At 41.3% G+C, this 144,179-nt stretch overlaps 7 protein-coding genes and 1 long non-coding RNA gene across 12 annotated transcripts; 3 read left to right on the top strand and 5 right to left on the bottom strand.

Annotated features, from left to right (window-relative positions):
• Nucleotides 1-39,284: 39,284 nt before the first annotated feature.
• On the top strand, nt 39,285-39,965 carry LOC122668681. Its single transcript, XM_043865217.1, has one exon. It carries the CDS (start codon nt 39,285-39,287, stop codon nt 39,963-39,965), a length of 681 nt encoding a protein of 226 aa, XP_043721152.1.
• Nucleotides 39,966-40,857: 892 nt separating this feature from the next.
• LOC122667940 (probable protein disulfide-isomerase A6) lies at nt 40,858-49,781 on the top strand. Its single transcript, XM_043864430.1, has 11 exons — nt 40,858-41,053; nt 44,603-44,687; nt 44,815-44,912; nt 45,012-45,067; nt 46,169-46,286; nt 46,440-46,467; nt 46,617-46,708; nt 48,641-48,797; nt 48,882-49,006; nt 49,169-49,268; nt 49,715-49,781. The coding sequence occupies exons 1-11, from the start codon at nt 40,902-40,904 to the stop codon at nt 49,778-49,780; spliced, it is 1,077 nt and encodes a 358-aa protein (XP_043720365.1). The 5' UTR covers nt 40,858-40,901; the 3' UTR covers nt 49,781.
• Nucleotides 41,941-44,220, bottom strand: LOC122667943. The gene is made up of 2 exons (XR_006333880.1): nt 44,122-44,220; nt 41,941-42,094 (listed from the first exon to the last, which is right to left on the bottom strand). It is a non-coding gene; the product is annotated as an uncharacterized LOC122667943 (long non-coding RNA).
• Nucleotides 49,782-53,258: 3,477 nt separating the features above from the next.
• Nucleotides 53,259-60,411, bottom strand: LOC122667942. Of its 3 annotated transcripts, none has more exons than XM_043864432.1 (3): nt 60,236-60,411; nt 59,611-59,684; nt 53,259-54,216 (listed from the first exon to the last, which is right to left on the bottom strand). In XM_043864432.1, the coding sequence occupies exons 1-3, from the start codon at nt 60,338-60,340 to the stop codon at nt 53,562-53,564; spliced, it is 834 nt and encodes a 277-aa protein (XP_043720367.1). In that variant the 5' UTR covers nt 60,341-60,411; the 3' UTR covers nt 53,259-53,561. The 3 variants fall into 3 exon arrangements, with proteins under 3 accessions (XP_043720367.1, XP_043720368.1, XP_043720366.1); XM_043864433.1 differs by having other exon boundaries at nt 53,259-54,210; XM_043864431.1 differs by having other exon boundaries at nt 53,259-54,210; nt 59,587-59,684; nt 60,236-60,409.
• A 5,156-nt stretch (nt 60,412-65,567) lies between these two features.
• LOC122670020 (protein SPT2 homolog) lies at nt 65,568-67,183 on the bottom strand. Its single transcript, XM_043866956.1, has one exon. The coding sequence runs from the start codon at nt 67,043-67,045 to the stop codon at nt 65,810-65,812; it is 1,236 nt and encodes a 411-aa protein (XP_043722891.1). The 5' UTR covers nt 67,046-67,183; the 3' UTR covers nt 65,568-65,809.
• A 27,116-nt stretch (nt 67,184-94,299) lies between these two features.
• LOC122667164 (CTP synthase-like) lies at nt 94,300-126,629 on the top strand. Its single transcript, XM_043863384.1, has 23 exons — nt 94,300-94,330; nt 114,693-114,813; nt 115,340-115,419; nt 116,307-116,393; nt 116,509-116,559; nt 116,665-116,782; nt 116,896-116,952; nt 117,655-117,719; nt 117,861-117,944; nt 118,480-118,530; nt 118,631-118,693; nt 118,807-118,853; nt 119,118-119,187; nt 119,272-119,334; nt 120,887-120,976; nt 121,064-121,102; nt 124,219-124,368; nt 124,489-124,566; nt 124,690-124,775; nt 125,348-125,396; nt 125,512-125,592; nt 125,689-125,782; nt 126,520-126,629. The coding sequence occupies exons 2-23, from the start codon at nt 114,696-114,698 to the stop codon at nt 126,582-126,584; spliced, it is 1,686 nt and encodes a 561-aa protein (XP_043719319.1). The 5' UTR covers nt 94,300-94,330; nt 114,693-114,695; the 3' UTR covers nt 126,585-126,629.
• LOC122667163 lies at nt 94,828-103,688 on the bottom strand. Of its 3 annotated transcripts, none has more exons than XM_043863383.1 (7): nt 103,569-103,688; nt 102,816-103,011; nt 102,574-102,635; nt 100,696-102,474; nt 96,229-96,370; nt 95,544-96,028; nt 94,828-95,120 (listed from the first exon to the last, which is right to left on the bottom strand). In XM_043863383.1, exons 2-7 carry the CDS (start codon nt 102,934-102,936, stop codon nt 94,986-94,988), a joined length of 2,724 nt encoding a protein of 907 aa, XP_043719318.1. In that variant the 5' UTR covers nt 102,937-103,011; nt 103,569-103,688; the 3' UTR covers nt 94,828-94,985. The 3 variants fall into 3 exon arrangements, with proteins under 3 accessions (XP_043719318.1, XP_043719316.1, XP_043719317.1); XM_043863381.1 differs by having other exon boundaries at nt 94,829-94,927; nt 95,355-96,028; nt 103,569-103,687; XM_043863382.1 differs by lacking the exon at nt 94,828-95,120 and having other exon boundaries at nt 95,336-96,028; nt 103,569-103,687.
• A 2,603-nt stretch (nt 126,630-129,232) lies between the features above and the next one.
• LOC122667165 lies at nt 129,233-140,556 on the bottom strand. Its single transcript, XM_043863385.1, has 2 exons — nt 140,008-140,556; nt 129,233-129,384 (listed from the first exon to the last, which is right to left on the bottom strand). The coding sequence occupies exons 1-2, from the start codon at nt 140,501-140,503 to the stop codon at nt 129,266-129,268; spliced, it is 615 nt and encodes a 204-aa protein (XP_043719320.1). The 5' UTR covers nt 140,504-140,556; the 3' UTR covers nt 129,233-129,265.
• Nucleotides 140,557-144,179: the final 3,623 nt, after the last annotated feature.

The following is a 144,179-nucleotide window of genomic DNA, read 5'->3' as shown; positions in this document are numbered from 1 at the left end:
CTAGCCTAATTCCTTTGAGGAATGAAATCCTCTTGATATGGAAGCCAAGAAACCTTGCCATGGACGAAATTGAATACCCAAGGCAAATACCAGACCCTCTCACGTTTGAGAGGATGTCACACGATTGAGTCACTCTTGCTCTGCTCTGATGCGCATATTGGGAGCCACTTTGGAGCTCAGTTTTTTGTTCTACTACATCGTTTTCTGCTTGTGTTGCATCAAGAAATCGTCGAGCGGTCCTGTGAGTGTCGTCACCTACAATTGGACCAAGGGGTTAATAAAGAGAATCGGTGTGGTTCCGGCCTAGGGCTCTTCGATGCCAAAGTTAGATCTCCTGAGCAAATAGATGAATAGTGATTATTCAATATGAGTTTAGATGTCCTCTCTAAGGGTGGTGTACCTTTCCTTTTATAGTGGAGTATGATGATATGGAGAGTCTCAGTTTGATGGCGGGTGTGCCGTTGAGTGGATAGAGGCCCTGGGTAGCAGGGCTCTATCCTGATTGGCCATCTCCCCGCGGGAGGGAGTGTCCCAGTGGTATCAAGATCTTTGGCGGATAGATACTCGCGTATGGTGATAACGTCATGGGTGCTTGAATCTGTCTGGGTGACGTGACTTCTAAGCGGTGGCCTAGAGTCCTGGTGGTGGCATAAGTCTGTAGTGACACGATTGGGTCATAGATGAGAGGCATCGGTGTCCGTGTACATCACGTCTGCGTCCACGATGTCGCGCCTGGGTGTAGGCCGTGCCTGGTTGAGGCCGCGCCTGGGTGAGGCTGCGCTTGGGTGCTGGCGGTGCCCCGGTGGGACCCCCGATTGGTTCTCCTTGGTTCCGGAGCGGGTCGCTTTGTGACACGTGGCCACGGGCCGTTCGGTGAATCTTGGATGTATCATTTGCCCCCCACTTTCTTGAGATAGGATGTCCAAGAGAGTAGATGTCTTTATATAGTGAGGGGTCCGCTGCGAATGAACTTTCTTTGTGGGGCTTGCCTGTAAATCTATTAGTGAGGTAGGAGAGGTTGGGGGTTCAAACCTTTTCTCCTACACTTTTCCTTCTTCTTTTTTGCTTTGTTTTTTGTAGATATATGTCCCTCTTCTTCACTTTTTCTTTTTTCACTTCTCATTTCTCTTTCTTACTTTTTGTCTCCCACTTTTTGCTCTTCTTGAATTTCTTCTTTGCATTGCACTTTTGTCTTTTGTCCTCTTTTTGGTGCCCACCATGTGCTTGTCCTTAGGTCACCTAGACTAGTGTCCATTTTTTGGTTTTCCTTCCTTTGGTTTTGGGTCCCTGTGCATGCCTTGTGCTCACTTAGTGCCTTGCTTACTTGGAGGGCTTGAGTGGTGCTTGGCTTGAGTGCCTTGCATTTGGTGGTATCTGTCACTTGATCGTGCCCGTGGTGTGGTCGCGTCATCATGTGTCTGCTCCTCCGTGCGATCGTCTTCCCCCTAAGGTAAGTTCGACCCCTTATCTTTCTTTCTTTCTTTCTTTTTTTATTTTTTTTTTTTTTTTTTATTATGCAGGGCCACACCTAGGTGAGGTAGCGCCTGCGGGTGTGGCTGCGCCTATGGGTGTGAGGCCGCGCTTGCGGGTGTGGTCGCGCCTATGGGTGTGAGGCCGCGCCTGGGGTAGCCGCTCTTGCGGGCGTGAGGCCGCGTCTGGGGTGGCGGCGCCTGCGGGCGCGAGGCGGTGCCTGGGGTCGCCGCGCCTATGGGCGTGAGGTCGCGCCTGCGGGTGTGAGGTCACGCCTAGGGTGGCCGCGCCTGCGGGCGTGAGGCCGTGCCTGGGTGGCCGCGCCTGGGGTGGCCGCGTCTGCGGGTGTGAGACCGCGCCTGCAGGTGTGAGGCCACGCCTAGGGTGGCCACGCCCGTGGGTGCGATGGACCCTCATGCTTCTCCACTCTCCTTCTTCTTGTCTGTGATGGATCTGTTGTTTATACTTTGCAGGTGGTCTTCATTTCATTTTTCTTACTAGCTTCTTGTCTGGGAGATCGCTTTCTCGAGTAAGTAGTCTATTCTTCTCTTGTCGTTCATGTCATCTCCTGATGACCTTGGCCCTGCTTTAATCGGGGTTGGATCTTCAGAGGAGCGTTCCCTAGGATCGCCTTCTTCTGTGTGTACTCCATCCTCTATACCTTCCCCCAGTGCTATTGATGGGGGTGTGGGACCTTCTAGTGTCTCTGGTCTTGGTAGGGATCGTAGGCCTTCGGGGGCGCCGTCCTCAGTCGCTGGTCCTGCTGATATGTTGGGTCATATTGCTAGTATCTTTTCCCCTTCTGACTTAGTCTCCCTCCGTGAGGAGTTCCACATTCCCGCTGAGGTCGTGTTACGTATTTTCGGACCTGGCGAGTATGCCTTCTCTCACCGTGCAGATGAGATCTGTCTCTACCGTGCCTTTTTCCTCCAGGACCTTCGCCTTCCTATCTCTCGTTTTGTCGAGTTGGTGCTAGAGCATTGGCACCTCACCCCTGGGCAGGTGTTGCCCAATTCTTGGAGGGTGATCTTGGGTTTCTATGTATTTTTTGCCAGCATGGGGCGTGCCGCCACTGTTCCCCTGTTCTCCTACTTTTATCTGTTGAAATCGGGGAATCATGGATGTTATCACTTTGCTCGCTGCGTGCTCAAGGGGCCCTATGCCTCTTTGGAGCTTCTCACAGGGATCACTAACAACGTGAAGTATTGGAGGGATCGTTTCTTTTTTGCCATGGTCCCCCAATGCCCACTACGGACCGTTAGGGAAGTCATTGACCTCAAGAGGGTCAACTCGGAGGCCTTCCTGTCCCTTTGGAAGCTGAGTCCTGGTAAGAGCACTATCTTTTGTACTTGATTGACATGCTTGTATTTTAATATATATATGTCATCTGACTGGTTGGGCGGTCTATGCAGTGGATATGCGTCCAGATTTCAGTTTGCTCCGTGGCAATCTGCGGAGGAAGGCCGCTTCTCAGGGTGGTCCATCTGCTGGAGTAACAGATGTTGGTGGTCCTTCCGTGCCTGTGGCTGTTGGGGCAAAGCAGAAGGGCGGTCCAGGACATGCCCATGTGACGAGCTCTGGTGTGCGTGTCCTCCTTCCCCATACTTCTCCTGATGATGATGGTGTTTCGGGCTCTGTGTCTCCGCCTCCTACTGTCACCCCCTCCGGGTCTTCTGCATTGCCCCTCTCCAAGGGGAAAGGGGTGAGTTCCTCTGGTAGTACTGCCACTAGTCTTCCCGCGATGGATTTGTCCCTGGTGATCACCTTGGGAGTGCCGTAGGGTTCGACCTTGGCTGGATTCGGTGTGTCGCGGGAATGGGTGGACAAGGGGAGGCTTCCTACCGCGAGGGTAGCCTTGCAGAGGCTTAGCGATGCATGTCTGGCCCAGAATCTCTACCATGATATGGCTTCGGTGAGTTATTCTTTTTTGTTTTGTTATGTTTGCTGCTCCTCTTATACTTAGAGTGTTTACCGCTTGTCATGCTGATTGTAGGTCCATCACCGTGTTGTTGAGGCGGTGCTTCAACTGGAGGGTCACGCTTCTCGCGAGGTGCAGATACAGCGCACCCTGCGTGATGTGGAGAGGGAGCTCTAGAGACATATCGATGCCCATGAGAAGGCCAAAGCAGACGCGCAGAGGGCGTCAGAGGAGCTCATAGTGGCATCTGGGAAGCTCCTAGAGGCATCTGAGGAGATTCGAGTGACCTCTGCCGGTGCGGCCGAGAGTTCGGCCAGGGTTCTTGTCTTGGAGGAGGAGCTTCATGCGTTCAGGGGGAGTCATGAGGCGGAGTTGGCATCTGTAGGAGAGCGAGCTGTGGTTGAGTTCCAGGCGTCCTTGGCTTTCTCGACATTGTATCAGGCCCAGCTTCAGTCGGCGTATGAGGGAGGGATCCAGGACTTAGCCGCTTGTGTCCTGGAGGTGACCCCCGGTTATGACTTCTTCGTCTTGGGGTTCTTTGAGTTTGCTGCGGCGCTTCCTGGTATTGCGGTGGTGGAGAGCATTCCAGTGCCAGAGGTGGAGACTGCCCAGCCTGAGGGGGGTGCTGTTGCGTGCCTTCTCGAGGTGGACCTGATGTCTCCTGCTGGGTCGGAGGTGACCCACCCCTCTATGGTCCCTTGACCCTATGGCCGTATCGAACTTATAGACGTCTTGAACCTTTTCTTTTTGAACTTGAGTTGTAACTATTATGACTTCTCTATGTGATCGTTGTTGCTTTTCTTTGATTGCACTGTCTCTTGGTGGTTGATTACACATTGATGCCCTATGACCCTTGACAGTCATGGGACTTTGGTAGTGGCGTTGCGCCTTGGTGGTCATCGGACCTTGGTGGCCTAACGCCTTAGGCATAAAGCCTCAGTGGTGGCATAACGCCTTAGGCATAAAGCCTCAGTAGTGGCATAACGCCTTAGGCATAAAGCCTCGATGGTGGCATAACGCCTTAGGCATAAAGCCTCAGTGGTGGCGTAACGCCTTAGGCATAGTAGTGGCATAACGCCTTATGCATAAAGCCTCGATGGTGGCATAACGCCTTAGGGATAAAGCCTCGATGGTGGCATAATGTCTTAGGCATAAAGCCTTAGTGGTGGCATAACGCCTTAGGCATAAAGCCTCAGTAGTGGCATAACGCCTTAGGCATAAAGCCTCGATGGTGGCATAACGCCTTAGGCATAAAGCCTCAGTGGTGGCATAACGCCTTGGTGTAATGGTAGTGATTCGATTGAGTGGTAGAAGAAGACAAGTATTCCCGAAACACCTCTTTATTTTGAATGAAAATTTTCAAATTGTCCTTGAAACAATGATGTCGTCTACTACTACTGCTGCTGCTACTACTACTGTTACCACTACCACTATTGCTACTACTTGACTGCTACTATCGATGGAGCTGTTGCTTCTACTGGTAATACTTCTTCAGGTGTTCTGAGTTCCAGGTGCGGTCTACCTTCTTGCCCCCCGGAGTCTTCAAGCGGTAGGTCCCTGGTCGTATCTGCTTGGAGACTATGCAAGGTCCTTCCCAGTTGGCTGATAGCTTTCCTGCCTTCTATGGCTGTGATGCACTTGCCCTCTGTAGGACTAGATCTCCCTGGTGGAATAGCCTTTCCTTAACCCTGGCATTATAGTACCTGGCAGTACGTTGTTGGTAGGCGATGTTCCTTAGTAGTGCTCTCTCACGGACCTCATCTATAAAGTCTAGGTTCGCCCGTAGTCCGTCGATATAGGTACGTTCGTTGAAGTGCAGAACCCTATGGGACATGGCGCAGACCTCTACTGGCTCCAATGCTTCAGTGCCATTTGCTAGGCGGAATGGGCTCTCTCCTATGGGTGTCCGTACTGTAGTTCGGTATGCCCACAGAACGCTTGGTAGCTCTTCGACCCATTTCCCTTTGGGTTCCCCTAGCCTTTTCTTAACTTCTTCCAGCGGTGTTCTGTTGGTGACCTCCACCTGACCATTGGCCTGTGGGTATGCTACCGATACAGGCCAATAGTCGATGTTGTAGCTTTGACAGAATGCTTGAAATTTGGGGTTGTTGAATTATTTATCGTTGTCTGAGACGAGGATCTGTGGTACCTCAAACCTGTAGATGACGTCGTCGCAGATGAACTTCTCCATCTCTGGCTCTGTTATCTTGGCTAAGGGTTTAGCTTTGACCCACTTGGTGAAGTAATCAATCGCGACGACCAGGTACTTTCTGTTTCCCGATGCTGCGGTGAAGTTTCCTAAGATGTCCAACCCCCACATGGCAAAGGGTATGGGGTTGAGGATTGATGTCAGCTTGGTGGCGGATAGATGGGGTACTAGGGCGAACAACTGACATTACTCGTACTTCTTGGCATATTGTATGGCCTCCTCTTGCATTCGTGGCCAGTATAGTCCCTGGCGGAGAATTTTGTAGGCTAGGGCTCGTCCCCCCATGTGGCTTCCACATATCCCCTCATGGACTTCTGCTAGGGTGTACTCTGCCCTCTTGGGTCCTAGGCACCGAAGTAGTGGTGTTGTTGCCCCCCGCTTGTACAGTACCCCATCTAGGACGATATACTTTGTAGCTCTCCTCCTGATCTTCCTTACCTCGGCCTTATCTTCTGGTAAGACGTCGTTCTGGAGGTAGTTGAGTATGGGGTCCATCCAGCTAGGTCCCTCCTCGATTTCATTAACTTGCTTTTCCTTATACGTTGGCTCATGCAGGATCTCAACATAGACTGCACTAGCCAAATTTTGGAGTTCATCATTGGCTAGCCTGGATAGGGCATCGGCGGCGGCGTTCTCGTCCCTGAGAACTCGAACCATCTCAAACTTCATGAAACCCTCGATCAATGCTTGAGCACGTGCTAGATATGATGCCATCCTATAATCTTTCGCCTCGTACTCTCCATTCACCTAATTCACCACAAGCTGGGAGTCGCTCTGGGTGGATAGGTGTGTGACTTGGATGGCCTTGACCACCCGGAGTCCAGCTAGTAGTGCTTCGTATTCTGCTTCATTGTTGGATGCTTGGAAGGTGAATCGGAGAGCATATTGGATACAAAATCCTTCGGGGCTGGTTAATATGAGGCCAGCGCCGCTTCCTATCGCGTTACTCGACCTGTCCACGAACATGTCCCACAATCCGCGATCCTTCTCCTCGGGTTCCCCTATCTCTGGCTCGATCTCAGATAGGGTACACTCTGCTATGAAATCTGCCAGGGCTTGACCTTTGATGGCTGTCCTTGGTTGGAACCTGATGTCATGCTCACTTTACTCCACTGCCTATGCTATCAATCGTCCGGAGACGTCTGGCTTGTGGAGTACCTTCTTCAGAGGTAGGTCTGTGAGGACTGTGATGGTATGGGCTTAGAAGTATGGTCGTAGCTTCCTAGCTGCGATTACCAATGCATAGGCTATCTTCTCGATCCTAGTGTACCTGGTCTCTGCATCAATCAGAACATGACTGACATAGTAGATGGGCCTCTGGACTTTGTCCTCTTCCTTCAGCAGTACTGCGCTGACCATGACAGGGGTGGCGGCCAGGTAGAGCTGCAATTCTTCGTTAGGTTCTGGTCACCCAAGAATGCAACCCTTCCATTCAACCTCTGCACTTCCCTGACCGTTCGAGGAGGTGCCATCTCTTGGATGGCCTTGATCTTGGATGTGTTGGCTTCTATTCCATGTACTGAGACCATGAACCCCAAAAATTTTCCTAACGTTACACCGAAGGCGTACTTTGTAGGGTTTAGCTTCATCCGGTTCCTCCTCAGTACTGTAAATGCTTCCTCTAGGTCGATCAAGTGTTGGTTGGCGTGGATGCTTTTCACGAGCATGTCATCCACATATACCTCCATGTTGCGCCCGATCTGTTCCTCGAACATCTTGTTGACCATCCTTTGATAGGTGGCCCCTGCATTCTTCAACCCGAACGGCATGACATGGTAGTAGTAGTTCTTCTTGTCTGTCTGAAATGCGGTGTAGGACTCATCACCCTCATGCATGAGGATCTGGTTGTACCCATAGTAGGCATCCATGAAACTCAGCATCTTATGGCCAGCGGTGGCGTTGATCAGTAGGTCGATCTTGGGTAGTGGGTACTCATCTTTTGGGCATGCCTTATTCAGGTCGGTGTAGTTGACACACATCCTCCACTTCCCACTTGGCTTTGGTACCATGATCACGTTTGCGAGCCAGGTTGGGAACTTCTCCTTTCTGATGAACTCTGACTAGCTCAACTTCTCGACCTCTTCCTTGATTGCTGCTTGTCGGTCGTGGGCAAAGTTACGCTGCTTCTGTTGGATGGGCTTCCTGGTTGGGTCGACATGTACTCGGTGCTCTGCTATGGAACGTGGTATTCCAGGCATGTCAGAGGTCGACCATGCAAAGACATCCATGTTCGCTTGGAGGAGGTGTCCAAGTCCTTCTTTCTGTTCCTTGCTTAGTAGTGAGCCAATCTGTACGACCTTGGAGAGGTCGTCCCTGCTGAGGGGCCATGGGACGAGGTCTTCCACTGGTCTTCCTCTTCTCTCTATCAGTTCATCTCTTTGGTCACTGACCATGTTCTCTAGGCAGAGTGCCATTCCGCGGGTGTTACCATTATTCTTCTTCATGAAGGTGGCGTAACACTCCCTTGCTTTCTTCTGATCTCGTCGGACTTCGCCTACCCCATTCTCGGTGGGGAACTTCATCTTCAGGTGGAGTGGCGATATGACTCCTCTAAGGGCTATCAGAGACGGTCGCCCTAAGAGGCCGTTGAAGGACACCACGAACTTGACAACTATGAAGTTCACCATGATAGTCACTTGTCGAGGGTGTACCCCAAAGGTAACGGGTAGTTCTGTGGTACCTCTGATGGAGGCGGTGGCACCTGAGAATCCATGGAGGTAAGTGGGCTCCGATTTGAGCTGATCGTCCCCGAACCCGAACTATCGATAAGCGTCCAAGGAGAGTATGCCTACAGATGCCCATGTGTCTATCAGTACCCTGTGTACAGGTCGATTGGCTACCTCCACCTGTACTACCAGGGCATCCTCATGTGGGAAGCTTAGTCCTTCCAGGTCTTCATCCGAGAAGGAGATCACCGTCTCGGTCTTGGCTATCTTGTTTGGCTTCTCTGCCACTCCCACGAACCTGGCATGGGCTTTAGCTTTTCTGGTGGACTCTTGCCCCGGTCCTCCAAGTATGGTGAGGATAGGAGGTCCCTTAGTGCCACTAGGCTCTGTTGCATCTCTCCGCTCTTCTGGGTGGTCTCTCTCCCGATCTGTTCTTCTTTCTTCTCTTCTCGGTTCTACTCTGTCTCAGTCACGACCTCTGCCTCCTTGGCCTGAGCGGTTGTCACGTCTCCCCTTCACATACTTGTTCAAGCTTCCTGCTCTTACAAGTTGTTCTATCTCTTTCTTCAATTGATAGCATTCCTCTGTGTCATGCCCATTCTCTTTGTGGAAGAGACAGTACTTGTTAGGGTTTCGCTTCTCTGGTCCTGCTAGCATGGGTCGTGGCCAATGGAGTAGGTCACGGTCTTGGATCTGCATGAGGATCTGGGACCTGGTGGTGTTCAGTGGTGTGAACTCAGGGCTGGTTGCCCTCTGACTTCTCTCTGGGCGACGGTCAGTCCTCCCAGATGGGCGGTTGCCCTTCTCTTGTCGACGCTCTGTCCTCGAGCTCTTACTTTCTTTGTGGTCATCAGGTGCTGACCTCTTGTTATCCTGCAGCTTGGCCTCGATTATCTTCGTTCTAGCTTGTAGTACCTCGGCCATATTTGCAAACTCGTTGCACCGCTCCAGGAGCTCTTTCACAGTCCTGGTCTCATGACGTGCCAGCTCCTTGATCAGGTCCAGGTCCCTGATACCTCCAGCTAGGGCTGCATGTTGTGTCTGGTCGTCCAAATCTCGAACCTCCAGGGACTCCTTGGTGAACCTGCTAACATACTCCCTGAGAGATTCCCCAGGGTTCTGTACCACGTTCAGTAGGTTGACAGTGGTCTTCTTCTGCTTGACACTGCTCTGGAAGTGGGTGACTAACTGTTCGCATAGCTCCACGAACGAGCCTATAGATCTCGGTCGTAGCCTAAAGAACCATGATGTGGCTGCTCCCTTGAGGGATGCAGGGAATGCCAGACAGGAGACCACGTCCGACCCACCATACAACGTCATCATGCCATTAAAGTAGTTGATATGGTCATTAGGGTCCATGGTACCACTGTAAAGTTCAAAGGTGGGTAGTCGGAACCTGGAAGGTAGCGTGGCTGACATGATCTCTGTCGAGAATGGGTGTTGTCCAGGTATGGAATGTGTCTCGCCTTTGGTCTGCTTCTTCAGCCCTTCCAGCTTCTCATCCAGGTCGCTGAGTCTTCGATCGAGCTCCTCATCCCGTGTTTGTCCCTCATGCCTGGCAGGACGTTCACTGCAACCTCATTCAAGCTCTCTCCTGGATGTCCCCTCCAGCCTTGAGTGTTGGCGGGATGGTGAATGGTCACGCCACGATGAACCTGTCGCGAAGGTGAGGGGCTTTCCTCTCTGTAGGTCCAGCTTCGTCGTGGTATGTGACCTTCTTCAAGTCGTCCATCGAACACAGTCCTCCGGACCGATCTCTCAGGGCTAGACACCCTCACCCTGGGTGTTGGTGTCCTCCCACGTTCTGACCGTGGCGAGAGGTCTCTTGTTCTCCTGGGACGCTGGGAAGGCTCCCCCCGCTGCGGAGTGGGGGTTGCCCATCGCGCAAGTCTCTCTGATCCCACGCCCCTGGGAGATGATCTCCTAGGGTTTGGCTCTTGTCGAGGTGCGGACTCTGCCCTTGCTAACGGTGACGTCCTTCGGCGATGAGACGACGCACGCTGTGTCAAGTATTCTTGAAAGAGTCATTGTTCATCGAGGATCTGTGGCTACAGGTCGTTGATCTGACCCACAGTGGTTGGTGCATTGGGGTCAGGTATCACCTCCACCATCACATCATTTGCCTCGTCATTGTTGGGCTCGTCAACCACAAACTGGTCATTAAGGGGGATCTCTTCCTCCAGAGGGACATGGTCCTAGTCATTGGCTCTGCGGTGAGAGCACTCTGGGGGTGGTGATCCATCCATCGCCACATTGTTGGTGGTGGTAGTCTTCCTTCGTGCCATTGAATGAATATGGAAGCGAGCTAGTAGATGTAATGGCTAGCGTCGTTCCCACAGATGGCGCCAATCTGTTGCATCACAAAATCGTCGAACGGTCCTGCGAGTGCCGTTACCTGCAAGTGGACCAAGGGGTCAACAGAGAGAACCGGTGTGGTTCTGGCCTAGGGCTCTCTTGAGCAAACAGATGAATAGTGATTAGTCAATATGAGTTTAGATGTCCTCTCTAAGGGTGGTGTACCTTTCCTTTTATAGTGGAGTATGATGATATGGAGAGTCCCAGTTTGATGGTGAGTGTGTCGTTGAGTGGATAGAGGCTCTGGGTAGCAGGGCTCTATCTTGATTGGCCATCTCCCCGCGGGAGGGAGTGTCCCAGTGGTATCAAGATCTTTGGTGGATAGATACTCGCGTGTGGTGATAACGTCATGGGTGCTTGAATCCGTCTGGGTGACGTGACTTCTAAGCGGTGGCCTAGAGTCCTGGTGGTGGCATAAGTCTGTAGTGACACGATTGGGTCATAAACGAGCGATCTCGGTGTCCGTGTACATCACGTCTACGTCCATAATGCCGCGTCTGGATGCAGGCCGTGCCTGGGTGAGGCCGCGCCTGGGTGCTGGCCGCACCCGGGTGGGACCCCCAGTTGGTTCTCCTTGGTTCTAGAGCGGATCGTTTTGTGACACATGGCAGCCGCTGACTGGTTTGGTGAATCTTGGATGTATCAGCTTGTGCCTTCTAAAACCTAAAATTTACTTTTCACGAAAGTTGTAGCCAAGTGAGTCTTTTTCCTTTTGGCTTTTACTTCATTCAATTTCATTACTTGAAGAGTATTTTATCATCGTTTTACTAGGCACACATTATTGTTGCCCTCAATGAGGCAGCGATGTGTACAATCATATTAATTTTTTGTTAGATTTTTTCAAAGTCCTTAATATCATGTTTTAGCTCATAGCCTTAGCTTTCTATTTTTGAATGTTAACGAACGTCTAATATTTTTCCTTCGTTAGGTCAGGTTTTCATCTAGATCCTTCTTTTATTTAGTATTTTCGTTTTCATCTTTTAATCCTTGTTTTGAATTTTCTTTGCTTTTGTGTTAGATGATTTTTAGCGTTTTGGTCCGTTTGGATGAGTTTTACTAGTGGTTTTAGGTATAGGATTATCCCTTACCCCATTTTTCATGATTTCTTCTTCCTAGTCCGTGTTTAGGCCACGGGTATTTTTGTCCTTTTTTTGTACATGAATTTTTGTATATTATTTTGATTTCTCTTAAGAAGAAAGTTTTTATACACGATTGTGTAAGCCGTGTATGTGAGAGGGTGGGAGTTTTAAGGCATTAATTAATGGGTGGGGTTTTATGATTTTTCTAACTCCTTGTGAGAGAGGACACGACCATGCATACTTACACGGTCTTGTGTGCATGTATACTTGAATCTCTATATTTTTTATGCTTTGGATGTTCATATCTCATGAATATGTATGACAGATGGTAATTTTGTAATCTCCAACATATATGTATATTAGTCTAGCATGTGTAGCTTGGATTTACATTTCCTTAATTTGTCATCATAGTGCTTTACCTTTTAATGTGTATGTAGCCGATTGGATTGAGGTATTATGTCATCTCTCCTCTTTCCTTGTATATATATATATATATATGTATATTTTTTAAATATTGTGTGTACTAGTACCATGTGATAATTGGCCCATCCATAATTCATCAACCCGGGGTTGAATATCGGTTCTCACCAGATGGACCGAGGTGCATAAACCTTCCTCGGATCGTAACCTGACATGGACTCTAACTTTGGTTAAACTAGTTTTCCTCCACCATGGGTGAAGGAAAAATACATCTATCTAATTTCATTATTACTCTACCCTTACTATACGAAGTTGATAATGCCTTCCCAACTTTTACTGATACTCATCCCGATACACCCAAACGGCCAAACCCATGGCCAAGGGATTTTTTGTTCATCATGGGTGAAGGTAAGTTTTCCTCGAATTATATAAATAGTAGTTCATGTGTGTGTGTGTGTGTGTGTGTGAGTGAGAGAGAGAGAGAGAGACTATGGCCCTGGCAATGTTCTTTCTTTCAATAATAAATTATTTAAAATAAGGGAGAAATAGTGCTACCTAGTCGTGTGCGGTGCACAACCCCTACCCCCAAACATAGGGCCGTGCAAAATGACCATTGTGCCCCCATGAAAAGGTAAAAATTCCTAAGAGTGTAGCAGTCATTTCGCACGACCCTATTCCTAGGCGCAAAAACCGCGCCGCACGCAATCAGGTAGTTTTTCTTATACCCTTAAGTATAGAGTAAATGAGTCAAATAGGCTATGGATGTCCCGTCCTTGTATTTAGATGGCCTTTTTTATGTACTTTTGTGGGTGGGATGGGATGTGGGAACCGCACCCTATGGATGGTGAGAAATCAACTCTGGTGGATTAAATGTCATTGGAGAGGATTTGTATTCTTGGGTTCATCTTGATTGTTGTAATCAAAACGGTGAGAAGAGTTTTAGTCTTGTAACCATCTTTTGATTGTCGCTTGTCTTATTTTATTTTTTTTGGGATGAAGGCTTCTTTTATTTTCTAAAGTTCTTAAGGATGAATAAAAAACGATTTTCAAAATAACTTGAAAGAAAATTATGATTAATATCATTTTCAAGTGATTTAGTTCTTTATCCCACTTTTTCAGTACATAAGTGAAATAACAGGAAGGTTTACTAAAAAAGGAAAAAAAAAAATAACATGAATTTACTGTAGAAGAAGTGCGACTGTGTCATACTAAAAGGGTAAAATCGTAAGATAAAACTTGTTTCTCACCAACCTTGGTTACTACTTACAACAAGAATTTCTTTATTTTATTAATCTTTTTTTTTTTTTTTGGTGCATTTGATTTTATTAATCTAGTACGTGGAATTGGAGAGAATATGAGGCACATTCAACCACATCACAAGTACCTTTATCTCCTCCAGTTCCCTATCTGGCCCAATTCCCCAGTTCACAAGTGGGGCTGGATTGACCACCCTACCCCTATCCGAACACTCTGCCCGGGTGGGGTCTCCCCCCCTATTAGGGACCTTTATCCCTTGAGGTTCGTTGACCGGTATGGTTGTGCGGTTCTTCTCATAGGGAGGCTGAAATGACCATTCCACCCCTTTACCGAACACACTGCCCGAGTGAAGTCCACCCCCTTTTATTAGAGGCACTAGGGAATCGTACCGGACAGGAAAACCGCAGGTGATAAAAATCCCCCCCATTAGAGGAACTAGGAAACTGACCGGGCAGGGAACTTGAGGAGATAATTTTCCCAAGTACCCCACCCCTTGCCCCTTAGGATTCCTCTTCCTATTCATATTTAATGGGGAGAACATCAATCAAAGCTCCATGGCACCGATGAAAGAAACTCAAATTCATGAAACAATCATGGTAATTGCTCTCCTTCCTCCAGTACCCAGTCTTTATTTTTCAAACTGAATGGAAGGGAGGGCAAGGGTGGGGCACGAATGGCAGGGGTGGTGTTTGCAGCATGGCCAGGGGTTGAGGGCTGGTGCTTGCAGGGATGTCGATTGCAATTATTCGTGTGGAAAATTTGATCCTATCAGATTAAAAGACATGTCCAGATGGAATTCATAATTTCAAAATGAGATATAAATTCCATCCCCAATATGGATGTTTGTTGGAATTCACAGGATAAGGATTTGAAGATGATTAAAAAGGAGATGGTGAGCCAAGAAGAGGCTCAATTAGTTGGAGCCTCGCTAAGCCCCATATTTTAATGGGTGATCATACCAAGTATAATGCAACTGATCATACCAGACATATGAAGTTGAGTACTTGGATGGGAGTAGGATTGCTGACCACCTAAGAAGTCCTCACATATTTGTATATAGCTAGGTCTAGTGCGACGATGGGAGAGAGGCGAGGTTACAGGCTAAGGTGGAAGAGAGGAAGTGTTGGATTTTTTATTTGTCTTTAAAATTAAAGATTCAAAATATTTAGAGGATTATGTCGTTTCCTAATAGCCACCAATAGGCACCTGAATGACCAATAGGTGTGACTATTGGACAACTCATTTGAATGGTCAACAAACAAGTATACTGGGAAAAGGCATGATGTTAGGGCATGTCTCTTGGAGATACCCTTTAGTGGTGTCTCTTCCTCTCCTATATATTGAGAGAAGGTGTTGCCTATTTCTTTAATATTTTTTATGCAGAGACAATGATTTTCTAGTTACATTAAAATCATTTTTCGAACCATCTATTGAGCCTAGTCTTGCTCTCCCTTATAACCAAAGTTTTTGTACATAAGACCAATGTTCGGTGATTGATTTATCTTGGAGGTAAAACGCAAAGAATCTCACTCGGTTGCACTTCTACAAGGGGCGTTTCAGACCTTAAGGAGAGTGTCTTCATTGATGCGACTCAACCACAATTGTTAATTTGTGATTGGTTCGTGGCTATCAACAATATCTCAGTCTTATTTTCTCATACCGGGTATTGGTACTTGTTTACAACTGGAAGGGTTGAAGGGGATGGCAGGTAAGCAGGGGGTTTGGGTGGGGCAGGGTTGTGGGGTTGCGGTGGATGGCGGGCCTGGTGCATCGATGAACAAGGGTGGAGTTTTGGGAGAGAGGAGGGGTTGCAGGGGGAGGGCGGGCCTAGGCACAGGGGTTGGGATAGGATATCAGGGGTGGAGCATGAGGAAGAAACAAAAACGAGGGGGCAGGGTGGGGGTTGTGCCATTGCGAAGGTGTTCCTTCATTGGTTCTACGAATAAGGAGGAATAAAAAATTTAAGATTTGAAAAAACTCAAGAGGCAGGAAGAAGAGGTATCCTGCTATCTTTTGCCCCTAACTTAAATTACTTTTAGAATTAAGAAGAGTCAATCAAAAGATCACAGTTCTTGATTCATCACTTTGGTGAGTGGTGACAACAAAGGGTAATTATCCGTCTAAAAATGGAAGATGTTGTTTCTTAAATTTACAAGACCATCTATTGTTATATATATTTTTTAAATTTAAAGTGTTTGTTCCCATATAGAGTTGGTAAAGTGCACAGTAATGTCTAGAAAAGCGATACAAATGATGCATGTCAATACAAAAGGAGGGTATTTTATTAAATTTGATTGTGAAATTGGCACATAATAGATTCCTTATAATATTTGCAAAAATAACATACATTTATGACAATAATAATTCTTTTTTTTTTTTCGTTTGGTAAAATGACAATAATAATTCACAATCCATTATATTTAATTTTCCACCCCAATGGAGGTGGAGAATAGATTCCATAACCATCTCATGTGACCCTACTACATGACAATACTAGCATTAGGGGTGTCAATACCCAACCCGAACCGATGAAACCGGCCCGAACGAGCCCAGACCACACCGGACCGAACTCTTAATGGTTCGGTTCGGTTTGTGGATCCAGAAAGGCAAACGGTTTGGTTTGGTTTGGGCTAGCCCGACGGTGCACCGGTAGCCCGAACCGTTAGGCCCGAACCCAAACCGAACCGACCTAACCCGATAAATGAGTAAATCAGTAAATGCCTAATGCCCCATTGCCCCCTAAATGTGTTGTGATAGTTTCTCACTTTATCTCATATCCTTTGTTAGTGATTACCCAACTAATTGTATCCATAGGCCATAGGACATAGGATACAAAGATGCATTGTATTTGAAATATTTTATGTACTTACAAGAGAAAGAGAAGAAAAATTAGCACTAACCGGACCTTACTAGTTATATAAAACCGGTACCAAACCGAATCCAAACCGATATTAACCCGTTATCATAAATCGAAACCGACACGAAACCAAACTGCACCGAAACCGAAAAACCCGAACCGAAACCGGCCCGAACCGGCCCGTTGACACCCCTAACTAGCATCAAAGTGCATTGAAGTTGTCTTTTCAAATTAGTGGCAATTAATGTCATTCACTTAGTCACTTATACTTACCTTATATTTACTCAAAGCCTCTTACATTAATTTTTTTTTTCTGATTGCCCCAGAAAACAAAGTTTCACCTCTCCTTCTACCCTGATATTTTAAAATCCTTAAATTAACCTTAGTACCCTCCCTCACCTCCCATATTCCTCTTCTAACAGTCCACCACCGCCCTGCAACCACCCCTTACCTTGCCCTTGGCATCTCACCCCCAACCTCACCCCTCTCAGCAACCCCTGCCCACCAACCCTCGTTCCACGTCCTCTATTTTTCCTCCCCTACCCCATATGCAACCCCACCTCTGCCTCCCTACCTGACACCCCATCTCCAACCTGACCTTCTTGGACCAAGTGCGAATTTGGATCGTCTACGGCCAGCCTGATCGTAGCAGCCATATATAGCAGCGTCCTAATGAGGTGCAGTGCAATGATCGCCTTACCCCTGCCCGAGCGCCTTGCCCGAACAGGGGTAAGGCGGTCATTGTGCCACGCCTGATTAGTGAGTTTCTATGACTGCTACGGGCAGCAGGCCATAGACGATCCTGAACTGTCTTTTGAGATCGTCCATTGAAGTTGTCTACTCTTTGGTTCTATCTTTGACGTTGTTGCGTCGAGAAATCGTCGAGCGGTCCTGCGAGTGCCGTCACCTACAAGTGGACCAAAGGGGTCAACAGAGAGAACCGGTGTGGTCCCGGCCTAGGGCTCTCCGATGCCAAAGTTAGATCTCCTGGCACAAATAGATGAATAGTGATTATTCAGTATGAGTTTAGATGTCCCTTGATGGGGTTGCGTACCTTGCCTTTTATAGTAGCATATGACGGTGTGGAGAGTCCCCGTTTGATGGCGATTGTGCCGTTGAGTGGATAGAGGCCCTGGGTAACGGGGTCTATCCTGATTGGCCATCTCCCTGTGGGAGGGAGTGTCCTGGTGGCATCAGGATCCTTGGTGGATAGATACCCGCGTGTGGTGATAACGTCCTTGGTGCTTGAATCCGTCTGGATGACGTGACCTCTAAGCGGCGGTCTAGAGTCCTGGTAGTGACATGAGTCTTAGCGATACGATCGGATCGTAGATGGGTGGCCCCCACCTCACGTGCCCACGATGTTGTGCCTGGGTGCAGGCCGCACCTGGGTGAGGCTGCGCCTGGATGTGTGGCTGCGCCTAGGTGAGGCCGCGCCCAAGTGGTGACCGCGCCTGAGTGAGGCCGCGCCCTGGTGAGGAGGCCGCGGCCTGGGTGAGGCCGCTCCCTGGTGAGGAGGCCGCGCCTGGATGAGGAGGCCGCGCCTGGGTGAGGCCGCGCCCTGGTGAGGAGGCCGCGCCTGGGTGAGGAGGCCGCGCCCTGATGCGGGGCCGCGCCCGAGTGGTGGCCGCGCCCCCTAGTGGTGCTGGGACCCTGGTTCGTTCCCCTTAGCTATGGAGCGGGTCGTCTGTGACACGTGGCGGTCGTTGATTGGCCCGGTGAATATTGGATGTATCATTTGCCCCCCACTCTCTTGGGATAGGATGTCCAAGAGAGTAGGTGTCTTTGCATAGTGAGGGGTCCGCTGCGAATAGACTTTCCTGTGGGGTTTGCCTGTAAATCCACTAATGAGGTAGGAGAGGTTGGGGGTTCAAACCTTACCTCCTACACTTTTTCTTTTTGTTTTTTGTAGGTATATGTTCCTTCCTCTCCCTTCTTCTTTCACTTCTCATTTCTCTTTCTTACTTTTTGTCTCCCCTTTTGCTCTCCTTTAATTCCCCCTTTTTGTCTTTTGTCTTCTCTTTGGTGCCCACCATGTGCTTGTTTTTAGGTCACCTCCACTAGTATCCATTTTGCTTGATTTTGGGTCCTTGTGTTGGGGTTGTGTTATCTTGGTGCCTTGGTTTGCTTGGAAGGCTTGAGTGGTGCTTGGCTTGAGTGCCTTGCCTCTTGTGACCTCTATCCCTTGATTGTGCCTCGTGGTGTGGCTACGTTATCGCCGTGTGCTTGCCCTTCCGCGCGGTCACCTTTTTTCTGAGGTAAATCGATCCCCACCTTTTTTTTTTTTTTGTATGGTGTCTCCTCGGTCTCGGTGAGGCCGCGCCTGCGGGGTGTGGCCGCGCCCTACGGATGTAGCCGAGGTGAGGCCGCGCCTGCTGGTGTGGCCGTGCCTACTGGTGTGGCCGCGCCTGCTGGTGTGGCCGCAGTGAGGCCGCGCCCTGCGGGTGTAGCCGCGGTGAGGCAGCGCCTGCGGGTGTGGCCGCGGTGAGGCCGCGCCCTGCGGATGTGGCTGCGGTGAGGCCGCGCCTGCGGGTGTGGCCGCGGTGAGGCCGCGCCCTGCGGATGTGGCCGCGCAGGGGTGGCCACGCCTGAGTGTGGCCGCGCCTAGGTGTGGCTGCGCCTTGCTGGTGATGCCCCGCCTATGGTGGCCGTGGCGTGGGTGTGATGGACCCTCGCTCTTCTTCCCTGTTCTTCCTCTTGTATGTGATGGATCTGCTGTTTATATTTCGCAGGTGGCATTCTTTTCATTTTTCTTGCCAGCTTTGGGGAGATTGCTTTCTCGAGTAAGTAGTTCATTCCCCTCTTGTCCTTCATGTTGTTCCGGGTGACCTTGGCCTGCCGATCGGGGTTGGATCTTCAGAGGAGCGTTCCCTCGGATCGCCTTCTTCGTGGGTACTCCCTCCTCTATACCCTCCCCTAGTGATACGATGGAGGAGTGGGACCTTCTAGTGTCTTCGGTCCCCGTAGGGATCGTCGACCCTGCGGGGCGGCATCCTCGGCCGTCGGTCCTGGCGATAGGTTAGGCCTGTTGCTAGCATCTTGTCACCTTCTGACTTGGTTTCCCTCCGTGAGGAGTTCCATATTCCCGCCGAGGTCATGTTGCGTGCACCTGGGCCTAGCGAGTATGCCTTCTCTCATCGTGCGGGGGAGATCTGTCTCTACCGTTCATTTTTCCTCCAGGGCCTTCGCCTTCCTATCCCTCGCTTCGTCGAGTTAGTGTTAGAGCATTGGCACCTCACCCCTGGGCAGGTGTTGCCCAACTCTTGGAGGGTGATCTTGGGTTTCTATGTCTTCTTCGCCCGCCTGGGGCGTGCCGCCACTATTCTCCTTTTCTCCTACTTTTATCTGTTGAAGAAGGGGAACCATGGATGCTATCACTTTGCTCGCCGCGTGCTCAAGGGGCCCTATGCCTCTGTGGAGCTTCTCACGGGGATCACTAGTCACGTGAAGTATTGGAGGGATAGCTTCTTTTTTGCCACGGTCCCCCGATGCCCATTACGGACTGTTAGGGAAGTTATTGACCTCAAGAGGGTCAATCAGGGGCTTGAGCTGAGTGATTTTGAGGGTGACTCCCTCAAGCTGTGCCTGGGTCGCGATCCGTTCCACGTCCAGGAGTTGGACTCGGAGGCCTTCCTGTCTCTCTGGAAGCTGAGTCCTGGTAAGAGCATTGTCTTTTGTACTTGATTGGCATGTTGGTATTTGAATGTATGTGTCATCTGATTGGTTGGTCGATCTATGCAGTGGATACGCGTCCGGACTTCAGTTTGCTCCGCGGCAATCTGCGGAGGAAGGCCGCTTCTCAGGGTGGTCCATCTGCTGGAGTGACCAATGTTGGTGGTGCTTCTGCGCCTGTGGTTGTTGGAGCGAAGCGGAAGGGTGGACCAGGACATGCCCGCGTGACGAGCTCTGGCATGCAGGTCCTCCTTCCCCGTACTTCTCCTTGTGACGATGGCGTTCCGGGCTCAGTGCCTCTGCCTCCCTCTGTTGTTCCTTCGGATCTTCGTATTGCCCTTTCCAAGGGGAAAGGTGTGAGTTCCTCCGGTGGTGCACTTCCTGATCTTCCCACGCTGGGTGAGTCCCGGTGATCACCTTGGGCGTGCGGAGGGCTCGACCTTGGCCGAAGCCGGCGTGTCGCGGGAGTGGGTGGATAGGGGCAGGCTCCCTACCGCGAGGCTGGCCTTGTAGAGGCTTAGCGATGCTTGTCTGGCTCAGACCCTCTACCATGACATGGCTTCGGTGAGTTATTCCTTTTCTGTCTCATCATGTCCATTGCTCCATTTATTTTTACATTATTTTTTCGCTTGCCATGTTGATTGTAGGTCCATCATCGTATTGCTGGGGCGGTGCTTCGACTGGAGGGTCACGCTTCTCGTGAGGTGCAGATACAACGCACCCTGCGTGACGTGGAGAGGGAGCTCCAGGGTCAGGTCGATGCCTGTGAGAGGGCCAAGGCTGACGCGCAGAGGGTGTCGGGGGAGCTCGCTGTGGCGTCCGGGAAGCTCCTACAGGTGTCTGAGGAGCTATGTGTGACCTCTGCTGGTGCGGCCAAGAGCTCGGCTAGGGTTCTTGCTTTGGAGGAGGAGCTTCATTCATTGAGGGGAAGGCATGAGGTGGACCTGGCATCTACAGGTGAGCGAGCTGTGGCTGAGTTCCAGGCATCCTCTGTGTTCTCGACACTGTATCAGGCGCAGATTCAGCCCGCCTATGAGGGAGGGGTCCGGGACTTAGCCGCTTGTGTCCTGGAGGTGACCCCTGACTATGACTTCTCTGTCTTGGGGTTCTCTGAGTTTGCTGCGGCGCTTTCGGGTGTAGCTGTGGTGGAGAGCGCTCCGGTGTCAGAGGTGGAGGCTGCCCTGCCTGAGGGGGGTGCTGTTGCGCGTCCTCCTGAGGTGGACATGATGTCTCCAGCTGGGTCGGAGGTGACCCACCACTCTGTGATCCCTTGACCTTACGGTGGACCCGATCCTGTAGACGTCTCAACCTTTTTCCTTTTTTTTTTTTTTTGAACTTGAGTTGTGACTACTATGACTTTTCTATGTGATCGCTTTTGCTTTTCTTTGATTGCCTTGTCTCTTGGTGATTGTTTGTGCGTTGATGCTCTCTGACCCTTGATAGTCCTCGGATTTTGGTAGTGACGTCGTGCCTTGGTGATCCTCTGACCTTGGGGGTTAACGCCTTAGGCGTAGAGCCTCAGCGGTGGCATGGCGCCTTAGGCATGAAGCCTCAGTGTTGGCATGTTGCCTTAGGCTTGACGCCTCGGTGTTGGCATGTTGCCTTAGGCATGAAGCCTCAATGTTGGCATGTCGCCTTAGGCATAAAGCCTCAGTGTTGGCATGTTGCCTTAGGCATAAAGCCTCAATGTTGGCATATCGCCTTAGGCATGAAGCCTCAGTGTTGGCATATCGCCTTAGGCATAAAGCCTCAATGTTGGCATGTTGCCTTAGGCATAAAGCCTCAATATTGGCATGTCGCCTTAGGCACGAAGCCTCAGTGTTGGCATATCGCCTTAGGCATGAAGCCTCAGTGTTGGCATATCGCCTTAGGCATAAAGCCTCAATGTTGGCATGTTGCCTTAGGCATAAAGCCTCAATATTGGCATGTCGCCTTAGGCACGAAGCCTCAGTGTTGGCATATCGCCTTAGGCATAAAGCCTCAATGTTGGCATATCGCCTTAGGCATGAAGCCTCAGTGTCGGCATATCGCCTTAGGCATAAAGCCTCAATGTTGGCATGTTGCCTTAGGCATAAAGCCTCAATATTGGCATGTCGCCTTAGGCACGAAGCCTCAGTGTTGGCATATCGCCTTAGGCATAAAGCCTCAATGTTGGCATATCGCCTTAGGCATGAAGCCTCAGTGTTGGCATATCGCCTTAGGCATAAAGCCTCAATGTTGGCATGTTGCCTTAGGCATAAAGCCTCAATATTGGCATGTCGCCTTAGGCACGAAGCCTCAGTGTTGGCATATCGCCTTAGGCATAAAGCCTCAATGTTGGCATATCGCCTTAGGCATGAAGCCTCAGTGTTGGCATATCGCCTTAGGCATAAAGCCTCAATGTTGGCATGTTGCCTTAGGCATAAAGCCTCAATATTGGCATGTTGCCTTAGGCACGAAGCCTCAGTGTTGGCATATCGCCTTAGGCACGAAGCCTCAGTGTTGGCATATCGCCTTAGGCATGAAGCCTCAGTGTTGGCATATCGCCATAGACATAAAGCCTCAATATTGGCATGTCGCCTTAGGCACGAAGCCTTAGTGTTGGCATATCGCCTTAGGCACGAAGCCTCAGTGTTGGCATATCGCCTTAGGCACGAAGCCTCAGTGTTGGCATATCGCCTTAGGCATAAAACCTCAATATTTGCATGTCGCCTTAGGCACGAAGCCTCAATGTTGGCATATCGCCTTAGGCATGAAGCCTCAATGTTGGCATATCGCCTTAGGCACGAAGCCTCCGTGTTGGCATATCGCCTTAGGCACGAAGCCTCAGTGTTGACATATCGCCTTAGGCATGAAGCCTCAGTGGTGGCATGATGCCTCAGGCCTGAAGCCTTAGTTGAGTAGTAGAAGAAGCCGAGTATTCCCGAATTTTTTTCAATTCATCTTTGAAACTAAAATGCCATCTACGCTCATCAGTGGTGCCAAACTCCTTGTTGTTACTTCGCCGCGATAGTACTTCTTCAAGTATAGTGAGTTCCAGTACGGTCTACCTTCTTGCCCCCTGGAGTCTTCAAGCGGTAGGTCCCCTGGGCGTATCTCGCTTGGAGACTATGTAGGGTCCTTCCCGATTGGGTGACACTTCCCTGCCTTTTGTGGCATGTGATGCACTTGCCCTCCGTAGTACTAAATCTCCCTGGTGGAATAGCCTTTCCTTGACCACTGGCGTTATAGTACGCGATGCGTTCTTTGGTAGGCGACGTTCCTTAGTAGTGCTCTTTTGCGGACCTCATCTATAAAGTCTAGGTTCGCCGCAGTCCATCGACATAGGTGCGTTCATTGAAGTGCGAGAACCCTATGGGACATAGCGCAGACCTCTCACCGGCGCCAATGCTTGATGCCATATACTAGGCGGAATGGGCTCTCTCCTGTGGGCGTCCGTTGTAGTTTGGTATGCCCACAGGACGCTTGGTAGCTCTTCTACCCACTTGCCTTTGGCTCCTTCTAGCCTTTTCTTGACTCCTTCCAGTGGCGTTCCATTGGTGACCTCCACTGACCATTGGCCTGGGTATGCTACCAACACAGGCCGATAGTCGATGTTGTAGCTGTGATAGAATGCTTGGAATTTAGGGTTGTTGAATTGTTTTCCATTGTCTGAGACGAGGATCCGTGGTACCCCGAACCTGTAGATGACGTCATCGCGGACGAACTTCTCCATCTCTGTCTCTGTTATCTTGGCCAAGGGTTTAGCTTCCACCCACTTGGTGAAGTAGTCGATCGCGACGACCAGGTACTTTCTGTTTCCTGGTGCTGCGGTGAAGTTGCCTAAGATGTCTAGTCCCCACATGGCAAAAGGTATGGGGTTGAGGATTGATGTCAGGTTGGTGGCGGGTAGATGGGGTACTGGGGCGAACAACTGACATTGCTAGCACTTCTTGGCATATTGGATGGCCTCCTCTTGCATTCGTGGCCAGTATAGTCCCTGGCGGAGGATTTTGTAGGCTAGGGCTCGTCCCCCCATGTGGCTTCCACATATCCCCTCATGGACTTCGGCTAGGGCGTACTCTGCCCCCTTGGGTCCTAGGCACCGGAGTAGTGGTGTTGTTGCCCCGCTTATGCACAGGCCAAGTCTGGGACTGGTGTACTTTGCAGCTCTCATCCTAATCTTCCTTGCTTCGGCCTTGTCTTACGGTAAGACATCGTTCGGAGGTAGTTGAGTAGAGGGTCCATCCAGCCTAGGTCCCTCCGTGATCTCGTTAACCTGCTTTTCCTTATACGTTGGCTCATGCAGGATCTCAACATAGACTGCTCTAGCCAAATTTCGGAGTTCCTCATTGGCTAGCCTGGATAGGGCGTCAGCAGTGGCGTTCTCCTCCCAGGGAACTCGAACCATCTCAAACTTCTCGAAACCCTCGATCAATGCTTGAGCGCGTGCTAGGTATGATGCCATCCTCTCATCTTTTGCCTCATACTCTCCATTCACCTGATTCACCACGAGCTGGGAGTCGCTCCGGGTGGATAGGTGTGTGACTTGGATGGCTTTGGCCACCCGGAGTCCAGCTAGTAATGCCTCGTACTCTGCTTCATTATTGGATGCTTGGAAGGTGAACCGGAGAGCATATTGGATACTGAAATCCCTCGGGCTGGTTAATATGAGCCCGATGCCGCTTCTGCCGCATTGCTCGACCGATCACGAACATGTCCCATGATCCGTGATCCTTCTCTTCGGGCTCCCCTGTTTGTGACTCGATCTCGGATCGGGTACACTCGCAATGAAATCTGCAAGAGCCTGGCCTTTGATGGCTGTCCTTGGTTGGAACCGATGTCATGCTCACTTAACTCCACCGCCCATGCTATCAATCGTCCGGAGACGTCCGGCTTGTGCAATATCTTCTTCAAGGGTAGGTCTGTGAGGACTGTGATGGTATGGGCTTGGAAGTATGGTCGTAGCTTCCTGGCTGCCATTACCAATGCATAGGCTACCTTCTCGATCCTAGTGTACCTGGTCTCTCGCATCGATCGGGACATGGCCGACGTAGTAGATGGGCCTCTGGACTTTGTCTTCTTCCTTCGAGTGCTCGCGCCGACCGCGACAGGTGGCGGCCAGGTAGAGCTGCAACTCTTCGTTAGGTTCCTGGCGCCCAAGCGGGTGGGCTCTTTAGGTACTCCTTCAATTCTCCGAATGCCTTTTGGCACTCTTCCGTCCATGTGAAGTCCTTAGGGCTTCGGAGGTTCTTCAATGTTTTGAAGAATGGTAAGCACTTATCACCTGATCGTGACACGAACCTGGAAAGGGCGGCAACCCTTCCATTCAACCTCTGCACTTCCCTGACCGTTCGAGGAGGTGCCATCTCTTGGATGGCCTTGATCTTGGATGGGTTGGCTTCTATTCCACGGACTGAGACCATGAACCCCAGGAATTTTCCTGACGTTACACCGAAGGCGCACTTTGCAGGGTTTAGCTTCATCTGGTTCCTCCTCAGTACTGTGAATGCTTCCTCTAGGTCGGTCAGGTGTTGGTTGGTGTGGACGCTTTTCACGAGCATGTCATCCACATATACCTCCATGTTGCGCCCGATCTACTCCTCGAACATCTTGTTGACCATTCTCTGGTAGGTGGCCCCTGCATTCTTTAACCCGAACGGCATGACGTTGTAGCAGTAGTTCTCTTTGTCCGTCCGGAATGCGGTGTAAGACTCATCATCCTCATACATGAGGATCTGGTTGTATCCGGAGTAGGCGTCCATAAAACTCAGCATCTCATGGTCGGCGGTGGTGTCGATCAGTAGGTTGATCCGGGGCAGTGGGTACTCATCTTTTGGGCATGCCTTGTTCAGGTCGGTGTAGTCGACACACATCCTCCACTTCCCACTTGGCTTTGGTACCATGACCACGTTGGCGAGCCAGGTTGGGAACTTCTCCTTTCTGATGAACCCTGATTGGCTTAACTTCTCGACCTCCTCCTTGATTGCTGCTTGTCGGTCGAGGGCGAAGTTACGCCGCTTCTGTTGAACGGGCTTCCTGGTAGGGTCGACATGTAGTCGGTGTTTCGCTATGGAACGTGGTATTCCTGGCATGTCGGAGGTCGACCATGCGAAGACATCCATGTTCGCTTGGAGGAGGTGTCCAAGCCCTTCTTTCTATTCCTTGCTTAGCAGCGAGCCGACCTGAACGACCTTGGAGGGGTCATCCTGGCTGAGGGGCCATGGGATGAGGTCTTCCACTGGCCTTCCCCTTCTCTCTGTCAGTTCATCTCTCTGGTCACTGATCATGCTCTCTAGGCAGAGTGTCATTCCACGGGTGTTGCCATTATTCTTTTTCATGAAGGTGGCGTAGCACTCCCTTGCTTTCTTTTGATCTCCTCGGACTTCGCCTACCCCATTCTCGATGGGGAACTTCATCTTCAGGTGAAGTGGTGATATGACTCCTCTAAGGGCTGTCAGTGATGGTCGCCCTAAGAGGCCGTTGAAGGACACCACGGACTTGACTACCATGAAATTTACCATGATGGTTACTTGTTGAGGGTGTACCCCGAAGGTGACGGGTAGCTCTATGGTACCTCTGATGGAGGCGGTGGCACCTGAGAATCCATGGAGATAAGTGGGCTCTGGTTTGAGCTGGTCGTCCCCGAACCCGAACTGTCGATAGGCATCCAAGGAGAGTGCGTCAACAAACGCCCCTGTGTCTATCAGTACCCTGTGTACAGGTCGATTGGCTACCTCCACCTGTACTACCAAGGCATCTTCATGCGGGAAGTTTAGTCCTTCCAGGTCTTCATCCGAGAAGGAGATCACCGCCTCAGTCTTGGCTATCTTGCTGGGCTTCTCTGCCACTCCCACGAACCTGGCATGAGCTTTAGCTTTTCTGGTGGACTCTTGCCCTGGTCCTCCAAGTATGGTGAGGATAGGAGGTCCCTTGGTGCCACTAGGTTCTGTGGCATCTCTCCGCTCTTCTGGGCGGTCTCTCTCTCGATCTGTTCTTCTTTCTTCTCGTCTCGGTTCCACTCTGTCTCCGTCGCGACCTCTATCTCCTTGGCCTGAGCGGTTGTCACGTCTCCCCTTCACATACTTGTTCAAGCTTCCTGCTCTTACCAGTTGTTCTATCTCTCTCTTCAATTGATAGCACTCCTCTATGTCGTGCCCATTCTCTTTGTGGAAGAGACAATATTTGTTAGGGTTTCGCTTCTCTGGCGCTGCTAGCATGGGTCGTGGCCAATGGAGTAGGTCACGGTCCTGGATCTACATGAGTATCTGGGACCTGGTGGTGTTCAGTGGTGTGAACTCAGGGGTGCTTGCCCTCTCACTTCTCTCTGGGCGGCGGTCTGTCCTCCTAGATGGGCGGTCGCTCTTCTCTTGTCGACGCTCTGTCCTCGACCTCTTACCCTCTTTGCGGTCATCAGGTGCTGACCTCTTATTGTCTTGTGGCTTGGCCTCGATTATTTTTGTTCTAGCTTGTAGTACCTCAGCCATATTTGCAAACTCGTTGCACCGCTCCAGGAGCTCTTTCATAGTCCTGGTCTCATGACGTGTCAGGTCCTTGATCAAGTCCAGGTCCCTAATACCTCCTGCTAGGGCTGCATGCTGTGTCTGGTCATCCAAGTCTCGAACCTCCAGGGACTCCTTGGTGAACCTGGTAACGTATTCCCTGAGAGATTCCCCAGGGTTCTGTACCACATTTAGTAGATTGACGGTGGTCTTCTTTTGCTTGACGCTGCTTTGGAAACGGGTGACGAATCTGTTCGCATAGCTCGCGAACGAGCATATAGATCTCGGTCGTAGCCTGGAGAACCATGATGTGGCTGCTCCCTTGAGGGACGCAGGGAATGCCCGACAGATACCACGTCCGACCCCCATACAGGCGTCATCATACCATTAAAGTAGTTGATGTGGTCATTAGGGTCATGGTACCACCAGTAGAGTTCAAAGGTGGGTAGTCGAAACCGGAAGGTAGTGTGGTCGACATGATCTCTGCCGAGAAGGGGTGTTGTCCGGGTATGGAATGTGTCTCGCCTTTGGTGCCTTCTTCAACCCTTCCCGACTTCTCATCCAGGTCGCGGAGTCTTTGATCGAGCTCCTCGTCCCGTGTCTGCCCCCACGCCTAGCCGGACGTTCGCTGCTACCCCGTTCACGCTCTCTCCTGGATGTCCCCTCCCGCCTTGAGTGTTGGCGGGATGGTGAATGGTCATGCCGTGATGAACCCTGTCGTGAAGGTGAGGGGCTTTCTTCTCTGTAGGTCCGGCTTCGTCGTGGTATGTGACCTTCTTCCAGTCGTCCGTCGAACACAGACCTCCGGACCGATCTCTGCGGGCTAGACACCCTCGCCCTGGGTGTTGGCGTCCTCCCACGTTCTGACCGTGGCGAGAGGTCTCTTGTTCTCCTGGGATGCTGGGAAGGCTCCCCCCGCTGCGGAGTGGGGGTTGCCTGTCGCGCAAGTCTCTCTGATCTCGCGCCCCTGGGAGATGATCTCCTAGGGTTTGGCTCTTGTTGAGGTATGGACTCCACCCTTGCTGATGGTGAAGTCCTCCGACGGTGAGATGTCGCACGCTGCGTCAGGTATTCTCGAAAGAGTCATTGTTCATCAAGGATCTGTCGTTGCAGGTCGTTGATCTGACCCACAGTGGCTGGAGCATTGGGGTCAGGTGTCACCTCCACCACCACATCGTCGGCCTCGTCATTGTTGGGCTCGGCGATCACGAATGGTCATTAAGGGGGATCTCCTCCTCCGAGGGACATGGTCCTAGTTGTTGGCTCTGCGCGAGAGCACTCTGGGGGTGGTGATCCATTCCTTGCTCCGTTGTTGGTGGTGGTAGTCTTCCTTCGTGCCATTGAATGAGTATGGAAGCGAGCTAGTAGCTGTAATGGCTAGCGTCGTTCCCACAAACGGCGCCAATCTGTTGCATCGAGAAATCGTCGAGCTGTCCTGCGAGTGCCGTCACCTGCAAGTGGACCAAAGGGGTCAACAGAGAGAACCGGTGTGGTCCCGGCCTAGGGCTCTCCGATGCCAAAGTTAGATCTCCTGGCGCAAATAGATGAATAGTGATTATTCAGTATGAGTTTAGATGTCCCTTGATGGGGTTGCGTACCTTGCCTTTTATAGTAGCATATGGCGGTGTGGAGAGTCCCCGTTTGATGGCGATTGTGCCGTTGAGTGGATAGAGGCCCTGGGTAACGGGGCTCTATCCTGATTGGCCATCTCCCCGTGGGAGGGAGTGTCCTGGTGGCATCAGGATCCTTGGTGGATAGATACCCGCGTGTGGTGATAACGTCCTTGGTGCTTGAATCCGTCTGGATGACGTGACCTCTAAGCGGCGGTCTAGAGTCCTGGTAGTGACATGAGTCTTAGCGATACGATCGGATCGTAGATGGGTGGCCCCCACCTCACGTGCCCACGATGTTGTGCCTGGGTGCAGGCCGCGCCTGGGTGAGGCTGCGCCTGGATGTGTGGCTGCGCCTAGGTGAGGCCGCGCCCAAGTGGTGGCCGCGCCTGAGTGAGGCCGCGCCCTGGTGAGGAGGCCGCGGCCTGGGTGAGGCCGCTCCCTGGTGAGGAGGCCGCGCCTGGGTGAGGAGGCCGCGCCTGGGTGAGGCCGCGCCCTGGTGAGGAGGCCGCGCCTGGGTGAGGCCGCGCCTGGGTGAGGAGGCCGCGCCCCCGAGTGGTGCTGGGACCCCGGTTCGTTCCCCTTAGCTATGGAGCGGGTCGTCTGTGACACGTGGCGGTCGTTGATTGGCCCGGTGAATATTGGATGTATCAGACGTACATTGATTTTTCATTTTGTTTTGCTAGCTGTTCAAACAATCTTCTTGCTTCATAGCTTTAAGCATTCCCCTAGTTTCATCTTCAACACCATTGAATCAAAATTCCTTGCATTTGTCTCGTCGAAATGGCATTCTTGGTCCTCCCTTTCTATCGGTAAAGAAGTCCTCAAGGCCATTGTTGCCCAATTCAATGCCCAAGACAATGTCCCCATCACTCACCTCTCTTACAATGCAAAATTGTCCACGGCCTTGAACAAAGTAAAGGAAGCGAATAACAAATTGAAGGACATAATGCACTCAAACAGTCACAAAGGTGGCCATGGGAAACATTATTTTGGCCTCCTCCAAAGCCCTCATGGCAGCCTCTTCTCTTCCAACCCCAAGCACCACCAACGCCTCCACATTCAAACACAGGGTCTCCAACTCCCACAAATATCACATCCCCTTTTGGAAAAATATCAACTCAATTTGTCTGTCCGTTAATTTCCTCAACTCCATCTAATAGAGGGTGAAAATGACCACTCTACTCCCTGCCCTACCCCTTGCCTGAACACATTGTTCGAGTGAGGTCCACCTCCCTCTATTAGATGGAATTGAGGAAATTGACAGACAAGCAAATTGAGGGGATAAAGATCCATCCCCTTTCCCCCACCTCTCACCCCCCAAAAAATAAAATAAAAGTACAAAGCACCAATGCGACAAGATTCTCGCTTCTTCCCTCAAATCTTTTGTAGCATGCAATTGTGGTTGTGGTCCTAACAATGCCTCCTCCGTCGATGGAGAAAGCAACACTTCACTCTTCAACTTCAATGTTATGTTCGGCCATCATGATCAAGTTCTTGCTACTTATGGAGGCAGGGGCGGGTTGGGGGAAGAAAGTGGGGTTGCATATGGGGGTGGGAGGAGGGAAAACGGAGGTCTAGGGGTGGGGGTGGGAGAATGGATTGTGAAAGGGATATGAGGGGAGGCAAGGAGGGACAGGCGAGGTGTGGGAGATACAAAGGGCATGGTAGGGGGTGGTTGCAGGGCAGCAGTGAGCTGCTAGAGGAGGAATGCTGAAGGAGAGGGGAAGGTATTGGGGGTAATATGAATATCTTAAAATGTAAGGGGAGAAAGAGAAGTGGAATTTTGCTTTTATGGAAGAATCAGAAAAGAAGTTTAGGGTGAGGGATTTTGAATAAATAAAGGGAAATGATAGTAATTGGCCTTCAAATTACTTATTTTGAAAAAAGAAAAACACAGAAAGGGAGCCCAACACGCCCATGGTGTTTCCAGCCGTTGAGCTATGCTGCACACATCCCTAGGCATGCGCCAAGATGTGTGCGGCACAGCTCAGCCGCTGGACACACGCCTCCTTGGAGACAATCCTGATCCAAGAAGAAGACGAAGAGAACATCTACATAATCCTATGCAGAAAAGCGAAAAGTTGATCAAGATGGACCTTAATCGGATCCAGATCTTCTACAGCGCACTGTCCGTAGCGGTCTGAGCAGCCCAGACACTGAGGCGTGCACATTGACCACCTTACCCCTGCCCGAGCCCCTTGCCCGAGCAGGGGTAAGGTGGTCATTGCATGTGCCTTAGTTTCTGGGCCGCTCAGGCCGCTATGGACAGCGCACCATAGAGGATCTGAATTGGACCTTAACCCTACAAACTACAAAATCCTATAAATTACCAAAATGACAAATTGCCCATGGACGATGATTTTTTACTCAATCCATTTGTTGATCCATGAATAATGAGGAGCCATTTTGTAAATATTAAATACGGTGGCACTTCATAAAAAGTTTCTCTTTGCAATGGACTCCGATGTAGGAAGGCCTTCCTTTCTTCTTTGGGGTGAGAATTTCATAGACTACTATACGGATACTTGGAGTTGGGCTTAAAATGGAAACTGTAAATATATTTGGTTCGATACAAGGTGTTTAAAGTATAAAGTGGTTAATAAATTGAACAAGACCTTCGAGAATACAGTTAAAATATTTTAAGAACGGAAAAAACAAAAAAACGAAAATGAATTATCAAGATTTTGTATGTTTAGATATGAAAAATATTGAAGGACGTATCCAATGCACAAGGCCCCCATTACTGTAGGGTATGGAGAGGACCATATGTAAGTAGCTTTACCCATGCTTTTCAGAGAATTTTTTTGTGTTTTTTTTAAACTTGAATCCACACCATTGCAATAGAACAATTCACAAATTGTGGGATCAATTCATAAACTAATATTTAATGGTAAATTATGGGACCAACTTATATCTTATTAACTTTTTGGGAAAAAAATAATTTTTTAAAAAGTTTTTTATTATTTTTTTTAGCTGAAAAAAGGTAAACATGTTTATTTTTTGGGGGGTATTTTTTTATGTATGTTAAGGATCAAATTGAAATATACAAAAAGGGGTGGGTAAAAAACAACATTTAAAACGTATTTTAAATTTAACAAAGACAACGGTCAAACCCAGAGCAACCAGTGAAATCGACAAAAAAAAAAAAAAAAAGATTTTGAAGCTCACTACAGTTCTTCCTTCTGCTGCTTAGGCCACAACGACGAAGGGAGAGAGAGTGTGTGCATGTGTGTCGCAGGGTACAAGTACTTGAATTCCTTTATTAAGTTGTACCAAGGTAGATTTCTTTACTTCTTGTATTGAATCATAGCTTTGAATAGGCTGTTGGGCTTGGATTTATCTGATCATGCTCAAGGTCATATTGAATCAAAGCCTTGAGAGAAAGGGAGGAATTTAGCTCGTCTCCAGGGAGGTGAGCGTCCAAGGTGTTGTTAGGGGGCATCCAACGGTTGAGCTATGCCACATACATCTTGGTGCATGTCTAGGGATGTGTGCGGTACAGCCCAATGGCTGGCAGCGTCCTGGGCATTCCCTATTCCTTGGAGACCATCCTGATTTAAAAGGGAGTTGAGCAGATTTGTAGCCATCATGCTAACCATAGTTATAAATATTAGTATTGAGATCTGTATTGATCTCCATTGATATTAAATATGTATTGGTCATATTAAATTGTATCGAATATTTTATCTTCAATCTTAATAAAAATCGTTTCACCGATAATGATTGGATAGGTATTGACAATAGATACGATCGATATTGACAAAGATCAGCTAATATGCCCAATTTGATACCAATATTTATGACCATGATTGTAACATTGCAAGGGGTTAGAGATTTTTTTGGAGGTGAGGGAGGTAATCACGGTGAGCCACCAAACTATCTCCATCCTAACTCCTAAGTATGTACAGAGAAAAGACAAAAATAAAACACATAAAACAAAAGAAAATTATTAGATTGATATTTTTATTTTAAAAAATTGTCTTATTAGTGAACAACATTGTAACCATATATAGTTACACGGAGAAAGAGCATTGATTTTGGGAGAGTGATTTCTGAGCTTGACATGGTGAGAGTCAGTCAATGAGGATGGGCGGGTCAGGGTTCATCCTTAGGAGGGAGAGAAGAGAATGCTGGCATAACCTAGCCGCCAATTTAAATATATTTTTCCTCACGTTTTTTGGGAAAAAGAGTGTTGTCCAGCTGCACATGTGTGTCATACGTGTCACGTGGTCTCTCATTTGTCATACAAGTGCATAGCACACCTTGTAGTAAGACAAAGGGGACGAGATAGATAGACAACGAAAGATTTTTATCCGGTGTTGTAATTGCAGCGTTGTCGTACTCATTGTATAGCGCTGGAGGTGCCATGTGGGGTCCATTGTGCACACATGGCACCAGCAGCATCACACAATGAGTACAATAGTGCTACAATTACAGCCGCGGATAATGATCCGACAATGAGAGGCGTTAGCATATAATACACAGCCTAACAACATTCTTTTTCCCCACTGTCTCGCTCTTTCTCTCCGAATACAACATCAAGACTTTATCAATGAATTGAAAACATCAAGACCCTTTCCCTTCTAATTTTTTTATTATTTATTAGTGACCAATTCCTAATCCGACCCAATAATGTGAATCGTTTTGGAGTAATTGGTCAATCCAATCCGATTGAAAATCAATTGTGACCAATTCCACTTACTTGAACCTTGCACCTACCTCTCCTTTGAGCCTATAATCAAATATGGGATCGGCCTCCATCAGTTTTTATTAAAATCGAAATGAAATCGGTCAAAATAAGTCCAGAATCCTTTGGAATTGGCCAAAACCCTAGAAATTGACATGAAGGAGCAAAGATTTTTCCAAAATATGTATTTTTTTTTTGTTTGCCGGATGGGGGTGGGTTTGTGTTGGGCGGATTCAATAAACTTGGGATTGATAATTTTCTATTTTACTAAATTAAAAGAAAGAAATAATGAATAAAAATGAAGATCAATCATGAATAATGGGCAATTCAATAAAATAAAATAAAAAAAGTTGCAAGAATCGGTGGGAATCAGGATTAGGCTTGGACGATTCATCTGATTCAATTCCGATTCCTCAAACCATGTTTCGCATCCTAATCGACGTGTTTCAGTTATGGGGGCCCAGTCTCTTCGGCCCAAACCCAATAGAGCACTGCAATCCAACATAAGACATGAAACAATAATACATCCAAAATTGAAATTCTTGTTAAAACGGCACACTAAGGCTGTGTTTGGTATGCATTCCAGGTCAATTTCGCATCCTTGAATGATTAAAATAGTTATTTTTATTGTCTTAGAATACAAAATCTACCTGAAATGCATACCAAACACAGCCTAAAGTAAACCAATGGATAGTTCCTCAAAACTAAAATTTTCTTTGGAGGTGCTGCCAATGCCAATCAAAAGGCTGGGCTTCTACACTGAAACCATTGTCTAGCCCAAGCCTGGCCTTGGCCTGAAATGGGCCCAATGGCCATCTCTTCTAATATTACCCAAGTCCAGTCTGTTGATGTAATAATTAGCGTAGGGTGGTCTCAAGTATCATTAAAATTTGGGTAAATTACATGTCATCCCCTGATTTTTAAACAAAACACAGATCATCCCCTGGTTTTTGAAAAAACTAAAATCACTCCCTCTACAGTAACGGTGTTAGTCTAGTGTTAATTATTGATGTGAAAGGACTATTTTACCCTTGTACTAAAACATTAGAATTAAATTTACAATGCATGCTAAAGGGTAGTTTAGGGATTTAAATTTATTTAACTGGGTGACATCATCACTTAACGACATAAACCTAACGTTAGGGACTAATTTGTCATAATGGGGACTAAACCAGGGGGTGATCTGAGTTTCGTTTGAAAATCAGGGGGTGACATCATTTACCCTTAAAATTTTAATGAAATGACAAAAAGACACCAAGAAAATATATATATATACAATAAAAGTAAAAGGAGTAAAAATGAACTTCAGTTGTTAGACTCTGGGAAAGGCCCATATCCAATCCATTTAGAAATAAATCTGGTCAATCCGCAGTGAAGGACTCAATTTTTGCATCTGCTAATTGATTGAATATGACCATTTAATATACTTGAAATGATTTTAATATTTATAATATTTAAAATCTGATCCTCATACAATGTTAAAATTCCCACAGATTTCCTTCACATGAAAGATAAAATGTTGTTGAAAGGTATATCAGTATTAGGATGGATGAAATTGGTCTTATAGTTGCATATCCATTTCTACCTCATTTCATAATGGGATTTTCTTATTGACACCTCTTTAAGGTGTAATAATTTGTAATCTTACTTTTTTGCCCTTTGGGTATGACACACATTTTTTTTCCACTGAAGGTAATAGTGTTATTTAACATGTGTACTCGAAAAATGTACATGAGAATGACACTTTTCGATATGTCACTTTCAATTTATTTTTGAAAACCCTTTCATTCCTCTGTCTTAAAAATCTTTTGAGAATAAGATAAGGGGGCAATTAAAAGAAAAACAAAGTTTTCCTTCAGCCACGATAAATGGGGATCCATTCACCGAAACAAGTTCAGATGCATGCGGGGGTATCAAAAGGGTATTTTGGAAACATACTAAAACCTAATAGGGGTTTGTGAACCTTAGGATGGTGGTTGAATGTTCACTGGGCGGTGGAGATTGTCCTTAAAAAAATGTGTTAAGTTTTAAACACATCTACAGAAAATATACTATAACACCCTTATTAAACAATTTTGCTTGTGAAACAAAAAAACCAATTCTTTTTTGTTTTTTTTGTTTTTTTGTTTTTTTGTTTTTTTGTTTTTTTGTTTTTTTTGAAGATGTAGATATTATTGGACATATGGTTGAGATAGAACCCAAAATTTCATGCGTGAATTTAAATGATTGAGTCATCCAATTGTCTTTTGATTAAGTTTATGTTTAGTATATATTCTTAGAATAGATGTTGGGTCTAGAACGCATTTTAAAACCGATTATTCTCTATTTTTCTTGATTCAAAATGAATTTATGCCACAAATCTATTTAAAAAATGTAAACCAAACACAATCTAAAATAGGCTCAAAATGATGAAATGTGTACTCCTTAATTACTCCCCCCTCCCCTCCATGGGAATATACAAAAAATAAATTAGCTACCCTGAAAACATTTTTAGGAAGTTAGCTTATTGGTGGACTAATGACTTTAGGAAAATTTATGAAACATCCCTTGAAAATGGATCGATACTCAGATCACCCCCTGCATGAGAGCCCTATACTCACATTAGTTCCTACCATTAGTTTAACACTGTTAAATATATTTAAATCCCTAAACTACCCTTGACTAATGTAGCGTTACTATTTTACCTTTGAATCTAAAACCCCCAATATCCATCTTTTTCCTTACATGACCTGCAACTTAATCTCTACAATTTATAGGGTTTCTAAATTGCAGGTAGAAACCTGCAAATCGCGATTAATCGGAGTGGCCACCTACTCTACAACTCCCGACTCTACCCTCTCTCCCTAACCTACCATGCCACCCTGCAAATCCATAACCATTGCCACCTTCATTCTCAATCAAAGTTTAGGGAGGTTCAGGGAGATCAGGGTACACAAACTCCATGAGATTATAGAATTTGTTTCACAATCCCCTACCCAATTTGAACCAACAAGAATCCATCTCAAAAATCAACTAACAATTAAAGGGTTAGATCTGAAATCAGGAACCGGCGGTAAGTTCAGAACCAGATTAAAAATCGGTTCTGCAAATCTCAATTCAGCAAGTTCTTGGATCCAAATTTGTTGGAATGGAATCGGCCTAAGTAATGACTTCAGCCTCCCAAATTTGACGCTGAAAGGAGATGATACGAGAGAAAAACATTTAGCGTTGTCGCTACTGCTATGGCCATGGATCTGCAACAAAAACAAAGCTCCCCTGTGGTTCTATTTATAGGCTCCAAATCAAACACAAGTACACAACCTACAAACCAGATCTTATTTGAACATTATATAACGGGAAATTACATTTTTTTTCTAAAAAAAAATTACTCAATTACAGGTTTTGCGGTTTTCTCCTTCGGTGGAGGGTTTTTTTTTTTTTTTTTTTTTAACAATTAGCAAATTTTCCAAGATTCAAAAACCTAAAATTGAAGATCACAACATCCAGTGCAAGAGAATATCCAGGTTTAACCAAATAAATGTATACAAGTAAACCAGAACCCTAGAGCAAAGATTATGACCATTTTTGCAAATTCACATCTTGTTTGCTCTTTCTCTTATTCCCAAAATTTATTTAATATTATATTTAATGCAGAGTAAAAAAAGGGTTTACATTTAGGAATAAGACAAGGGTAAAAAGTGACGTTACAATCTTTTTGTAACCAAGGTTAGTCACAACTCACAACTAGATTTTCTCATTAAGTGTAAATTAACCTTAAATAAATAAAGGAAAGGGGTTTGGTGGTCCATCGTTCATGCACTTTTAGATACTAAATGTAAAGAGAAAAACAAATAGGAGGATATTATCAACGATCCGTCAAATAAGGGACGTGTTTTACTCAATTTCTATTGTATGGTGCTCTAAACCACAATATCATTCACTAGAGAATTTTCTTCTATAAGTAAATATGCATCTTAAAAAGGTCATAGTAGTTCCACTTCAACCGGGTTCTTTATTAGTTTTTATGTTCAAAACCATTTTGGCAAATAAGCTCCCAAAACCATCTCATCCCATTTTACAATTGATCCCAAAATCAACTCAGAGAATCATCTCATGTAATAATGAGATGGTTTGGTTCTGGGTTCTAATAGATTGTAATAAGATGAGAGATTAAATAAATATTATATTATTTTGGGTAAAGTGTTTTAGTCCCACATCGGAAAACTACAAGAGTTATAAATGATATTTATTATATTACCTTCTTTATCTCTTGAGTTAAACCGAAAATGGAGACATTCTACGGTGTATATGCAACTACGCCGTCCGAGCACACACGCGCACGTGCAGTGTGGGCTGTAGAGGTGTTAGTGGCGTACGCACGCACTTAGCACGCTTCAAACAATTTGATATGATATGTTGATGTGAACAACTTCATCTCTGGTTTAATCTAGACCGTTAGATCGGATGGCAATCGATCTAATGGTTTAAATACAAAATGAACAGATATGTCTCTTCAGAAGAGATGCTTCACTTCTATAAAATAGAAAAGCAGTGTTGAAACGAAATCTCTCTCTCTCTCTTTTACAATCAATGTCTCTCAAAGAAATTCTTTGTTTCATCTTTATTGCTTTGTTGAGTCTTGAAGGTGTAATTTGTCATATGGGGACAAATATGTCCTTTAAGACAGCGAGTACGCGTTCAAAGCAGATTACGATTTCCTTCTCGATTTGATTTTTTCTATCATATATTAGTTCTGGTTTCAATTCCGATACCAAGTTGACATCTAATATTTCCGTAGGCCTAATAGGATGGGCTTACTGTTTTTTGCTTGATGGCCAGAGTGTTTTAACATCTGCAGGATTTGCTGTTTTAACCGATGAAATGAAGGCTAAGCTACTTGGAATCTTGCAGGGGTGGAAACATGTTGTGATTGACAAAATCCAATTGAAAGAAATATGGATCAATAACCGGACTCTACACAGCTTTTTGGTAGCCAAACAGGATAATACTGTTCCTTGGCATATCATCCCTATCTTTTTTGAACTAGCTGAACTAACCTCCAACTTCTCAACTGTACAATTTAAATACAAAAACAATATATGGTCCCGTACTTTGCGCTCTTTAGCTAGTTTCTCTATTACTAATAGAACTGGTATCTCCCCTTTTCTTTATGATGTAAACACGTTTTGCACTCTTTAATGTTATAAACTATCTTTTCTCATAAATAAAAAAAAAAAGAGGGTAATTTACACATACCACCCCTGAGGTTTGACGAAAGGATATTTTCACCCCCAGTTTTGGAAAATTCTGCATACCCCCCTGAGGTTTGCAAACGGTAACAAATAAGCCCATTCCGTCAGTTCATGACTAACACTGTTAAAAATTAGACTTGACCTGAGAGAATTGCCCTTCTAAGAAGAACCCAAAAAAAAAAAAAAAAAAACCTGCAACTTATCTTCCCAAAAATTGATTGGGGAAGATGAGTTGCAACCATCCCAGCGTCCCATTGATTCATTAAAACGTTTGCCACTCAATCATTCCTCTTCAACCTCTTTGCCTGAACCGAATCATCACCATCTTTACTATCACTCTCTGCTCCACAAGGAATCCTCAATATCGGAGTTGCCGTGCTTGATAGCTCCATGCGTAGTATGCCACTCTACACCCATGTCTCCGCCTCTGCCGTCGAATACCGAGATCTCATGGGTGAAGAAGCCCATACCCCTCACCACACCCACCATCCACCACCCAAGATCCAGCTCCGCCGCACCAAGAGCGAATGCTCCGAGACCTGCAACGACACCGTGTTGCAGAAAACTGGCTCCATCGTTAACGATTCTGATATCGGGATCGGCCGAGGTAGTAGCGTTGGGGGAAGAATACCATCGCTAAAATTTATCATGACGGCCACCCCCAATGGTTCCACGTACGCGGATTCGGAGATCGGACCAGCACCGTCCGTATTGGCGGTGGAGGACTTCTTTCAGGCGAATGAAATAGGGAGTTCAATACTGGAGGGTTGGAGCATGGAAGAAGGTAGCATTGAGGGGCTTAGATCGAAACTGGATAGGTGGCGAATGGAGCTTCCACAAATTTACGATCGTGGGTACTGGACTTACCGGACACCTCGCCAACATACTCGCAAACACACCGACGGCGAAATTGGGGGAGGATTGTTCTCGTGCTTTGGTAGCTCATATGGGTGTGAATGTACCTTCTTCTGTGGGCCTAGATCAAGGAAGAAGAAGCTTGGACATCATGACAAGTATCCACAAAGCCCTTCTGAATCTCTGATGCTATCTAAACCCAGTCGTCTCTTATAAGTTTTAGGGTTAGGTTTGAGGGTGGAGTAGAGAGTTTTGGAAACTTTGATTGTGGCCTCTGCAAGTGCTTGATTGTGGCATACAATGCTAGAAAGATACTAAAGCTCTATTGGATAGAATTACAATGCTTTGTACGGGGCATCAAAGGAAAGACAGGGAGTGATGGTGAACAAATCAAAGTTTAGGGTTAGGTTTGAGGGTGGAGCAGAGAGTGATGGTGAAGATGGTGATGATTCGGTTCAGGCAAAAAGGTTGAAGAGGAGTGATTGAGTGGCAAACGTTTTAAGGGATGGCTGCAAGTTTGCAACTCACCTTCCCCAATCGATTTTGGGGAAGATGAGTTGCAAGTTTTGTTTTGTTTTTTTTGGGTTCTTCTTAGAAGGGCAATTATGTCAGTTCAAATCTAATTTTTAACAGTGTTAGTCATGAACTGACGGAATGGGTTTATTTGTTACCGTTTGCAAACCTCAGGGGGGTACGCAGAATTTTCCAAAATTGGGAGATGAAAATATCCTTTCATCAACCCTCAGGGGTGGTATGTGTAAATTACCCCAAAAAAATAAGTTAACATCTAATATTGCCATTTTTTCCGATAAATAAAAATGTGGGAAGTGTTTCCTGTTAGGGGGGGGGGGGGGATATGCACTTGAAAGCATCAGGCGGGGCAGTCAATTGGTATTTCATGGGGGTAGACGATCATTTCACACCCTCATGTGTCTGGGCACAGACACCATGCTTCCCCACATAAACCATTTCCCCATACGGATATGGCCATTTTGAAAGAAAATGAAAAAGAGATTACATATTTACATTAGATGATCAGACGGCATTAAGAGATTCTTAAAAATAAAAAAACTTCCTAGCAGCCCGTTGCCATCCCTTTTTACTTATATACTTCTCCTCGTGGAGGAAATCAGAGAAAAAGAAGAAGAAAAAATGGCGACCTCTCAGATCTGGTTTACTGTCGGAATACTTGCTCTTCTCTTTTTATCAGCATTTGCAGACGATGTAATCGTCCTTACTGAACAGAACTTTGAGGAGGAGGTTGGACAGGACCGAGGAGCTCTTGTCGAATTTTTCGCGCCGTGGTATGAATTTTAGTCACTGAATGCATTCAATAAATTTCATCTAAAAATAAATAAAATAAAGTTGGATACTCCTGTTTGTGCTGTTATGTAATGTAGAATTGTTCAGTTAAACGTTGTTGAGCTGTGGAAGCGTGGGATTTCGATCACGTACATACATTTGAGATCTGCAAGACTGCAATCTGCATCGTTAGGGTTTTGTGGAATAATCTGAACCATGATTATCCATCTATAGAAATCTAAGATAGGATTAGTAAGTTTCGATTGAATTAGATGTGTAGCCTGACCGGTCTTGTTTTGAAACTTGTAAACATAGGTAGTTCTCTGACTCGAAACATATAGTTCTAAAGAGTTTCATTATTTTATTGTGTGTTTGAGATATTTTTTCTTTTTAATAACTTTTACCTTCTCCTACCTTCTCCTTTGGCTCTGTTATCTGTGCTTTTGGATTGTTCGACGACGTTTGAGGTTCTGAATTGAGTTTTCTTCAATTATTCGCATGTCGATTATATAAACCTCTCGCAATGGATTTTCCTTTCTGTTTTTCTTTTTAATCTTTAAAATTTAAATATCTTGCTTTGAAGCAAGAGCATTTGCTATGCTAATGCTTAAGTCTCTCTCTCTCTCTCAGGAGTACTTTTAGGTTTGTAATAGCATTAATTGGTTTTTGGAGGATTAGAAACATGACGGTTGCTTTCCAATTGGCTATTTTTACATTAATTTCTAATTCATTAATCTTACTGATTTAGTACCTGTTGTCTTTGCTTCTCCTCGTACACCTATGTATAATCGCTGATTCATCAAGAATAAACAATAAAAGCACTTCGAATTGTTTATTCATTGCCAGATATGGCTTAGAACCAGTAGTTCATTTTCTAATGGATCTTTCCATTTTAATACTCCATCCAAGAGTTATCAATATTTATCAAATCTGTTCCTATCTAACAAAATGCTATTCGATCAAATGACTACTACATTTTTGAGAAAAAGTTGCTTTTCCGGATGAAATGAAACATTTGATTCATGTAACAAGAGAAAGATTTCCTGATGCAGGGAAGGATTATCTTACATACTCCCGCAGGAAGAAGAAGGGCCAGGCCCAACTCGATAGGGGCTGACTTCAGCCCATTCATGGGCTTAGTAGTCCAGCCCAGCTGTGGGTTTAATTAGCTATTTAGACTTTTATTTAAGTAGTTAAGTTTTCCTATTTGGATTATGTTCCTAAGTTTCGTATTAGCAATAGGATTGGGTTTCCTAGTTCGATTGTTTTTCTGTTTTAGTTTTTATGTAAGCTTGTAAGAGTCATTGGCTGAGACACCATTTAAGAGATTAAAGTTTGAAGTTATGCAACTCTGCTGTGCTATTCAGTCAGTTATGACATGAAGCTTGGACAGAGGGATTCTAATCCAGTTGGTGGGAAGCCTTGATTATCTCCTTATCTCTCATTATACTCCGTTTTATTACGATCAAGGTACTGCTTTATCACCCCATCGATTGGCATTCCTATTCTGAGGTTTCATTTTCTGATTACTTTAGATTTCATCCTCATATCTGTTATTAGTATTAGCAATCAACTCCTGATATTTCAGCCTCATTAATCTCTGATTTAGCCACCTGTGCCATCCATGGTTTTGGTCAGTTAAGTAAGATTTCTTTGATCACCTGATACTGATTTACTTATCAGGTTAGGACAAGCTTTTGAGGTTTTCAAGGCCTTCCTAAAAGGGGCTCTCGACCAGGTTTTGAAGCTGATCTGACTTGTAGATCTGCTGTTATATAAAATCACATGATTCTATCTATTCATCTGAACCAGACTTGAGATTTCTTATTTAAATCTGGCCATTAGACGATCCAGATTTTCGGATTTGATTGAACCAGCCTAGAGTGAAACTTGATCTGAGAGTGGGGCTATTCTGACTCTCTGATTTGGTTTAATTTGAAACCTCCTTTCTGCTGTGTTTCAGTTTCAGATTTGAAACTTTCCTAATTACTTTTAATTTGACCGTTAAATCATTTGCCATCTTCTAAGGGTTATTCCTATTATTAATTTGTGATTGATTGTCAAAGTTTGACCTTCATCTAAGAAGGTTGACTTTTTATTTGGGCTTGCTTGGGATCTTGCCTGGGAGGCATAGTTGTCAAGGCTTTGCCTAGGCGTCCAGGCAGATTTCTAGGTGCCTAAGCGGCTGCTGCCTTATTGTAGGGCGCCTTGCATCGGTTTAATTGGTATCGAACTAGGTTCTGACACTAATTCATGTTAAGTAAATGTTTTTATATTTGTTATTTCGTTTACTTGAGATATAATTCATAAATAATCAAATACCCCCTATATGAATCCAATAAAAATAGTTAAAAAATAAAATTCCAAAAGGATAAAAGTCAAACCCCCCAGTTCAAGAACAAAAATTGGATTTTTGGCGGTAGGTGAAATTTTCAACTTTCTAATGTTGGGGTTTTTCTCAAATCTAAAAATTCCATAAACCTTAATATGATAAAAATCATAAAACATTGCTAGAAACCAAAAGTGCGGTAAAATATTCATTTGTTTTGCTATCTAAAAAGATATTTTCATTCAGAGGGATCTTGACAGCATTTTCGCACACCAAATAAGGTTTGACCGGAACATAACTCCTTCGATATAAATCAGATTTCAACAATCTTGGATTTGTTGGAAAGCTGGTTTTGTGCTTTACCTAATACAAAGAGTCTCATACTCTCATGTAAAAATAAAATCATTTGATCAATCAAATTTCTTAGAGAACAAGAACATTTCTCTAAATCGAGAGCAGGTTAATTACTTATTGATAACATCATATTTTCTAAGAACAGTATAAACCAAATGTGAGACTAGGTATACCTGAAAATGACCAATTCCAAGAACATATAAACCAAATGTGTGTTTTGATTGTTTCACACAGATAATTGATATATTAAAAAAATAATACTGGAACGCGATTTAGGCTGCCTAAGCGCTTAGTGAGGACCTCGAACGCCTTGGATCGCCTAGCGCCTTGACAACTATGCTGGGAGGTATTTATTCTGAACCTAGGTTTATTCCTACCTATCCCCACCATTTCCCTTAGCCGGAAAGATATGTGGCTATGAGAGGATTAAGTGGAATAGAATTTATTGCTCAATAAATTGAAAGCATCAATTTAATGGCTGTCTATTTGATTTCGTAAAAAAAGAGTGAAGGTGATATGTGACACATTTATTCTATTTGGACATATCCGATTTTTTATTTTTTTTTTAATTTCTATTTCATGTCTGGCTCTAGTGAATAATATAATGGCCTATTTTTTAATTTTATTTTGTGTCTAGCTCTAGTGTAATCATAATTGAAATGGTTTTGACTATAACATTATTGTAATAATGTTTTCGTAATATCCAGTTTGTTGAATCTGTTTTATGGTGGAATCCCATGTCTTTTTGAGTAGAAGGTTGTATAAAAAAAAAAGGATGATTGAAGCTTATACTCTGCATGGAGCTGCTCATCCTTTTCCTTTTATATTTTTGGTTTATGCATTGATATTGATTCCTTTATCCTGACAGGTGTGGGCACTGTAAGAAGCTTGCTCCAGAGTATGAGAAACTTGGTGCAAGCTTTAAGAAAGCCAAAACTGTTCTGATTGGAAAGGTCAGCATTGATACTTGTAACTAGTATTCATTTATTATTCCTATCTTGGTTTGATAATACATGCAAACAGGAGTAGAGAAATCTATTGAAATATTCTAAATTTGATTCCATTTTACTCTTGGAATAGGTGGATTGTGATGAGCATAAGAGTCTGTGCAGCAAATATGGGGTTACTGGATACCCTACAATTCAATGGTTTCCTAAAGGTTCCTTGGAACCAAAAAAGTGAGGAAAATTTTCTTGGCACTTATTCCTTGACTTTATTTGAACCCCAAACTAGTTATGCCTTCAGATAAATGATAGTTGAATGTATGTCCTGGGTAGGTATGAAGGACCACGTACAGCCGAATCGCTTGCTGAATTTGCGAATAATGAAGGAGGTAATACAACCTTGAATTGTTACTTGATACGCCTGAGGTAGAGGATTTTCAGATTATCAAGGCATGACTTTTTGTGGTTGCTAGTTTTGAGCCATGAATCTCCACAAATTACCACCTTTTTTTTTTTGGGGGGGGGGGGGGGGGTGTGGAGCGATGTAACTTTGAATGGAATCAGTATGTTGATTACAGAGTTTTGACATTTCATTTATTTGAGTTTTCACACTGCTGATATTTCAATCAATTCAGATAGGCCTGATACACATTCTCATTGTATTCTAAATACAATTAGGAACTTTTTGATATTCGGTTCTAATTTTGAATAGGGCAAAAAGTGTAAGCTTATATCTTACTGGATTGTTTATATTAAATGTCTTATTTGTATGAGATGTACCTTTGGATGGAATCAGTATGTTGATTACAGGGTTTTGACATTTCATTTATTTGAGTTTTCACACTGCTGATATTTCAATCAATTCAGACAGGCCTGATACATATTCTCATTGTATTCTAAATACAATTAGGAACTATTTGATATTCAGTTCTACTTTTGAATAGGGCAAAAGGTGTAAGCTTTTACCTTACTGGATTGTTTGTATTAAATATCTTATTTGTATGAGATGATATCCTTAGCTATTGCCAATGTTGACCTTTTCCATTTGATGTTCTTTTTCCTAGTAGTTGCAGCTACACCTTACAAGTTACAACATGGTTCTTGTGATGTAAAATATCCTCCAATTCCCCTTTCTTGATATGAATGTCTCTATTTGTTCAATCATATGCTTGGAGTTTTATTTCTTGGAGCCTTCAGAATTTTTTTCTAGTCAACATATTCATATTTATATCTTGGAGCCTTTAAAAATTTTCTTGTAATTTTTGTCTAAACATACATTTTTCTTCTCATGGTTTGTACTATTTTCTGCCATTGGCTTCCGTTGCCAAATGAACATTTTCCTGTGATTTTTATTAGCATACATTTTTCTTCTTATAGTTTGCACTATTTTCTGGCATTGGCTTGTATTGCCAAACGAACATACTTTAAAACATTAGCGCATGAATTAAAATGTTGGAGAAATCATTGATATAGCTTGTAATTATCCGCAGGGACCAACGTGAAGATAGCTACAATCCCATCACATGTGGTGGTGCTAACAGCAGATAATTTTGATGAGGTTGTTTTGGATGAAAGCAAGGATGTTCTGGTTGAGTTTTATGCTCCATGGTAAGAATGCATGTTCAATTGTCTCTGTATTTTTAATTTCACAGACATTATTGATTTTCAAATAAAACTTCTTTTTAATTACCACATCCTGTAACTATAATGGATAATTTTTGTGTTCTTTGTTGTAATGTACTATATTTTTGTCTTTTGCAGGTGTGGCCATTGCAAAAGTCTTGCTCCTGTGAGTCTAGAGTCTAGAACAGTAACATCTGTTGAATATCTTCTCTAGAAGGCTTTTGTGCCTTAACCGGAGTATTTTAATTATAAAAACCCCTCCAATACAGAAAAAATGTGGTGTACTAACAGTTTTAAGGTTCTGATGTTTTGTAGATCTATGAAAAGGTGGCAACAGCATTTAAAATGGAGGATGACGTAGTAATTGCAAATCTGGATGCTGACAAATACAAGGATCTGGCTGAAAAGTGAGTCCACAAATATTTAGGATCTCTTCTGTGTAGAAATGCTTTTTGATTATAGATTCAAGCTAGAAGACAATTATTCAGAGAAAACTAAAGAACTACGAAGAGGAAAAACAAGTAAATTCACTACCTAGATTTTGTAACAAATATAAATTTGCATTAGTTTTTAACCCCCTCTCCCCCCCCCCCCCCCCCAAAAAAAAAAAAAAAAAGAAGCACTAGTAAAGAAAGGTGTGCCCAGTGCACAAGGTTCCCACCACTACGGGGTTTGGGGAGGGTCATAATGTACGCAGCCTTACCTCTACTTTCGCAGAGAAGCTGTTTCCAGACTCGAACTTGCGACTAGTAGGTCACAATGGAGCAACCTTACCGTCTGTAAAGAAGATAATTTATTAATTCTTATTTCGGTAGCTTTTTTATAATTCAATCTTAGTGACTATGAGCAAATATGTTTTAGTATGCTATACGTTTACATTTAAATATCTCCTTACACCCCCAACCCTCCCCCCCCCCCCCTCCTAAAAAAAAATATTAGCTTATTTACATGTGTTATGTGTTTGTTTAAGAATTAAAGTAGGATGGTGAGAGATACTGCCAAGTGACTATTTCAGATATTTGGGGTCTATCATACGCAAAGAAGGTGATATAGATGATGATGTTTCACAAAGAATTAAATTAGGATGGATGAAGTGGAGAAGTGTGACCAAAGTTCTGTGTGACCGACACATTCCTTTAAAGCTTAAAGGAAAGTTCTATAGGACTGTTGTCCGACTGGTTATGATGTATGGGGTGAAATGTTGGGCTATTAAGAAGTGCCATATAGTGAAGCTATGTGTTGCAGAGATGAGGATGTTAAGATGGATGTGCGGTAAAACTAGGAAAGATTACGGTGAGGAACGAACGTATTAAAGCTGATGTGGGATTTGCCCCGATCAGCGATAAGCTCCAAAAATGTCCCTGAGGTGGTTTGGCCATGTACAACGGAGGCCTGGGGATGCCCTAGTAAGGAGAAGTGATTTGATGCCGATTGAAGGAGCTAAAAGAGCTAGGGGCAGGTGCCGCAGGCCTAAAAGGACCATAGGTGAGGTTGTGAAGAATGACATACATAGTCTGGGTCTTGTACCAAGTATGACCTTAGATAGAGCCTATTGGAGGGTAAGGATCCATGTTATCGATACTATGTAGCTGAGATTTTCCTAAATTCCTCGGCTATCCTCTTTCCTCTTACTTTCATTCTTCATTTTCATTACTTACCTTTCTTATCCCATTTCTTTTTAAGTTTCTCTTACTTTCCTTTCCCTTTGTGAGGACCTCAGATTTCTCTACTTTGTTTTTGAAAGGATCCATGTAGCTGACCCCATTTAGTTGGGATAAGGCTGTGTTGTTGCTGTTGATTTGTTTGCTTAAGAAGGCTCCAAAAGACGTTGAAAATGAGTATTTTTTATGGAGAAAACAAATATGGATTTGCATTGATGTTGTGAGTTCTGATAATCCCATGATATGCAAGGGCAATCTGTATGGATTTGGAAATGTACCCCCACATTTTATCCCCTTTGTTGTTAAGTTATGCCTGTACTGTGATACTAGTGTCCTCACTTACTGCAATAAGGACGCTTCTTTTCATGTAGAGGTAGATCAAATTTTATGTTGTTTGCCATTACATACAGTGATGAATAAATAGCATGGTGTTGATCATATGGTGAGGTCTCATCAGAGGACTTTTTGTGTCTTGAACGGTGCATGTAAAACTGGAATAATCTCACACTATTCTGAACAAAAGCAGTTGATTTCCCCTTATATGTACTCGTATTCTATCATTGAGATGATTATTTCGGTATACCGTTGGTGCATGTTGACTTTTGTTAATTTTTCTCAAAACCATTCAAACATTACGGGATACGTACTGTTCCTGATGTACTATTTGTCCTCATTCAGGTATGGTGTTAGTGGCTATCCTACATTAAAATTCTTCCCAAAGAGCAACAAAGCTGGTGAGGAGTATGATGGTGGCCGAGATTTAGATGACTTTGCCACTTTCATCAATGAGAAGTGTGGCACTAGCCGAGATGGGAAAGGACAGCTTACTTCCAAAGTTTGTTACTTGTAATCCAGAAGCTTACAAATGTTATTAGTAATTCTTTTTTTCCAAGGGTTTTATAACTTTTGTGCTTGTCAGGCTGGTATTATTACAAATCTTGATGAGTTAGTGAAGGATTTTATAACTGCTGGTGATGATGAGAAGAAAGCACTCTTCTCTAAGTTAGAAGAGGAGGTTGAGAAGCTCAAGGGTTCAACTGCAAGGTAATACAATTTTCAGGAGAGTGAATCTTTACTTCATATTTTGACAAGTCCTATGGTGAAAATTGAGTATAATTGATGGATGACACATTGGGATGGTGCTAAAAATAATTGCTGTTTGCAATCTTGCGTTTATGAAATACGATCTCTTGTGAATTTGAGCAGGTATGGTAAGATTTACTTGAAAGCTGCCAAGAGCTGTATGCAAAAAGGCTCTGGTTATGCGAAGAATGAAATAGAGCGGCTACAGCGTATACTTGATAAGGTAAAATTGCTCAACTTAATGTCATTATCTTCCCTGCCGTCCACCGGGGGTGGGGGGTTGGGGTTGGAAGTCTATCTGAAAGGAGGAATTGCCATGGTGTTGGGTTTGGAAGTCTATCGAAAAGCAGGAATTGCAATGGGGTGGGACATAACGGGCCTATCCAGCCCCTCTTTTGATTCCATAAAATCATAAGATTTCCTAGGGGTTTATAGAGGGGTAGCTATCTTACGTTTTAGTTTTGGGTTCTACAGCCCGCAAATGTTTTACTTTCATTTTTAGTTTTTGGGGGGCTGGGGGTGGCCGGTATTGAACTTGACCCGTTGCAACCGTATTTTTATCCTATTGCAGTAGTTTAAAAAATTCTTAGCTGATGACCATTATTATTTCTTATCTTTGTGGGTTCTTTTTTTATAATAATAATAATTATTATTTTTGGGGGTGTACAGTCAATCGCCCCAGCCAAGATTGATGAGTTCACACTGAAGAAGAACATCTTGTCTACATTTGTTTAATTGGAGCTCGATGATGGCCTATGGCTCTCTTGAGTTGTTGTGTTCTCACCATTTCTTGAAGTTCCTTGAGCTGAAGGCTGATATTCACATGAGCTTCCGTTTGTTGCATGGGAGGCTTCGATTTTAAAAGAATAGCTCCTTGAGCCGTTGAAAAGAGAGAACAGTTTTGGGTTACAGCAGTAATTATTTCTGATTGATAGTAATGTCTTTAAATTTAGATATTAATTTTTTTTTTTTGGTGGGTTTAATATTGTTCACTGTAGCATTTTATTTTTGTACTACTCGTTATGGTTATAACCTGCATAGCTAAAAAGTGTTTAGGTCATTTGGATTTATTTGCATATGGCTATCTCAGTTGGAAGGAAAATTATGCCAACACAAAACTAAAACGGAAATATTTATAATCATTTTACCCAAAAAGTAAGATTTTATAATCGTTGTCAGTATGTGTAATTAGCTCCACAACATTCTAATTTTGATTATTATTATTTCTTCTACCAAAAAAAAAAAAAGATTATTATTATTTCTTACTGCAATTAAATCTTTTGGATTTAAAAAGTAAAGGAAGAGTGCCTCTTAGCAAGCAGCATAGAGGAGCACCACTCCAATTAGGTGCAGTGGAATGGTGAGGGCAGCAAGGTCATTTCATGCGAAGAAGAGATGGGATGCGTGAGTGTATTTTTCCTTGGTGGGTAACTTCGTCCCAAAAGAAAAAATAAAATTGGGTACTTCTAGGTGTCACTATGCCTAGTGAAGTATAATGCTTCACTATGCCACTTGGTAGTAGTACATGGGTTAGTCCATATGATAGAGTGTTTAATATACATCCCAATGATCAAATCTTAGTCTAGTAAACAAGGAAAGTTGTTGAAACTCTAATTCAAAGTTCTATTAAAATTACCAAAATGTCATCAAATGAAAATTTAGTATAAAATGCAAAATGACATATTTTGCTAGGGAATGAGATGCGTGTAAGTGTAACTCATCCAATACGAATTGGTACTTATATACATGATAAATATTTGAGACATCTGGGTTCTCTTCATTGATACACACCCATACATGGGAGAAACCTCTATCTTAGAGACACACTTCCTTGTAGAGACCCCTTGAAGGGGCATCTCCCCAACTAAAATAGGGGTGGTGGTTGCCATTCATTCTAAACTCGTTTTTTGGAGACAACACTCTTCCTCTCTCACTGAATTACTCCTCCCTCTACTTTGGCTTTCGGATTTGTTGAGCATTGCCTTCCTCATCTTAAATAAAAATCAAGAGGATGAGTGCAACTCCTCTCTGAAAGGTTGTTTTATCTAAGAGGTAGAATCAGAAGGTCATCAGAGTGCATTAATAGGAGTGTTTACTATCTTGAGTTTTATCTAAGAGGTAGAATCACAAGATCATCAGAGTGCATTAATAGGGGTGTCTACTACCTTAAGGAGAGTGTCATTTGCCCTTGAAAAGACACCTCCACAATTATAAATAGGGGTGGTAGATGCCATTCGTTTTGGACAATGGACTTCAAGTTCTCTTGGGGCTTGTTATTAAGTCTTGGGGCTTTCGATATTGGGTCTAGTAGGTCCAATACGAATTGGTACTTATACAAATTGTTTGGGAGAAAGAACGCCATCCAATCGTGCAGTACACGCCGCCCTTGCGCCCAAATAGAAGGGCATGTGTAATGACTGCCGCACCCCTTGGAAAAATGGAAATGAGTAGGGGTGCGGCGGTCATTTTGCATGTCTTATGTCTAGATGCAAGGGTGGCATGCACTGTACGACCAGGTGGCGTTCTCTTTCCCAATTTGTATTTGAGACATATGGGTTGTGTCTCTTCACAGAGACACTCATACGTAGAAAAACCCATAGGCATGGATTCAGAATCTCCCAAGGAGATTGAATTCTGACCCCACATCTTAGAGACACTTCCTTGTAGAGAGGCCTTGAAAGGGCACATCCACAACTATACATAGGGGTGGTGGTTTCCACTCATTATCAATCATTCCAAAGTCTTATTTTGGAGACAACTCACTCTCTCTCTCTCTCTCTCTCACACACACACACACTGAATTATTCCTTCTCTATTTGGGTTTTCGGATTTATTGAGCATAGCTTTCCTCATCATGGAAAAATAAAGATTGAGTGCAGCACTTTTCTGATTATCCTCAAAGGTTGTTTGATCATAGAGGTAGAATCACAAGTCCCCCGGAGTGCATTAATAGATTATGTTTACTACCTTAAGGGAAATGTCATTTGAAGCACAACTCAACCTTATTTGAAGCAAGAATCATTGAAGATTGATTCATTACATTCGAAGTTTAGTTCATTGATGACTACTCACTTGAAGTTCGGTTCATTCGAAGATTGCTTAACTCACCTTAAGGGGTTACGGTTCTTACATTAGATAAGTCTTATTATATTCTCATTTTAACTATTCAAGCATATTAGTTCCTACAAGGAGAAAAGTTTGTTCTCAGCATTTTGAGCTTGCACTGCTTCAGGTTTGATCCTTTATAATCGCTTTCCAAGACAAAGAAGAAAGGAGAAAAGTATTTGAACAAAAGAAAACCCAAACCCAGTAATAAACCGGTTCGACCTAATTGAAATGACTGTAACATGAACTTTAGTTATGAGAAGACGAAAGGGAGACGCATTTAGAAATCTGCGGAAAGCGTTAATTCTTGTTTGGAAATATGAGCCACAAGTGAATGATGTTTTATCTTTATTTTTTACTATTTTTTTTCCCTCTTTTATTTAATGAAATAATAGAAAATCAATGAAACTTACCTCTTGTTGTAAGATCCTTAGTTTATTGAATAAAAACTCCAAAAAAATCAGATTTTAAAAAATCCTTCTTTCAATTTCTAGGGTTTCAACCTTTGATTCCGAGCAGTTCAGGGAACCAATCCTATCCCCGATTCCGAACTCTCTCGTTTGAGCCCATAGCCGGAGAATAAGGATCCGTTTTGGCTCCAGCCTTGATATCCAGAATGGGACTTTGCACTGAGAACCCAACAATTTTCTCAGAACCTGTTCCATGCCAGCTCTAGGAATGCATACTTAACATGTATTGAATTACCCAAAGGCATTGCTTTTACATGGATGATGGGAAAGAATGGAATTCACTACACGACCAACATCTACCAATTTATACCACTAAATGCATTTGCATATACAGGAATAGGAGGTGAGAGTGAGACATCAATCTATACACAGAATTACCATTCTATTTCAAGCATGAGCCATACAGGACCTCAGCTAACCAAATAGTCTGCTAGTCTGATAAGGTGAGGAAATGGTTCAGGCATTTGACTCTCCCAAACCCCACATCTCCCTATTCTCACAGAAATTAATAGTGGGATGGGCAGTGGTCCTATATCAAACATGCCCATCCATGTTTCCTGTGTGGCTAGTCATGACAGATGCACAAACGATTGTTATCAAGTAACACAACTGAGGGAGATAATATGCTAAGAAATTTTGGAATGGCTTACATAGATTTACAACATCACCATGCAAGAACTTCACCAGATTGCTGCCTTATCACCAAGGCTGAAACAAAGATTTAACATTTGGTATTGCAACAGATTCACTTAGTAGATAACAGATACAATTCCAGGGAACTTTTCCAAATGAATCATCAGCAGCAGCAGAAAGACAATCTCAGTAGTTTACAGATACATATGTACCGGCATCATGCTGACGCTTCAAAGCAATAACCCACATCTATTGGTCAGAAAAGCAATAGCTCAGTTAGAAATTGTCATAAAATTTATCTTTCACATCTAGCGAGATCTAGACGGCATAACAGCTGGTCTCCCCAACCCATTTCCTTCAAACTCCTCTTCTCCAGATTCCTCTCCTTTCACATCCAAATTCAATACCCTGCAAGACTTTTCTGGTCTGATTTTGGACTCTGAGATGCCTAACGAAGAACACTCATCGATGAATAAATTTGAAACCTGAGCCCTCTGATATTCCCCCTCATCAACTAAGGACTTTACACATGAGCATGGCCGCTCTTCAACTTCTATACTCTGCATCGACTCTTGCCCAGGACCAAATGGCAGCTCAAAAGCTGATGAGCTTGATGGTTGTGCTCTCATCTGAACAGACCGTAAGAGTGCGGCCCTCCTCAAATCAGCAGAGTGACATATATCGCTGGGTGACGATGGGAATCGACCTTCAGAGTCTGAACCCCGCTGGCGAGGTTGGGAGCATGCAACAGCAGCAAGTGAACAGCCAGGTGAAGAGTATGAATTGGTGGGTGTTGCTGAAGAAAATCCGCTTAGTGGTCTTTGATATCTGTGGGGCGAAACTGGACTGGTTGGTCTGCTGTCAGGTTGCAGTGTTGAACTGATTAGAGTCGTCTCACAGTATCGGGATTCCTCTGAGTCTTCTGACATTGGTGAATACTGCAATGACAGCTCATCCCTGAAATTACAAGAGCCAGAAAGAAAAAGGGAAATGAAGAGAATAACTATTTTCACATGAAAAGCTTGAAGATTCAACAAGAGAAACAGAAAATAGTGTTTAGTCAATTAGGTGGGTAAAAGTCGAACGTAGGGCAAGCCATGCTCTGCAGAATTAGTCCAGAAGAGTCAAAATTCAATGATGATGATCCACCTCACTGGATTAGTTGCAATTAAGTTGCGCTATTGCAACCAATTGGTTGCGGGTTCAAAACTTGGAAACAGCCTCTCCTGCGAAGCAAGGGGTAAGGCTGCATACATTTGCCCCTCCTAGACCCTGCAGTAGAGGGGGCCTCATGCACTGGTATGCTCTATTTTTTTTTATTTTTTTTTTACATTTCTAATGATGATCCACCCCACTGGATTAGTTTTATTAAAATGATATTCCCTTCTTATAGGACAAGCATCAATATGTAGGGGCCATTTTGTCATTATGAAAAGCTGTCCTAGTTGACAAAGAAGACCAGAATATGCTATAGAGTGTAGGGTTTAGAGTAACTTTACTTGCAAAACCATACTATCTGATCCCATGTGTTTCATGCATCAACATGACTTACTAACCAACCCAGAATGTGCACACACTGAAATTTGTGTTCTATAACCCAGAACCAATGTAAGAAAACTACCAAAATCTGTAAAAAGAGCTACCCAGTGCACAAGGCTCCCGCTACTGCAGGGTCTAGGAGGGGCAAATGTAAGCAGCCTGACCCCTGCTTCACAGGAGAGATTGTTTCCAAGTTTTGAACCTGCAACCAACAGGTTACAATAGCACAACTTAACCGTTGCGACAAGGTTCGCCCATAACAACTAAAAAAATCTGAGGTCAACAAATACCTCGATGACCCAAAGATTGTCTTCTGTAACTTATATTCTTCTCAGTGCTGTTATCCCCAATGGAATCAGAACTCAGTTGTAGGCAATGAAAACTAAATGGCATAGCACCTCGATTGCCAGTTATGGGGAAGACTGTTGGAGATCCAATTCTCCCCATGATTCCTATGCAACTTCTTGATAGTTTAGTTGCTAATATGGAAATCTTCCTTACATCAAAATCTAAAATACTTATGAATCACTCTCTTTCTCTAGTCACTGGTAATGGGCATATAACTTTTGAAGCCAGCCTCTAAATGGAAGCTGTAACAGAGCTGGAAAGAATAAACCAGCAACAGAAGAAAAGAGAAGAAGAAAAGGGGAGAAGAGAGCACTCAGCTTCTGATGTTTGTAAAAACTGAGAGTGTTTGTATCTGTCCACACCTCAGCCTCCTTTATTTATATAAAAGGTTACAACCTAAAATCATAATATGATAAGGAATCATACTAGAGATAGGAAACTAAACTAACAGACACAAACCTGAAGATATATGACTAAATAGGACACCTAATAACAAAGTAGCCGTAAGATTCTAAAAACATATAACAATTGTGTACATGATCATATGTACCCCCACGGTATACATGATCATGTACCCCATACATTAAAATTGATAGATTCAACACTCCACCGCAAGCTGGAGCATATAAATCATCCATGCTCAGCTTGACACAATTCCTTCAAAAAAACACACCCAAACAGGGGCTTAGTAAACATATCACCAAGCTAATTAGTAGAAGTAACAAATGGAGTAACAATCAGCTTATTCATGATAGCATCCTGCATGAAATGACAATCAACTTCTATGTGTTTAGTCCGCTCATGAAACACAGGATTGCTAGCTAGGTAGATGGCCGCTTGATTATCACAATACATCTTCATAAGATGAAGAATAATAAATCCCATCTCTTGAAGAAGAGATCACAACCACATTAATTCAGCAGTTGTGTGAGCCATAACCCGATATTCTGCCTCAACACTAGATCTTGCTACAGTAGTTTGCTTTTTACTATGCCATATAATTAGATTACTGCCCACAAAAGTGCAAAACCTGGTAGTAGATCTCTTGTCAACATCTGCACCGGCCCAGTCAACATCAAAATACCCTACCAAATTAACATTCTGATGAGGACGATAAACCAATCCCTTTCCAGGGGCACCCTTAAGGTACTTTAGAATTCTACAAGCAGCTTCCAATGGACCTTTTTCAGTGTCTCCATAAATTGACTAATAACTCCAACTGCAAATGAAATATCCGGTCTAATGACAGTCAAATAAATTAACTTCCCAACAAGTCTTCTATAACGATGAACATTATCAAAATCCTCATCTGTCATAGTAGCAAACTTCTGATGGGGATCCATATCCACTGGTTTGGAAGCAAGCATACTAGTGTCGACCAACAGATCTATCACATACCCAAGAGGTTGCTCCATATATACCTCCTCATCAAGATCACCATAGAGAAAAGTGTTTTTTTTATGTCAAGTTGATAAAGAGGCCAATCAAGATTAGCAACAAGAGAAATAAGCACCCCGGATAGAATTAAGTCGAGCCACAGGAGAAAAAGTCTCAAAATAATCAACACCGTATGTTTGAGTAATACCCCTTAGCAACCAGGCAAGCTTTCAGATCATAAGCAGGGGGATCATTAGTAAGATATTTCATCTTACTCTTAGCATTTATATAAACTTGAACAGCTTGAGCCCAGAGCATATAGTTTGAAACCCCATTCAATTTAATATTAGTAATCTGGATATGAACTGAATCAGCTGAAGGTTTCGGATCAGACATCCTGTAAGAACCAAGAAGAATTTGGTATCATCTCAAAGTATTTGTAATCCACCAAAACAACAGTGGAAATACCAAAAAATAAAATAGATCACAGATGTAGCCGGCAGCAAAAAAATCCCCACAAGAGTGCTTGCGGATCCTGGTTTTGGGAATAAAAAACCAAAAATTAAAAGGTCAAAGCAAACTGTACTTACCACCGAAGTAGGTATTGTGATAGGGGAACTCAGTCCCAGATTATCAGACTGGTCAGAAATTAGACCAGGAAAGAACAAATATTGAAGAGATCACAAAAAAATGACCTAAAAACAGAGTAGCCGTAGGGTAGGTGAAGATTTCAAGTTCCAGAACGTCAGACCATATGATGATCCATAAGGTTGGATCGAGTATACCTCTAGATGGAAGTTAATAATCCCCAGAAAATTAGATTCATCACATGGTGGTAACAGCAGTAACTTAGATCTTCGAAAAACTTGAAGAAAAAAATCCAGAAATCTGAAACCGCAGGCATAATCTTCAGGGGTCTTCAAAATCCGACTTCAAAAAACTTGTAATCTTCATAATCAGCAATAGGAAGAAGATAATAAGATCCCAGTGCATCTTCTCAATTGCAATAACTAGGATGAAAGTAGCAGATATGCAGCACAGAGGTTGCTGCCACCAGAATCGATGGAAAACTCTAAAAGACTCTCAAAACTGCATAAGAGAATGATCTATCACTGATGTATCAGTGCTCTGATACCATGTAACAGAGCTAAAAAGTATAAACCAGCAACAGAAGAAGAGAAAGAAGAAGAAAAGGAGAGAAGAGAGCACTCGGCTTCTGATGTTTGTAAAAACCGAGAGTGAGTGTGTCTGTCCACACCTCAGCCTCCTTTATTTATATAAAAGGTTACAACCTAGAACCATAATATGATAAGGAATCATACTACAGATAGGAAACAAAACTAATAGACACAAACCTGAAGATATATGACTAAATAGGACACCTAATAACAAAGTAGCCTCAGGATTCTAAAAACATATGATAATTGTGTACATGATCATATGTACCCCCACGGTACACATGATCATGTACCCCATACATTAAAATCGATAGACTCAACAGAAGCTAATAGGTTGTGATGGCATTATTTGGGATGAATGACACTTTATACTGATGTTAAAAAAAGTGCACCTTTACTGATGCTGAGGGCTAATGGTAGGCCTACATATATTTGAAGGTGACTTGGCTCAGTTGAGGGAGTATCAGGTCATTGATAACTGGTCTTTGTTCATGTTCTTATTGTAGGCGTGTGCTGCCGGGGGGGGGGGGGGGGGTTGAGGATATCTGGCAGGTTGAGCTTAGAGCAACTCTAACAGAAGCATTTCCGCCTCCAGGTTTATTGAAACTGTCAGATTTGATTGTCTGTTTGAACTACTCATTATCAGGCATGGATGCTACTTATTCCATATGACCATGATGCCAGTGGTCTCTCAATGTCCCACAGCAATGTCCCACAGAAAGTACGAAGTTCAAACAGGTCTCATAATAGGGTTCCCTTCATATACCTTCAGTTGGTAGCATGCTGCCTCTAGCTTGAAGGTTGGCAGGGGATGCTGCATGGTTATGAAGCACAAGAGTCCATCTCCATTACTCTATGCAGTGTTGGATCATAAAGGAAACCAATTCACATTAGCACTTCCACACCAGGATCCAAAAACCATTGGCTCAATCACCTAATGTACAAGAACTTGTCAATAGCCTCCCTACTAATTCACCAGGGAAGCAAAGATGTCTACGGAATATCCAATCATCAAAATGAGCATCACAACAGTGCTATCCTCAAACCACAAACCATCAAGTGGACTCTTGAGAATCCAAAAGACCTGGCTTTAGATAAAACCAGGTGGGGATAATGCATGTCTGTTATCTTCCCAGCCCATGAACAATACGAATTATTAAAAGCCATCTAAAGTGATGGAGATTTAAGTCCATCATCCAAACAGAGCAGGACAGAGAGGAACAAGGGATAGTTCATGTGCCTTTTCTACTACTGCTATAGATTCTAAGTACCTCAAAATCAGTTGATAAAACACCGTTCATGTAAAGCAATACCATGATCTAAGAACCAGTACAAAGCCTCCAAAAATGCGTCACATACTTCAACTGAATTTCTTATCAGAAAAGCTAAAGTTCGTAGTAAGACAAGTGATAAGAAAGTGCAATGGATTTCCCTCAAAACCTCTTTCGAAAGTGCAGTTGAAAAAATGAAACTGAAGCCATTTCAGGTTTATTCTCTTGGAATTTAGAAGGAATCCAACAGACTGGTTTAAAACTAAAACAATATATTTTTAATATAAAATAATCTTTTGCATTGCCTAGAGATCGCTTCTGTGATGAGCACATTTTAAATGATGAACCTGAGAAAGGGTTCAGATGGTAGCAAAAACAAAACGAAATGTTATTTCTATGTAATAGTGGTATTCAAACCCCACCAACCAAGCAGAGAAACCTAGTCACTTGATAGCTTCAACTAAAAACCAGATTCTCAAAAATCAAGTAATCCAGTCCCAGTATCTCATAAGAGTCGCATAGAAATTCACCCAAAAAAAAAAAAACGTCTCAGAGAAAATTTAACAGCAAAAAAGGAGGCAACATGAAAGGCTGAAATGAGTTTAAAAAGATATATATACCTGGGGTAACACATGCTTTCAGACCTGGCCGGAGATTCCATGAGAGTTTCAGAGAGGGAGTCTCCAACAGTTAATCCATTCAAACTGGATGCCATTATCTGCAAAAAGGAAGCAACAACTCTCACTGTCACTAAAAAACCAAATAATCCTAAATAATCAACTCATTAACTGAAATAAGCCTTAGCCCAACTAAGTGGGGTCGGTTATAGGATTCCAAGAGTCATGGTTTAGGCCATGCCGCTCGACTTTTGAAACCAGAGACCAGTGCAAATCCTCATCAAAATCATCGAATCCCCAAATTACAAAAGCTTATAATCAGTCCTTTCTTTGTTTGTTTCGCCTTATTTTGGGATTAGGGACTGCGGGTGGTAATTGGAAATCGAACAACTCCTAGAAGAATCATCACCTAGAGATTTAAAAAAACAAAAAAGATGAAATAACCCCATAAATAAAATACCCAGCTCAAATAAATCCCTGTGCTCGGAAGGGTAAATGTTATCTGTAAAGCAATTATATCAGAATCCACGGAACAGAAAACTAAAATGAAGACAGCCCACAAAATACATCATTCAAAATTGGGAAAGTTCCAGCCACTGGAACAGAAACAAAATCCTAACCCGAAGAGGTGGGGAGAGAAAGAGAGAGAGACCTCGCTTAGGTACCGCTTGTGCGAGTGTAGATTATCCAGATAAACTTCATCCTCAGGATCTCTACTTCGTTTCCCGGACGGAGATGAAGTCGACTCTGAACCCATATTTCCGGTGAGAGAAAAAAAAAAAGTTCAAATGGAACGAAATATAAATGCTGGTTGTCCAAGAGTGTTCCCCACTCCCCCCCAAGGTCCAAACTCCCGGAAATAGCCGGTCTAGGAACAAATCTCTGGACTGACGCATCTATCTGCGCCACGCTGATCAATCTTATCCCAATTCAAACACCATGCCAGTGCAAATGTTTTTCTTTGGACCCCACCAAACTAGGAACCTAACCTTTTTTTCCCCTGAGGAGGAGGAGGATATAGTCTGTTTTGAACCGGGAAGAGGGGGAGAGAGAGAGAGAGTAACTGACGCTACCTGGAGTCTTGGACATACGACTTAAGATGCGGTTCTTATAAGACCCTGATATGTGTGTGGCAAGTCGCAATTTGGATGAGGTATTATTTTTTGGGATATAGAACGCTAACAGTTCCTCTAGGGTCTCCACATGGGATTATTATCCTCTCCAATTCTCTAATCTGGCAGTTCTTGGTAGTTCTATCTATAAAATGCGACACGTGACACAAACAGATCTAATGGTGAAGATTGCTTTGCACCATCTCATGAAGCCCAATCCGTTTTGGAAAGTGGATTCGAGAAACCCGATCAGAAATCCAAAAACACAGAAAAAAATTCAAGAGAGAGCATTCAAACCACGACTTTCCCTCTCTCTCTCTCTCTCTCACACACACACAATTCATCCCCTTCCCGCCTTCCCACCATTGGAGGGCTTCAAGTAGGGGTGTGAATGAATAGCCGAAATCTGTTTCCGTGTCCGTTCCGTATTCGTTTAGCACTATCTGAATCCGTCCAAAAGCTAAACGGATGCGGATATGGATAGGCTATAGCTATCCGAAAAGTTATATTTACATGTAAACGGATAAAATATCTGATCCGTATCCGTGTCCGTATCTGTTGAGCACTATCCGAATCCGTCCGATAGCTAATCGGATGCGGATGCGGATGCGGATATAGCACTATCCGAGCTGAATCCGATCCGTTTACAGCCCTAGCTTCAAGGTCTGGTTTCCTTTGCAAGTAAATCCAAACCCAAAAATGCAGAAAGTAGGGGGGGGAAATACGACAGAGAGGGGGAAACACTTTCAAAACACTTTCAAATTGCAGAGGTCTCTTGGTTCATCTTCTCCATTTTTCCCACTATTGGAGAGCTGCATAGGTTACACCAGAATAAAATGCAAGTTTGAAATCTTATTCTTCTCCTTCCCTCCTTGTCGCCATTGGAGAAGTCTAAAATCTTCTTCTTCTTCATCACTTTGTTCTCATTATGGTTGCACAATTATAACCAGAAGAAATTATAACAAGTTGACTCTGTGTTATAGGTGGCAATCTTTTACGTTATTTTTCTTCAGCTTGAAGTGTGTTCAGGCAAGGATAAAAACATGCAACCATAATGGATTGATATAAATCAAGTTGAAAATGCTAATCTTGAGCCCCATTCCCCCCTTCCCCTGAAAAAAAAAAAAAATTAAGTCCAATTACACAGAGGAGGACAGAACAATCAACCAACAAGAGGGTTAACTACAACTGCTGCTTCTGGTGGAGTGATTCAAAGCAGTGTTGGGTTTTCAATGAGCCTCAACAGAACTATATCTGGTTTTAGGTTGAAAATTCATTATCTAAGAATGTTGCCAAACTAACCTAACCCATTGCTATCTCTAAATACTAGCGTGGAAGAAAAACTCGATCGAAACCACCGAGTTAACTCGGTTTCGCAAGTTTCCAAGACGAGTTGAAGGGGGATTTTATAAAATCCCTATAATCGATCGAGTTTCGATGGTTTCGACCAGTTTCAACCATATTTCGATGGTTTTGACACATGTCCATCGAAACTAGGGAAAACTTGGCTCGAAACTAGGACAGATAGATATTTATGTCAGAAATCAGGGCAGACACTTAGTTATGTCTAATACCAGTAAGATGTAAGTGGGTGTTTGTAGTGAAACAAAAGGTGGATGGCACCATGGATAGATACAAAGCACGACTTGTGGCAAAAGGGTTTACTCAAATTTATGGGATTGACTACCAAGAGACTTTTGTTCCAGTAGCAAAATTAAATACAGTCAGAGTTCTATTGTCCTATGCTGTGACCATGGGATGGGATTTGCAGTAGCTTGATGTAAAGAATGTATTTCTCAATGGAGAACTGGATGAGGAAGTTTATATGGATTTTCCACCAAGGTTCTCTTCTGACAAAACTCAAGGTAAAGTCTGTAGATTGAAGCATGGATTTTACGAATTGAAACAGTCACCACGGGCATAGTTCGGCAAGTTTCACAAGACTATGATTTCTGAAGGATATAAACAGAGTAATGCTAACCACACTCTGTTTATAAGAGGACTACAAAAAAAAATTACTATACTCATAGTCTATGTGGATGATATTGTGGTTACTAAAAATGATGGTGGTGATGAGATCAGTCGGCTAAAGAAATTCCTTGGTCAGGAATTCGAACTTAAGGATCTAGGACAGTTACGATACTTTCTTGGAATTGAAGTTGCCAGATCTTCAAAAGGCATCTTTCTCTCCCAAAGGAAATACATCCTAGACCTATTATCTACACCGGAATGTTAGGTTGTCATCCTTCAGATACGGCTATAGACCCCAATGGCAGGCTCAAGGAAAAAGAGGACGACTCGATTGATAGAGACCGATATCAACGACTTATGGGCAAGTTGATTTATTTATCTCATACACGCTCTGACATTGCTGTTGCTATAAGCTTAGTAAGTCAGTATATGCATGATTCTTATTCTTCTCATATGGAAGCAGTTCATTGCATTCTTCGTTACTTGACGTCAGCTCCAGAGAAAAGAATTTTGTTATCTCCTCATGATCATTTATGGATAGAGGCCTATACTGATGCTGATTGGATTGGCTCTCCAGACAAAAAGTCTATTTCTGGATATTGTACCTTTGTAGGAGGTAACCTAGTTATTTAACGGAACAATAAACAAAATGTAGTGGCACATTTCAATGCTGAAACAAAGTTTCGTGCTATGACATAAGAAATTTGTGAGTTGTTATAAATCAAGGGTTTATTATAAGACCTCAATGTTCCTGTTCATCTACCTATAATGTTGTATTATGATAACAAAGTTGGTCTTTTACAAGAAACAGTTTCAACATGATATTAGAACAAGCAAAGATCACGATATTGAATCCCTTAAGAACAGACAGGTGTTTAAAAATTATTTATTCGCCCACACCTCCCTTATGATAATCCGCCGTGTTAATGGTCCCCCTTTTCGGTATAAAAAGATTGTGTATCATTTTCAAGGGCGAAGAGGAGAGAGGTTCGAAGCGTCGAAAGCTGTATGAGTATCTTTCCACGTTTTTTGAACTTTAGATATTCATTCGCATATTCCAGTCATGATCCACAACAGTGACAGAACAAACCCTCTCTTTCTCTTTCTCGTTCCGAAGTCCCAAACTCCCACCCCAACACATCCTGACCACCCCCTCCCCCCTTCAGGGTTCAACCAAAAAAGAAAAGGGTCTGTGGTGCAGGAACAATAATGGATGAGAAGGGTCCCATGAGCTGATTTCTAACCAAATAAAGGTGTAAGGCTGCCAGCCTTGCAATCAGAAGCACATGACAGGAGGATTCGGAGCCGGGCCCCAATATCTACTCTCATATAACCCTTGACGAAGTTTTACGCTTTACCCTTTCTCTGTGATTGTGTTGGCCACTTTGAACTCCAAACTCGGGAAGTCGGGTCACGTTATGGAGAGAAATTACAGCTTTCCCCATTATTCCTCGGGAATTGGGAGAAATTTCTGCAAAGTAAGAAAACCATCTCATCAAGAACCTAACCTTAAATTAATGTACTCTACTCAAAACCACACATTAATCTCTTCAGATGGTGACCATAGGTCAGCTCAAAGGTCTCTCTTCCACTGGTGTCGATGCGATATGTTGGTTCTTTAGATTATTCATGAATGAATGAATGACACATAACTCACCAGGGTCCACAAAGGCACAAACCCCTCCAGCCCTCCCTTCTTAACAGTGTTTAGATAAAAAGACACTGACCACCTGTGTGTGCCCTGATTAAGGAGACTGGGCTTCTGCTGTATCTCTTTTTGTCCTTTCTTCTGGAAAATAAGAAAGAAGCCCTGTGCCATTGCCATCACATAAAATTACAAAAAGCCCTGGAGAGAGATAGGATACCAAGTGGGATTGCTGTCGGTGAAAGATACGATCAAGGCCAGGTCCCCCACACCCATCCCCCTCTCCCTCGCCGCCCCTGCCAAATCCCCAGAAAATATCGATTAAACAGAAACAATCCATCGTTCTTATCCTACTTTCTAGGTAATAAAAAAGAAACAAAAACAACTTAAGACATCCCACCCAATATATCAAGTAGTAGTCCCACGCAAAACAAAACGCAATCGATATTTCGAGGTTAAGTGCGGCTGCAGAATGAAACCACCGGTGGCGGTGGACCAGTCATTGGAACAGGATCTTCCTTCCATATATCGACCACAGCTCTTCTCGCAAAGACCCATCTGAATCAGGTCACAACACTTCAAAGATCAAACCTCAAACTTGACAAGAATCCAAAGAAATAAAGAAAAATCACCGGAAGACACAAACATTACAGCTTACCTAACATGAGATACAGATGCCTCAATGTGGGGTCAGATGCTCTCTTCAACAAGAATAAGATGCAATGTTTCACGATCTGTTAACTGCTGCAATGGGTTCCATTCACCAAAAACGGAGAAAATGCCATCACAAGAAGAAAGATAACTAACATATAAAATAAGGAAAAGCATGTGATCATTCAGAATGACGGGAAGCCAGAGAACCAGCCAGACCAAGAAACCTCCAACCCCACAAAGGGGTATCCCTGCGTTATAAAAAATAAAAGAAGCCGGAACAAGGAGGGGAAGCCACCAGTTAAAGAAAGAGCAACAAGACGACTGTACGAAATGAGATGATTACAACATAGCTAAGCGAGATTTCCCAACAAAAGAAACAAAAAGCTCTCTTAACATTCTAAAAAATCATAAAGGGCCCGGTGCTACGCAGTATCCAACTTATCCCATGAGCAAATCAGTGAAAACATAAATAATATTAAAACCACAAATCAACCCTACCATCAAATCATTCATTTGATGGTCCAACTCATATTGTAGTTGCAGTTACATAGATTCTCCAAATGCAGGGGATAGAGACTCTACCAAGAGAATGAACTCTCAAATAGAAGAAAGCTGCATCAACGTTTACATGTTTTTTTTTTCCATTACAATCGAGCAGATAACAATGGAAATCTAGATTTCCATTACAAAGAAAATAGAATCCATTAAAAAAAATTAAAAACTATACATATGTCCCATAAATATCTCGCCATCCCTTCCAACCCTGAAATCTATTATCTGGAAGAGACAGGGTTCGTGTTTTGAGCAAACCCGTTAATGGCGTCATAGTTCTTTGAACTAAAAATTATCTGGAAGAGACTGGGTTCAGGGTTCGAGCAAACCCATTCATGGCGCCGTAGCTCTTTGAACTGAACCCAAGGCACCCCAGCAGTCCTTGCCTGTATGGCAAGAATGTCTTCTTCTTCATCTCCTCCGCTTGGGCTCTGTTTGTCGTGTAATGCAGCTCGTGAGGTGACCGAGGTACTCGACGCTTACTGACGCCGTTGGCGGGTTTTCCTGCCGCGGCACTTTTCTTAACGGGAACCTGGGGAGCTCGTTTTGGTTTTGGGGTTTCCGTGGTTGGAACCGACGGAGAAGGTTTTTTCTCTTTCGAAGATGACAAAGGGAGATCTGTAGGCGGAGGTTTCTTCTCTTTGACGGGAGAGAAGGAAATGGAAGACCAGAACTTCTCCTTACTGTTCCCTCTGCCCTCACTTTTACTTCGGTAGAGCAAATCCTTCAAGAAAATCCATCTCTTTGAGCTCCTTCCCGAAGAAGACGACCTAGACGACGAAGCAGACACGGAAGGAGTCGTCTCCGTCGACGGCGTTTCATACTGTTTACGGTCGGGATCTTCCAACTCTAGATCACGCCCGCTGATTTCTCGTTCTTCTTCATCCTCGTGCCACTCAAGTGGAGGATTTCTCAAGGGAGACAGAGATCTTGTTCTCCTATGCAGAGACCTGCTGCGTTGCCTCAGATCTCTTCCGCGCACAAGCGTCTCCTCTCGTTTCTCGAACTCAAGTCCTCTCGCATCCTTATTACCATCGTACTCGTCCTCACCTTCCAGATCCAGCAATGGAGCCAAGTTTTGAGGCCTCTGCAAGTGAGACGAAAGCTTCATCGGACGGATCTGGCCGTTAAGAAACAACTCATCAGCAGAGATCATGGAACCAGCAGAAGTCGACGCGTTGGAAGGAAACCTCGCCGAGAATTCAAATTCGAAGGAACCAGAAACGAAGGCATCGTTGGATGAAGACGCGAAACCAGAAACAGACTTAGAAGAAGAAGACGAAGTTGAAGACGACAGAACGAAGTGCATTGGACTTGCGGGAGCGCTGAAAAAGTATCCATTAGGGACACGCCCTGGACTAGACGGAGCACTAACATAAGGAGTAGAGCAATTGCTGTCGATTTCTTCACTGAGGCGATGAGTTTGATCGGAATCGAAGGTTGCATCGCCATTGTTAGGGTTTCCAAAGTTTAGTTCGGAGGCCTTGCGTTGTTCTTCACTGCCAAAGTCTCCGTTTCCGAGCACCATTTTCTATGTGAAGCGCAGTGAAAGCCAGAGAGGGATGGCACCTTCACTTGGCTCTGACGGTGATACCTGCAAGGTGTGTTGCGCTTACTTACTTCGACACTCAAAAATAATACTGGAAGCGTTTTTCGACTTTTGGTTCTCTCTCTCTCTCTCTTTCTCTTTGTCAGAATGTCAGAGCGAGTGATGATGATAGATGGCGTAGCTGAGGAAGATGATGAGGAGAAGGAGAAGAACGAGGAGGAGATACTATAAAATGACCTTTCGCTTCATTTCTTTATATATCGTCAATGCGCCCAACCATTTCAAGTCATGTCTCGATAAATTGTTTTTTTTTTCTCTAAATTTTACAGTTGATTTATCAAAATTAAACCTTAAAATGACAATAATACCCTTACTCCGTTCATATGCAGATTTTCCTTTCTACCCTAATAATTAATTATTCAAAATGTTTTTAGTAAGATCTATGAAAATATAAGACTAGTTTTTCCACCAATGGTGAGGAGAGAATTTCTTCATCCATCATCCGTGTTTGAAATTTTGGATTGAATCGAAATTTCGATTCAAATCAATCTTATATTGAAAGTAGGGTTTAGGGGTTAATGATTGTTTTCAATCCAAATTGAAATGGCTTCGTTTGAGATTAATTCTAATCCTAATTCCTGGTTTTTGAACCCTACATTTGGCCAAAAAATGTTTGTTGCCTGGGTTGCAGCTATGTTCCTACTGCTCCACTTGAAGGTACCAATTTAGAATCCATAAGGATATTTTGGAACATACAAACTTCAGAGGGTATTTGAGAACCCAAAGAGGAATAGGGTTATTCCAAGTTTTGCGCCTTCAATTGGGGGCAGCAAGAACATGGGTTGCAATCAAATTTTTTCCCATCTGACCCATGATTGGAATAGGGAAAGATATTTTTCAAACCATGAACAATGAGGATAGGAGTTAATGATGAGCCATGAACATTACCATTAGTGCTCCAAAATACAATAAATTAAATGGTTTGATGTTTAAAAATTTGAAGAAAAAAAAATATATGTTATCATGAAGATATTTGTTGTGTAAAATTTGAATGGGGTTAAATTTATAGATTAGAATCTTGGAGTTTCATATATTTTAAATTTCAATCGGAATAGAAATGTAATTGGTAAAGTAATAAAATAAACTTTGAAATTCCATTAGAAACAAATATTTGAAAATGAGTGAAAGTATATAAAATGAATAGAAATATATTTTAAGTTGAAGCGCTTCATATATTTTAATACGCAATCGTATTAAAAATTATCACATAATTTAAAACATGTATATGTAGGAAGATCTATGATTGAATTAACCTTGTAACCCTAAAAAATTGTTTGGGAAAGAAAATTATTCTGAGTATTTCAAGGTTTTCGAGATATTTATGCATAGAGAGAATAGAAAGGGACACTATTGGGAGAAGAGAGTGGATCGGGATGGGTAAAAGTGGAAAATAGGAGAGTAGACTTTACTTTTAGACTATATAAAAATAAAAATAGATGAGGACGGCACGTTCGGCGCTCTATATCTGAAACGAGACGAGACGAGACGAGTTATAGAGCTCAAACCATGCCTTTGAGTAGTGATGTCGCCTCTCTCACAACTATAATATGGGGGGCGCTTGGGAAGACGTGGTGGCACGTGCCTTCCTCCACCTCCCTGAGTTTAAACTCCCTATGCTACTCAGATATTTATATTAACTAATTTCTTAGTTAATAATTTTAACAAAGCATATAATCATATGATGCTGATTTTATATGACGAAGTGATGCACACTGCAAATGTTTCAAGAATCGGAATCGGAATCGCTCGACTCTGTTCTTAGTCTTGGTTGATTTGGAATGGTTGATTTATGTTTGGTTTTTAAGGTTTTAGGGTTTTAAAAATCAGATCAGAAATAATCCCGATTCCCTTTAAGAATACAACTTTAGACAATAAAAATCCTCGTATTGAAGGGTGTGTGGTGTACATCCTACAACACAGTAGAAGCCATGTGTGTCACATGGCCTTTGTTGTGTTGTACCGCAAGATGTGCATTGTAAATACTATAGTACAACAAAAGATACGGAGTCAATTTTGGAGGTGATACGTCATAAAATCGGCACCCAATAGGGTTTTGACAAGTGAAACTCCATGTGAGCGAGGACGGTGCATGCCCACAATCAACTCATGCCACCGGGGACGAGGTAAGGTAGACCAACCTGGGGTAGATAGCAACCCTAAGAGGGGCCAACCTCGTTTCAACGCCAAATCTAGATAGGGCGATGATTCACACCCCGAAAAATAGCATAGGATGGCCCTAACGACCCTAAATCAACGCACTAATCTAGCCTGACGTGGCGTGATGAGCCGGAAAGCTTATCCCCAGCCTTGAAAAGGTTCAAAACCACCTAAATTCGTGCTGGAGAGATTCCCTTTCCTATTAAGTCACGTCACCGCCTGCAGGACTCTCTCAACCAACTATAAATAATTGGGTAATCTCCTTCTATGATCATCTGATTTTCGATTACTATCATCTATTGTTAGAGGATTCTGACTTAAGCATCGGAGCGATCAAATCGGCTCGGCCTTGTCCTCTATTGTTATCTTCTTCTTTGCAGGAACAACACGCTCTCCCTCAATTCTTGACGCATCAGGAAGATAAGGATCCATGTAGCAAACTCCATATAGCTAAAAGATTCTCCTAACTTATCGGGATATGTGGCTCATCCAAACCGATTTCGATCTATGGCAAGACCGGCTATATCCGGGTTCGAGTTTTAAACCCTATAAGGGTTCAGAATCGATTGAGATCCTGATTTAAAGTTTAATAACCTTACCTAGTGTATAGGCAAGGAGGGAGAGTCATGCTCTCTCTCTCTCTCACCCTCTCTCTTCCTTATTAGGTATTCACATATACGTTAAGACGTGGGATTATGATGGGGTTGTTTATAAATAGACATCAACAAAGTTTATCCCATAACCAAGAAAGATTAAGGGGATCCCAAAAAACTAATAGTAAAATCTCAAAAAGCCTAAAATGCCCTTATTAAAGTGAGGGAATTCCTAGATTCCTCGAATAGCCACTGGAAGAGTGGAAGACATACCTTTCCAAGTTGAGTGGGTTACCCAAGATGGAATTATAATAGGGTACCTACTTTTATTAGCAGGACGATAACATAGCGGGGCATAGCCATAGACATAATAGTACGATCGAACCGGGGCCACGTCGTGAAGATCCGACCGTAGATATTTTCAGCTAACGTCTCTCAGCGGTCCAGCCGGACCACGTGACACTGTTTTTCTTACAATAGTTGCTGCATGTGCAGCGTAGCGTGATAACTGACAAAGTGCAGAACTTTTAGTCAGAACGTGGTAAGGTGATGAGTAATGACATGGTGAAAAAGATTAGATTAGGTACCAACCATGGATCTTGGTATTCTCGTATGTAATTTATTATTTTTTTTTTTAAGGATTTTGGGCCGTCTGATATCCTTTGACGGTTTTGATGAAGGCCGGCTTTATACGGAGATTGCTGCTACTCTTCCAATTTGTGACATTTGTTCTTTCTGTGATTTTGTTTTTTTGAAGGATTTTGGGCCGTCTGATATCCATTTGTTTATTTTGTATCTTTACCAAAACAAATTGTTATTTTTTATGATTGGTGAGTTGGTCATCCATTATTGTTTTGAGAATCGGAATCCGCATCAGTCGAAACAGATCGGAATCGGCCGGTTTTAATTGTATAAACCACATGATTACTCAAACAATAGATTTCAGTTTACCAAATTACCCATCCCTTTCTTCCTTTTACAATTGCATAAAACAATGATTCCTATTACAAAACTGCCCAAAATAGCTCTATCCTGCAGTCACATGGCTTTCCTTACATCTTTCTCTCTCTCAAAAATTCGCCCCCCAACCTTTAGGAAGGAGCTCAAAGCCTCAAATAGATTCCCATAGATCCTATAAGGTAATCTTTCGTAACATCAAAATGCAAGTGAAGTTCTTACCCAAAAAAAAAGGCAAGTGAAGTTGTTTATTTTACTATCACTTTTTTACCCATATTTATTTTATTTTTTTTTCAACATTTTGAGAGTAATTATAGAAATTTCACAAATAAAGAAGATTGTACCAAATCGGCTCCTGCTCCCCCTCTCGCTCCAACAACTTCTTCAATCCTCACCTCATCTGTGTACAAGTAGGTCTCCATGACCCCCATGGCCCCATCAGGAGCAACTTTATCGGGAAGCCCTTTCACACCTCATTCCACGCAGCATGCCCTGGCCTTATTGAAGATCGCCACCAACATTAGCTTTCCTCTAGATGTTGAATGTGCCTCACACGAGTCATGCAGCTATTTGTGTGCAAACACATCTTCACCTTCATCACAATCCATTACCGATGGCAAGAGGCTATGGGCAAACCAACTCCTCCAAGCAAAGCTTGGTAGCGATGGTGTTAGTGGAGGGCATTACTTCAACAAATGTGTCCAACAAGGTGGTGTAGCTTTCTCAAAACCTCACGGTAGGTACATCTGGGACTACACTGCAACCAACCTAGAGTTGACCATCTCTTCTTTGAGAGCATGTCTTGCACTTCCTGTTAAAATTATAATTAGACCTGGACCATAAAAGTAGAAGGCTGCTTAATTAGATGGTCAAACTTGTTTGTTTACTTTGATTGGTCGCAAGGCTGCCACGTCTATGAAAATAATTAGTTTACTAATTTTGTAAAATTCTAAGCTCATAAAAGAGGCACATACCCGTAAGGTTTTAAAAAAGGAAAATACAAATGAAATTATTCCTTAGCTTGTTCTCTCTCTCTCTCGCTCCCTCCAATTCTCTCAATTCTCTCCCATTTAATATTGGTTCCAACAAATGGTATCAGCGCTAGCGATCCAAGTTTTGTAAGTTGAACCTTGTCGGAAAACAATTCGATTCATTTACAACTTCCAAAGTTCACGGGAAAAAATTACGACAACTGGTCCATCCAATTGAAAGAATTTTTTCGGTCCCAAGAATTATGGAATATAGTGGAGAGCGGCTACATCTAAGTAGCCGATTCAAAAGCATTTGAAGAATTGATGAAGGAGGCGAAAGATTTATTGATGGAGACCCACAAGAAGGATCAAAAGGCATTGTATGCCATTTTTCAAGCTGTAGACGAATCGGTATTTGAAAAAATATCGAGGGCGGAGACGATGCACGCGGCGTGGGATATTTTACAAAAATCCTACAAATGCGATGATTGAGAAAAGCGGGTGCGACTACAAACGTTGAGAAGAGATTTCGAGTCTCTACGCATGAGCGACTCGGAATCAATTTTGGCGTTCATTCATCGAGTCCAAACTCTCTGTGTCATAAACTCTATTTTGATCACTATATCCTTGAAACTGCAACTACGTACCCCCTACTCCCTTACTCGTTCGTGTTAATATCATCCTCTTTCTTGGGCATTGAAGTACAGCAAACTGATGATGGCATATTTATTTCACAGAAGAAATGTTAAAATTATAATTAAATCAGGGCCCTAAAATTATAAGGCTGCTTAATTAAGTGGTCAAACTTGTTTGTTTATTTTGACTGGTTGCATGCCAATTATTAGTGACTAATTTTGTATAATTCTAAGCCCATAAAAGAGGGATTGTTGGAATTTTAAAAAACAAATGATGTGGGATTTTAGTTCCACATCGGTTTTGTAGAAGGAAATCATATGGATTATATGTGATAGTGGTCAATTATCACATATTATATTTAGAAAAGATTCTACAGAGCACTTACGAGGACGGTGCAATGGTCTGAGCGCGTACGTTTTCGTGAGCATGGGCTGTGAGGCGCATTGTGGCACTTTGATGGCGCACTTTGCACTTCGCATGTACGCATCGTCGCAATGAGACGCTTTAACCTTGTCTGAACCAATGGGTGCAACCCTTGGAATAAACATTCAGCCCAATGGTTAACTCAAGTTCATTTAACATACCAAAAATCAATAATGTACAAGAAAGAATGGGTCAAAGAGAGCGTTGACCTTATCTTAAATCATCTCCGTACTTCTTTTTCTCATGAGCCTTTTTTACCGAGTGTCTTGTAGGGGTGGCCCCCCACATAAGACAAGAGGAGAGCCGGTTGGATCTCCCTGCCGTTAGCTACAAGAGACAGAAAAAAAGAAAAAATAGAAAGAGATTGAGGTCCGAGTCCCTGTCATTTGCTCAAACATCAAGTCAAAGACCGGAGAAACAAGAGGAGATACAAGACTAGGCGGTGACGGAGTGGGGTGTTGGGATGGAGGCCTCGTGGTGTTCACGCTGAAGGGCGAGGAAAGGTCTTTCCCAAACCTTGGCTTTTTTAAAAAAGTAAACATCTAATATGTTCAACGAGAAACTCGTGAAAAAAGCATTTTAAAAATGGGAAAATCGGGGCGGGTGTAAAATAGGTTGGTCTCTAGGTTATAACCCATCCGAACAGCCATGTGCAAGCCAATAAATAGCCCACGAAATCAATCATTTGTGAGTAACAAAATAAAGGAAAAATGGTTCTCTCAGTTTCAAATAGATAACTATTCCTGGAAACCAATGATCAAGTCAAGCTTGATTTATCTTGGGAGGCAGATTTGCTGTAACCCGTTTCAGTAATAAGGGTGCAAATAATGTCTTAAGGACAGAACGTGCTCGTTCGACTCAGCCAATCTCACCGTCCTCTTCATTTCTGATATCAGTTTTCTTACAATCTTAAGACAGTATTTGATCAATGAAAGAGACTACAATAATGAAGATACTTGTGAGCAAAATTAGCAAACTAGACAAGTTCGATGGTTCGTTCTTCAAGCATTGGACAGGGTGAAGATGTATTTCTTCCTTACTGCTTTGAAGATTGCTCACGTTCTAAATGAAGAGAAGCCATCGACACCGACAAACATCGATGGAGAAGTTTCAAGTGGAGAAACACTGATACAAATCAAGAACCACCAGAAGTGGGAACAAGACGATTTCATGTGCAAAGGTTACTCAACGGATTGTCAAACTCACTTTATGATGTATACAATCCTAAATTTACAGAAAACACATCAAAAGAACTATGAGAGGATCTTGATAAAAAGTACAAGATTGAAGATGTTGGCAACAAAAAGTTTCTTGTGAGTAAATTATTTGATTACAGAACGTTAGATGATAAATCTATTGTTTCACAAGCTTATGAGTTGCAAGTTCTCATGAATCAAATAATCTCTGAAGACCATTCTCTTGATGAATCTTTCCAAGTATATACAATTATTTCAAAATTATATCTTGCTTGGAAAGATTGTCGAAAAGAGTTGAAACAAAAGAAAGATGTAATGACTATGTAAGAGTTGATTAAGTATATCCAAGTTGAAGAGAATTCCCGTAAATTGGACAAACTTGAATTGGGGGAAAAATCTCCAAAGGCTCATGTCATAGAAAATGCACATTCTAAGGACAAAAAGAGAAAGTATGATGGTCAAAGAAGTGTTTCGGATCAGAAGAAAAAGGGTAATACTATCCCTAAAGGGTCATGCTGGAAATAAGAAAAAACCAGTCATTTCAAGAAACAGTGTAGAACTTATCTCAAAGAGAAGTAACAAAAGAGCCAAATCAACATGGTTGAAAATGATGATTGGGCTGCTATGATATCTGTAAACTTGTTTGACAAACATGGATTTAAAATTCTGTTTGAGTCAGGAAACATGATAGTATCCAAAGGGAGAATTTATGTTGGAAAAGATTATGCATCAAATGCAATGTCTAAATTTAATATGATTAATGGAAATCAATTTTCTACTTACATTGTTTCTACTTTGAATACTTGTCATTCTAGACTTGAGCATGTTAATTATAAGTGCATAAAAATATGATTAAATTACGTTTAATGTCGGAATGCACTTCTTCTAGTCAAGACAAATGTTCTGTATGCATTAAGTTTAAAATTGATAGGAAATCTTTTAAAAAAGTAGAAAAGAATATATAACTCTTAGAATTGGTACATTCTGACTTGTGTGAGTTAGAAGGTATTTTAACTAGAGGTGGATAAAGATCACTTTTATAGATGACTGTTCAAAATATACATATGTATACTTGTTAAGGACTAAAGATGAGGCTTTGAAAAAATTCAAAATTTATGAAGTCGAAGTGAAAAATCAATTAGATCGTAAGATTAAAATTCTACGAACTGATAGAGGAATGAAATACTTCTCTACTGATGATTTTTGTGAAGTTTATAAAATTATCCATTAAACAATAACACCATATAGTCCTCAACAAAATGGTGTAGTAGAAAGAAAAAATAGGACTCTAACAGAAATGGTCAATACCCTTTTTACTTACTTTTGACTTACCTAAAAATATATGGGGGGAAGCATTAATGACTGCTTATCATATACTTAATCGTATACCCCATAAAAAGACTGATATCACTCCCTATGAATATTTGATAAAGAGAAAACCTTCTCTTGGATATTTCAAAGTATGGGAATGTAGAGCCATAGTAAAATTAATTGATCCTAAAAGACCTAAATTAGATGAAAAGACAATTGAATGTATCTTAATTGGCTATGCCCAATATAGCAAGACCTATAGATTTCTATCGAGGGAATCTACAGAGACCGTTAGTCAAAATACAATTTTAAAATCTAGAGATACTGAGTTCTTTGAAAATTCATTCTCTAGGAAACGAAAAAATGAAGACACAAACAAAGAGAATAAAAAAACTGTTCAATCAAACTCTGAAAATGATAAGAGTGTTGAACAAAAAAGAAGTAAAAGAGTTAGAATAGAAAAATCCTTTGGTCCAGATTTCTATCAATTCTCGGTAGAAGAAGATAGAAATGACGTTACAAATTCTTATGTATATAATGTTGAACATAATCTATTAACCTTTCAAGAAGTCATGAATTCTCAAGATTCTACACTTTGATAAGAAGCTATAAATGATTAAATGGATTCTATCACGGGAAATAAAACATGACTTTTAATAGATTTACCTTCCAGATTTAAATCTATTGGTTGTAAATACATCTTTAAGCAAAAACTTAAAGCTGATGGAACCATTGATAAGTTTAAAGCTAGACTTGTAGCCAAAAGTTTTAAGCAAAAGAAAAGTATTGATTATTTTCATACATATGATCCAGTTGCTAGAATTAATATAATTAGATTATTAATTGCTTTAGCATCAATTAATTAACTTATCATACACCAAATGGATGTTAAAACTATTTTTCTAAATGGAGTTTAGAAGAAGAAGTTTACATGCAACAACCTGAAGGATTTGTTTTGAAAGACTAAGAAAATAAAATTTGTAAACTAGTCAAATTTATATATGGTCTAAAATAAACTCCTAAACAATGACATGAAAAAATTGATTAAAAGATTGTAGCAAATGAATTTAGAATAAATGAATCTGATAAATGTGTTTATTCTAAATTTAAAAATGGATATGGTGTTATAATATGTTTGTATGTTGATGATATGCTAATCTTTGGTACTATTTCAAGCATTATATTAGAGACAAAGGCTTTCATATGTTCATGTCTTGATATAAAAGATATGGGTGAAACAAATATTTTAGTTGGACCTTGGTTTGGGCCGAGATGGTTATTGATATTGGTGGGCTGGTCTGTGTTTAGTGGTGCAAGGTCTGTTTTTGGGTTTCTTGGTCTTCTTTCTTCGCTTAGTTTATTTGGCTTACCACTATTAATAGTTACTCGTGATTCTGAATTTTTTGCACACACTAGCAGTGTTAAGATCCTGTTCTAAGGGTCCCTACAGGGTTATCCCATCACATTATTTTTTTATTAGATCCCGGTTCTCTAACATCCATTTTACTCGTTCTTCTTGCAGATGCTCCGGGAGGATATAAGCTATCAACTAATCCAAGTTAGCTTAATAAACCTTGCATCTAGCACTACTTGGCCCTCCAAGCTCTGGCTAAGGATCAACCACTTAACCAGCTCTCCCGTAGGGTTACAAGATTCAAGTTAAATGTTTCCATTATGTAATCTTATCCTATAACCCTATTCAAATTTTCGTAGTAGTTTCAAAAGTCATCGGTAGTTTATAAGTTTCACAAACATTTGTTTATTATAGAAGTTTAGGGATTAGAAATGGTTAGCCAAATTCAAGCATAGATGGGGAAAAAATAGGGAATGGAGGTTATAAAGAGGGAAAAGTTTTGATATCTCCGAATAGTGATTGCCATGGCATCATGGTAGTGACCAAGTGCCTAGACAAGGAATAGGAAACTAAGGCAAGAGCCACATTTGGACAAAAACAACCCCCCTTCTTTAAAAAGTAAAATGAATGAATCAAAGCCTTATTCCTACATACCCTTCTTTTTGCAGTACTAAATGAGTACATCACACCTTTCATCACAACACTTAGATTTCAGGCAAACCATTTAAATCTGAACAGAATCACGTTTTCACAATCTTGTACTAATCACATAGGGAAATAGGGTAAGGTAGCTAGGGTTGTGTTAACCAAGCCCATCTAGCAATAGGACTGATACCCTAGCACTAAACAAGAGAAAGGTCCTAAATGACCGTAGCAGAGTTAGTAGGTGCCTTGCATTTGTATTTTGTAGCATACCCAATATGACTTGAGTAGGAGGCACACCTTTTGTGCCTGTGGGATTCAGGTGTGTTGACTCTTGGAAATCAAAATTGTTTGATCATCTGATTCTATTTCTTTAACACAGTCTCATTACATAAATAAAATTTTAAAGAAATTCCACCATGAGGATTGTAAACTAATTGCTACCCCTATTGTCACGCCCCCATCCCGATGTAATATATATTGCCACATAGGGGTATGACTGGGACAATCACACATCATCCCACTACCTACCAGGATCACAGATACAATGTCTCGAGCCACAGTCCACCCTGTCATCACCTATTGATAACAGAAAGGAATGTACCAAGGTGGAATAAGTCGTTCCAAATACAGAGTTAGCAAAAGCGAAATTAAGTTAAATCATGTGAAATTATAGAGCATCGATTCTCTAATGATAACACATAGTACAATTCTAATATAAGTAACCAGTCATTACTCTCCTATTAAATAAACATAGTTTATACATGATTGTGGAAATGAAGACAGAAAATTAAATGTTAAATAATTGCCACAAGGGCACCAATCTTGGGTGTACGCCTACATCCAAGTCACAGTCACTGGCTCCACTTGATTCGCATCCAATGGTGCTCATCTAAGTAATACCTCCTGCATAACAACTAAAAAGGGATTGCGCAACCGGGTTAGCTACACTAGCTAGTGAGGGAGCAAAGGGGAATGCACATATACCATACAATCAATATCAATTAGAATGATGCATACTAATGTTAGAATCATTTTCCACCTAGCACACAATTCTATCGGTCAAGTATATGCTACTGTGATAACTCGGGAGACACTGAGGGTCACTTATCCTATCGCTCCAGTGAAACCTCAATTATCACGAAGAGACCTGCACCGGTAGAAGCCATCATGACCACCCAGTGGCAAACCCCGATAGCCATCACTACCCCTATCATGGCCTCTCCCACGTCCACAGACCACAGGTGCTCAGACTATCCAACATATAAACCCCTGTTGGCAAGGGTCGTAGAATAAGAGAACAAGTATCCTAACCACATATATACTATATGCAGGTCATATCGTCCCGAGAGGTAATCCGGGTACATTAACATCCCATTCCATCTAGTACCCGGGTACCAGCACGGCACGACACATATAGATCAGGATGACATACAACAGTTTTCATAATTTAAATAAATTGGAGATTCCAGTATCAGCACTCCCGACACCGTAGCCCGATACAATGGTGAGCATGCTATCACATTCATAAGAGATTACATTTGGACAATAATGCAATGCACACAATGCTTAAAATATATAGTAGCATGCTTAAGATTTCATATTAAATATATATTCAAACCCAACAACTCACCTAGAACTCACTCACCTAACACAGGGGTCGCCGTGTGTGGTTGACATGAATCTCACCTGGGCTACCCGCTATCCATCGAGTTGGGTAGCCTAGGAATACAAAAATAACCATTAAAGCATGTAGAGATGGGTCCCATGCTGGGCCCTTGAGGTTAAAAACAGATTTCAACCAAGATAGCATGAGCAGACTTATGGATGGTTTCAATAGAGGTGAGTCCGTCCCTGACTCCATTCAGGCCAAAAGGTAAAAACAGAATGAGCGGACCCACAAGCGGAACCTCTTACTTGGATCCGGTGGTGCATCTGTTCGACACCTGAGGCATAACTAAAAGAGAGCGGATTATCGGGCGGATGTGCTTCTTGGGTCCGCCCCTGCATCCGTTCAATTTCCTGAGACAGACGCGAGAGCAACAGGCCCTGGGCGGAGGCAAACAGAGTGAATTCGTGCCTTCGTTCGCTCAGGCCAAATCGTAGGGTATTGTACTGGGCAGACTGATGGACGGTACCACAATTGGTGGATCCGGTTGTTCGTCCGCCTACAGTTTCTTCCAAGATTTCAGAGGGCTTTTGCTCCAGCTTGAAGCTTGGAGTGCCCCAAGCTCTCAGGGACAAGGGTGAGGTGTCTAAGCCTTATTAGGGTCACTTGGTCCTAAGCTCACCTTAAGGATTCAAGGTCCTACATGGTTTGGGTCTCATATTGGTCCAAGGGTTGGGTTTTAAGGTTCAAAACCAAGGATTCAACAGTCATGGCTGCAATGCAGCACTTAGAGGCCTAGGTCAGTATTTATTAGAGCTCCCAACTAGGGCTGAGCTTCACCTTGAGTCCCAAATGGAACTCTAGGTTAGCCCTAGCTCAAGAAACCATTAAAATCAAAGAGAAATGGGGAAGAGCTAGGTTTGGGGAGCTTACCTTGGTGAGCTTCCTTCCTCCAGCCACTCTCTCCAGCTCTTCTCCTCCTCTTTCTCTTCTCCCTTGGGTCCGGCCAGCTTGGGAGGAGATGTGGGGCAGCTAGCCATTTTTACATAACTCCCATCTTCTTCCCTTTCCCTCCTATTACTCTCCTACTTCTACTTCTCCTTCTTCTTTCCTTTTCCTTTTTCCCTTGTCTCTTCTCCTCCACGGTTTATTGGGGAGGGGGAGATATAAGTGAATGAGAGGGGTTTCCTTATCCTTTAAGGGGTTAGATGGGCCTTAGGGTGTGTTTGGTTTAGGTATCCCCAACCACTTAGTGGCCCTTAGGTCTTTATAGGGGTGTCAACGGGCCGGTTCGGGCTTTTCAATTTCGGTGTGACTTTTATAGAAACCGAAACCAAACCAAACCATTAAGAAATGTTTGGTTTCGATTTTGGTGTGGTTTGGTTTTGTGTCTGTTTCGGTTTATGATAATGGGTTGATATCGGTTTGCTACCGGTTTTATATAACGAAGAAAGGTATGACATTCAAAAGAAAATTAATTTTTTTTCAAAAGATCACGGAAAAAAGTAAAGTAAGTGAGATCTCAATATCTCACGTTAATCATGAAGAAAAAGCAAGGTGAAAGTGAAACGCAGCAAACTTCAATTTCTTTGAAGAACAACCAGAAAAGAAGATGGAAAAAAAGTAAAGATCTACTGCATCAATCTGATATTTATGAACAAAAAAAAAAAAAAAAAAAACAGAGAGGATAGAATCCAGATAGACAAAAGGAATCCAAAATAATTATTTTCGTAGACCTGCCAAATGCCATCCATCAAACATCAAATCTCATGAAAAAGCAACATAACTACTCAACAGTACCAATAAACCTAATTTCTCGTAAAACAAAGATCACTGAGAATTAAAGAACAATCTTAAGTATAAGTATCACAAAATTTCAGAACCTCAACAGTCAGTTTGAATCTGAAGATCCAAAAAAATTTAAAAAAAAAAAAAAAAAAAGAAGGTTCAGAAGAAACTAATTCCAAAAACGAAACAAAGCAGTGACACAGAAAACAAAAACAGTAAAGAGCGCGTATGTTGTTATCTTCTCATTTTCAGCAAATCTCAGCTAAGAACCAGTCCCAATTCATAAAAGAAAGACAAGAAGCGAAAGAGAGAAAAAAGAAACAGCTAAGCGCCAAATAAAGAAAATAGAAATGAAGAATCAGGAGTTGAGATTGGAAAAAAAAAGAAGGGATAATCAGAACCTACCTCCGGTTGTGACTTACGCTTGTGCCGTTGCCGGTTGCCGAATGTTGGTGTTGTCGAGTGACCTTGAGCCCTTGATCCTTGAGGCTTGATTGCTTGAACAGTTGAACTCTTGAAGCTTGAGTGTCATTGAGTGACTAAGGACTAAGGAGTGACGCCGATGCCGCCACTGAGAGTCGAGAACAGAGAACTCGAGATGAGAGAGGAGAGACTGAGAGAGTGAAAGAGATTACCCATTTAGCCGATTAGGGCATTGAGGGGGGAATAAGTGATTTTCGGGTCTAACGGTTCGGGTTGAGTTTGGGCCTAGTGGTTTGGGCTGGGTTCGGGCCTAATAGTTCGGGTTTGCGGTGCATCGTCGGTCTAGCCGGGACCAAACCGAACCGATTGATCTCTGAATCCACAAACAAAACCCAAACCACTAAGGGATCGGTCTGGTGTGGTCCGGGCTCATTCAGGTCGGTTCGACCAGGTTTCAGCGGGTCGGGCTGGGTATTGACACCCCTAGGTCTTTAAATGGATTCTAGTTAGGTCTTAGGGCTTGTTTAGCCTTAGTCATAACCATTAGGCCCATTAGGTCATGTTTGGGGTGCACCCTAAGTCCATAGGACTTAATTGTCCACTAAGGTCTGTTTGATTTAGGTTAGAGTATATAAAACCCATTATTCACCTAAGTTAAGCCTTGTGGGCCTACCTTCATGGTTCAACTATCCATCTAATGGTAATGGCAGGGGTCCATATGGTCCAAAGGTTCAATTAGGATGTCCAGGATACGGGGATATGGGTCCAATAGAAAAATGATCCAAGAATACAGATGACAGCACGGGCGGATCCTTGAGCGGATTAAGTGCGAATGAGTCCGTTCGTGACTCCGGTGCTGCTGTCAGGGCCCAAACTTCAAGAAAAGTTGCAGGGCTTTGGCCCACACTTCCAGGTCTTCGAGGGGATACTTTTAGTAATATTTTAAGTATGGGGTTTCAGAGGTTGGCCAGTGCCACCGTGGCATTGCCTCATAGGTAAAGGTCTAAACTGCCCCGGGGTATAGGGGTATATCTGGGGTGCGGGTGTAACACCTATGATCATTTTGTCAAATTGACTTCTAATGAAGGAAAATATGTATCTCAATTAGAATACTCTAGTATCATTGGTAGCTTAATGTATATTATGCAGTGCACTCATCCTGATATAGCTTTTGCAATTGGTGTTTTGAGTAGATATACTCATAACCCTGGACAAATTCATTGGAATGTTGTTTCTTAAGTACTTAAAGGGCACAATGAATTATGCATTTAATTATAAGGATTTTCCCGCAGTACTAGAAGGATACACAGATGCGAATTGGATTACAGGATCTGATGAATCAAAGTCAATAAGTGATTGAATATTTACCTTGGGTAAGGTTCAATTTCTTGGGGATCCAAGAAATAAACTATGATTTCACACTCAATCATGGAGTCTGAATTTATTGCTTTAGCAATGGCAATAAAGGAAGCAGAATGGCTTAGGGACCTACTAACAGAGATTCCTTTATGGCCTAAGCCAATGTCTACTATATCAATATCTTGTGATAATGAAGCAGCATTATCACAGGCTTATAATAAAGTTTACAATGGAAAGTCAAGGCATATCAGTTTAAGACATGGCTATGTAAGAGAATAACTCATCAAAGGAGTTGTGATTATTAGTTATGTAAACTCAAAGAAAAACTTGGTTACAAAAGGCCTAGGTAGGGGGATGTGGTATGGAAGACTTCCAATGGGATGGGTTTAAATGTTTTAAATGAGAGGTAACCTGCTAGTGAAAACCAACTAGACACTAGACCAACATCTAGTCAGTCATAACAAGTTGTGTTATATCTTAACCCGAACTCCGAATGTAGGTCCGGAACTCAAAGAATCCAAGGTCATGCCCACTAGCAAACTGTGGTGCACTGACCGAGTGATCATTCGAGAAGAAGGAAGTCCGATGATGACATCATACTTATCAATCCGGAGATGAACACCAACCCCATGTAGTTGTTCTGTGCATCAATTGATGTATAGCCTAAGGTAAATTCTTCACTTTAATTGAATTAGGATATTAAATGTTTGAACACCGTTAGTAGCTTGATAATCATGTTTGGCAAGTGCCCAAACAATGGCATAAGCCTCTGATTTGTTTAAATGCAAAAACAATAGGAATCCACCTACTGGCCCATTCCTAATGGTTGATCGGATCGACTACTCCAATCGACCAATGGTGCTGTCATATGTAAATTCCACTCTTGGTGTGTGGGGCCCAGTGTCTCACACCCCAAATCATCTCCCTGCACCTAAATTGTCCCGTTGGAATATTGTCCCTACAATGTGACCATGTGGGGCTCACTTATGAGTCTATGTACATTTAGAATAAACTATAAAATGTGTTTTTAGCTTAGGTAGTCCTTAGCCAAACAGGCCTTAAGCCAGCCCCTATATAAACCACCCTAAGCCTCTATTTACACCTATGTTCATTTTGTTGAGAGAAAGAAGGAGAGAAACAGAAGAGAAGGAAGGAGAGAAAGAAAAGAGAAGGAGAGGAGGAGCTTGAATCTTCCTTTATGCTTGTGAATCCTTAAGGTAATTATGCTCTTAGTTAGTTCTTAGTTTTTATATTGATCTTAAGCTCTAAGCATGATCAACCACTAACTCTTGTTATACAACCATGATCCATTATGCCTACTAGTGAAATTCTCATGGATTACTAGCTTAGGAACTAGAATTCCTCCATGCATGTATGAATCTGCCCTCTGTGACCTCTCATCTATCTTCCTCATGGTATATACACTCTGTAACTATTATTTTCAACCTTTGATGATCGATCCTCATGCCCATAGTAAGCTTAGAATGTGTTTTATGGAGTAGGACATGCCTTTCCTTGATTGCATGACAATTTCATGACCACATGTACATAGCAGTACTATTTTTGAGTTAATCAAACTCCTCTCTAACTAATTTCTGCAGATTCACGTGTTTAAACCTATGCATGTTGACCACGTGGGCCATAGATCCCAAAGCCCCCTATGCATGTTTGATTTTTCCTTTGAAATATGATGTTTGCCATAGAAGTAATCTACATGTGCTCCCTGATGATCCTTATTAGCCATAGATCAATAAAACCAAGCCTATACAGTGAAAACTTTCAGATTTCTTGAGCTATATAGTCACTGGTCGATTGGATGGACCAGTATCAATAAACTACTACCAGAAACTTGAACCAGATTTGCACCTGACCAACCCCATGGCCTAAAACATCATATGGGAGGCCATTTATGTAAACCAAATAGGAAACCATGCCCTATTGCCATCTTCGGGTGACAGGTTGATTCACTCGGGTTGATTGGATCAACCAGTCCAATCAACTAATACAAAACCATTGATTGAAACCCTGACCAAAGCAGGTGGGAATACTTAGAACCTCACCTGAAAGCCCTATGGTGGGAAGCCATGTTCAAATCCATACACCCTTTTCAATTTTTGCTACTGCAGCACTACTGGTCGATTCCCACAGGTCAATTGGATTGACCACTGCTACTGTCTTTCCAGAATTGAGTCTGGCCTTGGTTTTAAACCTAAACCAAGGGTGCCCCTGAACTTCATAACCATTTAAACACTTATTAATGATTTCTTTTGATTTAATTGACCTTAGGCTATAACAACTTATTCGACGACACGTATCGGAGTGCCTTTGAGAACCGGCAGTCCTTCGTGCAAGTGGATTATAGCCAAGATGAGTGGATATAAATCATTCTTGTAGATGTAATATTGTTAAACATTGTAAATATAATTAAATGTTTTTTTTCTTTTAAATTGCTAGAAATTATGAAATCAATAATATAAATGAAATGATTATGTTGTGATTGAAATACTGCATTATGATGAAATGTATGATATTGAATTGCTAGACTAGATGTCGTAGTCAGCTTGAAAATGAATGGTATGGTGAGTCGTAGTATGGGCTACGAGAGCACTGTACACTTCATACTTAGAAATGGGGAGTATGGTAGCCCATAGAGTGGGATACGATTGACACCACTCAACTGATACTTACTATGTAGATCATCTGGTTAGCTTGAACATACCCTTATGCTACAACCCTTACTAACAGGGGTGCATGTGTTAGGTGATCATGGCCTCCTGAAAGCCGAGGAGTTATAGAATCTAAAATAGGTTGTCATGGTTATCTCGGGATCTGCCAAGGGAGGGAGTTGGTGCTCCTAATCCCAGCGCGGGTTTCATTCATAATGATTGAGGCCTCAACCAAAGTGAGAAAGTGAAGCCGCAGAGGTTCTTGCTCGAGTCATTGTAAGTAGCATCAACCTAGTTACTTAGTTGTGTTGCTAGGTGGATTAGAGTAATAAAATTAAATCCAAGCATATAGATTCATGATATTGTGTTGCATCTGCATGCATGATTTATTATTTACTTGTTGGGCTGAGTAGAGCTCATCCCTCGGGAAATATCTTTTTAAAGTTGATTTTGCAGGTGGATGTCTCCCTAAATGGGAGAATCATTTTGGACAGGATGGTGATGGTGATTATGACCTTCTTCGTCTGGACCCCGACGGAGGTGATCCCTCTGATGCGGGTGCATAGAGTAGAGCTGGGAATGGAGATCAAATCGAGGGTTGTCCTTTTTTTATGTTTCTTGAAGCATTCTTTTTGTGGATAGCCTGATGGCATTTCTTTTTGTAAAGCTTATAGATGCATCTTTTGTTTACTTTATAACTTTGATGTAAAGCTTAGAAAATGTCATGAATGTAACCCAGAGAAATATTGGCTTATGAGCTGCACTTGAACAATGTAGCTTGTGGCTTTTTATTGTATAAATCTTTAGTTTCCGTTGCACTCTGATTTTATAATGCTTTATTATGAATGTTTGTGTGCGTTTGTGAGTGGTGTTAGCTTCTACATCCTGGAGATGTAGCAGATGTGATTTGACATCCGGGTCACCCGCTCAATCCTCTTAGGGGGTGGTTTGGGGTGTGACAAGTTATACACTAAACTAGTACAGATAGAATCTCTTGTCATCTCAAGGTAGTGCATGTTTGTATGGAGAAACTGACAGAGGATAGGATCAATCCTTTAATGAATATGTCCTATAGGAAATACAAGTCATTTGCATTTCATTAGATTCACCTATATAAATGCAGGAAGTCAATGGTATTCTAGCTTCTAATATTCCTTGGGAGTTCATTCAACGCTGGTGGTCTATTAAGGTTTATCTTAATTCCATTCAATGGCGTATCTCTCACTGTTACAGAGAATGGAATGTCCCAACAGATGTTCTTGCCAATCGGGCAGCATACACTAAGGCTACGGAGAAGTGGAATGATTCCCCATCTTTCACAGCACACTCGATTGATTGGGAAGCCACGGGCAGATCGTACTACCACTTCTGCTAATTTGTCTTGTTTTGGTTGAGACTTGAATCATTTTCTGATGTATAGCCTCTTGTACATATTTATCATTTCTTAATATACTTGCTGACCTTTTAGCAAAAAAACTTCTATAAGTACAGGAAGTGGGGCCACGTCTGTGAGATTCGAAGCTTATCTCTAAGGCGCTTATAAAAACCTAAGATGAAAGCATAATATCATAAATGTGCGGGTATTATTGAAACTATATTCAAGTAAATCATATGTCTAGTATATTAGATTTGTCGTTGTAAAATTCTAAGTTCAAGGCTATGGCTACTTTGATTTTGATAAATACTGATGTATTCTAACAACATGAAGGTTCAAGTCGAAAGACACCTTTATATAAGTATGATTTAAAGGTATAGAGAGGTTATAGACTGAGACTCAATTATTTTGAAAATTGAGGGAAATTGTTGGGATTTTCAAAAACAAATGATATAGGAATTTAGTCCCACATCGGTTTTGTAGAAGGAAATCATATGGGTTATATGTGATAGTGGTTAACTATCACATATTATATTGAAAAAAGATTTTATGGAGCACTTGTGAGGACGGTGCAACCATCCGAGCTCGTACACGAGCGTGAGCATGGGTTGTGAGACTCATTATGGCACTTTGACAACGCACTTTGCACTTTGCGCTTTGCACTTCGCACGTACGCATCGTCGCAATAAGGCGCATTCACCTTTTCTGAATCGTCGGTCAGTGAATCAGTGCGATGGTTCGGATCCGACCATTGGATCGATGTCTGAACCAAAGGGTGCAACCCTTGGAATAAATATTGAGCCCAATGGTTGTAACCCATCCAAATAGCCATATACAAGCCCATAAATAGCCCGTGAAATCAGTCATTTGTAAGTAACAAAATAAAGGAAAAACATTTCTCTCATAGTTTCAAATAGATTACTGTCCCTGCAAATCAGTGATCAAGTCTAGCCTGATTTATCTTGGGCAGATTTGTTGTAACCCGTTGCAATAATAAGGGTGCAAATGCTATCTTAAGGACAAAACATGTTTGTTCGACTCAGGCAATCTCACCATCCTCTTCATATCTGATATCAGTTTTCTTATAGACATGTACCCATAACGTTTTAAAAAGAAAAATACAAATAAAATTATTCCTTAGCTTGCTCTCTCTCTCTCTCTCTCTCTCCAAATCTCTCAATTCTCTCCTATATAATATTGGTTCCAATAAGTAGTATTAAAGCTATAGTCCATGAAAATTTAGATGTCTGAACCGAAGATGCCATAGCCAATTGCTATCTTTCGTCATCATTTGTAAATTCATCTCTACTCTCGTTTGAAGAGGCAACAGGAACATTCAGTTCTTCATCATCTGAACCTTCGCAATTGTTCACCTACTTTTGCTTTGAATGGTGCACACACCATTCTGGATGTGAATGTTGTGACCCTTTTCTGAAAGTTTCCCCATTTAACAATTACTGTAAATCTCAAGGGATCCAACACCAGTTGACTGGCAGTTACACACCTCAACAGAACAGTATAGTTGAGTGAAAAAATAAAAATATCTTTGAAATGGCTTGAAGCATGTTGAAAGCCAAAAGTTTGTCAAAACACTTCTGGACAAAAGCTGTTGCATGTGCTATATATATCTACTAAGCAGGTGTCCAACAAAACATGTTTTTGGGAGAACTCCACAGGAAACATGGAGCGGTAGCAAACTGGATACTTTGCTCTTGCAAGTATTTGGGTGTATCACATATCCCAATATACCAGATGAATAGAGAAAGAAGTTGGATGAAAAAAGTCAGAGATGTATCTTCATCGGCTACAGCGACGTGCCTAAGGGTTATAAATTGTATAATCCGGTCACAAAAGATGTTATTCTGAGCAAAGATTCCAATTCATCGAAGATGAAACTTGGGCATAGATTCTGCCAGCCGATAAGCAGACAAGTGTCGTTATTGAAAATGATGGATGTCAAGACAACAATTCTAAATGGTGTTCTTGAAGAGGAAGTTTATCGGCTGATAAACCGCCAAGTTATGTCAAAAGAGGACATGAAACAAGTATATAGATTGAAGAAGGCATTGTATGGACTGAAATAGGCACCACGTGCCTAGTACATGCGGATTAACATGTAGATGTTGGAAGATGGATTCCAGAAATGTCCTCATGAGCACAAATTGTACGTCAAGTCAAAGGCTAACGGTGATATAATCATTGTATGCCTTTATGTTGATGACTTAATATTCACAGGAAATTGTGAGGCAATGTTTGTTGAATTCAGAGAGGCGATGACTCGCCAGTTCGAAATGACGAATATAAGATTGATGTCCTATTTCTTGAGCATTAAAGTGCAACAAAATGATAATGGCATACTTATTTCGCTGAAGAACTGTTAAAATTATAATTAAACCGGGACCCTAAAATTAGAAGGTTGCTTAATTAAGTGGTCAAACTTGTTTGTTTACTTGACTAGTTGCAAAGCTGCCACATGAGTGGAAATAATTAGTGTACAAATTTTGTAGAATTCTAAGCCTGTAAAAGAGGCATGTACCCATAAGGTTTTAAAAAAGGGAAAAACAAAGGAAATTATTCCTTAGCTCTCTCTCTCTCCAAATCTCTCAATTCTCTCCATTTAATAATGGTTCCAACAAGTGGTAGCAGAGCCGCAGTCCGCGGAAATTTAGATGACCGAACCGAAGATGCCATAGATAATTTCTATCTTTCGTCGTTGTTTGTAAATTCATCTCTACTCTCATTTGAAGAGACAACGGGAACATTCAGTTCTTCGTCATCTGAACCTTCACAATTGTCCGCCTGCTTTTTCTTTGAATGGTGCACACACCATTCTGGATATGAATGTTGTGACCCTTTTCTGAAAGTTGCCCCATGCTTAGCAAGTTTTTAAAAAGTCCGAGCACAAAGAATGCATCTACAATAGTGACATCAATACCTTCTTTGGATTAGATGCTGATGTTGCCTTTGCCCATCACAAGAACTTTGGATTTATTTCCAAAGTTAACTTTGCCATGTACTGATTCGTCCAGGCGTGAGAAAAGCTCCTTTCTCCCACACATGTGATGGTTGCACCCAATATCAAGATACCAGTTATTTGTGCATCCGCCATCTGGTTCAACTTCATTGCACGTTAGAAGCATGTCTTCTTCGGCATCGACAGTATTTGCATGCTCCGCCTGTTCGTTCGACATTCAGTTTTGTAATGTTCGAACCGTTGACACTGGTAGCACTTGATGTTGGATTTGCCACGTACTCCGTGACCTCCAAAATTATTAATATCATTGGTTTTATCTTTAACCTTGACCACGTTCGCGGCCTCAGCCACCTTGATAGCCTTCGTGATTTGTTTGAACAAATCTATTTTGCAACACTTGCTCCGTGTTAGAGTTGTTGGTCTTTTAGTTCATCATTTGCTTGTTGGAGCACAATGAACCCATCAACCGCTCTATCAACATAGTTGATGTGCCTTGCCCTTCTTCAATTGTCGCGACCACATCTTGAACTTCGCTATCAAATATCACTATATTCGAGATTTAGTCAAAGATGGGGAAATCGAGCTGGCTTTTTACAGATCTGAAGATCAAGTGGCAGATATTTTAACTAAACCGTTAAAATCTAACGTGTTTAAAAAATTGAAGAATATGCTCGTGGTTGTTAATTTTAAAACCCGGTTTAAGGGAGGTTGTTAAAATTATAATTAAATCGAGACCCTAAAATTAGAAGACTGCTTAATTAGGTGGTCAAACTTGTTTGTTTACTTTGACTGATTGCAAAGCTACCACGTGTGTGGAAATAATTAGTTTACTAATTTTGTAGAATTCTACACCTAATAAAAGAGGCATGTACCAGTAAGATTTTAGAAAAGGGAAATACAAAGGAAATTATTCCTTAGCTTGCTCTCTCTCTCTACAAATCTCTCAATTCTCTCCCATTTAATATTGGCTCCAACACTTCAAAGGTTGTTCTCAAGGCTGTGTTGTCCGCCTATAGAGCATGGCCATATATATGATCAGGATCAATGGTGGTGGATGTGGGAGGAGGGGTTGGGATGACGATGGTGGAGATCGTGAACGTGAGGCTCATTCGCATATATAGGAGGTCAACTTTGACTTTACACCGCACCTCAAGAGCAATACCCAGTCGTCTCTCATGTGAGAGGCGACATATTTGCAGCCATTCCCAGAGAGAGAGAGAGAGAGAGAAGAACCAGTGTGGGGTTGATGCTCATGGTGTCACTATGTCGGGTAGCCTCTGCTCAACCATGGTATCTGTAAAAGCTCATGGCATCACTCCTGGGTATTCCCTTATTCCTATGCTCTTTTTGTTCGAAATCAACACCCAACATAGGAAATCCACTGTGGCCAGAGATTGTTGTGTGTCAAACTTCTTGAAATTGGCCATCTGGTTGATGATTTCCTCGATCGCTCTAGGAGTCGTTGTAGAGAGGGCAGGGGAGGGGCACCGGAGCCGGAGTGGGAGAAGGAGAATCAGATGGTGCAGGGATTGGCTATGGTGATTTATTCAAAATGAATTGGCAAAACTACCTTTTCACTTCAACTCAACAAAAAATAACTTGTAAGGGTAAATAAAAAATAGTGAAATAAATTGTTTCACTCTCTATCGCGACGAATAAAAGGACCCATACTATACTGAACCTAACGTCGGCAATGGTTGGGAACTCCTCTGATATTACCATCAGCTGAAGTGGAACTCGACTCCATAGACAAGATTGAAAGGCTTGAAGCTAAAGATTTAACCCCTATTAAAAAGTGTAGAAGCGAAGCTATGACTTCATTTGTGTGTCCATTATGTCGTTGAACCGTCCAATATATTCTCTCGAGAACCTACCACTATCGTTCCATTTGATCAAATACATAGGGAGAGTCGGAAGCTATTGATTAGTTTTGATCCTCACGATTTGTGTGAGGACACGGGAGGTGGGAAGGAAAAGGGGAGGATCTAATTCTGATCCGATCCAAGGGACAGAAGGAGATGGGGTCAGGTTTGGGAGGGATCTCCACTGGCTTACGTGGCACCAGAGTTGGAGTCTAGTTTTGGGGTTTTGAGTGGTAGAGAGGTGGGTCGTATGGGGATTGATAATTGCAGAGGGGGCTGAAGAAGGTTTCTTGGTGGCGACAATATTCACCAGTGGACAGAGAGATGGGTTTTGGATAAGTGGCATCTTTAGTGGTGCTTTCCCAGTGTGGGGGGTGGGGGTGGCCAGTTATGGGGTGCAGTAGGTGATGGAGGGGCGAAAATGTCAAAAAAAATTACATAGATGGAGGAAGGTGCACTATTTTGGGTAGTTTTATAAAAGGCATCTTTGTTAGAGTAGTTTGGTTAAAAGAACGATTCTATGGGTAATTTGGTCAACTAAAGCCCATTTTTAGGTAATCATGTAATTTTTTCACTTTTAAGGGGAATCGACCACTGTCCAAATTGGATCGATGGACTAGGTACGGGAAGAAATTGTCGTAAAACTTTGGCGGGTGTTAACCAAAACGATCACATCAATCAAAAACAAAAAAAATCAAAAACAAAAATGAGGTAATCTTTAGGCTCTCTTTGATATAATTTATACTTGTATTTATTTGACAAATTTTTATTTTTTACAGATGTTTGGTATAATTTATAGTACTTTTTTAATTTATTATAAATTGAAATAAATTAAAAATCACAACTAGTTGATGAGTTATTTGTGATTTGTGGTCATAATCATTTATCTTGATTTATATACTACTTTTTAATAAACATGTGCTCTAATAGCTCCCAAATCAAGGGTAAACATGTCAACCATTTTTATAACAATCCTACTTCTTGTCCTGTACCCTTTCCAAAGCAACTGAAAAGTCTCTTGTTGGAATGAGTGAGGACCTAGTATTGTTTGTCGGCCTTTTCTTCGACTTGCTGCGCAATGGAAGAATAGGAGCCATCCTTGGCTTTCTTTCTGCTCGGTCAAGAAGGCCATGGTCGTGCCACCTCCTGTATTTGGTTCTTCATGAAGATGATCCCAAGTGTAACAGGAAAGCCCTTGGGAAGCTCAGCGGAAGTAGCAAGGAGCACAGAAACGAAGAAGGATAGGCTCAATTGTCGGACATGGTACAGTTATAAGTGTATTGATGGTTTGCTATAGAGAATATTGTTCATATGTATGTTGGAATTTAAAATGCTTTTAGAATATTTGATTCAAAATATTGTTATTTTTTATAAAAATGTTTATTTGAGGGTTTTTGTCGTTTCTTAATAGACACCTAAATGATCAATGGATGTACCTATTAGAAGACTTGTTTGAATGAATGGTCAACAAACAAGTTTTATGGGAAAAGACATATCTTGTCGGCATATCCTTTAGAGACATCCGTTGGGGGTGCCTTTTCTTCACCTATATAAAGAGAAGAGTTGCCCATTTCTCTAATGATTTTGAGAAAACTTCTTTTTGTTTTTCCTCTTAGCTTTATTTCTCCGTTGTTTATATCCAATTGAATGCAACTCTCCATGCTCTTAGTAGCCTAGTTTTTAAAGTGCATCATTACTAGATGGCATCGTTTGGAGTGCTCTTTTATCTTGGAGACTGATTTGCCAAGATCCGATTGTATCATAGGCGGCATCTACAATTTTAAGGAGAGTGACTTTTGTTATGACTCAGCCCCACCAATTATTTTAGTCTCTTCATGTTTTTCAAGCTTATGACGCGTTATATAGTACTTGAGATTATCGTCATCAACCTTGATTTGTCTATATTAAGATCATTAGTTACATATATATATTGATGTGTATGTTTTGGATGCTTATTTCCAATAATATATCTCTGACTGTTATTTATTGATTGAAATTTCAGTATCGAAAATCGAGTTCGATGGGAAACGCAGAACTTCCCACTTGGCCACTTCACTCCACAAAGAATAATTGAGATCTCTGTTTCAGTATAAAAAATTTGTCTGTGATTTCTTTGTTGGTTGGCATTTTTAGTTAATATCTAAAATGTATATTACTCAGGAAAGCTTGACTGTGATGTACAAATTAAACTATTTCTTTTGCATGGCAAAACTACATTGGAGGAATCTAACGGGAAGGAATAAGAAGCAAACTCTAGCTAGATTGCAGCGGCAAGCCCTGGTTCCATATAGGTGAATCCACTTTGGACTGTGGCATCAGATTGGAAGGTTGCCATCCCTCTGCTATCGCCTTTGGTATTATCCTTGCTATGAGTCAGCTTGATTGGCGATGAAGTGTAACAAAGCCATGTTCGATAGTGCCCAAAGAGTGTTTGAATGAATGTCAAAGTGAAATGTTGTATAACTTGGAGCCCCAATAATGTACAATAGAAGTTTCAGGTTTAGAGATATTCCACAAATAAGAATTACCAAGCCTATTTCTAATTATTTACTATATTGTACAAATAGTAATCAAACGATTATAATTTGTAGACCATAATTTATTGTCACAAATGATTTCTCAAAAATAGGTTATAAATAAATGGGAAGCAGTTTTGTGTCCGGGAGTGTGGCCTACGACAGCACTCTGACATGTGTATCTCTCTCCTCCTCAAAATAAGAGTTTAGATGTGTCTATGGTGTGGAGAGAGATAGACTCACAGAGTGCTGGTAGTTCTCACACTCCTGGACACAGATCTTTTTCCCTAAATACAAATGCAAATCATATCAAAGAGACCCTAGTGAGAAAGAAAATGAGAGGAAAGAAACTACATCATCCGAGAAAGAGAGAGAGAGAGAGAGAGATTGTTGTTTTCAATTCTAGCCCTTAACTCCATTTTCTTCTCCAATACGAAAATGAGATCTTCTATACTCCAAAATCGGAGTCAGAATTTCAATTCTTGCCGATTCAGATGGGTTAATTTGGACTTGATTTTAGAGTTGAGGTTAATTCTCAGCCCATAATCGGAATCCATCAGGGTTTAAAAACACATGATAGGGTTCTGGATCCATCCCAGCCCATTCCGATCTAGGATCGGATTAGAATCAGTTTGGATCAGCACCAGAGTCGGTGTTTTTAATGTCCTTTAGGGCTTTCCTGTACAAGGATTAGACGAGCGAGATTGGCTAGAATCAAGATTGACCTCAGCGAATTCCAAACCAGATCAGCCGATCTAGCCATCTGATCCCGATTCTTGAAACATTGGAATCCATGGATGCTGATTCTGTTGCGGATTCTGCTTACTTGAACCATGTCTCTCTTACTTATAGGAATGAATCTCAAACCCCATATACTTCATAACCTTGCACAGAAATGAGAAAACTGTGATTGAAGAATCAGAACAAGGTCTCCACGTGGGAGATATACAGAAAATAATCTTAAACTGGAGTGGAAAGAAACTCTTAAAATAGCCATCCCAACGTGTGATGTCTGTAACAACTTCAACAATCAACAATAACCCTCTCTCAAGTCTCAATCGCTACTCCCACTTCAAATGCCTCAATTTCAAAATCAAACCATCTTCCGTCCTGACTGCTCATGTCCTTGTCTACAAGCTCATCCACCACCCAATCTCCCATGCTTCTCCATCCTGAGATCTCCTCGCACACTTCCTCTGCATCATGGCCCACCCCTTTGGCCCATGTTTTGCAGCCCCAACCAGCATACCACCTGCTTCTTATATCTAAGCATTTGCTAACATTCAAATACCATCTTCCCATTCTTCTGCATCAGTGTATAATCCTCCTCTCCCTCACTTCTCAACCCAAGTTTATGATTCTCCAACTGATCAAAGAGATATGGGGGGTTTATGAGATGGAGTTGAAAAAAACCCTTGGTCATCCCACCGTGATGTCTGTAACAACTTCATCAACCAATGAACTTAATATTTCCCTCTCAATCTCCACTCCCACTTCAAATGCCTCAATTTCAAAATCAAGCCATCTTCCATATTGACTGCTCATGTCCTTATCTACAAGCTCATCCACCATCCAATCTCCCATGCTTCTCCACCCTAAAATTTCCTTGCACACTTCCTCTGCTAGCCAACCCTTTCTCTGCACCATGGCCACCCCTTTGGCCCATGTTTTGCTGCCCCCACCAGCATACCGCCTGCATCTTATATCTAAGCATTCGCTAACACATTCAAATACCATCTTCCGCATCGGTGCATAATCCTCCTCTGCCTCGCTTCCCAACCCAAGTTTACAATTCTCCAACTGATCAAAGAGATGGGGGTTTATGATCTCACAAGCTCGTCCCAAGGTAAAATCCTTGAACATTAACTCCACATTGCATAAAATCTCCCTCACATATTCCAATTCCCATTCCTCCGATTGGGTGCTGCCTGCCACATCGTATGTGATTTCAAATTTTCCACCTCTTGTCCCTGTAGAAGTGGAAGAGGCTGAATCAGATAACTCTGTCTCAGCTTCCGGTGGTTGAAATTTTCCTGGATGACTCGAACCAATCACTTCTTGATCTTGAACAGAAGAACACTGCTTGCTGCCTGGAAAAAGGAACAGTTCTTGTTACTTGGATTATAAAATCAATTTACGTGTGTAGGTTATGATAATAGCAACAATATGTATCAATGAGTAGAAAACATTCAGATACAATGACGCCCTTTACACGGGTTTTTGACAGCTTGTTCAGACTTAAGCATGTGCATTATTGAATCAATTTCCAAAATGGATTTGCTGTTCTCACCATTGGTACTCCCACTGTCTCCACTATCTGAATAACTGCAACTTTCATTCGAGAAAGATGGTTCCAGAACAGAAATTGGACTGGGATGTAAGTCAGTTTCCATCCCTGGATCACTATTGCACTTGCTCATCCTTTCCTGTCCCTGAAAATGACACAGAATTGCACCAAAATGCACGAAGTTAATATTTTGCTTATACAACTGAAAGGTTGGGGAGGAGGGGGGAATAAATTACAGCATAATAAACAGATCAGTGCAAATCAAAGTCAATTTCAGATGAAACTATGGCTTTAGAAAACCCCAATCCACAGGAGGGTGTGATTTTACGTTTAATTACCTAATTTATACTACTAATTAGAAACCTTAAACCACTAGAGTGTGTGTTTTTTCCGTAAGGACAAGCCTAGCCTACTTTAACTTATCCTTGGGCTCATGAGCAATAAGATTTCATATTACAACATCACCATGCTATCATATGAAACAAGATTTCCAGAGTCTTACCCCTTAAATCTTCCTCATTGCATTTATATCCATTCCCCTTTCAGCCTTTCTAACGTTACTCCTTCAGTCATCCCCTTTTTTATATAAGTCGGTTCAGCCCCACTTCCTACCCTTTCTTTTTCACTAAGTCCTTGCATCCTTGGTGAAAAAAAAAAAAGGGGGACTACTTGTGAGACGATACAGTGATCCTTGGTTGGCATCTGAGTTTTTAGTTTGATCTCTTCAGCATGACTTGGGTTTACCTGGTGATATATTCAATCTTCTATTACCATGCTAGGCAAACTGTGTATTAGTTAGTACATGGTGCATTTGAAGGGAGCAAATAGCAGATTTTTCCAATGTAAGAGGAGGTTTCCTATTAGATGATTGAATTGAGAACACTTTGGTTAGTGACAGTGAATTCCTTACATTCTTGACTACTTCCATTATTTAGGAGTGGTCATAGTCCACTGACTTTCTTGATTCTGTAGCCAGATGCACCCCACATAACCATCAAAGCTGAGCTCTGGGCGCTATTTAAAATAGCCAGGACAAATAGACATTGGAGTTGTCACGGCGTCTAGACAAACCAAGCCATTGGAGGGGGCCTGGACGCAGGCGACCAAAACACACACCTAAGAGACCATGGCGAGACTAGTTGTCAAGGCGGTCATCTAAGCGATGCCTAGGCAACACCATGACAACTATGCAGTAGAGTAGTGTGGTTAAGAGATAATTCAAGGTGAGTTAGCCAAGCAGAGTCTGCTGATTGGGGATGGGTGACTCCAAATAGTTTCAATAAAGATGTCCAAAATTGAAAATATTCATCAATGGACTCCATGTAGAAGTAAGAATTAATAATGTTTTGCAAGATATGTTTATTTAAAAAAATACTAAATTTCCCCAGAAAATAAATATGTAGAAGGGGGTTAATGGTATCATATTTAAAGGAGTATTAGATAAAAGATTAAATTTAAATTTTGAGAGAGAGGGGGAGGGCATGACTATTGAGCTGTACTCTGAAGATGCATTTTGCAATCACATTCAACAACTGGGAATTTCCACAATAGGAAGCCTAAAGAATTATAATGGAGCCAAATTATTTGGTTATGGCAATTGGGATGAGCCATTAAGTGAGGAACTGAGACCCAAAAAAATATGAACTATGTATGTGTCTTTCAACTTCTAAATCAATAGAGCACAGATTTTATATGGAGCATGGGAATATCTGCATAAGCCACTAGCTGGAGGTTACAAAACACTACAATTGAAGCCCATGCAACCTGATGCAGTTGGGGAGGCCTACAAGGTGCTGGGGGCAGTCCAATGGGCTGAAATTGACCTTTGGGCAGTTATATTATAGGTTGAGCCTTATTTTTTGTGGGTTTCATTTTAATGAGCCTATTCTAAGCCCATAAAGTGGAGGGTAAAGTTAGTATGTGAGATCAGTGCTAAAGTGAAGTGTTTGGGTTAGATTAGCATATTTAATAGTAAGATGGAGTTCTGTTTTCAGTCTATTTACTTTACTCAGTGTGTTATAGTGATTAGGAATCCTTTTATGATTCAGTTTAGGAATTTCAGAAGATAACTTTATATATGTTATACACTCCCCATCAATTAAGCATGTTGAGTAAAGAAATTTGAGTTTTTTCAAATATTTTGGTATTGGTGAGCTGTACAAATAGGATTAGAGTTCCAGATCTGATTTCTTTCCCCCTATTTCTGTTCATCTCTGAGATCATGTGTGATCTTTCCTCTATCTTCTCCTCTATTTTTCTTATTTTCTCTAATTTCTTCTAATTCCCTTCTCTCTTCATATCAATTTCTAGTTCTAACTCCAATTTTGATTTCAATCCTAATAATTTCAGTCAAATTCTGAAAACTTGTTTTTTCCAATCGAATTCTGAAATCATACTGCAACTGAACTTCTTCAAATCTGAGATTTCTAAACTTGTTTTTTGTTTATGATTTCTTGACTGAATAACTGGTTAACTCCTTTTGAATTTTGTTTTACATCTTTAATTTGTCCGTCACTGCTGCAGATTTCTAACTTTCCTGCTTCCACTAGAGGTTTATTTCATAACTCTAAATCTGCCCATCAAATTTAGATCACCTTTTGCAAGCGTCTTATCCTGACTGATAAGAGCAATCAACCTGAATTTATGGATATCAAGTGTTTTGGTTGAGTTATACAATTTTGTCTTAATCTGGTTCTTATTCCTATACCTATGATCCTGCCGCAAGCTAATCTCCCCATAGTAGTCATGGCGACAAGGCAATCCAAGGTGGTGGCCAAGCGCCTAGGTGCCTTGTCACCTAGACGTGCATGTACAAAAGGAAGGGGGTTAGATGTAAAATACAAAACTTTAATCTTTTATTTTCTGGTTTTTACACTCCTATTTGTTGAAACCGCTTCCTCTAAAAGACCGGCTTTGTAAGAAAGGGAGGAAACAATATATATATCATATAGGAGCTCTAACATGACGGACTATCCAAAGGGAGATACGAGTGGATAAATAATTCAACACCTGCCCGCTCCCAAAGGGACTCGATACTATGACCCCTGCCTTCTCTGATACCATGTTGGAACTGCTTCCTCTAAAAGACCAGCCTTGTAGGAAAGGAAGGAAACAATATGTATATCATAAGGGAGCTCTAACACGGCGAACTATCCAAAGGGGGATACGGGTGGATAAATAATTCAACACTATTGGGTTTGTGTATATTCAGATGAATTGAATAGCTTTGTAAAAAAAAAATAGAGAAAAATCGAAAAGAAGATGTTATTGAGTTCGACTTCTTCAATCTTCATTCAGGCTTCACATTTCACAACTCTGAAAGACTGAAACCCCATCACCCCTCGCACCGTTAGTTCCGGTGGCACCCTTGATTTCGGCAATTCCGACAAGCAATGCCACCCTTGATTCTGGTAGCTTTTGTTTTTTTTCCTGCAACCACGGCAGCGTTGGCTGCCGCAACAACTCCAGCAGCAGAGGCTGCCCCTGCAACTATTCTTCTTCTTTTCTGCAACTCCAGCAGCCACCTGCCACTGCAACTGCTTTCCTTTCTCTTTTCCTCCATTTTCCCTCCTTTTTACCCTTTATCCGACAGGATCTTGGGACCTAGGCGCCTAAGATAATTAGGCAGCCAGTCGCCTTGCCCTAGAAATCTGCCTAGACTTGACAACTATGAATCTCCCACTCGAATTCTCTGGTTTGGGATTTGAATTCCATTATAACCCTGCACCTTTTGGATGAGTTTAGATTGTTGACTTCAAATCCTCCAATAAAACTGTTACATTTCATTTCCTCAGGCAAGCCTTTGTTACAAGTAATTGATAAACTTGATCTGTCTCCATTTGACATATCCTTGTGCCCAATATCATAATCCTACCTGAAAAGCAAAAGCAGGATCCCTAACTTCAAAACCCTACAATCCCAAGCTTCCCCTCCTCTACAAGAACTTACACTACTGGTCACATAATGAACAGGTTCAGATCCCTTCAGATTGTGATGTGCATAAGATCTCCTTGTAACAGTTCATTTTTGAAATTTCTAAGTGCCATATTCCATAAAAAAAACACATGTTTGAGAGATTACAAACAAAAACAGAAGAGTAAAGAGGCAATGATCTGCATAAATGCTCCTAGAAAAAAGAATTTGCCAGGAATTTAAGAACTAGGCCACACTGTCTAGAAAATTGTACTTGGTCAACGGCATCTAACTCCATAGGTGGTTCCATCGGAACTTTCTAGTGAAAATGCTGATGTTACTGTCTAAAAGTAATTTCCTGTTCTATTCCAAGTTGACAGTATTGGTAAATGCAAACAGGATTTTAAAATCTTCACAACAGATTGCAGATAATTTTAGAGGTGTGAACAAACACTTACAGGGTTAGTTGATCAACAACCACAGAACAGGAAAACCAAGCTTAAAATGGAAAAAGCAATAAGAAACAGTGGCTTGGAACAAAAGTATAATAAGCCATACCAGTAACTTATGGCTCATTTTTAGCTCCTGAGCGTCAGTTGAAGAGCAGGCGGGATCACAACTGCTTCCAAATTTATCATTGCATTTAATTTGAGAACCATTGTTACATCCCCCTGGCGATGTGCCTACTGCATTGAGAGCAGACACCAAATCTTCCAGAATCGATGCAGAACTAGTAGCAGTGTCTGTTTTGACCGTGTTATGGTAAGAAGATCCAACTCCATATGTTAATTCTCTCAGCTTTTGTTCTAAAAGAATACTCAAAGCATCACCTCCTATCACATTTAGTCCTAGAGAAGATGGTTTTGCATTTTTCACATCAGAAGGAATTTTATCACCACATGAATCCACAGAAAAGACACTATTTTTCTCCACCTTACTTGAGGACTGTGATGCAGGAACACCTTTTATCATGGGAGAAGTGAAAGTAAAAGAAACAACATCCATTCCCTTCCATTTGTTATCTTCTGCCCCCGTTGACTGTCCAAGTCTATCAACATTGGACAAGATAGGCTTCTCATCCTTGTCAGCGATGACAGTATCAACCATCCCATTTTTCTTGAACTGGAAATCTCCATCAACTGATCGTTTTTTTCTAGTGACACTTTTGGTTCTAGATGATGGGATCTTTTCAACATTAGAAGCCTCTAAGCCGGTCCTTCTGGATCCAACTTTGGAGTTCCCTGCAGCTTTGTTTAAAGTTTTTGTACGGTCACCGGAAGCATCCCCAGATGGAGGTTTTCTTCCTTGTTGCTGAGAAACTGAAGGCTTTGAGTGTACCTTGTCTTTGGTGGTTAGACAATTCTGTTTTTGGTTATTCTGTCTCAGCACACTCAAACCACCCTGAATGGAAGCTTTCTTCTGTGTATTCTTCTGGGCATTTGGTTGGTTCTTGGATGGCTGGTTTGCCTTAACATCGTTGTGTTCCTTCTGGCCTAACGGATTCCTACTACTGTTTGAGCCCGAGCCTTCTCTCCTCTGGACATTGACCTTTGCTTGGATTGCGAGCGAAACGGATTTAGCTTTATTCTTCAATCCGACCGAACTATTTTCTTCTGAATCTAGGGAAGTCCTTAACCGAGGTTTATCTTCTGAACCATTCCAGCTTTTTGTTAATGACTGTCCTTTAAAATACTTAGCAGCACTGGGGTCAACTGGCTTTCGAGCTTCAGGAAGCCTGGTTGGTCTCTGTGCAGCTTGAATCTTCTCCTTAAAATCCCTAACTTTCAAAGGAATTGAAGTAGAACCAATAGAAGGCATTTTACCTTTGCTAGTGCTTTGAGGTCCTGGTTCGATTATCTTTGCAGCTGCCTCCATTATATGAGCTGCATTCTTGGACGGAATGAATCCAGGGCTCTTAATTGGAGACAAAAGCTTATGATGGGTGATTGGGATGGATTTAGCTGACTTAGGAGGCAATGTTTCAGTCTGGAACCTCTCAATCGAACGGCTCTGCATCTTCGGAGGCCTGGGTTCTGCAAGATTTCTAGAGAAGCCCTCAAATTCAGGGAGCTGGTTGCTAGAATGCAAAATATTTTCTTCATTGTGAAACTCAGGGGTTCTCCTGTGGTAATTTGCATCTCGTAGAGAATGGGAATCAAAAAATGGGGTAGAATAGGGCTCTGCAGTGTTGGAAGTTGGCAAGGAATCTAATCCCATAAGCCTGGCTACTACCCCAGGAGCTCTGGTTCCATTTCCTTCATCGTCAGTCACTGACGAAGCACAGCTGTAATCACTGCTCCCTTTGATACTAGATCCTCCATTCTCATCCTCCTCTACCTGCGAACGTGACAATAGAAAAGAAAAATATCTATTAAGTAACCACCCTATCATAGCATTTGAATAAAATGAAAAAACAAAACAGTAACCAAATTTCACCAGTCGGAGTCGTGTCATCGGCAAATTCCCATAACTTTTCTTCCCCTGTTTTGATCCCTCTGCATGAAATGCAGAAGAAAGGCAATCAGCAACCAAATGAAAAAAGCTATGAAGAAAATATCCATTTGAACTTGGATGAAAATAAAAACAAATAAAGAAAACATGTGGATATTTATAGCCTTTATTTTTCCCCCTTGTGTTAAAAGATCTTTGTAACTATAGAACAGTGGAGATAAATGTACCTGGTAAATCAGTTTTGTTGGAGAACAACTTCTTATGCGACCTGCCATTCCAGTCGAACAGTTGGAGGAAGCCACCAACATAACCTCCTCCACTCTTTGAACTTTGTCTATCAATCCCCATTAGTCAGGCAGAGATTACAAGACCTTCCACATTTATTATTCAAAAAATGTCTATTTTCGGGCAACAGAAATCCATCTGCAGTTTGAAGAGCAACAAAAGCCTTAGTTTGTCAAAATTAACCAACAAAGCGTTTATCTAAAAATGTCGCTAAATAATCAAAGTCCATAAAAGAGTAGAGCAAATGAACAAAACAAGTAGCTAAATCCTTAGAATCTTGTATAGAACAAAGACTTCAGTACAATTCGCACATTATCATTACTTATTCATTGACCCAAGTTATCGCACACCCGAATCTTTCGGGAGAAATTACCAGTCAACGAAAATTCAACATATTCAAGGACTGAAACCAAGAGAGCTTAAGTCAACCCAAGGGATCTGTCATAACAAAACTAGTAATATTTGCATTAAAATTGTTCAAATCCCTAACTAAAGTACTAAACCAGGAAAAGGGGATTAAGAGGAGATGTGATAGTAAAAAATAAAAAAAAGATTTGACACCAGAACGTCAAACTGCCTTCAAAATTGGGAGAAGAACGATTCTTGAATCATCTCATTCCACGTCACAAACGAACATTATCGGAAACCCTAATTTCCAAAGTAAAAATGTAGTGGATATTTAAGAAATAACTCACATGAATGGTCGGAAAGATCTTCAACATCTCGGCCGGTCCATAGGAAATTTCCAATGCTGCAAAGTTTTCTACAAAAATCAGTCAATAAGGTTAGGGTTTCGGAGCGAGAGGAGAGCACAAGTAAGGGAAACGGCGGCGCTTCGGGGGAAGAAGAAAAGGAAGAGTTGGGGAGATTTAGACGAGACAGGGAAAGAAACGAGTCGAGGAAGACTGAAGAAGAGACTGGTCAGAGAAACGAAGGCTCTAAAAGAGCAATTTGGGTAGTTCGAGCATTAAATGAAGAGGGTAAGAGAGAAAGACAAGACTCACAGCTCTCACCATAAAAATTGAAAATAATAATTAAAAATGTGAACTATTGATTTTGAACAGCTAAAAAGGTTATAACGTCTCTTTACCGAAGGACGAGGGACGGATTTCAAATTACAAAACATGTACTGGACTGGACTGGACTACTGGTAAGAGATGATGGTTCGACCGTACACCGATCCCTATGACGGACCTATGCAATAACCGTGGTTGGAGTATAAGGAGAATGTTCTCTGTGCCAGAGGCGCTAGCTGCGCCCAGACACATGGGGTAGGGCACAATGACTATCCTGCCCTCCGGAGTGAGTGGCAGGCCCATGTATCTGGGTTCAGCCTACGCTGCGACACAGAGAACATGAGCCTTAGAGTATATTAGGGGTAATTTGTCAATACATTGTGGTCCGAGATCGTCTGGTCCATTGTTAGCAAAAATACGTTTACAAAGTCGGTTTTTTTCGTTTTTAAACATGTTTTGCCTAACATATGGTAAAAAAGGGGAATGCCAATTAAAACACATGTATGTTTTTTTGGCATTTTGTAAGACCTTGACTTACTTAAGTGACTATATTTTTATCCCAAACCCTGAACGGCCCGGTTCTTTCATGGATGTAAAGATGACTTGATTGGTTATATGTCTTATTATGTCACACTCAACTCAAGGTCAATGCACGGATCCTGAAATTGAGCTACAAACTTATGCATCTATTGAAAAGGATTTCTAAAACAATGACTCCAAACTCCAACTAAACATGCATCACTCCATGAGTGTGTTCACTATTTTGACAACAATAGCAACACCATAGTCAAGCCACATTGCTCAACTTTTGACCTTATGGTGTATGAATTGGGAATTGAAATCGGATGATATTAGATAGCATGTCTTAAAACTTACAATAGGTTGTGGAATATATATGGATTATTTTGGATGCTAGAGTTGTTTTGAACATTAGAAACGTATATTTCAAATAAATATTCATCAATTTATATGAGAATTGTGCTGGTTTTTTTTTTTTTTTATATAAACGTTTAAAAGTTGTACCATCCATTTTCCCTTTTTTACCGTTGGTTTTTTTTTTCCGTTTTATTTAACCGTCTATTTTTAGTTTTTTACCATTGAAAACCCATATCCATAGAGGACGGTTTATCCACCATCCTAGGATTCACAAAACCCTCCTAGAGTTTTTGTATGTTCCAAAATACCCTCCCGATTCTCATTCCTGCCCTCTCCCAACCCTCGATGAATGGGATCCCATTCACCGTGGGTGGAGGGAAACTCGATCCTAAAAAAAATATTCCCTACATCATGTGACTAAGTCATGGAAGGATGATATTATTCTTTCATCCTCCAAAAATAATAGCAAGTGTTTATTAGGTTGTGTTTGCATTATGGACTGAAAACACATTTTGGAATATAAAAAACAGGAAAAAGTTTCTCTGAGTTGCTAAGGTAAGGTACACTAATATCTCTGTCTCTATTTCTCTCCTCTTTATATGAAATGACTTCGTTGCCCTTCATGTACGATACTATTTTTGTTGCATCTCATTAACGCGCTCCTCTATGCTGCTTGCTAAGAGAATCCCCTCCCATAAAAAAACAGTGTCATTTAGTATGTATTTCTTTTCTCAAATCTTAGAATGCATTCAAGATTGAGACTCATTGTGGAACGCGTCTTTAATTACAAAATTATAATAAAATTTAGGGAGAGTGATGAGTATGCTAGCGGTTTATTGTAAGTTAGCAGCCTAGCACACACACACACACACACACACACTCTCTCTCTCTCTCTCTCTCTCTCTCTCTCTCTCTCTCTCTCTCTCTTCCCCCTTTGAAATGACTCCTTACCCCTCAAAGGGAGAAAGAGAGAGAGAGAGAGACACATAGGATGCTAGCTTATGGTAAACCATTGCATACCCAACCTTTTCTCTAAAATTTAATAACCATATTCAGAATGTTTAAAGGAAAAGAAAAGGTAACGAAAATGAAAACTTCTCCACTCATTACCTACCATGGCAAAAGGTTTAACACGACGCAAAAGTAGAGAACTGCACAAATGAGAGGGGGAAGAGAACAGTAAGGTAGCCCATAAGTCATTATTTGAGAGAGCATGTGGATTCATCTCCACTCTGGTATCATGGATATCTTTTTCCTATGGATCATTATTTGAGAGAGCATGTAGATTCGTCTCCACTCTAGTATCATTGATGTATATCTTTTTCCCTGGTCTAAAACATTCAAAGTATGGTTATTTTGAATTTCCTTTGTATATTTGCAACTAAATTCCTTGATCTGAAAAAATAAAAATAAATACTTCATTTGAATATGATTAGCATATTTAGTAATATTAAGATAGTTACACAATGACGATTAAAACAATTTTAATTTTAATTTAATTTGATAAAAGAAATATGAAATTTTCATCCTCCTTGGTTGATACAGGCTTATAATGGTCCTACAAAAGTACCGTTTCATATGCTTTCTCATTTCCCTTTATTGGTTTGTTAAAGACTTAAAAGGGAGGATTAATTTTATATGAGAAGGAATCAGATGACGCCTTTTTCTCCGTGAAGGACCTAAAAGTCGGTATCAATACTTGTCGGAAAAAGCTGGACTGGTCCCGGTTTGGACCACCCCAATTTTGTGGAATCCTGAAATGAATTTGGCCGATTGTTCCATTTCGATCTTTGGTACTTGAATCTTTATTCTTTTTGATCCAGTGTAAGTTTTTTTAAATGAAATCAAAATTGAATCATTTATTAAACGATTTGATGGAAATAACTCGATTTAATTTCGATAATCGATTTTAATTTGATTTTGACATTAGATAGCATTTCATACACAAAATTTAATGGAATAGAAAAGATATCAAATACCAGATATCAGGTCTGAATTTCTGATACTGATTTTATATCTGCCCAAGTGCACATGGACCAAACCCCATTCCCATCCATTTATGTCCACACGTGTGAAGTTAGAGTTCGTTGTCTGTCGAAATAGACAACTCAAAGGTGTGATAATGGAGAATCATAACTCATAAGTCTATCCCTAGCTAGTAGAAAAACCGACATTACTCTTTGAATCCAAGGATCCAGATTCTCTACTTTCGCTTGTCTGGTACTATTGTGCATCCCACATAGCAAGGCAGAAAATACTGCCTTATCCTCGTTCGGGCAAGACGATTGAACAGACGAAAGTAGAGGATCTCAATTCTTGAGTTTAAAGGTATTCGTAACACTATCAGTACCAGCCGATATCAATACGGAAAAATCATTTTTTGAACAATTTTACCCTTAATATGAACTGTTCCATCGATATCGATTTGGGCATGGTCGAAAACCGCAATGGATACTTAAAACCTTGGATTAGAGTCTTTTTACAAAAAAGCATAGGGTGTCAATCAGTCGATTTGGATCTCATTTGCATCTCGCTTACTCATGAGAAAACAAACAAATATGACTGTCAAAAAATGTTTATAGTAATTATGATTTTATCAAAGTTTGGTTTTGGTCCGGTTTAATTTGGTCTTCTATTGAGCCGTTCTAGGCTGTTATTAGGTCGGTTTCATTTTCCATATGTATCTATATTTAAATATAATGCAAAAAGATTTTGTTTATTTTTATTTTCAGTTTTTATTGCTTCGATCAATTTGATTCGATTTCAGTTTTAGTTTCTACTGGTTTAGTAAAAACCCAACACATACAAAACCGAACCAATAAAGGTCTGGTTTGGTTTCTACAGTCGGTTTTGTTCAGTTCAACAAGTTTAGGCTGCAATTTGACACCTCTAACACAGGTTAAGAGAAACTTGATCCGAGACAAGTAGTATCCACCAGTTTTTTTGTTGGATCTACCTTATTTAACTACCCAATGAGACTTTACCTGCAACTATAAGAAAGGGGGAGGGGGAAGGGGGTGCCTTATAGCACAAGGTGAAGACCAAAAAAAAAAAACCTGATTATCATCTAGGAGCGTGCACTCTACCAACAAGATGGTGCCTTACGCACAAGGTTAGGATAGAAAAGTCAAACTGATTATGACCACGCAGCTCACACTCTATCAACAAGACACCAATCAATGAGCGAGCAATTGTCTTTGTCACAATCAAAGATTGAATATCAATTAAGGGAGAAAGTTCTCTATTGGGAGTGTGGATTATGCCAGCTCTCTCATGAATTTATCTCTCTCTTCCCCCATTTGAAAAGACACCTCTGCCCCCTTATTTTGAGGAAGAGAGAGATAGACACATGGGAATGCTGTCGATTACAAGAACTCTTGCCAAACTTGGTGCCTTATCGAGTGCCACACCTATGCAAAAGCTTCAACTCATGGTGGAATAGAATTTGACACCTCATTGTCCTTGAGTCTTAATCATGCAGATGCCTCAAGTCATGGTAGAATAGATTTGATCCGTCCATTCTCCTCAAGTCTTAATCATAGCGAACTTTCTTGTAAGTGCAAAGAGGTCGGTTAGTCTCTCATGTCCTCAACCCTTTGTTGCAAGTTGAAGTAAGCATATAATATATGTCTATGAGACATATTCTTTACATTTTATCAAACACTATTTTTTCACAGACTCTGAAGTTGATTCTTTTTCACTATGCAAATGTATAAAGATTGGGCAAGGGTTCTTTGAACCGCCTCTCTCTCTCTCTCTCTCTCTCCACATGAAATGATCTAATTGCCATTCAATGTATGAAACCATTCCATCACACTTCATTGGTGCGTTCTTCTATGACACTTGCTTAGAAAACTCTCTCCCATAAAGATTTAACATTCTCTCGTAAAACCTATCAAGCCCACTCGAAGTACCCTTGCCTTCCCCACCCCCTAAAAAAATAAATAAATAATAATAATAATAATAATTGTCATGATTACTCGTGTCCATGCCTTGGCCTACTTACTTGAAAAAAGGGAACAATTCGTCACCAATTCATTCATAACTTTAACTTGAAAAAGCAGAATAAATAAAATAAAATAAACCATGTTATAAATTATAACTAATAATCATGGTGGAAAGGAATTTTATTGTTTATTAAATAATAACAAGTCATAAGTAATTGGTATGAACTCAAAAACTAATTTGGTTCCTCAACATATTGTTAATTTAAAAGAGCTTATTTGTTTGTAATATTGATTAAGGTCTATTATACACTTATGGATAATAATTTGTTTCAAATTTGCCATAGCTATGGTCATCAAAATAATTAAAAGGAAAACAACTTTAAATTTTCACAATGAAGAGATTATTTTATGTGAAAGATGACATACACATCCTTTCTTTTTTTGGGTGAATCACCCACTTTTATGTTGGCTTGATTCAAGCAACCATGTCTCATGTTGTTCTCCTTGTCAACCCATTGGATAGCAACTTTAAAAAAACAAAAAAAAAATGAAGGATAGCAACTTTTTTACTCTAGGGAAATCGAATAGCATTGAGGCTTTAAAAATGAATATCTTATATAAAGAAAATAGGATTGTGGCCTTATATCAAATTATTCTCATGTTTGAAATGTATATCAATGATGCAAAATATTGTCTTTCTTAGTACTTTATAACTAAAGCCTATAATCTTGGTGAGCTTTATCGCTTTAGCTATAGCTTGGTGTACCTATACAATCAATTTTTATTTTTTTTTTGGGGGTGGGGGGGTGGGGGAGGGACAGGGAATAAAGAAAAATATGAAGTATAAAGGGGATCCAAGTATATCCGTTGATTGTTATATGTTTTTTTGTGTGATCTTTTTCCTAGTTTGTATAGAGTAATACTCTATACAATCTTAATAATCTGTATGTTCTAGTTTTGACTTTTGTGGGGATTCATGGAAAAAGGATTTGGCTGAAGTTTTTATGATGCTAATTGCCAACCAGACACATCAACCCTCTTCTTTTATCCGGGTTTAAGACCGACAACATAAACACTGGCAAAGTTTTATGTAGCCAACCCTAGTTAGTTGGGATAAGGATGAATCAATCAGTTGTAGTTTTGTGGACAACTCAATATTTATGGACCTTGAAAGGTTTTATTGTCGTACGACTTTCTCAATATGAAGATTTGGTAAAAAAAAAAATGGGAAAAAGATTTATGTCCAGGAGTGTGGCCTATGCCAGCACTCCCATGAGTCTATCCCTCTCCTCTCTATATGAAAAGATAGTTCTACCCCTTGTTTTGAGGAGGAGAGAGATAGATTCATGGGAGTGTTGGCACAGGCCACACGCCCAGACAAAAAAATACTTCCCAACAAAAAAATTAACTATGTTCTTAATAGTTTGATCAAGGAGTGATCAAGTAGCTTATTTCGACAAAAAACAGAAAAGGTCACCTATAGGTTATTGCCAATTTAAAGGTGGATCTTTCCATCCAATGATTGGTTCAACTAATGTTCTCCACATAAATTAAAAAGACAAATAATATAAGGAAGCTCTCTGTACGAGGCTCGAGATGCACTAATACACTACCATTATAGGCCTATTAGCCTTTGTGGTGTGGCAACCAAAGTGATTTCAAAAATTCTGGCCAGCAGACTTCATTCTGTGCTACCTCAGTTGATCTCAACCTCTCAATTTGCCTTTGTTCTGGGTAGACACATTTCAGATTATATTTTGACGTTGTATGAGGCCTTCCACTACATCAAAAGAAAAAAAAAAGAGGCAAGAAGCATTTCGCAGCCATCAAACTTGATATGAGAAGGGCATATGACAAAGTCGAGTGAGCATTTTTAAAGCGTCTTCTTACCCATATGGGCTTTAGTGATCAGCTTGTTTCGCTGATTATGGGAACAGTAACCTCTATTAGATATTCCATTCTTGTTAATGGGTGACCCTTTATCCCCCGTGATGTTCATTTTATGCTCTCAGGCCTTGTCTAGCTTGATTCAGGAATCAGAGGAAAAGAAGCTCATTCATGGAATTAAAGTAAGAAATAGAACACATCCACTCACTCATCTTCTGTTTGCAGATGATTGCATCATTTTTTCAGAAGTTAAGCTACATGAGTTATGCAATCCGAGAGATTGTCATGTGTGTAGCTGTACTGTAAAGCAAGTGGCCAGAGTATTAATAAAGCAAAATCATGCATATGCTTTAGTCCTAATACGGTTGCTAAGCATAAACGTTGGATCAACCGTGTTATGAAGATCCCCTATGGAGACGGCCCCTCTAAGTTTCTTGGCCTCCCTACTAAATTTGGGACTAATAAGATTGGCCTCTTTCATAACATCAGTGATAGAATGAGCTCTAAAGTCCATGGGTGGTCCAAGAAGTTTCTCTCCCACACTAGGAGAGAAGTCCTCCTTAAAGCACTGGCTTTACCTATATCAAGCTTCATAGCATCTCATTTCAAGTTACCAAAGTCCATTCATGAGAACATAAGGAAGGAAGCATCAAGATTTTTCTGGGGAGGGACTGCGGGTGAGCCTAAAGTTCACTGGTTTGCCTAGAATAAACTACGTCAATCTAAGGAACAAGGCGGCTTGGGGTTTCGAGATCCGACACTACAAAATAAGGCTCTTCTCTCAAAACTTGCTTAGAGGTTGTTTTCTAATCCAGAATCTCCCTGGGCTATATCCATGGAAACTCTCTATTTCCCACATTGTGATTTTCTGGAGGCAAAGCTAAGCAATCGCCCCTCTTGGGCTCAGAGAAGCATCATTGAAGGTCGTAAGTTGCTCTTTGAAGGGTTGTTGTGGAAAGTGGGCTTGGGTAACAAAATCGATATATGGAAAGATAAGTGGGTTCCAAACTTTCCAAGCTTCAAAATCATATCTCCTAACCCTGGAAATCCCCTTGTCTCAAAGGTTAAAGATTTGATCGACCAAGACACTCGGTGCTGGAACGTGAACCTCCTCGGCCAACTCTTTTCTGAAAGCAATCTTGAGAATTCATCTTCCTCTTTTTCCTCAGGAGGGCTATATGATTTGGGGGGCAGCATCACATGGAACCTTCTCGTTTAAATCAGCTTACCACTTGGCGAATAATATCTACAATGAGAAGCTGGCCCAGTGCTCTTCATCGTCACATACGAGCTCTTGGGATTCAATCCCTCAATCAGTCTGGAAGCAGATATGGAAATGGTCAACGCTTCCTAAAATTCGTAGCTTTTTATGACGGGCTTGTGATAAAGGTCTTGCTGCGGGGAGGTTCTTCAGCTTCGTCAGTTCCCTATATGCCCCGGATGCCAAAGATGTGGACAAGAGCTTGAATCTATAGAGGATATCCTCTTCCATTGTAACTTTGCTCAGGTTGTTTGGTTTGGATCTGCTATTTCACTATGAAGTTTGGATCACCAACACTGGAAGATTAATGATTTTATTGATGACTGGACCAAGATTCAACACCCATCAAAGAGAGAGAAAAGAAATTTCCTAGGCTTATGTGGTTTCATCTTGTGGACTATATGGAGAGCTAGAAATAATGATATATTCGGGCAATGGAAGTGGACTCCAGAAGAAGTTATTTGTTCAGCAAGATCAACTTTTGAGGAATTCGTGAAGGCCCAGCACAATGACATTAAATCTCAGTCTTGCCCCGCTGAAATCTCACCTCGTCAGTGGTCTCCTCCTCACCACCCAGTGCTCAAGCTCAACTGTGACGCCTCCCTTTCCTCAGATCAATCAAAAGGAGGCCTGGTTTTTGTTATCCCGAGACTGTAATGATGTGATCTCTAATGCTCAGTCTGTTGTTTGCTCCTTCGACTCCATAATGATAGGAGAAGCCTTGGCAATCAGGATAGGGATGCTGGAGGCCATTAGTCGTTGCATTGATAATATATGGGTGGAGTCTGACTGTGAGAGCGTCATCAACCTTTTATTATCCCCATCCAGGCCTTGGCCCATAGCTATCTAGGGGATTATAGAAGATATTAGTCATCTTGGTTCTTATTTTGAATCTTGTAATTTCTCCTTTGTACCTAGAGAAGCTAATGGTTTAGCTGATGCTCTAGCAAGGAAGGCCCTATCTATCCCGTGTACGACAGATTGGCCATTATCCACTCTGTGGTTGGTTGAGACATGTGCCTCTTCCTCTACGTGTTCCACACAGATGAATGAATAGATCTCCTTTTACCCAAAAAAAAAAAAAAAAAATGCAATAATACACTAAAATTTAAAACGTTTACTTTGAAAGTAAAAATAGATGTAAGTAACAAATAATTATATGGGTATACGCCTATCATCAAAAAATGATTTGGGTATACATTTTTGTTTTTTTCAAAGATTTGGGTCTACATCACTCCAATATAACGGTAAGATTTTACCTTTTTTACTAGATAAAGTCCTATCAATCTTTTTTTTTTTTTTTTGGGTAAAGGGAAATCTATTGATTTGCTTGTGAAGTACACATGGAGGATATTTATATGTTTCAACCAACCACAGAGAGGAATTCGGTCATACTATCGTACACGACGTTCACAGGGCCTTCTGAGTGGAATTTTGCCATATTGAGATGGCTTTCCTAGGAATAAAGGAGAATTTACAATCTAAAACACAAGCACTTAGGAATATGATGTCTGTGATGATTGGCTCGGCAAACAGGGGAACCATCTTAATTCTAATGATGCTGCAGGTAAGATATGATGTTTTGGTTATCTGACTCCACTATGATATGATCAACAACAAGCCCCAATCCCCTCCAAGAGACCTTCTCTTATAGCAATAGCTTCCCCTTCTTCAATATGACCAAATAGAAATGCAGCAGATTTGGCTAAGCAATGAGTTCCCAAGTGATTTCAAATGATGATACCAATACTCTCTTTGTTGTTCCGAGGACTAAGGGATGCATCACAGTTTATCTTCAATAAAGGATATGGAGGAGGAGACCACTGTGGAATAGCACAGGTGTGTGAAATACCATCCTTTTGGGGAGCTTTACCCTTTGGGTTGCAACACTCTAAATATTCAGAGCTAGCGCGGAGTACTTATGCATCAATAACATCATTTGGAGACAAATTCCCTCTTCCAAAAGGCAGGTCATTTTGAGCTCTCTAGAGAAACTAAGCCATAACGCTAGCTAAACATTCTCACTTGAGTCCTTTAGGTTTGCTATCCTTGTAGAGGTCCCTGCATTGGTGGATCCAATCTGAGATTTTGAAGGTAGAACCACTAGATCATTTAACAGACAATGTGCATCCGAGCCAGGCCGTTTGAGAAAAAGGGCAATGTAATAGAATTTGGTCTATAGATGAGTGGGTGTTTTTGAAAGGTATTGAAAATGAGGGGTGTATTTGAAAATGGGCCACAGTTGAGGGGGTGTCTCTATATTTTCTCTTTTTTTTTTAATATTTTAATACAATAAATATGTATAAATTAACAAAAAAAAAAAAAAGAAGGGGAAAATGATGCAATCACATATCTAAGTTTTGGATTTATACCATTGCAGACATGTTCAATAATATAAGTGAACTATTTGACAGTTAACTGGTTGAATAACATTTAAAAAAACAGTAGAGTCTACATGATTTTAGACCAGATTTTCCAAAGTTTTGAGTCGGGTTACTTACCCGAATTAGAACCTCAGTTTTCCAACTCTGAAAACACCAAAAAAAAATTCCCACGAATTGTTACAAACGCGCCCTTGGCCTAACCCCGAAAACAAGATGGCGGACCTATCATGGATATATCATCACCTTGTAGATGATGTCGTTCGTCGATTACATTCCAAATTACGGAAGCGACTCGCTAATCGACCGAGCGGGCGGCCACTTCTCCGTTTTCCCGCTCGGGCATTAACGTAAACAGTTGGCGTACATTTGCCGTGCATATTAAGCGATTTGCAAGTAAAATTCACAAAGTGAGATACTGAATTACTGACAGTCTGATTCTGAGAAAGAGAGAATGAAGTACGTTCTGGTGACCGGAGGTGTGGTCAGTGGGCTCGGCAAAGGAGTCACTGCGAGCAGCATAGGTGTCGTACTCAAAGCGTGTGGTCTGCGTATCACCTCCATCAAGATCGGTTCGTTTTTTTTTTGTTCTTCTTCTTTTTTCTTTCCGTCTTTTGGTTCTTGCCTTTTTTCTCTGCTTTTATTGTGTGTTCATATTGGTTTAAATTGGTTTTTGTGTCCTTTTCCTATTTTTGAATTTTAGCTCGACTGTAAGTTTCTGAAGTTTTTACTTAATCCATTATTTTTATGATTTTAGTTCTTTCAGTTTGGCGTAAAATGTTTGTCTCTCCTGCTGATGTTCAGATTCTATAGCCTACGAAAAAGTGTTTTTGAAAATTTTCTTTGTGACTTTTTTGGGTTTCCCATTATTCCATATATTTGTTTTCGTGATCATCTTTCCTTTAAAATATTGTGGGTTTAATGTTGGTTTTTCCCTCTGTGACTACTTGTTTGTTAGGCGTAGCCACGATATTGTTTTGGCCTTTTGGGTTTGTAGTTTTTCTTCTTCTACTTATTAAATGCACTGTAATATTTTCAATGTAATTGATGTTATTCGTTTTATTTATTTATTTTTTGGTGTTTCTTCTGTATGTGTAGATCCTTACTTGAATACGGATGCCGGCACCATGTCCCCGTTTGAACATGGCGAGGTGTTTGTTCTTGACGATGGTGGAGAGGTTTGCTTTCTTCTTCTGTATATTTTTAATTATTATTAAAGTTAAGGAACAAGTACTAGGCTAGAAAATTGGTCATTGGTTAGCTACGCCAATGCAACCTATCTTTCTGTCTTGCTCTTTAAAGTTTTTGTCAAATAAAGTCATGGTGACTTTTTCTCTTTGTTTTGTATAACAGATTATGTATATTGCAACCGTAGTACATGTTTCTTTTGTTATATTGCTTTCCTTCTCGTTTGTCCATCTTTTTCATCCCCGCCCCTTTTTTCTTTCTGTTTTTTTTTGGTGTAAACGTCCTCTGATTTTTAACTTTGGTTCTTTGATCATCTTTGACCAGTCTAATCTTCAACTAGTCTAAGGCAATGCTGACAGAACCCATACACTGGTGGGGCCCACGGTAGGATCATCTGCCACCCCCAACTTATAAATGGAGGGCCTCTGGCTGCTCCATTTGACAATAATTGTTATTCTCTTTAGCTCTTTCACAATTCATGTTCCTGTTTAAGCAAGAGCCAGGTAAGTGTTTTGGGCTAATCACGAGGGTCAGATTCATGGTCAATTGATCATAAGTTCACTATCAAAGCAATTGGAATTATCCTATTCATACATTTTTTTCCCCTTGGGATGATTAATGATTTTGCTGGCATTGAAGGAGGGGAACTAAATTAAAAAAAAAAAGTGCCTGCAAAGCTGTATTAAACATATCATTCCATTGTGTTACAGAATATTTGTTGGAACTTGTAACAAGGTATTTATCATACTGGGGTACATCTGGGTATAGTTGTGTCTTTCCCCCTTTGCAAGTTTATCTGCTGAAACTTTACCAGACCAAGTTCTCCACAAGAATGGAATGTTCCTAGATTGACATGTGTGTTGTGCTTTTTGCAAAGGTTGATCTGGATCTTGGAAATTATGAGCGCTTTGTAGATGTGACCCTTACAAGAGACAACAACATTACCACAGGAAAAATTTATCAGGTTTTAAAATTTATTCTATGTGATTTTTAATTTTACTTTCAAAGCCGACTTTTAAGTCCTATGAATTCTCTCTAGATAATCTATTATTTTTTCGTTTTTCCTCCCATGGCTCCAGTCTGTCCTTCAGAAGGAAAGAAGAGGTGATTATCTAGGGAAAACTGTTCAGGTGTGTTTTATAGGATGTTACTATTATATTCTTGCACAAAGATCTGCAGCTGACTGAAGCAGCCCAAGGTTAGTCTTGTAACTGTTGTAGTCAAATGTACCACAGGTAGTTCCACATATCACAGATGCCATTAAGAACTGGATTGAATCTGTGTCTGCCATTCCTGTTGATGGAAAAGAGGGCCCGGCAGATGTATGTGTGATAGAGTTGGGAGGGACTGTAGGTAAATCTACTGAGCACAAAGATCTGCTATCTTCTCTAGTGTAGTGCAACCTTTGTTTTAATGCCCTATAAATTATATGTTATATTTAACAACCTTATTCTTGTGTGAAACAGGTGACATCGAATCAATGCCATTTATTGAGGCTTTGCGACAATTGTCTTTCTCAGTTGGTCTGGCTTTCGTTTCCTTTCCTTGGAACCCTTAGAAAACCCTCACAGAAGAATTCAATTAAAAAAACTATTAATTTTGTTGTTAGTTAAAACCATGGAAGATAAATCTATCTCTTATCATTTTTTTTCCCAGCATTCTGATTGCATGGCATGCAAATTATCATGAGGACCCTTATTTTTATATTTTGTGTTATTGAGTACTCGGGAAACAGTCTCTCCGAGAAACGAGGGTAAGGCTGCATACAATATGACCCTCCCCAGACCTGCAGTGGCGGGGGCCTCATGCACTGGGTACGCCCTTTTAATTGTTATTGTGTACCCTGAAGAAAATCTGTCTCCTAACCCTTCCTAGAGTTCTCTGGCAATTTGAGCATGCTAATGACATATTAAAATTACATTTTAGGGTTCTTTGGTGATTGTTTTGTTATTTTGCATGCTTTAGCGACTGGATAAAAAAATGTAAAAAGAGGTAAAGATCAACCTTTGCCTTCCATAAGTGTCATGGATATCCAAATTAATAATACATTTTTGCATGTGGTTCTCTCTTGCTCAAGCACTGAAACCACTTGGTCTTGGCCAGTACTCGTTTGTTGAGACCTGGGTACTGGACAAGTGGACAATACAAGGTTGTGAGGGATAGGGTCTTTTTGATAATTTTGTTAAAATTTGATATGTACTTATCTTAGTTTTGATTCCATGCAGGGCAAGACAACTTCTGTCTCATTCATGTGAGCCTTATACCAGTTTTGGGTGTAGTTGGTGAGCAAGTAATTATCTGTGCCTATTATCTTTACTTAATGGAATTTGAGACGCATGCTAGTTTTCAATGTGTGTTGCAATGGATTTATAGTCAACAGGTCAGTTGTTTGTAAGTTTATAGTGGTCTCATTTCTGCTTCTAATCTGCAGAAAACAAAGCCAACGCAACATAGTGTACGAGAATTGAGGGCGTTAGGCTTGACTCCTCACCTGTTAGCGTGTAGATCAGCTCAGGTACTTTCTCATCGATCTACCTATGAGCATGTAATAGATTAAAAGGAATGGAAAAGCTATGCCTAAGATCTTAGGTGAGACCTATCTAATTCAGTTGGTTTACAATGCTTAAATCTTTGATCTACTCAGTGCAAATATGGTTGCTTTTCTTGAATTAGAGGATTCTAGCACAGTTGGGGGTCGTTAATATAACTGCAAGTCATGAAAAACGTCATGGAGATGTTGTGGTGATGTGCCCATCTGGCTTTGTGCATTAATACTGAATATTTTTAACTTGGTTCCATTTGCAGCATCTGGTGCCACTTGCACCTGTTCACATTATTCTGGTATTTCAGTCCACTTAATAAGTTAATGGGCATGTCAAATATAAATGGATTCATTTCTGCTGTTTTTGTGAAAATTTTGATGTAGTTTCAGAATGTTCCTTGAATTTTCACAGCGTCTTAGATTTGATCCATCAATTTTTTATTTCTACTTTTTCCTCAGATGTCGAGAACTTTAGGTTTATACACAGTTCTTTCTGGTTATTTTGCAGCCTTTGTTGGAAAATACGAAGGAGAAACTTTCACAATTTTGCCATGTCCCTGTGAGTGGTTAATGCTGAAGTTTGCATTATGAGTTATGAAATGAAATCATTCTTACTAGATTTCCTTAATTTTCTTCTTCTTTTTATGATTTTTTTATAGGCTGGTAATATTCTCAATATTCATGATGTTCCAAACATCTGGCATGTTCCTTTACTACTTAAGGTTAGTTCAATCACAGTACTTTTGACCACCTGAAACTTGATTCTCACTCTTTCTCTCTTATTATGTTCAACAATCTAAATGCTCCTGAATTTCTGACTCTTACCTTATTCCAGAACCAAAATGCTCACATTGCCATTCTTAAACAGCTGAACTGTCTTAGGTGAGCAAAATTTGTATTCTACTTCTCCAATTTAGAAGCTTAAGCTCTGGTATCAAAACCCAGCTGCGCCAGTTTAAAATTCCTAGCTGAGAAATCAGTTGATGTTATCATGTGATTATAACCCTTACTCAAACATGTGATTCCCAACCACAGATAATCACAATAATTGGAGCTTTCAACCTGGGAAGCACCCTTTTGTCTTGCAAACAACATAATGCATGTGCTTGTTTTGCTACCTTACTGCTATGAGTTTTATCCTTTCAGCATTGCTACACATCCTGATTTACATGAGTGGATGAAGAGAGCAGAGACATTTGATAATCTCACAAACTCTGTTAGTATTGTCAGCTTTTATGCTCCTCATTTGAAGCATTACCTTCCTGTTAATGATACATGAAATAATGATTTATTGGTGCAGGTAAGAATTGCAATGGTTGGCAAATATATTGGCTTAACAGATTCATATTTGTCTGTTGTGAAGGTGTGTTAATGGCCTTAATCCTTCCTTATTGCTTGAGAGAGGAAAAAGTGTAGTGTGGAGATATCACTAGGAAGGGCTGCAAGTTTGAGTTATTAATGCAGTTGTTTTTCTTTATTCAATCGAATTTTTGAGAATTGAATGTCCAGTAAATACATGTCTGTGTACTCATTGCAGATCTGTATTTACTATTATGAACCATAGGGGTTACAGAATCACAGATACTTGGAATATTTTTAGAGATACACTTTATGTATTTTTGAACCCGAGATACATATCTTGTTAAGTTTCTCTGTGTTGCATATGGTTAATCTGGCTATGGATCTTCTTAGATCCATGTGGGGTACCTTTAACTGGACTCTTTCTGGGAGAATTTAGAAGTATTATAAATATGGTTTAAAAAGATTGTCTACCTGACTTGTTCACATTTTTCCTTTTGCTGCATTATGCCAAACAATTTCATGTGTAGCCTTTTCTGAAACAGTGGCCTTGGGATAATAATGTAGTCCTAGGTTTGAATAGTCAATCTAGGAACCAAACCAGGATCTTTTATCAAAAGGTGAATCAGTTGTAGGGTAAAACTAGGAGAACAATGGGGCAAGGAATCGTACGAGAAACCAGGAGAACAATGGGAAATAAATCATATAACAAAACCAAGAGAACAATGGGAAATAAATCATATGAGGAAAACAAGAGAACAATGGGAACCTAAATATATTAGGTTAGGGATGGGAGTAATAAATCATAGATTTTGTTAGTAGAAGAATTACCGCCAACCTCAACCATAGAATCAATTTCATCATCATTCCACTCATCCATTGTCACAAACAAAACCTTTGAAATATGTGTTCCCATAGTTGATGAAAAGAACCTTGAGATCAGATTGCTTGATTGTAGAACAGTAATGGAGATGCAAAGAGAACCAAAACAAACCACACGGGCTTCCCACAGGTGTCGATCGTATCAAACACCGATTCCTTCAAACGAACCACCCGGGGTTCCCACCGCAAGGTGTTGATTAGATCAAACACCAATCCCACCAGTCTTGATCAAATACAAGACAAAAATCTTCAATGTAGAAGAAGAGTAGCAAAAAGCTTTACATTAATATAAAAATTTGTGTCCAATACTTGCCCCCCTTACAGCCTTATATAAAAGACTCAAAAATAGACTCCTACCCTAAAAAGGAAAGGCCTAACCCAATCCTTAACCTATTAGGTAACCTATACTAACTAGGAAATTGAAATAGACTTAAAACAGAGTTCTAATCCAGCCCAACAAAACACTCTAAAGTCATTTAATCCCTTATTGGACCCTATTACCCATACTTTAGGTCCATAAAAGTGACCTATTACATTGAAAACCCATGGGATCAAAGGCCCAACATGTATATAACCCAACCCTAGACTTATTCCTAATAAAACAAGCTTATTTCGGTGATGAATCTGCATCAACCGCAGATTCTTCAGATAAGTTACTGGTTTAAAGGGTTGAAGGGGCCTAGATGCATGGATTAATCCAATGAACTATAATTTCCCTTCAATTTATGTTGCAGGCTCTCCTGCATGCCTGTATTTCATGTTCTTTGAAGCCATCAGTTGATTGGATTGCGGCTTCTGATCTTGAAGATGAAAGTGCAAAATTGGTATGAGCACAAGTCTATGCACTGATATATGTATTATATTTGTTCTGAAGATCATGCTTTTACTTAAGCACTGGTTTCCTTATACAGACACCAGAAGCTCATGCTGCTGCATGGGAGACTCTAAAGGTATGCTTTGCATTTGAGTTTGTTCTATTCTATTCCTGTTTTTGTCTGCTTGCTCACATATTCCAAATAATCTTCTTTAATGAGGTGGAATAATGTGTATTGGACCATACCATTGTTTGTTGAATGCTATATATGTATTGCTGAGTCTGATTAGACTACATACTAGGATGTGGTAACAGTATCTTTGCAGGTCAGATTATATTTTTTGTTTGCAAGTGCATGATGTTCTTTGAATATTTTCTTTTTTTTAAAAAGTGTAGTTTTCTGTATTCTACACCATTTTTAGTGATGGATAGTGTGGTGTGTATGTGTGTTTGTGTTCCCGCTTGCATGCATCTTAACAACATAAATGAATCTTGATCATGCAAATTGGAAGCAATTACTATTTCAAAAGTTTTGGGTTTGGGTTTTGACTTTTGAAAAAGCCAAGTGAAACTCTAGTGTTGAGAGTATTTTATTGGTAAAATTGTGCAGACCCATAAATTTCTTGTATTTTCTGGCTAGTGGCATTGATGCAGTATTTTTCTGGTGGGTGGTGGGTTAGCAGTTAGTGGTTAGTGGGTGAGGATGGGTTTCAAACCCAGGGTAATTGCACTTTTTTTCATGAGTATCCACCTAGGAACCAGAGAGGGAGCTGTTTATTCCTAAAACAGTGCAACATTATAGCTTTACACTTTGATAGTCTGGTCTGATGGATTCCTTTCATCTAGTTTACTTTTTTTTTTTTTTTTGGGGGGGGGGGGGGGAGAGGGAACGGGTGGGTGACTGGGGGATTACTTTATAATTTTTTTTTCTCCCCTTGATAAGTTGAATAAGTTTCATCCAGAAAGTCAGTATACTGTATAGGTCCGTAGGAGCCCCCAAAACACAGCTGTTCCTTGATTTTCTTTGTAACTCTATGCTGATTTCAAGCTTCTTGATGATTCTTAAGAACTTCTTTTCCTTTCTATCCAGCACAAAGAAGCTAGTAAATTCTCCCATAACTTCCTTGCTCAATTTCTCAACCCTCTGTTATGTAGTCCTAGATAGATGATAAATCCACCAGGAGTCAATAATAGGACCTCCCTAAAACAGCTGGCCGATTGGGGCAGAATTGAGGAAATTAGGTCAAAACTAGGGTTAGGTTTAAGGTAATGAGGTAGGGTTTTATTTAGTAAAGCTAGGCAGGCCTAAGGGAAGCTAACAGTGATGGTTTGACTGAATTTTAATTAAAAAATTTAAATTTCAGAACATTAGGGTTAGGGTTTCGGGTTTTGGGAAAGAAGGGGGAGATGAGATTTAGGGTTTAGAACTGGAATTTGGGCTGGAGCTTAAGGTTGAGTGTTAAGGGCAGTGTAGGGGTGGTTCGGTTGTAATATTGAAGGATTTGGATGGTTGGATAGGTCTAGGTAAGTTTTGGGGTTTTTGGGTTTTAATGGTGATAGAGGGAGAGGTTGCTGTCGAGTGTTAGGAAGAGGGTAAGGCTGCTGTGGGTGAAGTTTGGTTGTTTGATGGAGGGAATTGGGCTGGACAGGGTTTAGATGGAGTTAGGGTTGTGGAGATCGAATGTGGGAATGTAGGCTTAGGTTGGAAGATTAGGAAAAGAAAGGTAGTGGCAGGAAAATTAAATAACTTACTGGTTTTGTAGGTGTTAAAAAATTATTTATCCACCCGTGTCCCCCTTTGGATAGTCCGCCGTGTTAGAGCTCTTGTATGATATACATATTGTTTTCTCCCTTTCTTACAAGGTCGGCCTTTTAGAGGAAGCGGTTTCTACATGGTATCAGAGTAGGCAGGGGTCACGGTATCGAGTCCCCCTGGGAGCGGGCAGGTGTTAACAAATTATTTATCCACCCGTGTCCCCCTTTGGATAGTCCGCCGTGTTAGAGCTCCTGTATGATATACATATTGTTTCCTCCCTTTCCTACAATGTCGGCCTTTTAGAGGAAGCGGTTTCTACAGTAGGTACTCAATAGCAACAACTTGAATCAGCTTGTAGAAGAGTCTCCCGATCTGAACAGATGCAAGGAGTGAAGAAGAAGACCTCCAGATCTTAACAGATGCAAGGAGTCGATTGTTAATCCCCCAATCCCTTCACCTTGAGATCCACAAGGCATAGTTACCACGGAGCAGAGCAGCAGCAGCAATGGCATGCAAACATGACTGAAAATAAGTAATCTGAACTGTGGGAGCCTCCCACGATTTCTTTTATTTATAATATGGCCATAGGCCAAATCCTAATACAATCTAAATCCCTCCTTCATAAATCGTGGAAGGGTATGACTGAAATTAAAAACTAATTAAAACAACTTAAAACCAATTAAAACACTTAAACTAAGAAGATAGGATATAAGACCCTATCAGCCAATAGGAACATTTCACTTAAATTGGACAAGTGGTTTAACCGGTTCAATTTAAAACACTAAAACATGAAAATTAAACTAAGTATTGGGCTAATCCCGTATGCAACCCTATGTACCCCTAGTTTAGGCCCATTAAAATGATCTATTACATAGAAAACCCTTGGGATCAAGGGCCCAACATATATATATCCCAACCCTAGACTTATTTCTAAAGAAATAAACCCATTTTGATGATGAATCTACATCACTCTAATTTCCTATGAGCCAATAGTATAAAGATTTCTTTGACTGCCCACCAAGTTCCTGAACTCCATAGCATAGTTGTCAAGGTGTCGCCTAGGTGGGGCACCTTGGATGCCTTGGTGGTTTCACCTTGTGTCTAGGCCCCCTCCAACGCCTTGGGTTGCCTATACACCGTGACAACTATACTCCACAGTATGCTATGCCATACTTCACAAGTAATTGGGTGGTGGTTCAGGAGGTGATTCACAAGCGAAAGGGAAGAAGCGGATTAGGAGGTGATCAACTGTAAGGATGTGATCTAGTAATCTTGACCAAATGAAGAACTGGACCTTCAGTTATACTCCTTTTAACCCAGACTTGATCACCCTCCTCGGCGTAAGAAAATCTTACTATATTGAATTAATTTTCAAGATCTTGCATGTGCCTATGTTTCTTTGTCTAATGAATATATTCATTTGGCTGAATTGGCATCAGTGACATTTTTTATAAGAGAAAAAAAAGAAGGTTTATTGAAATGGTCCAAATTTGCAGAATGCATCATGTGTCTTGGTTCCTGGTGGATTTGGAGATCGTGGCATCAAAGGAATGATTCTGGCTGCAAAATATGCGAGAGAAAATCGTGTTCCCTATCTTGGGATTTGCCTGGGAATGCAGATTTCTGTCATTGAGTTTGCTAGATCTGTTCGTATTCTTCAACCTTTAGAAATTATAGCGTTATTTACGATACCTTTGTGTCATCCATAATACTTGATTTCTCTCCTTTTTTTTTTCCCTTCTTCCTTGGGCTTTGAACGTGGTCAGGTTTTGCATTTGAGCAAAGCAAACAGCACAGAGTTTGATGAGAGCACACCTGATCCTGTTGTAATTTTCATGCCAGAGGTATGAAACAAATAAATACCATTCATCTTTATGCATTGTTTTATAAATTTTGGGGTGGTTTTCTATGGAACAAATTAATGTTATCTAATCTGTTTCTTTTTGGCATTTCAACTCCCCATGCAGGGCTCCAGGACGCATATGGGAAGTACAATGAGACTAGGATCTCGAAGAACATTCTTTCAGACTCCGGACTGTATTTCTTCTAAGCTGTATGGAACATATTTGATCACTTCTTTTTTTTTTTCTTCCAGTTTTTTAGAAATGCTCACTAACACCCCACTCACTAAAACAGGAAAACAGTACCCTCTAATTTTAGTCAAATACACAAGTTCGGTTCAGGACTATCATATCAATGCATGTAGGATACATGATCACTGTAGAATCTCATAAATTGTTCATGCAGTTCCCTGTTCACGGGAATTTTTCTGCTTGTGCTTTTTTCATTACTGAAGTCATTATTCATTAGAACAAACATATGGTGAATGTCCAGAATATTATTTATGTGGATTAGAATATTTGAATCATTTATCCTGGAACCTTTCGTGCGAACTTTTGGCTCTCTGGGGCCAAGCTCCATTGACTTAATGCCACATATTATCACTATGTTGGTGGGCTTTAATCTAATCAATGAGTCCCTCAAAAGTTCCTCATATTTAATGTTGGTTCTCGGACAATGTTTGCATAAGCATCCATTAACAAAACAATAGTAGCCTCCAATTTGCATGTTATGCCTAATGAGTTTATTTTCTTTTTCACTTTCTTATTTGACATGTATATTTAGATACCATAATTCAGAGTATGTGGACGAGCGTCATCGACATAGATATGAGGTTAGTCTTGAAGCTTGACTGAGTGGAGTAATATTTGGAAGGCATGGAGATGGAGTCAGCCATACATATTAGGATGTTCATTCACATTACCATTAAAAAAACACTTGTGATGTAGGTAAACCCTGATGTAGTTGACAAGCTAGAAGAAGCTGGCCTAAAATTTGTAGGAAAAGATGAAAGTGGAAAGAGAATGGAGGTAGGTGTTCTTATCTGGTAAACTTAAGAGAGTTAATTCTCATTACTCCATGGTATCATAGAAGTGTAAGAATTTTCCTGTTACATTTTTCTGCAGATTTTAGAACTTCCAAGTCATCCATTCTATGTGGGAGTGCAGTTTCATCCAGAATTCAAGTCACGGCCTGGGAGGCCTTCTGCTCCATTTATAGGTATCATTTAGTTAAGGATCCGGAACTTCTAATTAGTAAAGCACTTAATCTCTTCAATTCTCATAAAAAAACAAGCCATCTATGGGAAATAGACTGAGAGGTATATAATATTTTACCCTTTTAGTATTATTTATGTAGGTGTGTCATGTATGCACTACCAGCCTTCTTAATACTTAACTTTTTACCATGTTGCATCTTCTTTGTTAGGAGGTTTATTACTAGGGAAAAACTCATTTGAACGGCCCAGCTTTGCTAAGCTTAGCAAAGTGGCCATCTTCATTGTTCCACATGGAATGATAATATGGCAATTTTGACCGTTGGATCGATAGTACATGGATTGGATTAGCCAAATGCCAAATTTCAGAGCCTAAATCAATTACTTTCCCGTGTATTGGTCTGCAACCCCAGGTATGTCCATGTATTGGCAAACTCTTTTGGGATGAAATTTTACATGTGAATAAGGGAGCTTGGCATCTGCCTGTCCACAAAATTTGGACCCCATCTGATCTGCCATGTCGCAGATATTTGCGCTTAATTGATAAGCTTATCAAGGTGGGGGGCCGTTCAAGAAAGTTTTACCCTTCTTATATTGTAGTTTTCATTGAGTGCTCATACGGATCTTCTACTCTAGAAATTTAGAGTGAATTCCAGGTATACTCTATGATATAAGTTTCAAGCACAAGTGCTTTGGCTAAATATCTCAGTTTCTGCCAAATGACTATGGGTTTCAATGTTAGGTCTCATACTGGCAGCAACAGGACAGTTGGAAGCATTTATTAGTAGGCATCAAAATGGAAGTTAACATGGTACTTGGTGATATTTTGATAGCTGGCTCATTCTTTAGAAGTGGTAATGAGTTTGTTTACTTATTGACTAGTTCTAGAAAATTCTCTTATCAACTATTTCTGGAAAACTCTCTTGAATATAAGAACCTATACTTTATTTTCTGTGTGCAGAAAATCACATCAAAGACCTACAGCCAAGCATATGCAGAGTAAGGCTTATGGAACTCAGACCGGAAGATGTGGAAAATGGATTCCTTATGGAGGTTGAATGCCGCATGATTACACTTCCCCCCTTTTAACCCCTCTTTTTATTGCATGCCAACTTTTTTGAGAAAGAAAATTTTGGGATTGTGTTAAAAATTATTTGCTATACAGGTACTGGTAGGAAGTAAATACTCCACAGTTTTGAGTTATTCCCAACAATATCTGGCCTTAGCTTCCTTCTTTTATGTAGTATATTTTGTTGAGATTTAATTTTTTTCCTCGCCGCCCCACCACCCCCCCCCCCCAAACACACATACAAACCTAAAAAAGTGTTTTTTTGGGTTTGCTTCTACTTACTGATTTGAAGTTTTTTTTTTTTTTTTGTTGTTGTTTGGTTGGTTTGGGGTTAGGGTTGGCCCTAAAAGCACATCCGTGCCCATGCTGTGGAAGACTGTCTGGGTTGTCTGTACATGAGAACCTTTATGCAGGAGCAGATTAATCAAGTCCATCTTTCTGAGTTTCGTTAGGAAACCAAATTTCTCCCCTGATAAAAGTGACCAAAGTTTCATGTAAGAAGAAGTGCCAAATTCATTGGACGTGAAGTCAACCAGTGATATGCATCATCCAAGAAGAAACAGGAGAAGGGAAGAGGAAATAGAAACATTACCTGTAGAGGTCAGAACCACATAACGACCAACATCATCGCTAGAAAATAGAAACACCAAAGAGAGAATGCCCCTACCATGACAAGCCCATAAAACCTTTAATGAGAGATCAAGAGGCAACAGACTTGCCCTTCCCTAGAATTACCCCATGTCTCGCAGACTCGATAGTCTAAACCAGCTGACATAACTACCTATACTTGCCTTCTCTATCTTCCTCTTGCGTCTAATGGCTCTCACTCCTTTGCCATTTTCCTTTTGACACAGTTGTCACAACGTCTAAGTGATGAGGAACCTACTTAGGCGATCATGCAAAAGGCGTTCCCTTAGACAACTATGTTCTGAAGTACTATTTTTTATCTCTCTCCATAAGATTTAAACTCAATATGGGTTAACCACTCCTGAAGAATCAAAATCCTCTACTTCTGTCTGCCCGGTATTATTAGAGATATAAACGGATCGAATTCGGTCGGATAGTGGCATAATTATATTCGTATCCAATTATATTCGGACGGATTTGGATAATATCCTATCGATTTTTGAACGGATTCGGATAATTTTCGGATAGTAATTTTTTGAATACAGGTTTTCTTAAATGGATATGAACACGGATCGAATATGATTTTTCGACTATCCGTTGACATATTTACCGTTTTTATGATGAGGGTTAGGTTTGAGACTTGAGAGCTCAGCAACTACCCTTTCTTACTCTTCTGAGTGTTTGATTTTCTTACTTTTTTTACTTTTGAATTTTTGATAGATATGTAATTCCATGCATCACATTGCATAAAACAATATATATAAACCAACAGCAAATCTCAAAAAAGAATCATATTATCTTATAAATTTATAAAAATAAGATAACAAAATCCAATAAGGTAACTTAAAAGGATAGACAAACACAGAGTTATATTTCAGATATTTTATTATCGTCGGATTGCTAAACGAATCGGATAATAATCGATCAGATAGGGGGATTATCATATTTGTATCCAATTAGTTTCGGACGGATTCGGATTCTCCTAAACGGATACGAACGCGGATCGAATACGGATTTACGAATATCCATTTACATCCCTAGTATTGTCGTGTGCACCCCCACACACAAGCAAGGCAGAAAATACTACTTTACCCTTGCCTGACCACCTTGCCCGAGTGGGGGTAAGGCGATATTTTCTGCCTTGCTTGTGTGTGAGGTGCCCGGCAGTAAGGACAGGTGGAAGTAGAGGATCAGGACTTGCTCTGAAATAACAGAGTGACTTTATCGGAATTCAAAGTGTATTTGCTTTGGATCCTCGCGCTGATCCACCAATCTGTTTGCGTTGCTCAGATAAGTTTGACACTTGACAAACCAAATTTCTAACACCATTGCATCCATCATCGATTCAGTATCCATCGCATTAGAGACTTTGATATCTCTGGTCATCCTTCTTACCGCATCATCTGAAGTTCCGCCAGATTTTAACGCCCCAACCCCTCGGGAAAAAAAAAACACACACACACATTGAATTTGACGGTCATGGCCTCAGAAAATTTGTGATACATTGAATTTCGTACTGTTTTCAATCTTCATGAAAGTTTATCAAGATAGAGAAATTAAAACGTCAGTAACCATCTGGACTTGCAGAATTTTGAATCGAATGACTCTTCATTAACAAAAATGAGTGTGATCGACTGTGCGAAACTAGCTGTGAAATATGAACAGTGAGGGCAGTATCTAGAACGCTTAAGGTATAAACACTCTCTAATAGAAAGCTCCCATCAATCAATCCCAAATCGGGAAGCCCTTTCATGTGTTCGTGGCTAGCAGCCTGGATCGCCACATTCACAGCTCAACTTGTCCCTCTATTAAGCATGTCGTGGTATTGGAGATAGGAAATTTGTCGCTGTAGCTTCATTTGCTCGTAGAACTCGGCAATGAACTCCTCTGCTCTTAGATCAATCTCTCCTCCTCCTCTTCCTCCTTCATCTTCTAATGATTCTTCCCCTTCTTCCTGGCACGAGACCATTGCAGAGCTCCTCCGTCCATCGTCCCAAGAATCAAAATCGTCGAAATATTCCTCTTCTTTACTACTGAGCAAGAAAATCTTTCTACCATTGTCGTATAGGAGATCGTCATCGAAATCGACGGATGGAGGGTTGAGACAGGGGATGCAGAATCTCACGACAGAAGCAGGGCGGCGGTACGTCTTGAAGTGAAAGATTGGGGTGTTATCGAAGGAGAACTGGCGTTCCCTGTAATGGTGGATGGGATCAGGGTAAGGATTGTGGCAGAGGAGGCCCTGCTTTATGTAGCTTGTGAGGAGACAGAGATCCATTATCAGCCTACGTTTGAAGACGCCACCACCTTTCCTTGCCCACAACAATGCTACACGCAGCAGGTTCCATGCTCTACGCTCAAAAGGCGTTTTCTTCTTACCCATTTCTCTTCTTCTTTCAGTATTCAGACACTCAACAATAGTAACCTTAAATTTCTTTACTAGTTGTCCACTACAAGAGTAGAATCCAAGTATTGCTGGGTTAAATCAAAAAAATGGCGAAGACGATTGATTGTAGAAGAGCTCAGACTTTGTTTGGTGAAGAAGCTTTTTTTGCACGTTTTGAAACTTAGAAAGAGCTTCTGCTGCTGCTGCTGATGTACAGAATAGATGCTACTCTACATAGGCTTATATATTTATAGGCATCTTGCCTAAGAGCGCACAGAAACAGCTGGGAATCTTCCTACCAACCAACAAAAAAAAGGAAAAGCTCGGAGACTGGAGGGCTTTGCGTGGGCCGTGGAGAAGACGTGTAGCATGGAGTTAAATATGCGGGGAGAGAGAGAGAGAGCACGGTGGAACGGTTCCACCGTGCTCTCTCTGACTGGAACCTTCTTAGGGGAATCTTCCGTGGGAAGGCTCATGCTTTTAACGGAATCGGTCCTATGGTTTGAGGTATCAGTATGGGATCATTCGGTATAATTGATACCACATCGTTTTGAAGGTGATCAATATCGGTACTTGCCTGATACCGTATTAGTGATACGGTAGGAACAAAGGATAAAATAGTAAAAAAAACCAATTTTTTTAAAACGGAAATCAAGGGTAAACTTATCCAATATGGCCATCCCGTGCCGATACTATATCAGTATCATATTGATCTTAAAAGTGATCGATATCCGATCTAATACCGTACAGTAAAACCATTATTCGGTCCTATCCGATCCACGTATTGGTTGTTAAGTATTGATTTTTTTATATATTGATATCGATACGGATCATTGTATTGGTTAAAAAGTGATTCATTTTTTAATTTATGTTTGATATCGGTTCCATACGACTCAATTCCTAGATAGACATTGCTACCAATAACTACAAACTTGGGGAAGTAGGGAACCTTGGGTTGGATGTTTTTGTTTACTGCAAAAACAGTCTGAGAATAAAATGAGAAAGAGAGAGAGAGGGTTTACAGACAAAGCTGCCAAACATCTAGCTTGGATGAGGAAGTCCGCCAAACATCTAGATTAGGTGAGGAAGTCTACCTCATCTCTTTAGAGATATTTTATGATTCAATGGTTTTTTTTTTATTCGTTACTTTGTTATTTTTACAAACAAATTACAATAGTGGTTATTCATTCTCCGCTACTCATAACTATTTGACCACGTACTACTTGCTACTATAACCATAACTACATTTAAACTCAATAATAATAATATTTTAAACGTATAAAATCTTAACTAACTATTCCCTCCTAAACTAATAGCCCAATACCCATTACGTACATAACACCTTTCCCCTTTCTATGTATTCATTTCCTAATATTTTCTTGTTTTTTTATTGAGAAAATGTGATTTTCATAGTGATGGTTGATACCTTAAAAGTGTCAAATTCTTTATATTCTTAGTTTTTATTTTTGCCCTCTCAATATAACAATTTTTATTTTTTCTTTTCAAGAGAGTAAACTCTAGTCATTTCACACATGTACTTGAAAAACATGCAAGACAATGCTCCTTGAATCCTGTTGCGTCAAGAAATCATCGAGCGGTTCTGCGAGTGTCGTCACCTGCAAGTGGACCAAAGGGTCAACAGAGAGAACTGGTGTGATTCTGGCCTAGGGCTCTCTGATGCCAAAGTTAGATCTCCTGAGCAGATAGATGAATAGTGATTATTCAATACGAGTTTCGATCCCCTCAATGGGGTTGTGTACCTTGCCTTTTATAGTAGTGTATAGCGGTGTGGAGAGTCTCAATTTGATGGCGATTGTGTCGTTGAGTGGATAGAGGCCCTAGGTAACAGGGCTCTATCCTGATTGGCCATCTCTCTGCGGGAAGGAGTGTCCTGGTGGTATCAAGATCCTTGTTAGATAGATACCCGTGTGTGGTGATAACGTCATTGGTGCTTGAATCCGTCTGGGTGACGTGACTTCTAAGCGGTGGCCTAGAGTCCTGGTGGTGACATGAGTCTGTAGTGACACGATTGGGTCATAGACGAGTGGCCCCGGTGTCCGTGTACATCACGTCCGCGTCCACAATGCCGCGCTTGGGTGAGGCCGTGCCTGGGTGTAGGCCGCGCCTGGGTGAGGCCACGCCTGGATGCAGGCCGTGCCTGGGTGCAGGCCGTGCCTGGGTGCAAGCCGCGCCTGGGTGTAGGCTGCTCCTGGGTGAGGCCACGCCTGGGTGTAGGCCGTGCCTGGGTGAGGCCGCGCCTGGTGGAGGCCGCGCCTGGGTGGGACCCCTGGTTCGTTCTCCTTGGTTCTGGAGCGGGTCACCCTGTGACACGTGGCGACCGCTGATTGGTCCGGTGAATCTTGGATGTATCAAATCCATAAGGTGGACACCTCCTCAACTTGGTTTTGTGAAACTAAACTGTGATGCGACACTGCCATTTGAGGATGAGAGAGGTGGACTTGAGTCTATAATCAGGGACGATCTCGGGTCACACATATATGCAATATCTGACCAGTGATCTTTGACAATATCCTTATCGGCGAAGCCTGAGCGGTGCGTTCAGGGCCGATATATACTAAAACTGTGGAAATCAAGGACATCATCATGGAGTCAAATAGCTCTCTCCTTATAGATCTCACCACAACTGATCCATACCCATTAATGGTTGTGAGGGGGGTGAATGTTCATGTACGTGAGCTTAAGGAAGGCCCTATTATTGGCAAATAAGATGGTTTGTAGTACCCCTCATTAACTCTCCCATGCTAGTGTAGCCTCTACAGAAAACACTTACCCCAAATAAATAAATAAAATAAAGAAAAAGGAACACTACCTAGTTGCGAATGGCTCCTATGCCTAGCATAGTTTTAGCGCACGGTATCGGATTGGGTATCAGTTACCTACAAAATCGATAAGATACCGATATGGTATCCAAATGGATCAGCTGTATCAGACAGATTTACCCATGAATCTCCTTTAAAAATGAATTTTTGACCATTTTATCCCTTGTCCGTACCGTATCGGTGATACGATATCGGCACAGTATCAGAATTGGTAACTTGCAAAACCGATACGTATCGCCCGATACCTCAAACCATGGTGTCTAGATACAGGGTCACGCAAAATGACCGCCACAACCCATGGAAAGCCAGAAAAATCCCTGAAGTAATCGCCACAATCCATGGAAAGGCGGAAATCCCTGAAGATACAATGGTCATTTCACACAACCCTGTGTATAGGCACAAGAGCTGTGCACCTCACGCATAGCGTTCTCTTTTCTTAAAATAAAAAAAGGATAAATACACGATCTTTATCCCTCGCATTTCCCTTTCCGGTACAGTTCCTGCAATTCCTCTCATAAAGAGCAAAAATGACCACTTTATCCCTTGCCCGGATAGAGTCCACCCCCCTCTTATTAGAGGCACTAGCTAAGGAAGTATACCCGGCAGAGAATTGCAGGAGATAATTTTCCGTTAAACACATGAAAACTTCAAGGGGAAGGAAGGGCGGCCCCACCAACGCTAATATTAGTTGGGTTTTGGGTGGAAGGTGGTTGTGGCTTTCGCCCTTCCTTCGTTCTCTCTCTTTCTCTCCCAAAAAAGAAATTATTTTTTTTCCCATTATTTAAACCGAATTAAACGGTTTTTATGTAGGGGTGTCAATGGGTCGGGTTGGGCCGGGCCTGCCTAAACCCTGACCCGACCCTGCCAGGGTCGGGCCGGGTCGGGTTGGTCTTGATTTATGGCACCGTCCACGTGTCTCATTAGACCATGTTTTTGTAACATAGGATCTCAACCTATGGGACAGCTAATAAATATGTTGAAAAAAATGGCGTGTGTATAAACTCTCTCTCTACAATTGTAACGGTGTCCCCTCAATAGGCCTGGAAGCTTATAGGGGCTACAACTAAATAACAATCATGTCAGTGACTCTTTTTATGGTCCTGATCAAAATAGTAGATGATCTACTCTTTTTATGGGTTCCCACTTCATGATGATGACAAAGCTAGTAGTTATCTCTGTACAATTCTCTTCTGTTTTTTTTTTTGTCAAGAAAATACTTATATTAAGTATATAATATATATATATATATATATATATATATATATATATATATATGTAATATTATATACCTATAATTAATACAGGGTCGGATCGGGTCGGGTCGGGTCGGGCCGGGCCGGGCTAGGCCCAGGATCTAAACCCTGACCCGACCCGACCCTGCCAGGGTCAGACTATAACTAAACCCAAACCCGTCCTCAGGGTCAAAAAATCAGGGTCGGGCCCAGGCTGGGCTCAGGGCGGGTTCGGGCCAGCCGGGCTTTATTGACACCCCTATTTTTATGTTTCTTCTTGTTCCATGATTCCATTCATGCAACCGTACAGCAAGAAGACAGATAGAGAGACACAAAAAAAGGAGAATCCAAAGCTTGCTTTTATAAAAAAGAGAAGTTTCCATCTATGAGAGGGTGAGGGTTTGGATGTTAAGAGGACCAGAGCTAGTCGTCTTGAAGAGACTAGCTGTTAATTTGTTGTCAAGTTAAGTCTACATACAACCATGGATTTAGCTCTCATCGAAGGCCTGCAGTTAATCATATGCAGAATAAGGCTTATGGAACTTGATCGTAAGCATGGTATTTAAACGGATATTGGCAACTAGCAAAATCGATACGATACCGATATAGTATTGCCTAGATCTAACTGTATCAGACAAAAATACCCTTAAATTTCTTTAAAAAGCAAGTTTTTTGATCATTTTATCCCTTGTCCATATTATGCTATCGATACAGTATCAACACGATATCGATATCAACGACTAGTAAAACCAATTAATATCACCCAATAAGAATGATACAATACTTAGAACCATGATCGTAAAACGTGAAAAAAATGAATCCTTTAGGAGGATGAATGCCAACTTTAATTACTCCGATTCTAATCATCACGTCCTTTCCTCCTCTAGCCTCTAGGTATCGATAGAAAATTATCCAAATTTCTCCGGTGATAAAAGTGAACAAAGTTTCATTAAAAAAATAGGGAAAGAGGTCGCAGCACGACCTTTAAACACAACGTTAAATGCAACATTCTAATCTAAACCGTTGATTAAACAATCTTAAATCTCAACCATTGACAATATAAAAGTTTTCAACCTTCAACCTTTCTTCTTCTTCTTTGGCAACTGACCTCACTCCGTCTTCCCTCAAAAAGATCGGTGAACGTTTCCCATCCCCAGAGACAACCAAGGAGCCACCACTTGCAACCCAAAACACATCTCCTTGAAGCAATCCCCTGTAAATCTCTCTCTCCCCCTGTAAATCTATTCTCTACAAACCCAGAGAGAATCGATTTACACAACAAAAAAAAAAAAAAAAAAAAAAGGAAAAAAGAAAAAAGAACCACCCCCTGCAACCCAAAACCCATCTCCTTGAAGCACTCCCCTATAAATCTTTCTCTTCCCCTGTAAACCTATTCTCTGCAAACCCAGAGAGAATCAATTTACAAAATAAAAAAAATAAAAATAAAAAACACCAAACCCAAATTCACGAGTAATGACCGCCATTGCTACTAGCTTAACCCCTAAAATCTAAGAACATCTAACTGAAGAGCTTTCCCATTACTTTCTATCTCATAATTCGGATCTTCATCCCGTGTGCAATTAAAAATAAGCCACGAGAACAGATCTGATGAATATAAGACATCAGGCGAAACCGTGAAGAAAAAGATACGGTTTTAATTCTACTCATCTCGAAACCCATTTCTTTACTCTCAGATTTCAGGGTTTCCTCTTCCAACTGTGCTAGTTGTCTCCACGGAAGCTTCAGGTTCAAGGAGATACCAAACCAAAGACGACGACGACTTTCTCCACGGAAGCTTCTGGTTCAATCAGGGATACCGAACCAAAGACGACTACGACGACGGCGAAACAAATGGCTGTAGAGAGGAGAATGCCCAAAAAATAAACGATCACCTGAAGCACTCCCCTAAACCAAGTAGGGTTTCGTGTCAACTGAAGCACTTTCCTACAACAAAGAAGAATAGGAAAAAGAAGAAACCTGCTATCACGGTGAGCAGGTTGATAGCTTTTTTTATTCAACGGCTACGATTAAAAAGTAAAAATTTCAACGATTGAGATTTAAGCGTTGCTTTTAACATTGGGCTTAATGAAAATATCGGTCGCACTGCTATCAGTCACTAAAAAAAAAAATGTCAAATTCATTGAACTTGAAGTCAACAAGTGATATGAAACCACGAGGAAACATGAGAAGGGAAGAGAAAAAAGAAACCTTAACCACATGTAGAGGCTAATATTGTTGGGTTCCTATATCTTGGTTTCTTTAGTGTTTTATATAATTATTATTGGGCTTGCATGTATGTGTTTGAGTTGGGTTTTGGGTCCATTAATGTACAAGGATAAAATTATTATTTTACGGGGATTAAAGTTTATAAGATTTTTTATATATTTTTGTGGGGAAAAACCCTAGACACAAGAAAGGGAAATCACATCAATGTAGAGAGTGGTGTAGTGCTTTTTTTTTTTTTTTTTTTTTTTTTTCTTGTGGTTAGTGAAAAAAGTTTTTGATTCTCTTAGGTGGATGTAAGCATTCATGTCGAACCACATTAATTAAATTCTTTGTGTTGTGTGTAATTGTTTGTTTGCTTTCTTTTGCATGATGTGCATTTTTTTTTTTTTTTTTGATAGATTGTGGTTGTGCGTTCATTTCTAACAAATAGTATCAATGCAAAGTTTGACAAATCGTTGCAGGTGATGCGTTAAGATTTAGAGAAGATTTAGAGAACAGACAGTATGCAAGAATCATGCAGGAAGAAGAGTAGACATTGCAATAATTCCTACCTTGATTTTCTTGCGAAAGAAAACAAAGTCACCTCATCAAGCATGAGGCATTCTTGAAAACAACTCAGGAAGATAAGCGAGAGAGACTGAAATAAAAAAAGAAGTGCGGGCTGCACGAAGCCCTATGATCAAGAATCTCACGTTGAAAGGGGAGTTGAAGAAGGTGGGTGGTGTTTCACCCAACTCAAGGGAGAGCAGGGAGTTACGGAAAGAAAGAAAAAAAATATCCCAAGGTTTTGTAGCGTTGTGGACACAATGAATGGTGTGAATCGAGTAGATTCCACGTCGTTGGTATAGATTATGCAGGTTAGTGCAAAGATCAACGATGATCAGGTTCATTGAAATTGATGATAGGCACAAAGGACAAAGATCGAGTCAATCAGATAGCATTGAAGGGTTAATCTTCTCCATAGAACCCTTTAATGGCCATAATGACTTCACCTTGTGGCAATAACGAGTGAAGAATATCCTTACGCATGGGGAGACTATCAAGGCTCTCAATAAGTTAGACAAGCCGTAGAATATGGCGGAAGATACTAGCTCGAGTTGAGGGATCTTAGCGAATAGCACGAGTTGTATCTTACTAATAACATTTTCTTGAGATCATCGGGTTGCCCATCTAGAGGAAGTCTGGGCAAAGCCAAAGAGCAAATACATGTCTAGGTCATTAACAAACCTTTTATTTTTGATAAACATTTATATGGCTTTTGGTTGTCAAAGTGAACAGAATTTGAGGTACACTTGGATGACTTCAACAAGATACTGATAGAATTGTCGCTCTCGATGTTAAGATTGAAGAGGAGGCTGAGACACTTCACCTATTGGTTTCACTACCTCCTTCATTTGATCATATTATGATTATACTACTTAAAGATTCTTTTAAATTTGATGAAGTTATCTTTTATTAGATGAATGAGCCACAACGAAAAAAATAACGGTGAGGAGGTGTTAGAGGAAGGTATTACCTTGGTTATAGGTGGTGGTCAAGGTAGAGGCAGATTAAATGAGAGATAAGTGGAGTCTGACAAGTACAAAGGTCGCTCCAAGTCGAAAAAATTGCAAAATAACTTGTTATTATTGCACCAAGGAAGGTCATTTAAAGAGTATTGTCCAAGACATAATGAGGATAAAAAGGAGAAAGAGGACAGGAAGGAGAATGGAGATAAACCATTTAATGTTGTTGTCGTGGAAGAATCATAGAGTGATGGAGATATCTTCCTCACTTCTTCATCATGCAAAAGGTTCAGATTGGATTTTAGATTCTGATTGTCTATTTCATTTGTGTTCAGTAAGGGATCAATTTGCTACATGTCATACAAGTGATAGTGGTATAGTCAAAATGGTAAACATTGCTAAAAGTAAGACTATTGGAATTTGGATTGTATGGGTTCACATGATTGATGCAATTGTGTGAACTTTGATTGGGAATCTATACAACTTTGCAAGAAGTGTTGAAACAAGTGGAGCTATCGTTAAAACTTAAGCAAGAAGTATAGATGGATGATAAGGATTGTACACAATTTAGGTAGTGAACACATGCAGGTTTGGAAAGAAGCAGGTCTCCTTCATTTCGGATCTTATGAGAGGCAGTAATTTCTCCGATCGGATTGCAAAGGTAGAAGAGGTGGAGTCACATCGCAATGTGCAGTAGTGGACTGTGCGGGGCACCCCGGGTTAGAGTACGGGCCTTGCTAATTGGGTAAGAAGAACATGTAGATACAATGGTGGAGTTTTAATAATTGACATTAACACTAGTTTTCTTCATGGCTTGCAAAATCTTCAAGCCAAGGTAGAGATTATTGGATTTTGGGTCTATTATATGTACATGGACAAAATTGTAATTGTGTGGGAATTAGGGTTTTCAAGGTTTCCTATATATTTTCTTTGTGGGAAAACCTTAGAAAGCAAAGGAGATCATATTGTGAGGTGGAGAGTGTAGAATTTTTTTTTGTTCACTTGAATAGATGTAGGCATTCATGTTGAACCATGTTCAATTTCTTGTGTTGTATGTGTGTTATTGTTTGATTTCTTCGTTGCGGGTTCGCATTCGTTCCCAACAACTAGAACAACCTATCGACCAACATTATCGCTTGAAACACCAAGGTCAGAAATAATGACCCTACCAGCACAAGCCCATAAAACCATCAAAGATCAAAAGAGACAACAGACTTGCCCTTCCCTCAATTTGCCTATGTTTGGCACACTCAATAGGTTATACCAGCTGATATGATGACCTACACTTGCCTTCTCCGTCTTCCGGCCTCTTGCGTCTTATGGATCTTATTCCTATTGATTTGCTATTTCCCTGCTAAACCATAGTTGTCACAGCATCTAGGTGATCCAAGGCGTTGGAAAAGATCTGGATGCAAGGCGATAAATCGCCCACCTAGGCGACCAAGGCACCTGGATTCTTAGGCAATACCTTGACAACTTATGTTTTGAGGGATTTGGCTCTTCTCCAGACGTGGCGGGAGCTGGAGGATCCAGGCATCCAACCCAGCCAAAACATGGGGGGTTTGGTCATTTCATAGGGGTGCAAGTTTTGAACTGCAAAGCTAACACTAGTTCATTTTCGGATTTTCATTTTCCAGAATGATCATTTTTTATTGGAGTTTCAAGGCAAATTTTGAACTGCAAAGCTAAATGGGTTTACCAATCTCGGAGGGAAACCGCTTGGAAGAGGCCTGAGAGGTCTTCTCTTAAAGTTTTATTGGTGTTGGATTCCTCTGGTTCAAACTTGAAAATCCCCAACCTAATCTAGACTCTGAGAAGAGTTGGAGCTGGATCAATGGGGATATATGGCACTTGCCTTTTCTAGCTGGGCTTCAATCTTCAAGCATGGGCTATCAAGATAGAGAAATTAAAAAGTCACAATGTACCATCTGGACTTGTGAAGGAAGTATCTTAATTCTAGAAATCTAAGTTATAAAAACTCAATCAAAAGCTCCTAAGAATCTCAAATCCCAATCGGAAGCCCTAATTTCAGTATTTACAACATCGCCGCAACACAGATTGTTATTCTTTTACAGAAAGAATGAAAGAATTCAAAGGGAATAAAATAAACAAACTGGAAACCCGGTTTCCAAAAACATAATCTGTAAGACTTCTTGTGTAGGAAGAAGTAGTAGCGTACCAATCTCGACCATTCGCACATCAATCAATCAATCAATTTGTCCCTCTGTTAAGCATATCGTTGTACTGGATATAGGAAATTTGTCTCTGCAGCTTCATTTGCTCGTAGAACTTGGCAATGAACTCCTCCGCTTTTATATCAATCTCTCCTCCTCCTCCTCCTTCTTCTTGGTCATCATCTTCCAATAGTTCTTCCCGGCACGATATCACTGCAGAACTCCTCCGTCCATCGTCTCCAGAATCAAAATCCTCGAAATCTTCTTCCTCTTCTTTACCACTGAGCAAGAAACTCTTTCTACCATTGTCAGATTGGTTGTTGTTGTTGAACAGGAGATCGTCATCGAAATCGAAATCGAAATCGAAATCGACGGAAGGAGGGTTGAGACAGGGAATGCGGAATCTCACGGAAGAAGGGCGTTGCATCTTGAAATGAAAGATTGGGGTGTCATCGAAGGAGAATTGGCGTTCCCTGTAATGGATGCGATCAGGGGAATAAGGGTAGTAGTTGTTGTGGCGGAGGAGGCCCTGCTTTATGTTGCTTGTTAGGAGTCTGAGATCCATCATCAGCCTACTTCTGAATAACCCACCTTTCCTCCCCCACAAAAATGCTAGCCGCAGTAGGTTCCATGCTCTACGCCCAAAACCCGTTTTCTTCTTCCCCATCTCTTCTCTTCTTCTTCTTCTTCTTTCAGACACTCAAGAAAATTAAGTAACTTCCTGTACTAGTTGACTGGTTGTCCACTCCAAGTAAAGTGATGGGTAATTGAAGAAGATTGATTTCAAAAGTTTGAAACTCTTATATGGAGCTTAATTAAGCGATGATGCAGAGGTACAGATGTTAATGGCTGTTATTCTACTTATATATTTATAGTACTTGCACACAAACACGCTCTAGAGTCTAGATGGAGTGTAAAGGTGGATACGCGGAGAGAGAGAGAGAGAGAGAGAGAGAGAGGCGTGGATATGGGGGACCGTGGAACCTTCGGGAGCCGTTTTATTTTTAAGTTTGCTCTTGTTATATTTTCTATTCGGCGAGGTTTTCCACGGACCTTTATCTGCTCCACCCTTATCAAGGGCACCAATGAGAGAACAGGAGAGCATGGTTCAAGGTATCGGTTTCGATATATCATGTAAGTTTTATTGTTACCGTATATTGCTATCGGGATTTTGAGTAGCAAAACAATCCGATCTAACCCAATACAGTCAATATCGATATCAAGATGGATGCCTAAGAGCCTGAATCATTTTATAAGTATTCACATATGAAGATATAGAATATCGACGTAGGCTCTATGGCTCATTATGTAAATGGGTGTGCGAAGGAGTTTCTATTACGTCAATGGAGAGAGACAGAGAGACAGAGAGACTCTGAGGGAGTGTGTACACCGTGTTTGCATGCTCACTTTTTTTCCTAAGAAAATATATAAATATTCTTGTAACATGTGAATCAAACATCTAAAGTATAATAATATAACACAAATTTTTTTTTTTTATTTTATTTCTACGATACAAGGAAGACCATGGTCTTAGGTATTGATATCAGTACCTGAATCAATCTCGACCACTATCAATACCAATACTAACATTAATACTAATAATAATCGACCATATCAAACAAGATAAGACCATCTTGCCCCTCAAATACCAACCATATCAAACATGATAAGACCATCTTACCCCTCAAATACCAATACCAATACCAATACTAATACCAATACCTTAAACCGTAAAAGATCTATTCAATGAGAAAAAGGCAAGAGTAATATGATTACACCTTCAATGTAACCAAAACAAACCTCAAAAGAAAAAATAAAAAGTTTCTATAAAGAAAAGAAGGCGTTAAAGACTTATAGGGGAAGGAAGGGCGAGGCCCCACCAGCAACATGAAATAAACGCTATATTAGCTGGGGATGTTTTGGGTGGGTCGGTGGGAGACTGGGAGCTGGCTTTCGCGGTTGTCTCTCTGTCTCAGATACAAAAATTAAAATAAATAAATAAAAAAAAAAAAAAAGAAAACCTATAATACTTCCATTATTTGAACCGAATCATCACAAAGACGGGAGACTTTGTCCAAGTAGACGTACTCTCTTTTTGTTTATGCTCCGTGATTCCATTTATACAACCGTACAACAAGAAGACAGAAAAGGAGAATCTAAAGCTTTTTTTTTTTTTTTTAAATTAAGGAAAAATTTCCACAACCTAGGGGAGGTGGGAAATGGACTGCTGGAGTATTTTCGAAGAGACAAGCTGTGGATTTGTTGTAAAGTTGTTATCTCTACGGATCGGTTTCATTTTTTTTTTTTTTTTTTTCTGAGATTAAATTATATGGATGCAATCGTCACTCTTTTGGTTGACGATGTTAAACTTGAAATGTAAAAAGTCTATTTTACCCCTTCCCTATTACACAACCAATCCGATCCCTTAATAACCGTTAGAGCTTTATTCTCATTTTGAAACATTGTACCTGCAACTCACCCAATCCATTTTGAAACTCTTACCTGTGACCGAAGACGTGCATATCTCACTGTGGTCTCTTCATACCTCATCTTCACTGGCTTCACAAGATTGAAAATCTTTAACACTAGCAGCAGTTTTAGTAGCTGCCCCCACATCCCTTCTTCCCCTAACATTTACTTACAGCACTCCTAATGGTAGCCCTTACACGTACACCTACTGGTAACTCTTACATGATCATCAAAACCTCTACTACTTCTACATGCAATGGAAACACTCACACTATCAGCCCTTACAGTAGCATAACTAGAAGCCCTACCAACGGCCCTACCCCTCCTCCTGACAATATTCTTAGCGACCCTACTGGGCCTAACACTCCTAATAACATCAACAACACTATCAACATTACAACCAAATCCCCTTCAGGAATTACTTGTTCATGAATAACAAACAGCTTCATCACAACAGCATCACCCCTCACCTCCATCTCATCAATCTCACCGGGGAATACACATTTAATTGCAAATCAAACATTTCATCCATCAGGGATATGATTGAGGACTGTACTGTAGGCGTCATACACCATGTCTAGGTACCCATACTTGTTTGGATCTACCAATTTCTATTTGACACACCCATAAAAATGATAATCAATGGTGTACACATCCATTGTATGTATATACAGTCCTACATTGGTTAACAACGCAGCAAATGAGATATGATGAATTATAATGTACAGAAGCCAATTGGGCTAGTTCAATTGATATATGATGAATTCTCTGCAATTGGATTCTATTTTTCTCTCTATGAGAGCATGCATCATATGAAAAAGTCTCCAACAAAATTTTATTTTTTTATTTTTTGTTTTTGTTTTTGTTTTTGTTTTTTGAATGAATACCCAACATCCAAAAGAAAGACCACCAATGCCGAACTTCACAAGAAAGCATAATACCCCTATTATCCCTCAAACCACTATTCACACGAGTGGCAACAAATTTTGTGGTTAATATACCAAATTTTGGATAAGGACAAAAAAAAAAAACATTTCACTATTGTTGATATGCATTAAAGGCATTATTTTAACAATAGTGAATGCAATTCGGATCTTTATCCTCTCAATTCAATTCAAGCTGGGAAAAAACTATGAACAAAACTAACATTGCACAGAGAACAAAAAAAAACAGATCTGCAACAACAGAGTAGACTTCATTACGAACATACAAGTCTCCAGAACAGTGGAAGCTAGAGAGCAATCCTCGAATCCAGGGTTCATTCCAAATACTAGAAGTTCCACCATTACCGATTCAAATACAAACTGAGACTAAGTCTCAAAAGAGGGAGAACACTAGCCCCATACTACTCCAATCAGAAGCCCTCATTTCACTATTTACAACATCGCCGGTGGGAACACGCCTCTGTTTTTTTTTTTTTTCTTCTTCTTTTTCATTCAAAGGGAAGGGGAACAAACCTAAAATCAACAAACAAGAAACCCCCAAAAACATATTTTGTATGACTTCTTGTGTACGAAGTAGTGTAGCAGTCTCATTCGCGCATCAATTTGTGCCTCTGTTAAGCATGTCGTTGTAGTGGATATACGAAATTTGTCTCTGCAGCTTCATTTGCTCGTAGAACTTGGCAATGAACTCCTCCGCTCTTATATCAATCTCTCCTCCTCCTCCTCCTCCTTCTTCTTCTTCTTCTTCTTCTTCGTCATCTTCAAATAGTTCTTCCCTGCACGAGACCATTGAAGAGCTCCTCCGTCCATCGTCTTCCTCTTTTTTACTATTGAGTAAGAAACTCTTTCTACCATTGTCGTATTGGTTGTTGTTGTTGTTGTTGAACAGGAGATCGTCATCAAAATCGAAATCAACAGAAGGAAGGTTGA

The sequence above is a fragment of the Telopea speciosissima genome, chromosome 7 (assembly GCF_018873765.1).
Source record: "Telopea speciosissima isolate NSW1024214 ecotype Mountain lineage chromosome 7, Tspe_v1, whole genome shotgun sequence".
NCBI classification, from domain to species: Eukaryota; Viridiplantae; Streptophyta; class Magnoliopsida; order Proteales; family Proteaceae; genus Telopea; species Telopea speciosissima.
The sequence above is the reverse complement of the archived record's forward strand: the minus strand, read 5'-3'. Positions and strand labels throughout refer to the sequence as shown.

Coding starts and splice junctions, on each gene's coding strand:
- LOC122668681 (XM_043865217.1), top strand. CDS start 39,285: ATGCGTAGTATGCCACTCTACACCCATGTCTCCGCCTCTGCCGTCGAA.
- LOC122667940 (XM_043864430.1), top strand. CDS start 40,902: ATGGCGACCTCTCAGATCTGGTTTACTGTCGGAATACTTGCTCTTCTC. Junction 41,054..44,602: donor GTCGAATTTTTCGCGCCGTG/GTATGAATTTTA, acceptor TTATCCTGACAG/GTGTGGGCACTGTAAGAAGC. Junction 44,688..44,814: donor AAACTGTTCTGATTGGAAAG/GTCAGCATTGAT, acceptor CTCTTGGAATAG/GTGGATTGTGATGAGCATAA.
- LOC122667942 (XM_043864431.1), bottom strand. CDS start 60,340: ATGGGTTCAGAGTCGACTTCATCTCCGTCCGGGAAACGAAGTAGAGAT. Junction 59,685..60,235: donor ACAAGCGGTACCTAAGCGAG/GTCTCTCTCTCT, acceptor TCCTTTTTGCAG/ATAATGGCATCCAGTTTGAA. Junction 54,211..59,586: donor GAAAGCATGTGTTACCCCAG/GTATATATATCT, acceptor TTGTAATTTCAG/GGATGAGCTGTCATTGCAGT.
- LOC122670020 (XM_043866956.1), bottom strand. CDS start 67,045: ATGGTGCTCGGAAACGGAGACTTTGGCAGTGAAGAACAACGCAAGGCC.
- LOC122667163 (XM_043863381.1), bottom strand. CDS start 102,936: ATGGGGATTGATAGACAAAGTTCAAAGAGTGGAGGAGGTTATGTTGGT. Junction 102,636..102,815: donor CAACAAAACTGATTTACCAG/GTACATTTATCT, acceptor CTGCATTTCATG/CAGAGGGATCAAAACAGGGG. Junction 102,475..102,573: donor CGATGACACGACTCCGACTG/GTGAAATTTGGT, acceptor TCACGTTCGCAG/GTAGAGGAGGATGAGAATGG.
- LOC122667164 (XM_043863384.1), top strand. CDS start 114,696: ATGAAGTACGTTCTGGTGACCGGAGGTGTGGTCAGTGGGCTCGGCAAA. Junction 118,531..118,630: donor CACAATTTTGCCATGTCCCT/GTGAGTGGTTAA, acceptor ATTTTTTTATAG/GCTGGTAATATTCTCAATAT. Junction 124,567..124,689: donor TTGTAATTTTCATGCCAGAG/GTATGAAACAAA, acceptor CTCCCCATGCAG/GGCTCCAGGACGCATATGGG.
- LOC122667165 (XM_043863385.1), bottom strand. CDS start 140,503: ATGGGGAAGAAGAAAACGGGTTTTGGGCGTAGAGCATGGAACCTACTG. Junction 129,385..140,007: donor ATTGGAAGATGATGACCAAG/AAGAAGGAGGAG, acceptor GAGGAAGAGGAG/GAGGAGAGATTGATCTAAGA.